The sequence below is a fragment of the Oryx dammah genome, unplaced genomic scaffold (genome assembly GCF_014754425.2).
Source record: "Oryx dammah isolate SB20612 unplaced genomic scaffold, SCBI_Odam_1.1 HiC_scaffold_20, whole genome shotgun sequence".
NCBI classification, from domain to species: domain Eukaryota; kingdom Metazoa; phylum Chordata; class Mammalia; order Artiodactyla; family Bovidae; genus Oryx; species Oryx dammah.
In genome coordinates this window covers 19,387,111-19,531,289 of record NW_024070204.1, presented here as the reverse complement: position 1 = coordinate 19,531,289, position 144,179 = coordinate 19,387,111, and positions in this window count along the sequence as shown.

Sequence of the window (144,179 nt, the reverse complement as noted above, 5' to 3'; positions counted from 1 at the left end):
GACAGAGGAACCAGAGATCAAATTGCCAACATCCACTGGATCATGGAAAAAGCAAGAGAGTTCCACAAAACATCTATTTCTGCTTCTTTGACTATGCCAAAGCCTTTGACTGTGTGGATCACAATAAACTGTGGAAAATTCTGAAAGAGATGGGAATACCAGACCACCTGACCTGCCTCCTGACAAATCTGTATGCAGGTCAGGAAGCAACAGTTAGAACTAGATATGGAACAACAGACTGGTTCCAAATAGGAAAAGGAGTACGTCAAGGTTGTATATCATCACCCTGCTTATTTAACTTATATGTAGAGTACATTATGAGAAACACTGGGCTGGAGGAAGCACAAGCTAGAATCAAGATTGCTGCGATAAATACCAATAACCTCAGATATGCAGATGACACCACCCATATGGCAGAAAGTGAACAAGAACTAAAGAGCCACTTGATGAAAGTGAAAGAGGAGAGTGAAGAAGTTGGCTTAAAGGTCAACATTCAGAAAACGAAGATCATGGCATCTGGTCCCATCACTTCATGGCAAATAGATGGGGAAACCGTGGGAAACAGTGACTGACTTTATTTTTCTGGGCTCCAAAATCACCACAGATGGTGACTGTAGCCATGAAATTAAAAGATGCTTACTCCTTGGAAGGAAAGTTATGACCAACCTAGACAGCATTTTAAAAAGCAGAGACATTACATTGCCAACAAATGTCTGTCTAGTCAAGGCTATGGTTTTTCCAGTGGTCATGTATGGGTGTGAGGTTGGATTATAAAGACAGCTGAAGAGAAGAATTGATGATTTTGAAGTGTGGGGTTGGAGAAGACTCTTGAGAGTCCCTTGGACTACAAGGAGATCTAACCAGTCCATCCTAAAGGAGATCAGTCCTGGGTGTTCATTGGAAGGACTGATGTTGAAGCTGAACCTCCAGTACTTTGACCACGTGATGGGAAGAAATGACTCATTTGAAAAGATGCTGATGCTGGAAAAGATTGAGGGCAGGAGGAGAAGTGGACAGCAGATGATGAGATGGTTGGATGACATCACCAACTCAACGGACAATGATTTGGCTAGACTCCGGGAATTGGTGTTGGACTGAGAGGCCTGGAATGCTGAAGTTCATGGGGTTACAGTCAGATACGACTGAGCAACTGAACTGAACTGAAGATGGTTGTGTTATATACATATTTATTTATATTTTGTTTTCATTCTTGATATGTCACCAGTGTCTATACTGTAGCAATATATTTAATTCATGAATCATTATATGCATTTCAACCTCATGAATAGCTGTTTTCAATCATAATTAAATTGAATTCAGGCAATAGTTTACATGTCTTATCTATGTGAAAACATACTGTATGTGTTTCAAATAACTAAATATCTACTGAAAGAAAGGCATATCTGGAATCATACAAATTGAATAAAATACTTTGACATTTCACATAATTTTAAAATGCATATTCATAATGGGAAACAGACTGTTTTAACAAAAAGCTGTGACTAGAAGTTGAGATTATTAGTAGTTAATTAATGTTCATAGTTCTTTCTCAAATGAAACATACACACAAACACACACACACTGTGGAGGCTCTAATGGTAAAGAACCTGCCTTCCAGAGCAGAAGACTTAAGAGCCATGGGTTCAGTCCTTGTGTGAGGAATATTTCCCAGAGGAGTGCAAGACAAACCTCTCTGGTATTCTTACCTGGACTATCCCATGGACAGAGGGGCCTGGCCGGCTACAGTGCATAGGGTCGCAAAGAGTCAGACACGACTGAAGAAACTTATCAAGCATACTCACACTATATGTACATATGACCTATGCTTTATAAACATAAGGACTTGCTCCCTGAATTATTGCTTTCCTTTTAATTTGTACACACATCATGAAGATATCTCTCATACCTTTCTTAAATATAAAAAGATTTTCTCTTCTTTAACCATTTTTATTTATCCTTTGTTAAAGTTTTAAGTTGCTAACATATCTGGATTAATAAAAAATTACACATAAATCACTAAGACTTGTTTCTAGAATGGCCATCTTTTACTTGACACTTAAGACAAATGTCTTTTAGCTTTTGAATATTTTATAGAGGCTGTTACTGAAAAGTCTAATTCTGATCTTAAATATATGACTTTGAGTTCAAGCTAAGATAATCATTTCCTTTTGAACTAAGATTCTGAGAAATTTTACCTTAAATTTGATTGATTAAATAACTTCTAAGTGTATTATTTTAGAATAACATTACATTACAAATGATTGATCTTAGAAAGTAGACTGTATAAAGAAAATATTAGGCCCAATATACTTATAACAATTAGTTAGCTGGCTTCCTTTCATTTAAGTTTCCTCATATTTGGGAAAACATCACAAAATATACATGGACATATAGTGAAACAAGCAATATTTTTTCTTCAACAATCCTTTTTTTTTTTAATTCACTGTCAATCAGTAAGTTAGTTATGCTCTCTAGTTTTTATCCCTTTATCTTCATAAGAATACTCCAAAATAATTAATATTACCCATTAAAATGTTTGAGGATAATTTACCAAATATGTCATTGCCAGAAAGTCATAAAATGACGATTCAAAACCCCTTCCTAATCTTATATTAATATTTTCCCACTAGGTGGTACTGGTTACTCCTTAAATTACTTTAAATGAGTAAAGTGAAACTTTAAATTACTTAAGTTATTTAAGAAACTTTATACTTTTAAATTCTTGTTTGTATTTCTGCAAGCTCTTTGTTAGCCCATTAAACATATCTTAAAGTTCATAAAAATACTGATATTTCAACATTTTGACTTAAAAATGACAATGTAATATGATCTCCCTAATATTTGCTGTTTACTCTATGGAGGAGATATTATTTGTCTTCTGTTTAAAAATACTCCAAAACTTAGTGGATCTAAACAATATTTGGCTCATAATTTCTGAGAATCAAGAGACCTAGCATGACCTAACCAGATCCTCTCCTTTAGAGTCTCACACAGGCTATAATCAAAATGTGAACTAGGTCTTGCAGTAAATAATTCTCTCTCTCTCTCTTTTTTTTTTTTTTTTTTTCCAGAAGAGTTCTAATAAGTATGAGAGACAAAGAGGTCGAGGATGACTCCACATATTTTCACCTGAACATGAGAAAAGGTGGAAATACCATTTAGAAAGATGGGTAGGTTGTGGGGAGATCAAGTTGAGTGAAGTCCTTTCCAAATGAAATAATCATTAGATATACAAACATAGCAACCCTGAATACTCACTGGAAAGACTGATGCTGAAGTTGAAGTTCCAATCTTTTGGCCACCTGATGTGAACGGCCAACTCATTGGAAAAGACCCTGATGCTGGGAGAGATTGAATGCAGAAGGAGAGGAGGGCGATAGAGGATGAGATGGTTGGATGGCATCACTGATTCAATAGACATGAACTTGGGCAAACTGCAGGAGATGGTGAGAGACAGGGAAGCCTGGCATGTGGCAGTATGGAGTCTAAAAAAAGCTGGACACAGGTTGGTGACTGAGCAACAACAATAAAATACAAAAACAGATATTGAGGAGACATTTCTGTATAAGTCTGAAATGCAAGGTGAAGAATGGTTGAAGATATAAATTTGTGAGTCAGCAAAATAGTGATGGTGTTTAAAAGCATGGGGCCAAATAATGTCAGCTGAAGTGGAAGCAAAGACAAGGAAGAGAAGAGATCTGAGAACTGAAACTGGGACATCTCAGATTTGTGGACTTTGGAAGTATGAAAATGACTCAGTGGCAGATTATGTGAATTCATGAATAGTGGAGGAAATAACAGAGTGATATGGCAAGGGAAGAAATTCAAGGGCCCAGATGGATGAAAACTGAAATTTCCTCATTGCTTCTGTCAAAATGAAAGCCACTAGTGATTTTGACAAGAACTTGATCTGAAGAAGTAAGGGTCAAAGGGTAGGGATGATTTGTTGTGGAGTGAGTCAAATAGAAAATTAGAGAAATAATGGAGACAGGTCGTATATAAACTTTATAGCTACAGTAAAGAGTGGCAAAGAAATGGTGCTATAAGGACACAGAATCAAGACGACAACTTTTTAATTCAGGATTTACATTTTGAGGCAGGAAATAGAAAAACTTCACAGAGATTTTAAGACTAAAGAAATTTAACACTCATAATTAGATATTAAAATAGCATCAGTCTAATCTAGAAGACATCACTCTTGCCTGGTAAATCTTCTTCCTCAATTTGAGCTCTCCCAGGGCTCCAATAACATTTTGTATTCACCAAGCATCCCTTAGCGCAAGTGATGGCCATTCATGTTGGGCAATTCTGTGGTCCTTAACCCTTTCTGTGTTCCCTTACCCCTGCCCACAGATCTGTTAATAATTCATTCACAGTCATTCCTTTGAAATATTCTGGGTATCTTTTCTTCCCAGACAATCCTCTAGCAAAGGAGTCACAAATCATCCACTGAAAGTATTGACTTGAAGGTAGCTGGTATATAACGAGTAGGAAGCAACCGCTACTCTTACAATAACCACTTAACAGCAATGAAGCTACTCTCCAGACTTGGAGGACACTCTGCTGTCAAATTCCTCCAATCTTCCCATGACTTTGCTTGTCTAACAGCAATAGCTCAAAGAGTAACCCACACTCTTATCCCAGTGCTGCTTTCAAATCCCTCATGCAGCAAAGTGAAGAACCTATCTGAATCCAAAACCCTCATCACCAGGGCTTCTGGGAAATTAAATGCTTCTCATCTCAGCCTCCCACTTTTGGAATTTACCCTAGAAAGAGGTATGGATTGATTCTGAGTACAACCTTAGTCATTTACCACATTTATTACAATATTTCATGGGGTTTCTCTGATTATTATAGAAAAAGATAAATGAAGAGGCACCATGGTAAAGAGGCAATTGCAAAAGAAATGTGTTAATTTTACTAATGCATGTGTGTATGTGTGTGTGTCTGGTGTTTATAAATATTCTTATTTTACTTTTGTGGACAAAAAAGTATTTCCTTAAGTATTTACTTCTCTAATAAATGCATTTTTGTGCTTGCATTTCTTTTATGACTGATTTTCTCCAAGTTTTTTATTTCTAAAAGGATCTTGTGTGACTTAGAATATCTTTAAATTTCTTTCAGATTTAAATAGTTATTTTGCTTGCTATAAAATTAAAGTTATTTTCCCATACTACTTTGAACTTACTATTCCATGATCATCTTATATCCATTATTGCAGTTGATTAATCTTATTTCAATCTGATTCTATTGACTTTGGATAACCTGTGTCTTTTTTTTTTTTTAAAGAAGCTTAATGATTTTTCTCTAATTTTTTATTATTAATTTTCACTCTAGTGTGGTTCAGTAATGTTTTATTATTACTGACTAGAAATGCATTAATTCTTTCATTTTGAGGGCTAATGTCTTTACTAAGTATAGGTGATTTTTGGTCATTTCTTCAATTATTTCTTCCCTGCCATTAATATTTTGCAATATGTTCATCTTAAGTCTAAACTCCATGTCATGTAAGTGTTCTGATATACATTGACTCCATTTTTCTCTTCCTTATACTTTCGGGGATGAGTCTTTTGGTTTATTATTCCACCTCATTCATTTATTCTGTCTCTATTCTGATATTAAATCCACTCATTACCTTTCTTGGTAATTATTTGACTTTACTTTTATCTTTCCCTATTTAGTACTTCCTCTTTTTCATCATTTGGTTATTCTAATTCTGCTCTTTAATTTTTTTCTAAACTCTTTGGGAATACATGGAAATTTATTTTCAATATTTACTTATGCTGGGTGAGTGACTCTGCTTCATTCGTTATAGATTTTTTTCATTTATGGTGTTTCTTCCAGTCCAGCGTTTCTCATGATGTACTCTGCACAGAAGTTAAATAAGCAGGGTGACAATACCTTGACGTACTCCTTTTCCTATTTGGAACCAGTTTGTTGTTCCATGTCCAGTTCTAACTGTTGCTTCCTGACCTGCATACAGATTTCTCAAGAGGCAGGTTAGGTGGTCTAGTATTCCCATCTCTTTCAGAATTTTCCACAGTTTATTGTGATCCAGTCCATTCTGAAGGAGATCAACCCTGGGATTTCTTTGGAAGGAATGATGCTAAAGCTGAAACTCCAGTACTTTGGCCACCTCATTCGAAAAGTTGATTCATTGGAAAAGACTCTGATGCTCGGAGGGATTGGGAGCAGGAGGAGAAGGGGACGACCGAGGATGAGATGGCTGGATGGCATCACGGACTCGATGGACATGAGTCTTGGTGAACTCTAGGACACAGTGATAGACAGGGAGGCCTGGCGTGCTGCGATTCATGGGGTCACAAAGAGTCAGACACGACTGAGCGACTGAACTGAACTGATGGTGTTTCTTTTAGGTCAATTGCAAAATTGAGTTCTGTTGTACTTTTAACCATAAGACTTGTATTTCTCTGGGGTTATGTATGGCTCAGACAGTAAAGAATCTGTCTGCAATATAGGAGACGTGGGTTCTATCTCTAGATCAGGAAGATTTCCTTGTAGAAGGGAATGGTTACACATTCCAGTATTTTTGAGTGGAGGATTCCATGGACAGAGTAGCTTGGTGGGCTACAGTCCATGAGGTCACAAAGAGTCAGACACAACCGTGGTCTTAAAGTGAAAGTGAAACACGTTCACACTTACACTTTCAGTAGGTTATCTGTGAGAGTCTAGAGCTCAGGTCCTGGTTAGCATGCCTGCTAACATGGCAGAGGATGTTTTTTTGTGAATGTTAGTTTGGAGAAGACAATGGCACCCCACTCCAGTACTCTTGCCTGGAAAATCCCATGGATGGAGGAGCCTGGTGAGCTGCAGTCCATGAGGTCGCTAAGAGTTGGACACGACTGAGAGACTTCACTTTGACTTTTCACTTTTATGCATTGGAGAAGGAAATGGCAACCCACTCCAGTATTCTTGCCTGGAGAATCCCAGGGACGGGGGAGCCTGGTGGGCTGCCATCCATGGGGTCGCACAGAGTTGGACACGACTGAAGTGACTTAGCAGCAGCAGCAGCAGTTTTGTTTAGATGCTATAGTGTTACAATCTGGCTCAACCAATTTCTACATTTCCCTTACACCCACTAACCAAAGAATAACACTCCCTGTGCTCTGCCAGAGGAACTGCTCTTACCAAAGCTTCTCTTCACCTGTAGTATCCTAGAGGTCAGGAGAAAATGTATGTAACCTGAGCAACGGGCCTTGCCTCCTATCCAGCCCTATGTCTGCAGGCTCTGTGAGTTGGTTTGCTGTGGTCATTTGACTCTGTAACATACTGTTGTTGCATTTATACTTTGTAATACTGATGAGGTAGAAGCACAATGTTGGGAAAATAAAACATATGACTAAAACCATCCTCTTAACATCTTATCACTGGGGGCTTCTCCTCTTACACTTGGAACAACAAATCATAGAGTCTCATAATAGGCTCTGACTTTTTCTCCTTTTTTCCCTCCTTTATTCCTCCCGCCCTTGCCCCCCAACTCCCACTTTCTCTTTCCACTGTTTCCTCCCTTTCTCTCTCACTCTTTCTTTTTCCCTTCCCTCCTTCCTTTTTTTTTTCTTTCCTTCTTTGCTTGGTTAAATTAAGCTCTCATATTAGTTGCTTTTTTGGCACCTATGACATCTCCAAATATTGGACTGTGGAAGAGAAAAAGCAGCAATGCAAGTTTGCTTTTTTTTAAGAGGCAGAAATCTGGCTATCTGATAAATTTTGTATAATATATTTTTAAACTTCTAAATGAGCTTTCCTTGTGGCTCAGAGGTAAAGTTTCTGCCTGCCAATGCAGGAGACATGAGTTTGATCCTTGGATGGGGAAGATTCCCTGAAGAAGGAAATAGCAACTCATTCCAGTGTTCTTGCTTGGGAAATCCCATGGACAGAAGAGCCTGGAGAGCTACAGTCCACAGGATCACAAGAGTTGGACATGACTCAGTGACACAACAACAACAAAAAATGAACTACTAAATGCAAATATATTAAGAATGTTTTAAACTTAAGAAGACTGTATTTAATTTTTTTTAAGTGTATTCCAAGTTTTGTTTTTTTTAATGTATTGAATACATACATGATCAATAAACACTAAAACATTAATTTTTTATCACGTTTGAACATGTTACAATTTTGTAGTTTACAATTATTGAATAAAATATATGATGTTTCCAATTATTTTTTAAATCTCCCAACTGGTGCCATTAAATTGAGAACAAATCACCAAATAATTGGATAAAAATATTTTGAATTGATTTCTATCATTCATTGTGTCCACCCCAAGTTCTCACACCTTGCTATTTGTGCATATTTTTTCTCTTCCAAGCTCCCCTGTTTCATAAATAATTTACGATCTTCCCCAACCTAAGATAAACCAGAAAATTAATATAGGATCTCTGCCATCATTATAACTTTGATGACTGCAATTACAGCTGATGCAACCTTAGGTCAGGTATATGGTTGTTCATTTAACTGCTAAACACATCAAATTTATTCAGCCAAATCATAACCAGCTGCTCACTATTTTCTTATGCAAAATTCTTTTATATCATTAATAAAAGTTTCAAATTTCAGTCCCAGTGTATCAGAGAAGAACAAACCTGGATCCATACTGCATCTATTTCTTTAGCTCTAACCTCTGTGCTCTGAGTTACTAATTATTTGTTAATAGCACCTATATATAATTTATGTATTATAAATTTAAGCATTTGGTTATTAGACTCATAAAAAGTTTAATATGTCTCTTGACTTATGTTAAATCCTAGGAACACAGGATTTAAAAGCACTTTATTCATTTTCCAGGTAGTAGTGGATAAAACTAAATATGAGCTACAATATTATGAGATAGACATTATAATTTATATATACATGTAGAATTTATACAAATATATGCACATAAGGCCAGGTATATATGTATATATATATATGTGCATATATATGTATATATATGTAGCCAGATATAAGAAAGAAAGAAAGACAAGATTTAGAAAATATTTCAAAGAGGATGAAAAGTTTAACTTGGAGTAAATGTAAAGATATATCACAAAACATTTGTGCCATTCACAGATATTAAGAGGCACAAGAAATAATGCCTCTGCTGCTGTTGCTGCTAAGTCACGTCAGTCGTGTCCGACTCTGTGCAACCCCATAGACTGCAGCTCATTAGGCTTCCCATGCCTGAGATTCTCCAGGCAAGAACACTGGCGTGGGCTGCCATCTCCTTCTCCAATGCATGAAAGTGAAAATTGAAAGTGAAGTCACTCAGTCGTGTCCGACTCTGCACAACCACATGGACTGTAGCCCACCAGGCTCCTCCATCCATGGGACTTCTCAAGTAAGAGTAATAGAGAGGGTTGCCATTGCCTTCTCTGAAATAATGCCTCTAAAACACTAATTTACTTCATTTAGTTGGAGCACTTGATGAAGATATAGTTATGTAGGGTTTAGAGATGAAATGAGGTTCTGGCAGACAGAGAGACTTCCATAGTAAATCTAGGAAAATTAAACTATATCAAAGAGAATATAATTTCCTTTAGAAAAGAATGTTGAGAACAGAGAGATTATTGTGACTTAGAAACACGTTTCCAGAATTTTAGAAATGATTTGGATAGTCAAAAGATTCAAAGCAAAGTCAGGAATTTATCAAATATTCATTAAGAAGTGATAACTAATAAACCATTTTGTATCTAGGAGGAGAAAGGAATATATTGACAAATATTGATTAAATATATAATAAAAGAAGTAATAGTTATTTTTATACATTAATGTACGTCCAAAATTTTTCACAGGAAATCTAAGCACTATGGTTACTAATATTATTCAGTCCTTTTTTTCATCATCAGAATTTAAGCTCCATCATATTTACCAATGTGTGTATCCTTGCAGCCGCTGACACAGTAGATAGAATTGAGTCAGTGATTTACAGGATTTTATTAAGGTGCTCAAGGCTCTTCTTATATTTATTCATGATGACTTGGTTTCTGCACTGTCAGCTAGATGCATTATAATCTATCATTTTGAATCAGCAGTGTTTCTGGGTTCATTTTGATTTTGTGTAGTCTCTGAATTGCTATAAATTATTTTTTAATTTATTTCCTTAAAAAGACTTATGTGCATTCCTATATTGATCAAATACAAGTCACTCAAGTATTTGCAGTATTTTGACTTGAAGAGCACATATAATTTAAATCTTGATAGTCAAAGCTTTCAGTTTTAATATTTATGTAATGACATAAAATTAATAACACTAATTAATTTAAAATTTTGTGCAGTATGTGAAATCAAATTCATTTATTTTTAACATTATTGCTTTTTATCAATATCATGATGAATTAAGTATAGGTATTTTTATTTGTTTGGTATCATCAGATAATTTTTAATTTCACATAGATAAAATAGATGGTAAGCTAAAAGTAACTCCTTATGAGCTAAAGTTTATGTTGTAATTGATGTTTATATTCATGTTAAAATTTAAAAAGATAATATTTCGGGCTTAAAGTATAGTAACCATACTCTAATACTTTTTTATATATTTATGATTGAGATCATAAGTATTAGTTTTTGACTTAAAAACAAATAAGGTAATTTTATTTTAATTGAGCATGCACATAAACTTATATAGGTCTTTTCTTAAAAGAACCTGGCTTACCTTTTCTTATAAGCTGCCAAGGCTGCCCAGTGATTTTGAGTTTACTTTTTGTATATAGTGTACTCTTTGTGAGTTTAGGTCTAAGATCCATTTCATGAACCCACTAAATCCGTTTGTTTTAAATTTTACATTGATATATTATTCCTAAGATGATACATTTTAAGAAACTACTGAAATCACATTTCAGTTATATTTGATTGTATTTTTAAAATATCTAAAGTGTACCATATCACGTCATCAATAAAATTAAGACAATAATGAGATACCACTATACACCTATTAGAATAACCAACAACTCCAAACACTGACAAAACAAAATGCTGGTGAGGATGCGGAACAATAGGAGCCATTTTGAAAAGGTTGTGTACAGATGGTTTCAGCTGTGTAGTAATAACATGCTTGGAAAGGCAAAACGCTGGAGACAGTAAAATGTTCAGCTGTCTCCAGGGATTTGAGAGGAAAGAGAAATGAATAAGTGGGGCACAGAGGATTTCCAGAGTGGTGAAAATAATCTCCCTAATATTATAATAATGAACACACACCATTTATTATATATTTGTCTAAATGTATATAATGTACAAGAGCAAAACCCTAGTGCAAACTATGAACTTCAGGTGATAGAGATGCATGAATGTGGATTAATCAGTTTAAACATATGCACCACTCTGGTGAAATTAAAATTACTCTAAAAAATGAAATATTAAAATTATACATATATGTACACACACATATACACATGCATATGTAAATGTGTGTATGTGTTAGAATTATATGAATTTCAAGGGCAGCAAAGAAAATTCCATTCACAGTGATGCCAAAAGCAGTGCATAATATTACTCCAGTGAATTAAAATTAAGAATAATATTTTAATCTATTATATGTGATGATTCATTATAATCAAAATAAAAACATGCATTTACTAAAATGTGACTGATTTATGTTTTATAACCATGAAGATATTCATTAGGAGTATATGATAGGTACTCAAAAGCAGTTATCAAGCCTCAACTTTAGAGGTATTATTGGCTCAAACTCATTAAAACTATTTCAAATTGAACCTTTAAATCACTATTATGTTACAAATTCTTTCAGTAGAAACAGAATTTTATCAAAATTATTAAATTTTATAAAACATGATATTACCAGGGAAAAATTAAAACTAAATGTATGATGAAAATTATAGAGTTTGCTAGTATGGGATGTTGGAATTTTTTGTAGCTAATTGTATGATATTGCATGAGATCCTTGTCAATGGCAGTGATATTGCACACAGTTTGTTATATCAATAGAAGGTATTTCGCATCCTCAGACCACCTTCCCAGTGTCTTCACAGTATGACATGGTGTCATGCTCAGATGTGTTCATATCTTTGTGGCCTCTGCCAGGCTCGTCTGTCCATGGAATTTTTCAGGCAATAATACTGGAGCAGGTTGCCATTTCCTACTCCAGAGGATCTTCCTGATTCAGGGGTTGAACCCCTGACTCTTACGTTTCCTGCATTAGCAGGGGGATTCTTTACCACTAGCACCACGAGTATGACATGACAGAAGTGTAATTGTAATCACCATCCTGTGCACATCCAAAACAAAAGAACACAGAAGCAAATACACTGCTTCTTAAGGGTCCAAGAGACACATGGTACGGGGAATAAACCATATGGAATTCCTCTCTTCAAGAGTACTATGGGAGAAGATACGTGATAGAACTCTCAGGGCGCATAAGATGAGGGATGAGCCTCATGACTCAAATCTAAGCCTAGTAGATATTATACACTGCAGAGGCCGCACACACCAAGCAGGTTTATACCAGTGTTTCAGCTTCTCTTCTTGTCCACATCTGTGCTTGTTCTATAAGCCAAGTGGTTTGAATCAGTGGGCTAGGAGTCTGCTTGGGTTAAAGTACACAGACTCCCTTTCACCAAGCTTGATCTACCTGTTAATGTTGCTCATATAAATTTTATATATGATATATCAACACTAAAATATAATATTAAAGAATGCAATAATTATTAACATTGTATGGTATACAATCTTCTCAGAACAAAAGCAAAATATTATATCAAATGAGCAATTACAATAGACTCCTGACTGTAGAAATAACATTCTATATATACTAACATGGGAACATCTGGCTAGATAGAGGAATACTCATATGAGAGTGTCTTGAGGAGTTTGAACATGTGCTGTCTCTTAGGACGTGATAGAGACACTGAACAAAAAACAAAACAAAAACAAACAAAAAGCAATAAATTATATTGTGTCACTAATGGCTATTACACCATGGTGTATGCATGCTAAGTCACTTCATTCATGTCCAACTCTTTGTAATCCTATGGACTGTAGCCCACCAGGCTCCTCTGTCCATGAGATTCTCTAGGCAAGAATACTGGAATGGGTTGCCATTTCCTCCTTCAGGGATCTTCCCAACCCAGAGATCTAATCCACATCTGTTATGTCTCTTGCATTGGCAGGTGGGTTATTTACCACTAGCATCACCTGTGTAATTCTAGACCAAAAAATATAAGAATTATTAGCTCATCTCACTGTCAAATCCAATTTTCCGTATCTGGCACTTGGACTTTCCATTCTTAAGAATTTTAATTTCTTAAGGTTACAAAAACTGTTCATGGCAGGGAGAGAACACCTTCTAAGAGATCCTAAGTTCAGTTCAGTTCAGTCGCTCAGTTGTGTCCGACTCTGCGACCCCACGGACTGCAGCATGCCAAGCTTCCCTGTCCATCACCGACTCCCAGACCTTGCTCAAACTCATGTCCATTGAGCTGGTGATGCCATCCAACCATCTCATCCTTATCTCATCCTCATCTCTTTTTCCTAAGAGGATCTGTTAGTGATTCATTGATCTAAAATATATATAATACTCTGCAACTTTGGGTTCCCATAATAGTGGATAAGCAAAGAGGAGAAGAAAGATTTACTGACTGAAATAATCAATCCTTATTACCACAGAAAATTAATGACATTACCACATAATGAGAGCAAGAAAGATTACTCTGGCACCCAGAGAATTTACTTAGGTGTATATTTTTGTGTTTTCTAGTCAAGGAATAATTGTACCTAGCATCATAAAAATAAAAATCCAGGCAATAGTAGAAATTAAAAAGTTCAGAAAATTGGGGATCGAAGGCCTCAATCTCCCCATCTGGTAAGCAAACTAAACCAGACAAAGTGTTTTCAACAAGTGAGGGGCATTTAGAATGGTTTGGTAGAAAAAAGATGATAAATATCTATTGTAACCTTGAGACCAGCTGGGTCTGCATATGCTTTTATAATGTTAACTTTTCCAGGGGATTGTGACTTAGAACCACCTTGAAAGAGATTCTGTGATTCATCCTTTAGGAAAAATGCATATATTTTGTACTGACAAAAATTAGTGTCTCTAAGTTGTACTGTGGACAAACAATGGGATCTGAGTGGTGCATGTAGTATCTATTACCAGCAGTAGTGTAGATTACCAACCTCTTCAGATTGCGAAAGTCTCTTCAGTTAACCCTCAGCTGCCTAACCTGAGAGACAACACTCAGATTCTCAGCTGATGGATTCTGCTTGCCCACTGGTGCTGAACTCTGCTTCTCAGCTCCAGCCAAATGACCAGACAATGCACGGAGTCTCTGTTTACCAAAGGAAACAATAAATGAGTTGGAAACTGACTTCCAACCTGGTAAGCAGAAGGGCCAACTAAAACAACTTTAAATTGTAGGAAAGCTATCATTCCATAAGGTGAATCTTGACCGTGAGAATTAGGAGAGAGGAAAGAACTAGGTCAATAAATTTGTTTCTCCTGTCTACCGGTGGACTGATTTGAGGTATAGATTATGAATACAAATTGTTTGAAGACATCTTACTTGGCTGAATAGCTTAGAATGTTAGGCTTTTCGGTGCCCAGAGAATCTATCCCAGTGTAGCACTGATTTCCTTCTTCTCTCTTTTTCTCCTCTTTGTCTTCATTCTCTGTGTTTTGGGTTTGTACTCAACAAATAAGAGTAAGCCTTTATAATCACTTCAGAAATTGTTTCCTAAAAATCCCCAAATTGAAAAACTAATTTTATAATACTACAGTTTTTCTTTCCCCCATAGAAACTAGCATTTTGCATGCTGCTGCTGCTGCTGCTGCTGCTGCTAAGTCGTTTCAGTCGTGTCCAACTGTGCGACCCGATAGACGGCCTCCTACCAGGCTCCTCTGTCCCTGGGATTCTCCAGGCAAGAACACTGGAGTGGATTGCCATTTCTTTCTCCAATGCATGAAAGTGAAAAGTGAAAGTGAAGTCGTTCAGTAGTGTCTGACTCTTCACGACCTCATGGACTGCAGCCTACCAGGCTCCTCTGTCCATGGGATTTTCCAGGCATGAGTACTGGAGTGGGGTGACATTGCCTTCTCCGACCATTTTGCATAGGCAACAATAATTAGTTGTTTCTTCACATAGACGTCTTCCCCCTTGTGGCTCAGATGGTAAAGCGTCTGCCAGCAATGCGGGAGACCTAGGTTCGATCCCTGGGTCAGGAAGATCTTCACAACATTATCAAAATAGAAGGTTTTTAAAATTACAGGCTTAATAATATCATGTAAGAATCGAATTGCCAGTCTATGTCCGATGCAGGACACGGCATGCTTGGGGCTGGTACACGGGGATGACCCAGAGAGATGTTGTGGGGAGGGGGGTGGGACGGGGGTTCATGTTTGGGAACGCATGTACACCCATGGTGGATTCATGTCAATGTATGGCAAAACCAATACAGAATTGTAAAGTAAAATTAAAAAAATAATAATAAATAAATAAATAAAATAAAAATAAAATAAATAAAATAAAATAAAATAAAATTACAGGTTTAAATATATATATATAGAGAGAGAGTTTTTCAACATGTAAAATGTAGTCATTGCAGTTTGATTGATAGTTTCAGTTTAGTAAGAAATCTAAACATACTTTCATTTATTTTGAAAGACAAGTCTATATTGTTCTGTGAGCTATTGTGTATATATTGAACCATATTCTTCTGGGGTGTTTGTTGTGTGTTGCTAAGTCGTGTCCAGCTCTTTTCAACCTCATGAAAAGAGGTTCTGCTTTTTTTTACATGGTCTTCTCTGTCCGTGTAACTTTTCAGGCAAGAATATTGGAGTGGGTTGCCTTTTCCTTCTCCAGGGGATTTTCTCAAACCAGGGATCCAACCCAGGTCTCTTATGTCTCCTGCATTGCCAGGCAGATTCTTGACCATTAGCAACAGCTGGGAAGCCCTTCTGGTGTGTATTTCTTATTAATTTTAAATTTGGATTGAGGTATACAAAATGGTACCACACTGGTAAAATTTGAGCTGCATTGTATATGGAAAAATGTAAAAATTGAATTTCAACAACTTAAGCACATTTTGTTGAAGACACATGCATTCTGTATGAGATTGTAGTTTTCTTTTTATTTTCTTTTTTCATGCACTGTTTCTCAGAGTGGATCACAATTGTAACCTTTTTATTATGTTACTATTCTACTATTGTACTCTTCTACTACTATAGATTTCTCCCTAGCTGTTGGGGCTTTGTAATTTCTTTTTTCTTTTTATTTATTTTAACTGGAGGCTAGTTACTTTACAATATTGTAGTGGTTTTGATTTGTTTTTTATAAATTGATACAGCAATTATGTTACTTATAATAAAATGATTTTTGTTATCATTTGTAAAAATTGTATTGCACATAAGAACTTCAAATTTCAATAAAGATCAATAGAGTTATACTTTTACAAATGTTACTTTTCAAAGCATAGTCACATTTTAGTACCTTGGCCTTTAAAATTAGAGTCCTAAATTTAGGAGGTCACACTAACTTTTAAATGTTGTACATATAGCGAACCAGTTTTTAATATATGTCTTCCATAGGATTTATATAATTAGTACTTTAGCAAACATGACATCTGGAAAATGTCTAAATTTATGAGCTTTTAGTCTGAAATTCAATTATTGTTTCTGAAATATACTTACAGACTAGTTTGTTACTTTAAAATTGTCATTTTGTTTCTGAAACAGATAATTGGAAATGATTTTGTTTAATTCAATCAATGCTTTCCTCTCTCAATACAGAAATATCTTTTTTTTTTGGCATAACCAACTCAATGGACATGAGTTTGAGTAGGCTCCAGGAGTTAGTGATGGACAGGGAATTCTGCCGTGCTACAGTCCATGGGTTTGCAGTCAGACATGACTGAGCAACTGAACTAAACTAAACTGTTAAACATTTTTAAAATGTTATACATTTGTAATATTTTCTTAATTTTCCAGTTTACTTTATTTTGCAACAATTAAAAAAAATGTGTGATTCTTAATCTAAAATATTTAGTAGAATCCCATACATTAAATCAGGCTTCCCAGATGGAACAAGTGGTAAAGAACCTGCCTGCCAATGAAGGAGACATAATAGACATGGGTTTAAGCCCTGGATTGGGAAGATCCCCTGGAGAAGGAAATGATAACCCATTCCTTCCTGCCTGGAGAATCCCATGTACAGAGGAGCCTGGCAGGCTACTGTCCATAGGATTGTGCAGAGTTGGATATGACTGAAGTGACTTAGCAAGCATGCATACTTTAAATCAACATTTTGTTAAATAGTCTGGTTTTTAATGGGAAATTTATTAGATTTGTTCTCTACACAGTTTGCTAAAATGATTCTTATAAACTATCTGAAAATTATATAACAAAACATTTTATATTAATATTTTATTTTTCAAAGTTTGCAATGCAGCCACATTATTCTCAGGAGAATATATTAAATTAATTTTAATCCCTACTTGAAATGTATTGCAATGGATATTATTGTTTCAATGACAAACTAAAAGTTGTAAATGAAAATTTTAAGTAGACAAAATTGATTTTTTTACAATTCTGTAAATGACTTATTTATATAAATTTGAACTATGTTGTTTAGAAAAATATGTTTATTATTTCTATTTACAGATAAAGAAAATACAAAATAATATCTGAAATTTGTGATCTGGAGAATCATTATGATACCCAAGTCCAGTAGGCAATAAGTAGTTATGAGCTGTTTTTAGTGCAGTGTGCTAAATTATTACAGTGAAATACTATTAACTGCAAGTTCACACCTAGCAATTAAATGCCAAGATATTCTTTCTGGTTCTTTGCTTATACAAAAAAAAGCAATTGCATTTCTTTACTCAGTCTGAGGTTAGTTTTGATTTTTAATTAACATGAAACCAAAGATCTTTCTTTAAAACACTCTATTCCCAGGAGTGTGTTCTTCCAATTTCTAATGAAAAATAAACACTAGGTCTACTAAGCCTTGTGCTAGGTTTAATTGGGATTCATTTAATTTTTCTTTTCACAAACTCTTGGACCAAATATGTGATTTCATCTCTACTGTAGAGCGTTTTCTGTCTTATATTTACACACATAATTTAACTGCTTATTATATTCCATAAATCCTGCCTAATTTTTTTTCCAATTTCATTTAAAATGTAAGAGATGAAGAAGGAGAAAGAGGTTACAAATTAAGGAGATAAATCTACTGGTACACTATATAATTTCATGAATACTTAAGAGAGTTAAGGTGATACATTTATCTGATGGGAAAGAGGGGAAAAACAAAACATACAAACAAACAAAACATTGTTAGACATAGTCAGTTAAAGGAATAGTAGTGAAGAAGTGGAGAAGGAAGTGGCAACCCACTCCAGTGTTCTTGCCTGGAGAATCCCAGGGACAGGGGAGCCTGGTGGGCTGCCGTCTATGGTGTCGCACAGAGTCCAACACGACTGAAGCGACTTAGCAGCAGCAGCAGCAGCAGCAGGGAAGAAGTAAATCTAATAGTATTATAAAACTCTAAAAGTTAAAATAACGCATGGCCTCTTAATGAAGCCTGAGTGCCATTTATTTATATATTGCTTTCTCATTGTTGACATATTTCACAATGGGAAAGCAATTATTTCCCAAAGTAGGGGAGAAAAATGCCTCCTCTTGAAACAGATAGATAACTAATTAGTTACAGACATATCTTACAATTAAATCCTTATAAAAATGTATAAACTGTATATATCATCCACACATGAGCAATTTTGGACATATTTCTTTACTACAGATATTCATAGAGAAGGAAGTACAGGGATGATCATGTTATTTCTTATAAATTTAACAGTATATAAATCTAACAGTGCAGTATTAGGAAAGATATGTCATTACAGTTTTATAATATTTTATTACAAAAATTAATTGTACAGAGAAGGTAAAATAGTGCACCTATATATTTACCTCCTAGATTCTAGAATGAACATACAACTGTATCATTTATCTATATACTTGTCTATTTGTCAACTTATATCAGTTTTCTGTTTTTCAAACCAAGTTACACACATAATCCCTTTCATCTCTAGATTTCAGGAAGCATAAGAGTAACTGCTGCTGCAGCTAAGTCACTTCAGTCGTGTCTGACTCTGCGACCTCATAGACGGCAGCCCTCCAGGCTCCCCTGTCTCTGGGATTCCCCAGGCAAGAACACTGGAGTGGGTTGCCATTTCCTTCTCCAATGCATGAAAGTGAAAAGTGAAAGTGAAGTCACTCAGTCACGTCCGATTCCTGGCGAACTCATGGACTGCAGCCCACCAGGCTCCTCCGTCCATGGTATTTCCCAGGCAAGAGTACTGGAGTGGGGTGCCCTTGCCTTCTCTGAAAAGGTGTGCACATCCCCGTTAATGTTGATGAGTATAGGAAAGAGGTGGTTAAATTATTTTATAGGGCAGGGCAGTTCTTCCAGGTCTTTGTTTACCTTTGGCCAATTATCTGGCTTCTTTTTCCAATCTGACCTGTGCTAGGATCCTCTCTGACATGTATGCACAACTTTTTTCCAGTATGGATTTCGATGTAAAGCTGTCTAGGAGAAGTATGACTCATTATGGCTTGGCATCCCCTTATTTTTGAACCCTAAGAAGTGTTTCTGCACATCTGCAATGTCTCCTGTGCCCCAAAGATGGGAAATATATGGCCTCTTGGTCCTTTACTCAAACAAGGTTTAACCCCTCTCTGTTCCTGCATAACTGTTATCTTAAGGTGTCCACAGGAGACAGAGCCTGACTATTCACCCTGTTTCAGTTATTACTTTCATTTTAGAGAGCAAACAGGAGGCTGGTTGTAAATATTTAACCTGGAGCCCATCTATTGAGCTAGTTGTAAGGGTCCCAACTGAAGTCCACTTTTTTGTTTTTTTTTTCCTGCCCCATGAAGTATAAACAGGAAGCTAGTTGTAAACGCCTAGCCTGGGGCCCATCTATCTCCTGCCTCAAAGGCAATTTAATTTCCTTTATTAATCCCAAATTCATTTGTTTTCTCTTTATAGTCTCTACCAACATAGTAATGAGAAATGCAATCAATATAGATTCCACTCAGGTAAACAGTCCAATGAAACAAAAATGTATTTGGTAAAATAGTCATTGTATCTTAATATATTTTTTATAACTTTGGGAATTAACATGTAGAATTATTTATAATAAAAACTAATGGAAAAGAGAAGGAATCATCCATAAATATATAAATTATACTGCTGGATTTCTATGTTTTCTCCACACTCTTATTAAATCTGTTGTAAAATATACTTTACAGTTTCCATTCTTAACCTGTCTCATGTTTAATCTTCTGAATGTTTTATATTTCAAATAAGACATTTATCTGTAGGATGAATGACAGTGAACCTCAGAAGGAGTATTATAAAACTAAACCTAAATTTAATTGCACATTTTAAAATGTCAATATAATAAACAAAATGAGGGTGTTTTGAGCCCAAAATACTTTATTTCTAGATGAAAAATTTGTTTTAGAAATGCCCATTTTTAACATGCCAAATAAATATGATTACAAAGTAAACATTTGAAAGGTGAAGTCTGACAATTGATGACTAAATGTATTGTCAGTGGGAAAAATAGTAATCTGTTGAGAAAGATATGTACACAATTAATCATAATAATTAAACCAACAAAACTATAATAGCTGTCTGTCTGTACTCAAAGAATCAAGAAAATTGAAGCAACAGGATTTCAAATTAGTCTAATAATAAGAAAAAAAAACATTTTTTATTTAATGTTTTATTTATTTTTTAATATAAATTTATTTATTTTAATTGGAAGTTAATTTCTTTACAATATTGTATTGGTTTTGCCATACATCAACATGAATCCACCACAGGTATACACATGTTCCCCATCCTGAACACCCCTCCCTCCTCCCTCCCCATACCATCCCTCTGGGTCATCTCAGTACACCAGCCCCAAGCAACCAGTATCATGCATCGAACCTGGACTGGAGATTCATTTCATATATGATATTACACATGTTTCATTTTAAAAATAGGATGATTTAAAGTATTTTAACCAGTTTTGAGTAGGGTTGCAGACAAATATTACAGTGCATTTCTCAGCCATTTACTGATCCTTTAGCCTCTATTTTGCCAACTTCCTGTTTGCCCATTTCTGTCCCCTTCTAATATTAAAAGAATCTAATTATAGAAATGAGATCACTAGGCAATTTAAACTATCTCCTGTTGCTCATTCTTGAAAGCACACTATGCCTTGTCTAACCTTGATTCTTTTCCTAGATAAAAATAGGTAAGAATGAAGAATTAAGTAATTAAAGAATGATTAGCTCTCTACCCTCAACACCCTAAGTAATCCTGCATGTAGATCAGGAGGGCAAGATAGAAGAGTCAGTCAGTTTGCACTCAATGGAGCATGGTTCAGAAACCAGCCTCCTACTTGGATGATTCACTGAGATTCTTCCTCATTTTTTTCCCCCACTTCTAAAAACTGGCCTAACTGAGCAGAATCTTCAGAGTTGGTCTCTGGAGTCCATCATCTCCCCAGACTTAAACTTTCCTAATTAAAGCACCTTTCCTTTCTAGTAAGAATTGGCTCTTGAATTATTGGCCTGTGAGTGAGGAGAAGCCAAACTTAAGTTTGTAAACACTCTGGTGTGAGGTTTTAATAGTGTGCTTTCCTTGGTTCCAGTTGTTTTTCTAAATCATTAGAGAGTCAGCTTTGTGGCTTACTGGAAGCCATTTCTATATTTAAAACCTAGATCTGGTATATCCTACCTGTTATGGACTGAATTGTGTCCTTCTAAAATTGTATGCTGAAGTCCTAACCCCAGATACAACAGAATGTGACTATATTTAGAGATAAGGCTTTTAAAGAGGTAATTAAGTTAAAATGAGACCATTATGGTTGGAACCAATGCAATATAACTGTTGTCCTTATAAAAAAAGATTAGTATATACAGAAATGCACCAGTACCACACATGTAGGGAGTGCCACCCCTGTGAAGAGTTAGAAAGGGACAGGGCAAGAGGTCTCAGAGGAAACTAACCCTGCCAGAAACTTGACCTTGATGCCAAGCCTATGGAGGTGTGAGAAAATAAATCTGTATTCTGTCACTCAGTTTGTAGTATTTTGTTATGGTGTCTATACTCAGTTGATAAGTTGTGTCAGATTCTTTGCTATCCCAGGGACTGTAGCCTGCCAGGTTCCTGTGTCCATGGGATTTCCCAGGTGAGAATACTGTAGTGGATTGCCATTTTCTTCTCCAGGGGTCTTCCTGATCCAGGGATCAAACCCACATCTCTTGCATTGGTAGGCAGATTCTTTACAACTGAGCCACCTGGGAAACTCATGTTGCTACAACAGCCCTAGAAAACTAACACATTGCCATTTTTAAGATTATTGACCTAAGAATTTGTACTTAATTAACTCTTTCTGGTAAAATACATAGTTGTTTTATTTTATCTTTTCTCTGGATTGATGGCTTGTGTATGTGCATGCTCAGTCACTCAGCTGTTTCCTACTGTGCAAAATCATGGACTGTAGCCCACCAGGTGACTCTGTCCATGGGATTTTTCTGGCAAGAATAGTGGAATGGGTTGCCATTTTCTCCCCTAGGGGATCTTCCTGACCCAGGGATCAAACCAGCATCTCCATCGGCTCCTGCATTGGAAGGTGGATTCTTTACCACTGAGTCACTAGAGACTGACATAATGTTTAACAATACAATTAGGTAACAGAGAAATATTCCACTGGTAATATGCACCACACCTTCTTTATCCATTCGTGTGTTGATGGACATTTAGGTTGCTTCCATGTCTTGGCTTTTGTAAACAGTGCTGCAATGAACATCGGGGTTCATGTATCCTTTTTTTTTCTTTTAGTTTATTTTACTTTACAATACTGTATTGGTTTTGCCATACATCAACGTTTATCCTTTTGGATCATGTTTTCCTCCAGATATACGCCCAGGAGTGAGATTGCAGGGTCATTTAGTACCTCTAGTTTTGGTTTTATAAGGAACCTCCATACTATTCTCCTGGTGAAGGAAATGGCAACCCACTCCAGTATTCTTACCTGGAGAATCCCAAGGACAGAGGAGTCTGGCAGGCTATAGTCCATGGGTTCACACAAAGTCAAGCAAGAAGGCAAGACTGAAGCAACTTAGCATACTGTTCTCTATAGTTGCTGTACCAATTTACATTATCACCAACAATGTAGAGGAGTTCTCTTCTCTCCACATCCTCTCCAGCATTCATTATTTGTGGATATTTTTAAGATTGCCAATCTGACCGGAGTGAGGTGATATCTCATTGTAGTTTTTTATCTGCATTTTTTTAATAGCTAGTGATGTTGAATATCTTTTCATGTGCCTATTGACCATCTGAATATCTTCTTTGGAGAAATGTCTATTCAGTCTTCTGCTCATGTTTTGAGTGAGTTGTTTGTTTTTATGCTGTTAAGCATCATAAGCTGTTTATAAATTTTTGAAACTAATCTCATCAGTCACACAATTTGCAAATATTTTCTCCCAACCTGTGGGTTTTCAGCCATTAAAAAGAATGAAATAAAGCCATTTGCAACAACATAGATGCACTTAGAGAGTGTCATACTGAGTGAAGTAGAGCAGAGAGAGAAGGAGAAACATCATATGACATCCTGTGTATGTGAAATCTAAAAATAAATGATACAAATGAACATACTTACAAAACAGAAAGAGGCTCATAACTTAGAAAATGAACTTACAGTTGCCAGAGGGAAGGGAAAGTTAGGGGCTTTGGGAAGGTCATGCACACACTAGTATATTAAAATAGATAACCAACAAGGACCTAGTGTATTTTTCAGCACAGGGTACTCTGCTCAATGGTATGTGGCAGCCTGGATGGGACGGGAGTTTGGGGGAGAATTAATACATGTATATGTATGGCTGAGTCCCTTTGTTGTTCACTTGAAACTACCACAACACTGTTAACTGGCTATATTCCAATACAAAGTAAAAAGTTTAAAGTTTGTGGGGAAAGAAAATCAAGTAACACATGCTCAGAATTGGAAATCTAGGATTACTTATCTGAACTGGTTGGGTTTAAACGCAAAGATGATTCTATTCTTGGAGATGGAAATCAATAATGCATGACACACAATGGCAAAAGGGTTAAATTATCACAAAACCAGCCTACTGGAAACAACATTGGTAGACTGAGCAGCTAGGTTTGACTTGCATAGTTTGAATGAAAAAAATTCTAGTATTAGGGAACAACAGTCAAGTTCTTCCAAGTCCAATAAGTTGAAAAATAGAAAAAATGGCAACCTCAGGGGTCAGCACCCTCTTTGAAAGAATGAAGAAAAGTTAAATAAGTCAATCACAAAAGAGACTATTTGAATGCCCTATAAGATGAAAAGTTGTTGAGGATTTTTTTTTTCATTTGAAAAATGTATTTTGATAACATTTTAAGCAAAAATGAAATGAAATATTTAATTCTAGTAAAGTAAATGACATCAAACTAGCCCTGTGTGTGTTAGCATTCAATGCTTTCTGAATCTTTGTGACTGCGTGAGCCTGCCCGGCTCCTCTGTCCATGGGATTCTCCAGGGAAGAATACTGGACTGGGAAGCCATTCCCTTCTCCAGGGATCTTCCTGAGCCAGGGATCAAACTCAGATCTCTGGCATTGTAGACAGATTCTTCACTGTCTGAGCCATCAGAAAAGCCCTGGCACCAAAAATGAGAAGAAAATGAACAATATACATTGGATTACAATTTCTGGCTAGTGTTTGACAGGCTCCATAAGGCTACAATGTCTGAGACAAGCAAAATTAATGAGATCAGCCCCCTGAAACTCAGGGCTCTCAATCTGTGACAATTTTCTCACTAAGGATAAAGTTGGGAAGCCTCACTGAGCTAGGAACTTTCTATTCATTATTATCCTAACTGGTGCCTTTTTACTTGTGCCCTTTTACTGCTTCCAGAGAATCCTTTGTTGTCCTTTCTCAATATGCCTCACAATCCTTAAACCCCACTTCCCTTCTGGTCTAAGTTGGGAATCTTTTGATAGTTTACATTGAGAAATATTAGTGCATTTCCCCTGATTCAAGAAAAAGTTGCCAAAACAAAAATAGTAAAGCACTTAAAAAATTCCAACCAATCTTGGCATCCAAACAAACACGCAAAAAAAACCCCTTAATTAGTAATTATCTCATAAGTAAAGAAACATTAATTATTTATCAATTTTTATGAAAGCCATATATCATATAATTGGAAAGGAAAAAACTAATTTGTGTGTTTTCAAGGTTTTAATTTGAAAAATATATGCAGAAACAAATTAACTGTAATGACAAAAATCAATTTCTATGAAAGATAATGTTTCATGATTCATATAGAGTAGTAAATGTTTGAGTTGATTTATTTATGCTATAAATGCTTATACGAAAGCATATCACACAACTTTCATCATGATTTTATATTCCAAAATAATCATACACCCTTCTACTTCTGAGATGTAAATGTTCTCGAAAGCCTGATTAAATTTCATCTTGTAAGTGGAACTACAACTTAAACATGTTGAATTGGTGTGAAGAGTACTAATAGATTAAACCCACACATATAAGACATTTTTAACTATTTCCCATTGAAATAACTGGCCATAAATGTATATTCATGATTTTTAAGAAATAATAAAATGAGTATGTTGTGCTAGAAAGAATCTCAAGCTTAGTTTTTTTGCTCAAACATGCTATGAATTACTTAAGATTTGATTCATTCTTAAAAGTTAATCTTAAAAATTAAAGTTGGTTTTATTACCTCTCTGTGGCAATTCTGGTGGTTTCACCCTCTTCATTTCTTCACAGAAGAATCCAAACTAGAAAAGTAAAAAGTACAGCATTAAAAATATCCAGATTCTCCCTCAAGATCTGTGTGTGTTTCACATAACTAATGCAGTAAGAGTATATTTATGCCAAGTGAATATCAATTGTTCATTGATAAAGAATCTTATTTTACAAAGTTGCATTTAATTTAGTTTAATTAAGTATAGCAAACTTTTTTTCTTCTTTTTAATTCTCTACAGGTACCAGGCTACAGGTGCAGAGAGAAGGAAAATAACATGTTGCCTTGTCCTTGAGAGCAGCTCATTCTCTAGAGTGATTGTTCGACAAAAAAAAAAAAAGAAAAGAAAGCAAATGTATACTTTACCATCTACATTTGATTTTATTTCTCAGATATTATGGAGAAATTTGTGTTCATATCCCAAATTCACTTGTTGAAATTTTCACTTATATTACATTAAAGAAGTGATTAAGTTAAAATAAAGCAGTAGGATGGGCCCTAATGCATTATGACTGGTATTCTTGTAAGAAATGAAACTTTGAGAATGTAAAGAAATATTATGTTGCAGGAAAAGGGGGGAAATAACATGTAATACAGCATTATTAACTAAAGTACATATTTTGTTCAAACATCACAAAATTTTTTGCTAGTGTCCTTTATTTGTTTTCATACCTTATTCAATAATCTACATTGTATTTAGTTGAATTGAGCAACCTCAGCAGCATGCAAAAAATTCTGATAAATTCTCTTTTCATTTTTATTTTATTACAAATATTTTTTTTTGGGGGGGGCGGTCCTAAGATGGCAGAGGAATAGGATGGGGAGATCACTTTTTCCCTCACAAATTCATCAAAAGAACATTTCAACGCTGAGTAAATTCCACAAAACAACTTCTGGATGCTGGCAGAGGACATCAGGCGCCCAGAAAAGCAGATCATTGTCTTCAAAAACAGGTAGGAAAAAATATAAAAGGTGAAAAAGGAGACAAAGGAGGTAGGGAGGGAGCTCCGTGCCGGGAAGGGAATAAGAAGAGAGGTTTCCAAACACCAGGAAACACTCGCTGCCAAGTCTGTGGCGAGCCTTGGAAGCACAGAGGGCAACATAACAGGAAGGAAAAATAAATAAATAATTAAAACCAACAGATTACGAGCCCAACAGTAACTCCCCCAGCGGAAAAGCAGTGCAGACACCTGCATCTGCCACTAGCAAGTGGGGGCTGGGCAGGGAGGCATGGGAGGCGCGGGCTGCAGTGCTTTGTAAGATTTGGGTACGTAACCAGAGTGAACTAACTTGGGCTAGCAAACTAGACTGTGGGATAGCTACCACACGAAAAGCTTGAACATAAGACACCACCAGGACTGCGCACAGAACAAAGGACGGAACAGAAATAGCCAGCTGCAGACCATCCCCCTCCGGTGACAGGCAGCCAGAGCCTTAAGGGCTGGAAGGGGGCAATCGCAGCCCAAGAGAGACATTACCTACCAAAATGCAAGCAGGCTTCTTTGCTAACTAAGACTTCTGGGGGTTCTAGACAGTCATCAGCCGCCAGAGAAGGGACACCAGCAATACACCCAGAAAACTGACCAGCAGAGACGGGAAAGGTGATAAGTTGCAGCAACTGCGCTCGCCAAACACCTGAGCTACTCGGACCTGGGAAGGGCACAAAATGCAGGCCCAACCAAATCTGCGCCTCTGAGGGCTACCTGAGCGCCAAGCCTGAGCGGCTTAGACCAGGGAGGTGCGTGCAGCCTAGGGCCGGCCTCAGACAGTTCCTGGTGGAGCAACATAGAGCCTGAGCATTGTGCCCCGCGAGCAGGGACAGGCCCAGGGGGGCTGAGACACTGCAAGCACATGCCAGTGTTACTTGTTTGCAGCACCCTCCCTCCCCACAGCGAGACTGAACAAGTGAGCGTAAAAAAAAAAAAAAAAAAAGTGTCCACCATCACCCACCCTGTGACAGGGCAGAAATCAGACACTGAAGAGACCAGCAAACAGAAGTTAAACAGAGGGAACCACCTTGGAAGTGACCCCACACTGCCCACAACACCAGAGAAAGGGCCAGATATATTTTTACTATTTTTATGATCATTCTTTTTTTTTCTGATATTGTTGTGTGATTGTTTTTTCTTTTCTTTTTCCTCTTCTTTTTTTAACCTTTAAAAATTTTTAAGTCCTCTATGTCTCCTTTAATTTTTATTTTTATATCCTACTATTACTTTTTTTAAAAAAAAGACCCTATTTTTAAAGCAAACACTGTATATACTCTTTTTGTGGTTGTTGTTGTTGTTGTTGTTTTTTAATAATTCTTGTGACTTTGTTTTTTTTTTTCTTTCTTCTCCTTCTTTTCTTTAATATTGTATTTTTGAAAATCCAACCTCTACTTTAGATTTTTAATCTTTGCTTTTTGGTATTTGTTGTCAATTTTGTACATTTAAAAACTCAATCTTCAGTACCCAATTTTACCTGAGAGCGAGATTACTGGCTTGACCACTCTCTTCTCCTTTGGACTCTCCTTTTTCTCCACCAGGTGGCCTCTGTCTCTTCCCTCCCCCTTCTCTTCTCTACCCAACTTTGTGAATCTCTGTGTGTTCCAGACGGTGGAGAACACTTAGGGAACTGGTTACTGGCTGGATCTGTCTCTCTCCTTTTCATTTCCCTCTTTTATCCTCCTGGCCACCTCTGTCTACTTCCTCCCTCTCCTCTTCCCTGTATAACTCCATGAACATCTCTGAGCGGTCCAGACTGAGGAGTGCACATAAGGAAGTGACTACTGACTAGCTTGCTCTCTCCTCTTTTGATCCCACCTCATCTCATTCCAGTCACCTCTAACTACCCCCTCCCTCTTCTCTTCTCCATGTAACTCAGTGAACCTCTCTGGGTGTCCCTCAATGTGGAGAAACTTTTCATCTTTAACCTAGATGTTTTATCATCAGTGCTGTATAGATAGAGAAGTCTTGAGGCTACAGTAAAAATAAAACTGAAAACCAGAAGCAGGAGGCTTAAGTCCAAATCCTGAGAATATCAGAGAACTCCTGAATCCAGGGAACATTAATCGACAGGAGCTTGTCAAATGCCTCCATTACCAACACTGAAACCAAGCACCACCCAAGGGCCAACAAGTTCCAGAGCAAGACATACCATGCAAATTCTCCAGCAACACAGGAACACACCCCTGAATTCAATATACAGGCAGCTCAAAGTTACTCCAAAACCATTGACATCTCATAGGTGGCTCAGATGGTAAAGCATCCGCCTGCAATGCAGGAGACCGGGTTCAATTCCTGGGTTGGGAAGATCCCCTGGAGAAGGAAATGGCAATCCACTCCAGCATTCTTGCCTGGAAAATCCCATGGATGGAGGAGCCTGATAGGTTACAGTCCATGGGGTCGCAAAGAGTCAGACATGACTGAGCGACTTCACTTTCACTTTCAACCCATTACTGGTCACTTCATTGCACTCCAGAGAGAAGAAATCCAGCTCCACCCACCAGAACTCCAAAACAAACCTCCCTAACCAAGAAACCTTGATAAACAACTGATACAACCCCACCCACAGTGAGGAAACTCCATAATAAAGATAACTCCACAAATTCCCAGAATATAGAAAGGCCAAACCAAATGCAACAATATAACCAAGATGAAGAGACAGAGCAATACCCAGCAGGTAAAGGAACAGGAGAAATGCCCACCAAACCAAACAAAAGAGGAAGAGATAGGGAATCTACCTGATAAAGAATTCTGAATATTGATAGTGAAAATGATCCAAAATCTTGAAATCAAAATGGAATCACAGATAAATAGCCTGGAGACAAAGATTGAGAAGATGCAAGAAAGGTTTAACAAGGACCTAGAAAAAATAAAAAAGAGTCAATATATAATGAATAATGCAATAAATGAGATCAGAAACACTCTGGAGGCAACAAATAGTAGAATAACGGAGGCAGAAGATAAGATTAGTGAAATTGAAGATAGAATGGTAGAAATAAATGAATCAGAGAGGAAGAAAGAAAAACGAATTAAAAGAAATGAGGACAATCTCAGAGACCTCCAGGACAATATGAAATGCTCCAACATTCGAATTATAGGAGTCCCTGAAGAAGACAAAAAGAAAGACCATGAAAAAATACTTGAGGAGATAATAGTTGAAAACTTCCCTAAAATGGGGAAGGAAATAATCACCCAAGTCCAAGAAACTCAGAGAGTTCCAAACAGGATAAACCCAAGGCGGAACACCCCAAGACACATATTAATCAAATTAACAAAGATCAAACACAGAGAACAAATATTAAAAGCAGCAAGGAAAAAAAACAAATAACACACAAGGGGATTCCCATAAGAATAACTGCAGATTTTTCAATAGAAACTCTTCAGGCCAGCAGGGAATGGAAAGACATACTTAAAGTGATGAAAGAAAATAACTACAGCCCAGATTACTGTACCCAGCAAGGATCTCATTCAAATATGAAGGAGAAATCAAAAGCTTTACAGACAAGCAAAAGCACCACCAAACCAGCTCTCCAACAAATGCTAAAGGATATTCTCCAGACAGGAAACACAAAAAGGACGTATAAACCCGAACCCAAAACAATAAAGTAAATGGCAACGGGATCATACTTATCAATAATTACCTTAAACGTAAATGGGTTGAATGCCCCAACCAAAAGGCAAAGACTGGCTGAATGGATACAAAAACAAGACCCCTATATATGCTGCCTACAAGAGACCCACCTCAAAACAAGGGACACATACAGACTGAAAGTGAAGGGCTGGAAAAATATATTCCATGCAAGTAGAGACCAAAAGAAAGCAGGAGTAGCAATACTCATATCAGATAAAATAGACTTTAAAACAAAGGCTGTGAAAAGAGACAAAGAAGGCCACTACATAATGATCAAAGGATCAATCCAAGAAGAAGATATAACAATTATAAATATATATGCACCCAACATAGGAGCACTGCAATATGTAAGACAAATGCTAACAACTATGAAAGGGGAAATTAACAGTAATACAATAATAGTGGGAGACTTTAATACCCCGCTCACACCTATGGACAGATCAACTAAACAGAAAATTAACAAAGAAATGTAAACTTTAAATGATACAATAGACCAGTTAGACCTAATTGATATCTATAGGACATTTCACCAAGTAAGCACGGAACCTTCTCCAGGATAGATCACATCCTGGGCCATAAATCTAACCTTGATAAATTCAAAAAAATCGAAATCATTTCAAACATCTTTTCTGACCATAATGCATTAAGATTAGATTTCAATTACAGGAGAAAAACTATTAAAAATTCCAACATATGGAGGCTGAAAAACACGCTTATGAATAACCAACAAATCACAGAAGAAATCAAAAAAGAAATCAAAATATGAATAGAAAAAAGTGAAAATGAAAACATAACAACCCAAAATCTGTGGGACACTATAAAAGCAGTGCTAAGAGGAAATTCATAGCAATACAGGCATACCTCAAGAAACAAGAAAAAAGTCAAATAAATAACCTAACTCTACACCTAAAGCAACTAGAAAAGGAAGAAGTGAGGAACCCCTGAGTTAGTAGAAGGAAAGAAATCTTAAAAATTAGGGCAGAAATAAATGCAAAAGAAATAAAAGAGACCATAGCAAAAATCAGCAAAGCAAAAAGCTGGTTCTTTGAAAGGATAAATAAAATTGACAAACCATTAGCCAGACTCATCAAGAAACAGAGAAAAATCAAGACAATAAAATTAGAAATGAAAATGGAGAGATCACAACAGACAACACAGAAATACAAAGGATCATAAGAGACTACTATCAGCAATTATATGCCAATAAAATGGACAACGTGGAAGAAATGGACAAATTCTTAGAAAAGTACAACTTTCCAAAACTGAACCAGGAAGAAATGGAAAATCGTAACAAACCCATCACAAGCACAGAAATTGAAACTGTAATCAGAAATCTTCCAGCAAACAAAAGCCCAGGTCCAGACGGCTTCACAGATGAATTCTACCAAAAATTTCGAGAAGAGCTAACACCTATCCTACTCAAACTCTTCCAGAAAATTGCAGAGGAAGGGAAACTTCCAAACTCATTCTATGAGGCCACCATCACCCTAATACCAAAACCTGACAAAGATGCCACAAGGAAAGAAAACTACAGGCCGATATCACTAATGAACATAGATGCAAAAATCCTTAGCAAAATTCTAGCAAACAGAATCCAGCAACACATTAAAAAGATCATACACCATGACCAAGGGGGCTTTATCCCAGGGATGCAAGGATTCTTCAATATCTGCAAAACAATCAATGTAATTCACCACATTAACAAATTGAAAAATAAAAGCCATATGATTATCTCAATAGATGCAGAGAAGGCCTTTGACAAAATTCAACATCCATTTATGATAAAAACTCTCCAGAAAGCAGGAATAGAAGGAACATACCTCAACATAATAAAAGCTATATATGACAAACCCACAGCAAACATTATCCTCAATGGTGAAAAATTGAAAGCATTTCCCCTAAAGTCAGGAACAAGACAAGGGTGCCCACATTCACTGCTACTATTCAACATAGTTCTGGAAGTTTTGGCCACAGCAATCAGAGCAGAAAAAGAAATAAAAGGAATCCAAATTGGGAAAGAAGAAGTAAAACTCTCACTGTTTGCAGATGACATGATCCTCTACATAGAAAACCCTAAAGACTCCACCAGAAAATTACTATAGCTAATCAATGAATGTAGTAAAGCTGTAGGATATAAAATCAACACACAGAAATCCCTTGCATTCCTATACACTAATAATGAGAAAGTAGAAAAAGAAATTAAGGAAACAATTCCATTCACCATTGCAACGAAAAGAATAAAATACTAGGAATATATCTACCTAAAGAAACTAAAGACCTATATATAGAAAACTATAAAACACTGATGAAAGAAATCAAAGAGGACACTAATAGATGGAGAAATATACCATGTTCATGGATTGGAAGAATCAATATAGTGAAAATGAGTATACTACCCAAAGCAATCTACAGATTCAATGCAATCCTTATCAAGCTATCAGCAGTATTTTTCACAGAACTAGAATAAATAATTTCAAGATTTGTATGGAAATACAAAAACCTCAAATAGCCAAAGCAATCTTGAGAAAGAAGAATGGAACTGGAGGAATCAACCTGCCTGACCTCAGGCTCTACTACGAAGCCACAGTCATCAAGACAGTATGGTACTGGCACAAAGACAGAAATATAGATCAATGGAACAAAATAGAAAGCCCAGAGATAATTCCACACACCTATGGACACCTTATCTTCGACAAAGGAGGCAAGAATATACAATGGAGTAGAGACAATCTCTTTAACAAGTGGTGCTGGGAAAACTGGTCAACCACTTGTAAAAGAAGGAAACTAGATCACTTTCTAGCACCACACACAAAAATAAATTCAAAATGGATTAAAGATCTAAATGTAAGACCAGAAACTATAAAACTCCTAGAGGAGAACATAGGCAAAACACTCTCCAACATAAATCACAGCAGGATCCTCTATGATCCAACTCCCAGAATACTAGAAATAAAAGCAAATTAAACAAATAGGATCTAATTAAAATTAAAAGCTTCTGCACAACAAAGGAAATTATAAGTAAGGTGAAAAGACAGCCTTCAGAATGGGAGAAAATAATAGCAAATGAAGCAACTGACAAACAACTAATCTCAAAAATATACAAGCAATTTATGCAGCTCAATTCCAGAAAAATAAATGACCCAATCAAAAAATGGGCCCAAGAACTAAATAGACATTTCTCCAAAGAAGACATACAGATGGCTAACAAACACATGAAAAGATGTTCAACATCACTCGTTTTCAGAGAAATGCAAATCAATACCACAATGAGGTACCATTTCACACAAATCAGAATGGCTGCGATCCAAAAGTCTGCAAGCAATAAATGCTGGAGAGGGTGTGAAGAAAAGGGAACCCTCTTGCACTGTTGGTGGGAATGCAAACTAGTACAGCCACTATGAAGAACAGTGTGGAAATTCCTTAAAAAAATTGCAAATAGAACTGCCATATGACCCAGCAATCCCACTGCTGGGCATACACACTGAGGAAACCAGAATTGAAAGAGACACATGTACCCCAATGTTCATTTCAGCACTGTTTATAATAGCCAGGACATGGAAACAACCTAGATGTCCATCAGCAGATGAATGGATAAGAAAACTGTGGTACATATACACAATGGAGTATTACTCAGCCATTTAAAGAATACATTTGAATCAGTTCTAATGAGATGGATGAAACTGGAGCCGATTATACAGAGTGAAGTAAGCCAGAAAGAAAAACACCAATACAGTAAATACAGTATACTAATACATATATATGGAATTTAGAAAGATGGTAATGATAACCCTGTATGCGAGACAGCAAAAGAGACACAGATGTATAGAACGGACTTTTGGACTCTGAGGGAGAGGGAGAGGGTGGGATGATTTGGGAGAATGGCACTGAAACATGTATACTATCATGTAAGATAAGAATTGCCAATCTATGTTCGATACAGGATATAGGATGCTTTGGGCTGGTGCACGGGGATGATCCAGAGAGATGATATGGGGTGGGAGGTGGGAGGGGGGTTCAGGATTGGGAACTCATGTACACCCGTGGTGGGTTCATGTCAATGTATGGCAAAACCAATACAGTATTGTAAAGTAAAATAAAGTAAAAATAACAATTAAAAAATAATAATAAATAAATAAAAAGAAAAAAGAAAAAAAAAAAAACAAATCTTTTCTGATTTTTCTTGTTATGGCTTCTTAGATGCAGTCATAATTTAAAAGTGGACATTTAATGTCCAATACATGGGGTTGTAAACTTATCATTGATAATTTCTCATTTTGATGTTAATTTCTCATATAAATGTTTTCTTCTCTGCAATTTCCCTGTGAGTTTTTTCACTCTTTTCACTTTATTGGTTTTCAATGACTAAGTCAAAGATCTCTCTTGACAAATGTCACATTGAACTTGAAAAGATGTGGGCTATTTTCAAATCTTTTGATATTAAATTCTAATATAATTACACAGCAATAAAAGAAGAGAATCTATATGATTTCAACACCTTTAGACCACTAAATTTTTGCACCTTATTTTATATCCCTGGCTATGTTCCAGAGTCCCTTGGTTTATAGTCTATGGTAACTTGAATAGAATTTGGATCAAGCTGTTATGTGAAAATTGTATAAATCTTAATTATGTTGAATTGATTCATAGTGCTTTTCAGGCCTACTATATCCTTCTACATTTCTGTCTATTCATTCTATTAATTTTTGAGAGTTTGATATAGAAACATCAACTAAAAATCTTAATATATATACTTAAAATAATTATAATATAGTGAGGCTATATGTAGCTTTATCCTGTATTTTCCAAGTCTCCACACTTGCAAATGTGTTACCATAGTTTCATAATTAAAAACAGGTATAAACTTAATCTTTATCATTGATTATGTCAACCTAAATGCAATTAATTACAACCAGTGACACAGGCAAAAAAAAAAAAAACATTATTTATTTTTGTGTGTAATAAAGTTTTATTAAAGTATAAAAGGAGATAGAGAAAGCTTCTGACATAGGCATCAGAAGGGGGCAGAAAGAGTACCCACTTGTTAGTGTTAACAAAGAAGTTATATACTCTCCAAAGAATCCAAAGAAAGTCTGGAGGTTGTAAAGACCTCACAAGACCTACTCCTATAATTTACAAATGACCACTATATCTACTACTGCGGGCAGGAATCCCTCAGAAGAAATGGAGTAGCCATCATGGTCAACAAAAGAGTCCGAAATTCAGTACTTGGATGCAATCTCAAAAACAACAGAATGATCTCTGTTCATCTCCAAGGCAAACCATTCAATATCACGGTGATCCAAGTCTATGCCCCAACCAGTAATGCTGAAGAAGCTGAAGTTGAATGGTTCTATGAAGACCTACAAGACCTTTTAGAACTAACACTCAAAAAAGATGTCCTTTTCATTATAGGGGACTGGGATGCAAAAGTAGAAAGTCAAGAAACACCTGGAGTAACAGGCAAATTTGGCCTTGGAATGCAGAATGAAGCAGGGCAAAGACTAACAGAGTTTTGCCAAGAAAATGCACGGGTCATAGCAAACACCCTCTTCCAACAACACAAGAGAAGACTCTACACATGGACATCACCAGATGGTCAACACCAAAATCAGATTGATTATATTCTTTGCAGCCAAAGTTGGAGAAGCTCTATACAGTCAACAAAAACAAGACAAGAAGCTGACCGTGGCTCAGATCATGAACTCCTTGTTACCAAATTCAGACTTAAATTGAAGAAAGTAGGGAAAACCCTAGACCATTCAGGTATGGCCTAAATCAAATCCCTCATGATTATACAGTGGAAGTGAGAAATAGATTTAATGGTCTAGATCTGATAAATAGCATGCCTGATGAACTATGGAATGAGGTTCGTGACATTGTACAGGAGTCAGGGATCAAGACCATCCCCATGGAAAAGAAATGCAAAAAAGCAAAATGGCTTTCTGAGGAGGCCTTACAAATAGCTGTGAAAAGAAGAGAACCGAAAAGTGAAGGAGAAAAGGAAAGATATAAGCATCTGCATGCAGAGTTCCAGAGAATAGCAAGAAGAGATAAGAAAGCCTTCTTCAGCAATCAATGCAAAGAAATAGAGGAAAAGAACAGAATGGGAAAGACTAGATCTCTTCAAAAAAATTAGAGATACCAAGGGAACATTTCATGCAAAGATGGGCTCGATAAAGGATAGAAATGGTATGGACCTAACAGAAGCAGAAGATATTAAGAAGAGGTGGCAAGAATACACAGAAAAACTGTACAAAAAAGATGTTCATGACCCAGATCATCACTATGGTGTGATCACTCATCTAGGGCCAGACATCCTGGCATGTGAAGTCAAGCGGGCCTTAGAAAGCATCACTACGAACAAAGCTAGTGGAGGTGATGGAATTCCAGTAGAGCTATTTCAAATCCTGAAACATGATGCTGTGAAAGTGCTGCACTCAATATGCCAGCAAATTTGGAAAACTCAGCAGTGGCCACAGAACTGGAAAAGGTCAGTTTTCATTCCAATCCCAAAGAAAGGCAATGCCAAAGAATGCTCAAACTACCACACAATTGCACTCGTCTCACATGCTAGTAAAGTAATGCTCAAAATTCTCCAAGCCAGGCTTCAGCAATACGTGAACTGTGAACTCTTTGATGTTCAAGCTGGTTTTAGAAAAGGCAGAGGAACCAGAGATCAAATTGCCAACATCCGCTGGATCATGGAAAAAGCGAGAGTTCCAGAAAAACATCTATTTCTGCTTTATTGACTATGCCAAATCCTTTGACTGTGTGGATCACAATAAATTGTGGAAAATTCTGAAAGAGATGGGAATACCAGACCACCTGACCTCCCTCTTTCGATATCTGTATGCAGATCAGGAAGCAACAGTTAGAACTGGACATGGAACAACAGATTGGTTCCAAATAGGAAAAGGAGTATGTTAAGGCTGTATATTGTCATCCTGCTTATTTAACTTAGATGCAGAGTACATCATGAGAAATGCTGGACTGGAAGAAAGACAAGCTGGAATCAAGATTGCCGGGAGAAATATCAATAACCTCAGATATGCAGATGACACCACCCTTATGGCAGAAAGTGAAGAGGAACTAAAAAGCCTCTTGATGAAAGTGAAAGAGGAGAGTGAAATGGTTGTCTTAAAGGTCAACATTCAGAATACGAAGATCATGGCATCTGGTCCCATCACTTCATGGCAAATAGATGGGGAAACAGTGGAAACAGTAGCAGACTTTATTTTTGGGGGCTCCAAAATCACTGCAGATGGTGGCTGCAGCCAAGAAATTAAAAGACGCTTACTCCTTGGAAGAAAAGTTATGACCAACCTAGATAGCATATTCAAAAGCAGAGACATTACTTTGCCTACTAACGTCTGTCTAGTCAAGGCTATTGTTTTCCCAGTGGTCATGTATGGATGTGAGAGTTGGACTGTGAAGAAGGCTGAGCACCGAAGAATTGATGCTTTTGAACTGTGGTGTTGGAGAAGACTCTTGAGAGTCCCTTGGACTGCAAGGAGATCCAACCAGTCCATTCTGAACTAGATCAGCCCTGGGATTTCTTTGGAAGGAATGATTCTAAAGCTGAATCTTCAGTACTTTGGCCACCTCATGGGAAGAGTCCACTCATTGGAAAAGACTCTGATGTTGGGAGTGATGGGAGCAGGAGGAGCAGGGGATGACCGAAAATGAGTTGGCTGGATGGCATCATGGAGTCGATGGAGATGAATTTGATTGAACTCGGGGAGTTGGTGATGGACAGGGAGGCCTGGCGTGTTGCGATTCAGGGGGTCTCAAAGAGTCGGACACGATTGAGCGACTGAACTGAACTGAACTGAAAGATGAGATGGGCCTTTCCAGGTGGTGCTAGTGGTACCAGCCAATGCAGGAGAAATGAGACTAGGGTCCCATCCCTGGGTCAGGAAGATCCCCTGGAGGAGAAAATGGCAACACACTCCAGTATACTTGATTGAAATATTCCACGGTAGAGGAGCCTGGCAGGGTACAGTACATAGGGTCTCAAAGACTTGAACACAACTGAAGCCACTTACCACAAAGCATGCAATGATGAGATCCTTATTGGTGAGAAACTGAGTGATAATTCCCTAGGATTTTCAACAAATGTTTCTCAAACAGCTTATTCAATTGCCAACTCATAGAGTTCATCTAGATCAACAAAAATGACAAAGTAGCCTCTATGAGTCTAGATCAGAAGACCTCCTGGATCTTCTAGAAAGGACCCTATTGGCCTCTGGGACATCTTTTCCTGGTTTGGTAATAATTGAAGTTCTTCTTCTTTTTTTTTTCTTTTTTTGCATTTCATCATCATTTCATGATTAAGCTCTTGCACTAGATTACTAGATTTTTACAAGCTGGTGAACACTGACAAATTATCTCTCCCACAGAACTATAATCACATGTTCCTCAACAGTATAAATATATGGTTGAGCTAATCTTATACACATCACCATTTTATAAATTACATAATAAAACAAATTGTCAAGTATTGAAATATTAAGTTCCACAGCTCAAAAGGTTTGTAAAATATTAAATGTCTGCTCAATTAATTAGCAGAAAACCACTTTTTTTTTTTTTAATTTTTTGGCAAGAGAGGCTGGAAATCACACTTCAAACAGCTTAAGTTGGGAAACAACTTCAGGTAAGTTCTTGACTACATTCAGTCCTCTGGACAGATTGTCATCCTGTTTGGAATAGTATCTGCTATAATCTTGACCTGCTGTTGCCTCCAATTAACTAGTTATTCTCACAGCCTCTTAATGTTGTGGTCATTTAAGTACATAATGGATAGATAACCTGTTACTCACTCAGGTTTTGAAGGATCAAGAGTTGAGTCTAGTTCTAACCCCAAATCCAAATCCTTTATCTTTCAAATCTGACCATAGGCCATTATAAGATTTTTGCCTGATGGTCTTTCCAAGGCTGAGGGAGGGAGATAATTTGTCCTCCCTGCACCAGTACATTGCAGTTTCTAGGAGCTCCAGTCAAGGAATCACACCCAGGCCAGTCATACTCATACACATATGTGTATTCCTAGCATAAGTATCCCATTCAGAGAACACCTTATACAGTGTTTTATCTATGGCATTTTCTCCACTTTGACAATTTTTAAAATAAAGACATTATAGGTGTGTGTGGTGGGGGGAGGACCCTGCAGAGCAATAGCTGTCAGTAGCATAGACAAAAGTTCCAGCAAGGTATTAGAAAAATGATTGCAATAATGCATATACCTGTGAAGATAAATATAAGGAGGGAGTGTATATGTATATTTGTTAGTACATAGATATGTATTCCCTTGTGTTATCTGCTGAGAAAATCTAGAGACAGTGAAACCCCAGGATCAATGAGCCCACTTAGATAAAGATCCCAGTTTCTAGTATCATTTACCAACAAAAGAAATCAGGCATGCCCTTGGAGAAATGATTGATTCTAGGACTGGGTGAGAAAACAAGTGTGTTTGGAGCATCTTGCATTGCCAAAGTATGAAACCTCATATAAGTGGAAAAGAAAAAGTGTTGGCAGTACATCAAAGGGATATATAAGCCAACATAGAGAGTTCCAAACAATTAAAACTAGAAATTTTGAGCCAAAAAATAAAATAATGTTGCATTTAAACCTTAATATAGTATATATATATATATCCAGGTGTCTTTCGTGTTATAAGTAAATGGTTAATAAATAAATGGTGGATAATAAACAATTTCCCATATAGACAATTCCAAATAATGTAGGTATATTCTTCATTTTCATGGAGCTGAAACAACTCCTTAATTGTAGAGTGTGAAAATTACTTTGCCATGAAAAGTATAGTATGGAGAGGATGTGCTCAGTCACTCAGTCATGTCCAACTCTTTGTGACCCCATGGACTATAGTACACCAGGCTCCTCTGTCCATGGGATTTTTTTCAGGCAAAAATATTGGAGTGTGTTGCCATTTCCTACTCCGAGGTATCTTCCCAACCCAAGGATCAAACCCACATCTCCAAGATTGGCAGGCAAATTCTTTGCCACTAGCACCACCTGGGAAGCCTAGTGTAAATAATGGAGGAGGCCAACAAGATTAATTCAACAGTGAAGAAACCTGATAAACTCCACATTAACATCAGAGGTGTTAAGCCATGTTTATAATATGTACTCTTGATATAATGTGTTAACAATAATGCTTTTCTTCTGTGGTTATCCTCTGTAAAATCCAAAACTGCAGTCTATCATGAGATAAACATCAACAAATTCCAACTCATGCTCACGCTACAAAATACCTGACCAGATTTCTTGAAAACTGCCAAGGTCAAGGAAAACATTTGTCACCATTATAACTGAGAGGATCCTAGAGAGACAGGACCACTAAATTCAATTTGGGATCTTGGAATTAAAAAAGAAAATTAAGAAAAAACTAAGTCAACCTAAATAAATAATGAATTTTAGTTAATAATAATTATATATCAATATTAGTTAATGGTATCATATGGACTAGTCTAATGTAAGGTGTTAGGATAATCCGAGTATGGAGTATATGCAAACTCATACTATTTCATGTTGCCTTTTTGTAATTATAAAGCTTTTGTAAAATATAGTTAAATAAAAAGTACACATATACATCTTAGAAAATTAGAAAGTACTGATAACAAAACTGATAAACTTGGTTTGTTCTCATAAATCTATTATATTTTGAAACATGTTCCTACTTCCTGGAAATGTGTAAAACAGAAACTATGGCAAAGCTATTCCTGTGGGTTTTTGGTTTCAGTATCAGGGATTCAAAGTTTAGGTTCAAAGGTGGTACTTTGGGGCAGTGCTAGGAAGAATCTGTGGTTAATTGAAAGGCGGTTTATAGATGGATGAGAAAACTAGGGAAGGAAATTATTATTCCTTATCTAACTTAGCTTCCAAAAGCATAATACTGTTTTTCTTTGCCATTTCTGTTAGCTGTAGGGCTGACTTATGGTCAAAGTTGGAAGAAGCTCAAGATATCTTTTCACTGCAAAGGAGAATGCAACTGAAGCCAAATTCAAAGATTTACCCTCAGGCCACTTGAATCATTTGGAGAAAGACATCAGTGAGCATTTCTTGATGAATCTTTTTATTAAAGCAGTTTAATTTATCAAATTTGTAGCATTTCTTGGTTGTGTTATCATATTGTTTCTTTTATAATCTTAAAAGAACTACTACCTTAGAGCTAGGCTGTATGGTCTATGACAGGCAATGAGCATCTGGTGCACTATATGGCCATGAACCAGGATGGAATCTTTTTTAGACAACTGCATGGGTTCAAAGCCAAGGGATTTTTACTGCGTGCTCCTGTAACGGACTCTGCTTTGTTCTTAGGCCACATATGATTATGGATGGACCTTTATGAAAATGGCTATAGAAGGAATCAGCATAATGTACAAAATTGTGAATATTGGTGATGTAACATTTCAAAATCAGTAATAATTTGTTTCTGGAACTTCAGAAACTATAATTCTGCAAAGCTATTTTTGCATATTGATTGAAATATATCCTGGAACACATCACTGGATATGATTAATGAACCATTGCCCAGAACACTCATTTCTTGAGGGTACATATAATTTACTTGAATTTAACCATTACCACAGGTCCTCAGCACTTCTCATGACTCAGCTATCACTGATCCCAGTGAAGTGAGATTGTTAGCGGCTTTGGAATCTGGATTTGGTGTGAATTGGATGTAGAAAGAATATTTCTGGAGGCTCACCTTGGGTATGAAAAGACTTGGATATGATAAGACTTGTTAACTTAGATAGAAACACAAGAGGGAGCTATTTTCAAGGAAACTGGCTATGCTTAAGCCATGCACCTTAAAAGAGGACAAAAAAGTCTGATCAAATTAAGACAGTTATCAGGTGAGCTGGTGCCTCAGGATATATGACCAGCTTAAAATTGGTAAGTCATCACTGAATAGTGTGGGCAAATATTCAACTGTAGTCATCATGATCATATATCAAAATGGAAATGAGCAATGGGAATTTGTACCTCAGTGTGTCAACACTTATGCTGTTGGTTTGTGTGCTATACTGTCACCTGTCATGAACTCTTTCTTAAAACTTAAAGTAGGGAGATGCTCGTTTTGTGTTGTGAGTTTAATTATAAATCTTGATTGCAAATTTTGAACTGAAACCACTGCAGGTAGTTGAACAAGGTGGAGAGTATAACTTCGTTAGTGAAAATATATCCATCACCAGTGGATCTTAGGATACCATAACAAATATGATCACTTAGACCCTACTTCATATTGAAGTCTTCCTTTTTTATTTAAAGAAGAACTTCTAGAATAGTAATATGTATGTTGAAATGTATACAGATCAAAAATTCATATGTTGATGAATTTTCATAAATTAAACTTTCTATGCAACCAGCAGAATACCAGAAACCCACTTTAGGCTTATTTTCTGTTCTATCTTGCTTCAAGACAAATTTTCTTCATTCTGTAATGAATTGTTGTGATTTGTCATTCTCAAACGTCATAAAACTGGCGGTTAGAAACATAATCTTTTGATATTGTCTTCTTTTAAGTTTGTTTCCACCACTTTAAGCCATGCTGTTGTGTGGAGGAGCAATTTGTTAATATTCATTGCTATATAGTATTTCACCACAGGAATAGCTCATGAGGTGTCTACACATTTGGAGTGACACAACTTCTCATCATAGATGTTCTCAGCAAAGGTGATGATTGTCTTCTTATCTAACATTTTAAAAAGTAGAAGAAAACAATTTCATTCTTGATGTATTTCTCTGAAAAGTTAATTTTATGTCTTAAAGCTCTCCCTTTTATTTAGCGTATTTTTTCCATAAAAGCCTAATTTTTAGGTTTCAATTTCAATTGATTCCCCCCAAGCATAGTGACTCAAAACCAAATTTATCATCCTCTGATGTGGTTGTTAACATCTGGCACCTGCCTCAGATGGGCGTTTGCTCTCAATGGTGAACCCGGATTTTGCTAACCATCTGTTTTCTGCCCCTATTTTTATTGTTTTTATTCTCTCTTTGGGAATTCCTGTTGCTTTCTGTGAGCTTGCAAAACTTTTAAAAACAAAAGTAATGATAATTTTTACAATATAGTCTTATTTTTCACCGTGAAGACTTTTCAACTATGTAGCCAACCAAATTGTCAGCAAAATAAATCCCCTGAAGCTTTTTAAGGTTAATCTTTCATTCAATAACATAGAAATTGAATGGAGAAATGCGTGATAAGTTTTATTTCGGGCATAACATGTTACAGGTAAGTTATTTGAATACACATATAAACTGATGAGTTGTTTATCATTGTAATATTGGTTATTTTAATGATTACTGCATAGTATTTTAATGACCTTATGTTGATTTTTAAAAAAATCTGATTCAATATACTGTCATAATCTCTATACACATATTCCAGGTAGATATAAATATATTGAATAATTTGTCTTGCTCTGGAAATATTGTGAAAATCTTCTGATTTCTTGTTGTATGTATATATTACATACATAATATGCAAGTAAAATGTTTTATTCCCATTTCAAACTGAAGGTATTGATAAGACACCCACAAAAATATCCAGTAAAATAAAAAGGCTTACTGTTAAATATCTTCGTTTATATTTGTTACATATCCAAGCCAGGCTTCAACAGTACGTGAAATTCCAGATGTTCAAGCTGGATTTAGAAAAGGCAGCGGAACTAGAGATAGAATTGCCAACATCCAGTAGATCATCGAAAAAACAAGAGAGTTCCAGAAAAACATCTACTTCTGCTTTATTGACTACGCCAAAACCTTTGATTGTGTGGATCACAACAAACTGGAAAATTCTTCAAGAGATGGGAATACCAGACTGCCTGACCTGCCTCCTGAGAAAGCTGCATGTAGGTCAGGAAGCAAAAGTTAGAATTGGACATGGAACAACAGACTTGTTCCAAATCAGGAAAGGACTAGGTCAAAGCTGTATATTATCAACTTGCTTATTTAACTTATATGTAGAGTACATCATGAGAAATGCTGGGCTGGATGAAGCATAAACTGGAATCAAGATTGCTGGGAGAACTATCAATAACCTCAGATATGCAGATGACACCGCCCTTATGGCAGAAAGCAAAGAACTAAAGAGCCTCTTGATGAATGTGAAAGAGGAGAGTGAAAAAGTTGGCTTAAAACTCAACATTCAGAAAACCAAGATCATGGCATTTGGTCCCAATACTTCATGGCAAATAGATGGGGAAGCAATGAAAACAGTGACAGACTTTATTTTGGGGGGCTCCAAAATCACTGCAGATGGTTACTGTAACCATGAAATTAAGAGATGTTTGCTCCTTGGAAGAAAAGTTATGACCAACCTAGACAGCATATTCAAAAACAGACATTACTTTGCCAACAAAGGTCCACGTAGTCAAACTATGTATTTTCCTGTAGTCATGTACGGATGTGAAAGTTGGACTATAAAGAAAGTTGAGTGCCAAAGAATTGATGCTTTTGAACTGTGTTATTGGAGAACACTCTTAAGAGTCCCTTGGTCTGCAAGGAGATCCAACCAGTCCATCCTAAAGGAAATCAGTCCTTAATATTCATTGGAAGGACTGATGCTGAAGCTGAAACTCCAATACTTTGGCCACCTGATGTGAAGAACTGACTCATTGAAAAAGACCCTGAAACTGGGAAAGATTGAAGGTGGGGGGAGAAGGGGACCACAGAGGATGAGTAGTTGGATGGCATCACTGACCTGATGGACATGAGTTTGAGTAAGTTCTGGGAGTTGGTGATGGACAGGGAAGCCTGGTGTGCTGCAGTCCATGGGGTCGCAAAGAGTTGGACACGACTGAACAACTGAAGTGAACTAACTGAAATATCTTTGTAATTAAAATGTTTGTGTTGATAATATGTGAAAATATAAGATTTCATATAATTGTATTTTTATGTTTAATTGAAGAGGTTTTCATCACTCTACATATAAAACTGTAGATAAAAAATGATGCAAATTATCCATGGTAAATAAAAATAAGCTGCCTTTATATCTTGTGCTTCTATTTCTTCAATATCTCTAAATGTTCCATTTTGAGGAAAATCCTACTACCAGATCATTAATTCCATTTCAGAATGACATTTCATAGACTAATCAATACTAAATGAATGTGTCACAACTACTATATGCATAATCATATGACTAGAATTGCTGGTGACAGAAGCAACTGGCTATTACTTTTTTACCTCTAGGGATAAAAAACCAAAATCTTAATAAAGAAAATAGTGATATTTCTATAAAATTTTTATTGTCTTCCAGTTTAATAAAATGCCAAACTCTATTAGGATCTGCAGAAATGATTCACAAATATGTTCACTGTTTGCATTTTCTATCATGTTGTGCTTCTTTGAATGAGAATATATTCAAATATATACATAGTATATATACATACTATAGATATATTAAGAATTCCAATCATATAATTTCCTTTAATTCTTTAAAATCAACTATCTATAACACATTTATGGATATGAAAAGTTGAAAAAAAAATACCTTACTGAAGCTAGGAATAATTCTAGAAAGAAATCTATTGTTGAATACTTCATTTTAGCATGCATATATTAAATGCAATTTTTTAATGTGAAGAATAAAATTTATTAATACCAGGTTTCTATTTCAAAAAATTGATACATTTTTAGTTATGCTGCTGCTGCTAAGTCGCTTCAGTCGTGTCCGACTCTATACGACCCCATAGATGGCAGCCCACGAGGCTCCTCTGTCCCTGGGATTCTCCAGGCAAGAACACTGGAGTGGGTTGCCATTGCCTTCTCCAATGCATGAAAGTGAAAAGTGAAAGTGAAGTCACTCAGTCGTGTCCGACTCTTAGCGACCCCATGGACTGCAGCCCACCGGGCTCCTCCATCCACGGGATTTTCCAGGCAAGAGTACTGGAGTGGGGTGCCATTGCCTTCTCCATGTTAGTTAAAATTAATGTAAATGGCAAATGTGTGACCATATTATGATTCTGAATATAAGAGATGACCACTTTATTTGAAATATATCAAAACTTTTTCAGGACAATGATTTAGAGGAAGAAAATAATTAGAATAGTGTATGTGTGGGTTGTTACCAAGATTATTGCCCCAGAATCATAACTCTGCCCCTGCTCCAAACAGAAGCCAATTGGTCTTATCTAAACTTCAGAAGGAAGCTGCTGTCAATGAAAAAAAAAAAAATGTTGCCTTCCACACAAAGAATGCTGCAGCCATCAAGCCATCATGTTAAAACTATCTAATGGTGAATTCTGAGGAAATTCAGGATAGACTGTGCTGAAGCTGAAGCTCCAATACTTTGGCCATGTATTAGGAAGAGCCAACTAATTGGAAAAGACCCTGATGCTGGGAAAGATTGAGAGCAGAAGGAGAAGGGGGAGACAGAGGATGAGATGGTTGGATAGCATCACGGACTCAATGGACATGAGTTTGAGCAGACTCCAGGAGATGCTGAAGGACAGGGAAGCCTGGTGTGCCACAGTCCATCGGGTCACGAATAGTCAGACATGACTGAGCAATTGAACAACAACTTGCCAATCAAGCAGTCAATTGCTGCAGTTCACCCTTGAAGGTGCGCCTTGAGGAGACCCAGCATGAGAAATCAGAAGATATTGATCCTAGGTAGATGAGGTGCATATCTCATGAATGATTTCAGTGAGCCTTCAGTTCAGTTCAGTCGCTCAGTCATGTCCGACTCTTTGCGACCCCATGAATCACAGCATGCCAGGCCTCCCTGTCCATCACCATCTCCGGGAGTTCACTCAGATTCATGTCCATCGAGTCGGTGATGCCATCCAGCCATTTCATCCTGGGTCATGCCCTTCTACTCCTGCCCCCCAATCCCTCCCAGAATCAGAGTCTTTTCCAGTGAGTCAACTCTTTGCATGAGGTGGCCAAAGTACTGGAGCTTCAGCTTTAGCATCATTCCTTCCAAAGAAATCCCAGGGTTGATCTCCCTCAGGATGGACTGGTTGGATCTCCTTGCAGTCCAAGGGACTCACAAGAGTCTTCTCCAACACCACAGTTCAAAAGCATCAATTCTTCGGTGCTCAGCCTTCTTCACAGTCCAACTCTCACATCCATACATGACCACAGGAAAAACCATAGCCTTGACTAGATGGACCTTAGTCACAAAGTAATGTCTCTGCTTTTGAATATACTATCTAGGTTGGTCATAACTTTTCTTCCAAGGAGTAAGCATCTTTTAATTTCTTGGCTGCAGCCACCATCTGCAGTGATTTTGGAGCCCCAAAAAATAAAGTCTGACACTGTTTCCCCTGTTTCCCCATCTATTTGCCATGAAGTGATGGGACCAGATGCCATGATTTTCGTTTTCTGAATGTTGACCTTTAAGACAACCATTTCACTCTCCTCTTTCACTTTCATCAAGAGGCTTTTTAGTTCCTCTTCACTTTCTGCCATAAGGGTGGTGTCATCTGCATATCTCAGGTTATTGATATTTCTCCCAGCAATCTTGATTCCAGCTTGTCTTTCTTCCAGTCCAGCATTTCTCACGATGTACTCTGCATCTAAGTTAAATAAGCAGGGTGATAATATACAGCCTTGACATACTCCTTTTCCTATTTGGAACCAGTCTGTTGTTCCATGTCCAGTTCTGACTGTTGCTTCCTGACCTGCATACAGATTTCTCAAGAGGGAGGTCAGGTGGTCTGGTATTCTCATCTCTTTCAGAATTTTCCACAGTTTATTGTGATCCACCCAGTCTCAGGCTTTGGCATAGTCAAGAAAGCAGAAATAGATGTTTTTCTGGAACTCTCTTCCTTTTTCCATGATCCAGCAGATGTTGGGAATTTGATCTCTGGTTCCTCTGTCTTTTCTAAAACCAGCTTGAACATCAGGGAGTTCACGGTTCACATATTGCTAAAGTCTGGCTTGGAGAATTTTGAGCATTACTTTACTAGTGTGTGGGATGAGTGCAATTGTGTGGTAGTTTGAGCATTCTTTTGCATTGCCTTTCTTTGGAATTGGAATGAAAACTGACCTTTTCCAGTCCTGTGGCCACTGCTGAGTTTTCCAAATTTGCTGGCATATTGCATGCAGCACTTTCACAGCATCATCTTTCAGGATTTGAAACAGCTCTACTGGAATTCCATCACCTCCACTAGCTTTGTTCATAGTGATGCTTTCTAAGGCCCACTTGACTTCACATTCCAAGATGTCTGTCTCTAGATTAGTGATCACATCATCATGATTATCTGGGTCGTGAACATCTTTTTTGTACAGTTCTTCCGTGTATTCTTGCCACCTCTTCTTAATATCTTCTGCTTCTGTTAGGTCCAGACCATTTCTGTCCTTTATCGAGCCCATCTTTGCATGAAATGTTCCCTTGGTATCTCTAATTTTCTTGAAGAGATCTCTAGACTTTCCGATTCTGTTGTTTTCCTCTATTTCTTTGCATTGATCACTGAAGAAGGCTTTCTTATCTCTTCTTGCTATTCTTTGACTCTCCATTCAGATGCTTATATATTTCCTTTTCTCCTTTGCTTTCAGTGAGCCTTACAACTTGCATACTCTTGCATCTTCCCACATACAGAATAGTGATAATTCCTTAAAATGAGGTGCCTGGTAATTTTTTGATATTATGACTACTTTGTTGCAAAATCTCTTATATATACTGTCTCCTCCCTTAACCTCTTTGGAGCAGTTTCTCTGAGCTATCAGAGATACAGTGTCTCAGGTTTAAGTCCTCAGTTTTGTCCTCTAAGTAAAACACAATTCTCATCTTAGCTTGTGTTTTTTCTTTTTCTTTTTCAGTTGACACTGCAAAGAGAAAAGCAAGAACTGGTTAGAACCAATTAGCCCAAGCAGAAGATTTAACGTCCAGTAGCATTTGAGCCTCATTATACACTAGTAATATTAATGGCAACCCACTCCAGTACTCTTACCTGGAAAATCCCATGGATGGAGGAGCCTGGTAGGCTGCAGTCCATGGGGTCGCCAAGAGTCAGACATGCCGTCTATGGGGTCGCACAGAGTCAGACACGACTGAAGCGACTTAGCAGCAGCAGCAGCAGCCTTTGGGCCTCATTATACACTCATAATATTAATGTTAGCTAAATTATACAGGCACCAGAACAGTGACAGTTGACAAATACCAAGACAACAGCCTGAAAAGCCTTCACAAGGGATAAAAGGAGTACTGCACTAGTTTTGGGTCCAAACCACACCCTTGTTATTGGATAATTCATGAATATTCCTCCTATTCTCTAATTCCCTTCATTTTGCCCTGACCTTCCTATATATGTAGATGTTATTGTTGTCCAGTCACTAAGTCATGTGTGACTCTTTGCTAGTCCATGGACTGCAGTACAATAAACTTCTCTGTCTTCCACTACCTCCGTGAGTTTGCTCAAATTCATGTCCACTGAGTCAGTCTTGTTATCTAACTATCTCATCCTCTGCCTCTCCCTTCTCCTGTTGCTTTCAATATTTCCCAGCATCAGGCTCTTTTCCAATCAGCTGGATGTTTGCATCAGGTAGCCAAAGTACTGGAGCTTCAGCATCCATCCTTTCAATGAATATTCAGGATTGATTTCCTTTAGGACTGACTAGTGGTGTCTCTGTGTGTCTCTCCCTAAATTGGGTTGGGAAGTTGATTTGCAAACTAAGTTCTGACTTCTCCAGCCTTTGCTCATTGAATAAAGCTTGTGCAGTTCCATTTTACCATCAATTTCATTACTGACTGTGAGAATCTGGGCTGAAAAAGAAACTCCCTAGCTGAGACAAGGAGTGTGAACACAGGCTAGGACCCCAAAATGAGTCCAGAAAATCAATTCAGTAACAAAGGCATGAATAATTGGCCATCAGAAAGGCAATGAATCAAATGATTTTTATAAAATCCCAGGAAGAAAATTTTAGATAATTGATTAGTTTTAAGACAGCAAATACATACACAGTATTTACCAACCAATGCTATTCAAAACAGATACAGACACAATCATACCAAAAATAAAAACCTACATACCCTGTGTACAGATAAATTATCATCATTTTAAAGGTATTACAAAATGAAATATAAATAATTGAATAGAATTATTTTAATCTACATATTTACACATGAAATTGAAGGACACTTGCTTCTTGGGAGAAAAGCTATAACAAACCTAGACAACATATTAAAAAGGAAAGAGATTACTTTGACAACAAAGGTCCATATAGTCAAAGCTATTGTTTTTCCATTAGTCATGTATAGATGTGAGAGTTGGACCATAAAGTAGGCTGAGCATCAAAGAATTGATGCTTCGAATTGTGATATTGAAGAAGACTCTTGAGGGTCCCTTGGACAGCAAGGAGATCAAACCAGTCAATCCTAAAGGAAGTCAGTCCTGAATATTCATTGGAAGGGCTGATGCTGAAGCTGAAACTCCAGTACTCTGGCTATCTAATGGGAAGAGCCGACTCATTGATGAGATGGTTGGATGGCATCTCTAATTCAATGGACATGTTTGTGAGCAAATAATGGGAGATGTTGAAGGACAGGGAAACCTGGCATGCTGCAGTTCATGGAGTTGGAAAGAGTTTGACACAACTGAGTGACTGAACAACAAGACATACTTTGCATAGAAATACACAATTTATACACAATGCCTTATTAAACATATACACACGTTTGAATCACATATACTTCTACTTCTCCATTACATTGACTTTATAACATTAATATACTTATGAATTTATGGAGCTGACTTAGTACTTGCTTTTGCTATACCTCTAACTAATGGCAAAAATGGATTGACATGTATACATAACTATATATAAAACAGACAACTAATGAGAACTACTGTATATCACAGTAGCCCAGGGAAGTCCAGTGACCCAGATGGAAAGGGAATCTAAAAATGAGTGGATATATATATATATATATATATATATATATATATACATATGACTAATTCACTTTGTTGTACAACAGGAACTAACAAAACATTGTAAAGCAAATATACTCCAATAAAAGTTAATTTAAAATAGTAAGTAATAAAGAATTCATAAACAGGGTTTCCAGTTAAACAAACTTTTGAGTATGTCATTTATAAATTGCCAAACATTTATCCATGAAGAAATAATGAGGGGAAGACAGACAAATAGACATAATCTCACACACACATTCACACACACACAAGTTTAATGTTTACTCACTTGAAAAATTTACAGCTCTTTATTATCACACTTTATTTCAATTGAATAATGTGACCAGTTTTTTCCAACAATATATATGAATCTGATTTTTAAATGTAAATTGGATCTTATCTCTTTCAAATATCTTTTTGAACTGTGATTACTTGAGTTCCTGAGGTCTTTTTTGTCTCCTGAGGGTCTACAGCAATTCTTAGAATTGTGAAGAGCAGAAACTTGAGTTCTCTTGTATACAAAGAGGAAGCTCTAAACTTGATGTACAGACTAAGGAGAGATAGTTACAATTGCTTCTTTCTTTTTTCCTGACATGAAAATCTCAGGTCAGAAATGGGAATATTTTTTTTCCAAAATATTATCTGAGATTTTTATGACAGCAAACTTTTAATATCATACAGTTGATTTTATACTTATTTTCTTAGAGTTGATGAGATCCTTGAGGCCATGAATTTTAACATAATAATCAGTCCTCTTTGCAAGGCTGCATACATAATAGGAATAACATGAAATAAATTTCATAAAGATATACTTTAAAAGGTAAATTATTATTATTTATTAAGATAATATTTTCAGTTCCAGAGGGAAGAACCACTTTGTTAAGAGCACCAGAAACAAGGATAAAAAATTCTGGTTCTTTAAAGTTTCTCATTAAACTTCTTGAATTCCTACTAAAGTATATATATTAAAATAGTATGTTTAGATAGTAAAAACATAAAACATTTATTCAATACATTTTTCTTGTGCATAGTCATTTAAAAATTATTAAACATAAAATTCTCATAATAACAAAATTTTTAAATTTTAAAACATATACAATCTAGACCTCGCATTAAATGGAACAAAATAGAACGCACAGAGATAAATCCATGCATTAAATATGTATTAAAATATTCTTATTAAGAGCTGAATAAAAAATAGCAAGATACTCTTACACTATTCTCTTGATATAGGATATTATATATTTCTATGTATTATGCATAATTTATAACATTCTCATATGATTTTACAGCATTTGGACTCATGGATTCTATAACATGACTAAGGTCCACACATACATCTAATATTTTTATACAATCTTAATACAAAACTATAAATAAGAGAATGAATTATACATTTAAAGTGCAAAGGAATAAATATAAATCAACATTGCTAGCATATAGCTGTACCTACTATTCAGAATATCATAGGAATTTAATATTCAAAATCTTTTGGGTTTTGACTTAAAAGAGATTTAAGTTTTCAGAACAATTTAGCAAAGCAAACATTCATTTATAAGAAAATAAATAATAAATCAAAATGAATAACATGAGTAAAATATTTGGAAAATGTTTTATATTTATATTTCCAATTAACAAATTTGGGTTGTTAATATTTTTTAGTTTATAATATGAGAGTTGGATTATAAAGAAAGCTGAACATCAAAGAATTGATGCTTTTGAACTGTGGTGTTGGAGAACACTCTTGAGAGTCTCTTGGACTGCACGGAGATCCAACTAGTCCCTCCTAAAGGAAATCAGTCCTGAATATTCACTGGAATGACTGATGTTGAAGCTGAAACTCCAATATTTTGGCCACCTGATACAAAGAACTGACTCAATTTGAAAAGACCCTGATGCTGGGAAAGATTGAAGGTGGGAGGAGAAGGGGATGGCAGAGGATGAGATGTTTGGATGGCATCAGCTAGTCGATGGGCATGAGTCTGAGTAAACTCTAGGAGTTGGTGATGGACAGGGAGACCTGGCATGCTGCAGTCCATGGGGTCACAATGAGTCGGACACGACTGAGCTACTGAACAGAACTGAATATGAAATACATATTTCTATGTTAAATGTTTGGTGGAAACACTTATTGGACTAACACTTACTAGTTCACCATTCTCTATCCAAAATATTTAGATCAATATATTTTTCAGAATTCATCTTAAACTAAAAAAAAAAAAAAGCTAATAGAGTGTATATTCCACATATTACAGAAAGCTTAAGTGAGGTCTGGAGCATCATTCAGAATGAAACACATTGATGTGATTTTAAAGACTGTTAATAATATTATGGTTTATTCAATACTTATAGAATATGAAATTTATTAAAAAAATCATGAGATAAGTATAGACTATAGCTGTCGTCATTGTTGTTCACTTGTTAAGTAACGTCCAACTCTTTGTGACTTCTTGGACTATAGCCCTCTAAGCTCCTCTGTTCATAGGATTCTCCAAGCAAGAATTCTGGGAGTGGGTAGCCATTTCCTTCTCCAGGGGATCTTCCTGACCCATGGATGAAACCCATATCTTCGGCATTAGCAGGTGAAATCTTTACCACTGAGGCACCAGGGAAGCCCCATAGCTAGTAGAGTATATATTATTTCTAAGAGTAGTGTTTAATGTCATATACTAAGGTACTGATAAATATCTGTATACATGCAGTAAGTACTAATTACCCTTCATTATTTGAGGATACTTGAGGAAAAGATAAATCACGTACCACTCCCAACTTCAACATCTTGCTAGAACTGGACATTTTGTGATGGGAAAGATATAAGGGGTTTAATAACTAAGGCTGTGAGAAATAATTTTTGTAAGGGCCTCTTCCAGCGACATCTGCCTGATTAACATAAATTTCTAAGAACAAAATTTACATGAGCACACATATCTACCATGCCGAAGATACTTCTTTTCAGACAGTTTACAATATCATGCATATTATCACTGCTGTCATCATACATTGCTACGTTAAACTTCATATTCAGCAATTTCACTCTCTCTCAAGAAAAGCATAAGCAATATTTCACACTCATGGTGTATGGCGCTTTAGATGTTAGCTAGGTCTAATTTAGTTTACACTTTCAGCCAATAAATGCTGACATACTAAGCAAGCTTTTAAATGATTTTCTCATTAGATATTTCTCATTAAATATTTTCTCACTTTAAATGATTTTCTCAATATTTTCTCTAAATATTTAGAATCTAGTCATGTCACATTAAATAATCTGTATATGTATTGAAATGTTACATCCTCATTAAAAGCCCACGTTCAGTCAAAACTTAAAGGCATGCAATATATAATGAATATGATGCCAGGGAATATAGTTACATATAAATTATTTGTTCAAAAGACTGAAGTTTTGCAAATGTGCTCCATGCTCACACAAAATTCTTTAAAACCTTCACTTGAAAGTTCTTTTCCAAACATCATTGAGTGCTAAAGTCTGTACCAGGCATTTGTTCTCAGCTGTCCACCATACCATGATTAGAAACTGCTAAATTAATCTGAAATATGAATTTAATAAATGAATATAATAGTGTATTGCATTTTAGTTTTACTCATTGATATCCTATCATATGTTACCCAGAAAATCACTGTGAAATAGGATAGATAAATACTACTATTATGCTCTTATGGATAAGTGGCTGAAGGATTAGATAGACTGTCAAAGCACAAAGAAAAGGTAATTATTTGATTTTTAATGCCTTAATATGATATTCTATCACATTCTCTATAGCAGTTACTGAATTTGCCTTATAACAAATTGATTTGATAATTTAAAAAAAAAAATGAATGTGACTTACAAAGAATAGCAAAAGAGCTGGGAGACTATTCATCTTGCTATCTTATAAACTGAAAAAATGCACAGAAAATGACCTTGCCCAGCAATTACCTACATCATATCCATAAATTTATTTAAATTCTTAATATCTTTATAGGTAATCATTCATAGTTTGTTCTATAGAAAATAAATATTGGATTACATTATTGGTTGCATCAATGGTACACAGGAAAAGAGTCATATTCATCTTACTGATCAATTTATAGATTGTTCAATTAATTCATTTGAAGGTCTTTCAGTTGTAAGATGCAGGAATTTGGAGGATCCAATGTACTGCCTGGCAGGGAAGCCTGGTATGCTGTAGTTCATGGGTCACAAAGAGTCACGACTGAGTGACTGAAACGAACTGAATGTATGGCAGCATGATTATAGTTAACAGTACTGTATAATAAAAGTAGCCTAGAATATGGATTTTAAATATTCTCACTACAAAAAAAAAAAAAAGAATTGGTAATTATGTGTGATGACAGAAGTATTGTTGATGTGCTGTGATTAGTTGCTCAGTCATGTCCAAATCTTTTGCTACCGCATGGACTGTAGCCTGCCAGGCTCCTCTGTGGATGGGATTTCCCAGGCAAGAATACTGGAGTGGGTTGCCATGCCCTCCCCCAGGGGATCTTCCCAACCCAGGAATTGAACCCAGGTATCCTGCATTGCAGGCAAATTCTTTATGGTCTGATCTGAACCACCAGGGAAGCCCACAAACACTGGAGGGGTTTGACATTTCCTTCTCTAGGATATCTTCCTGACCCAAGTATCAACCCTGTGTCTCTTGCATTGGCAGGCTGATTCTTTACCACTGAGCCACCAGGAAAGTCAATAAGGTTTTAGTCTTTGAATAAATGACAGTTATATGCTGGATCTTGTTCTCTGAATTGGGAAACAGTAAGTAGATTAGTTCTTTTTACTAAGGGCTCCCATAGTTTTCTAGACATACAAATTATTACCAAAGAATAATAATTCAATACCCATAGTAAATAAAATAAAATATTCAAAATCAAATAATCATTAAATGGCAGAAAGGTGATTCTGTAAACCAAGGTCTCTCTCCTCTATCACTGCATCATTTGGTTTCCATAATATCTAGATTGACACATTTCTGAACAAATTAAATATTTAGAATCTAGTCATATCACATTAAATAACCTGTACATGTATTGAAATGTTCTGTTCAGTTTAGTTCAGTCGCTCAGTCGTGTCCGACTCTTTGCGACCCCATGAACCACAGCATGCCAGGCCTCCCCTGTCCATCACCAACTCCCGGAGTCCATCTAAACCCATGTCCATCGAGTAGGTGATGGCATCCAACAATCTCATCTAGCTACGTCCTCATTAAAAGCCCCTGTTCAGTCAAAACTTAAAAGCATGCAAAATATAATGAATATGATGCCAAGGAATATGATTAAATATAAATTATTTGTTCAAAAGACAAGTTTTGCAAATGTGCTCTATGCACACACAGACATATGAACTCTCAGAGATGTTGACTGGAAAACAAGCATCAAACTGTTGTTTTCATAACGATGTTGCATAATGGAAATATTCATAGCAGTTTTTTTATTTATTTTAATTTTTATTTTATAAATCCTTCATAATTGCTTTATAAATACTTCTTTAATGAAAAACTATGTAAATATATTCAATTTTTCCTGAAGTACTAGGTGTAATTTCTTTTTTAATTGCACTAACACTTTAATGTCTAACTAAAGTGAGATCAGTCCAAAAGACTCATTTTAATATAGCAGAAATAAAAGAGTTAAATCTTGTTAGTTTTCTATTAGAACAGAAGTAGTGATTGAAGAAATATTAGAACTGATTTCATTGACCTTTATTGTATAAATATAAACTTACTTACTTTGAGAACCATAAGTATTGTTTCCCAAAATAATTGCACATTATATATACAATGTATAATGTACATATATATGTAGAAAATATATTTAATGTAGCTGTCAATAAATGTGTTTTCATAAACTTTTCAGGTATAACGTCATATGCTTTACTCCCATGGGATTAAATTAGAAAAAATATTGAAAATAAAGTCACTGAGCTGTTAATAATGCAGTGTTGCCTTTAAGACTGCATGCTCAGTACTTTCAATTTAAAATGAAAGAAACATCTCTGGAGAACTTATTTATAAACTGGGAAGGATGAATGCAATTAAAATAAATTGGCTGGCATGGGTTAATTACCTTTTTCTTACATTTCTCGAGTTTTTTCCTTCAGCACAGTTTATCATTTAAGTTGACATAAGCCTCTGTAGAAACATCCACATGAGAACCAAATTTTCACTAGACATTATTTACTTGTGTCATTTTCAAACCATTGGATCACTTTTCACAAATCATTAATATAGTTCTCCATTACACTCTTGAAAATTCTAATTTAAATAATCCTATTTCTGTCTGGTAGACATTGAATCATGAATATGGAATGACTTCACCTGACTTCACTTGAAATTCACTTAATTTTCAACTCTGTTAGCTGTGAGGTGAGTAGAAAATAATTTAATTCAAATTTGCAGTACAAGGTGTTCTTCATTCCTAAGAAGAGAAACTATTCAGTGGCTTAAATTGAGCTGTGATTTATCTTACAGATTTATAAAAGATTAATTGCATTCAAATTATCAAAATATATTTTTCCCTTTGTACACATGTCATTGTTTTATCAATTTCATAATTATTTCATGGTTGTTTGTGATATCACAGATTGGTCAAGTTCCTGTTACTTGACTTAAATCAAATCAGTTTCCAGAGGTAGACCTGACCATTCTCCCCCATCCCATCTCTCTCTCTCTCTCTGACTCTTCAAAGATAAAGCAAGCATTACTGTTTTGATCCTTATCAATACATTGTTGATGTATTGATAGTTGTATTACTTGGTATCCGATTGTCTTACTATTTGATTATGCAATTCTGCTGTCAAGAATATACCTGTTAAGAATGTCCATATATATGTGCAAAGGTCTTTATAAGGCAATAACCAATAAAATTTATTTATAATAAATTTAATTACCAATGCATTGAATTATAACAAACTGAAATATAAATAAGTTGATAATTTGAATATTCACACCAATAGGAAAATGACAAGCTGGATGATTTTTTTTTATTTTAATAAAGAGATGGGCATACCAGAACACCTGACCTGCCTCTTGAGAAACCTATATGCAGGTCAGGAAGCAACAGTTAGAACTGGACATAGAACAACAGACTGGTTCCAAATAGGAAAAGGAGTCTGTCAAGGCTGTATATTGTCACCCTGCTTATTTAACTTAGATGCAGAGTACATCATGAGAAACGTTGGGCTGGAAGAAGCCCAAGCTGGAATCAAGATTGCCAGGAGAAAAAAAAAAAAAAGATTGCCAGGAGAAATATCAATAACCTCAGATATGCAGATGACACCACCCTTACGGCAGAAAGTGAAGAGGAACTAAAAAGCTTCTTGATGAAGGTGAATATGGAGTGGAAAAGTTGGCTTAAATCTCAACATTTAGAAAACTAAGATCATGGCATCTGATCCCATCACTTCATGGCAAATAGATGGGCAAATTTTGGAAACTGTCAGATTTTATTTTGCGGGGCTCCAAAATCACTGCAGATGGTGATTGCAGCCATGAAATTAAAAGACGCTTACTCCTTGGAAGGAAAATTATGAACAACCTAGATATTCAAAAGCAGAGACATTACTTTGCCAACAAAGGTTCATCTAGTCAAGGCTATGGTTTTTCCAGTGGTCATGTATGGATGTGAGAGTTGGACTGTGAAGAAGGCTGACCACTTAAGAATTGATGCTTTTGAACTGTGGTGTTGGAGAAGACTCTTGAGAGTCCCTTGGACTGCAAGGAGATCCAACCAGTCCATCCTAAAGGAGATCAGTCCTGGGTGTTCATTGGAAGGACTGATGTTGAAGCTGAAACTCCAATACTTTGGCCACCTCATACAAAGAGTTGACTCATTGGAAAAGACCCTGATGCTGGGAGGGATTGGGAGCAGGAGGAGAAGGGAACAACAGAGGATGAGATGGCTGGTTGGCATCACTGACTCAATGGACGTGAGTCTGAGTGAACTCCGGGAGTTGGTGATGGACAGGGAGGTGATGTGCTGTGTTGGTGATGTGCTGCAATTCATGGGGTTGCAAAGAGTCGGACATGACTGAGCAACTGAATGAACTGAACTGAATTCAAATAAGGAGATAAAAATATAGCTACTAATTAAATATATTTGTGATCTTTTCTTTATTGAATGAAGGCAATTTTCCAAAACATTTTTATAGTGAGATTTCAATTATGTAAATGCAGCACAAACAAGGAAAATTATTAGTGTGTATATGGCTTTGTATAAATATGTCTTTTGTTCAAGTTATATAGGAATTGACATCAAATCTTTAAATCACTGGATAATTATTTTCCATGTTTATGTTCCATATTATATTTTTAAACTATATATACAATATTCCTTGAAGTATGGTTTTTAAAAGCATTTTAAAAACTATATGACATTTCTCTCATAGATATTAACTTAATAGCTGCTCCTTCCACTTACAGATTTGCCCTATCCAACTAAAGTTGTTTCTTCTGATCTTCACCAGTTTAACCATTTGTACAATTCCAAATACATAATTGCCCTCTTGTTCCTATTATCAATTTTTCCATTAATATTAATTCAGCAAATTCCTGGTACAAAGCAGATGCTCATGAAATACTCTAATGTACCCATTACATGAGAGAATGTCTTCCCTGGTGGCTCAGTGGTAAGGAAGTCACCTGCCAATGCAGGAGATGAGAATTTGATCCCTAAGTCAGGAAAATCCCCTGGATAAGGAAATGGCAATCCACTGCAGTGGGTTGGAAATTCCATGGACAGAAAAGCCTGGTGTGCTATAGTCCATGGGGTCACAAAATATGCAGACACGACTTAGTGACTAAACAACAGCAACAATGCGACAGAATTCTTTAGAAATTATACTATTTACCTTCCCTGTAAATGAATCCCAAAGTTATAATAATCACTATGTGTACTTGAAAAGCTACTGCCCTAAAAGATATCATATATAAAGTTAATCTAAATTAACATGTACTAAAGATACTTAGCAAGATTTAGTAAGCAAAATAACTTCTTTTACTTGCCTGGAGAATTCCATACACAGAGAAACTTGGTGGGATACAGTCCATGGGGTAGCAAGGAGTTGGACATGACCTCGGGACTAATACACACAGATGAAGAAAACAGTTTTCATCTCAAATGAAAATAACTGAATGAAAATCACAATTATCAATTTAATTTGTGAACAAAAGCAAGGAATTTGGTTTTATGAAACCATCAAAAATCTTTAACAAACAAAATATTATAATAGCAAATGTTTGAGTAATTTATAAAAAATTGAAAGCAAATCTAGATTTTGCAAAATACATTCCCTGATAAAGTCATGCACATTCATTAGGACATACAGAATCATTAAATTAATTATATTCATTTCAGTTAAATTATTTAATTGCTTTAAAAATAGAGAAATTAAGGTACATGGCAGATTTTGTACCACTGGTTCTTTCAAAATAGAGGACAAAGACAACATTTTAACAGAGCCCTACCAACTGTGCACAGACTACTAGCTCTCTAGCAATGGCCTCAGTGTAGCATGCACTCTAAGGTGCTTAACTTATCTCCTGTGGAGAGTAATGCTAAAACTACATGCATACTTAAAGTCCTATGTAAGCAATGTCTTATTTCAACAAAGAATAGCAGACAGTAGACCCCCTGGTATTAGATCCTGTCCAAATGACCATCTAGCTAAAAAAGGCCATGTCAAGAAACCTAATCTCAATAAAAAAATCATAATGTTTGTCCACAATCCAATGTCTCATGAAAACTAGCAATGTCTTCAGATAGAGAAGTTATTTTAGGAGTATATTCTACTGCTTTATCAAAAGCAGATGTAGGGCTGGTTGCAGCACACCAGCAAGATCACTGCTTCAGGACAGAATCCTTCAGTGACTCAGCAGCTGGAAATGCTGCTTGCTGAGAGCTCATAGCTGACATCTTTACCTGGAGCAGTTTTTAGCTTAAGGAGGTACTTATACGGCTTCCCAGGTGGGATAGAACCTGCCTGCCAATGCAGGAGACTTGAGAGACACAGGTTCAATCCCTGGATTGGGAGATACCCTGGAGGAGGGCAGGGCAACGCCCTCCAGTATTCTTGCCTGGAGAATCGCAGGGACCGTGGAACCTGGCTGGCTACAGTCCATGGGGTTGCAAAGAGTTGGACACTAGACAACAACTAAAACATTTTTAAATTATATGCTTTGATGCTTTGGGACATTTACTATGTCTGATGTTCTCTGATCTTACTGTATCTATGGTTTGGTATAAGACAAGAATTGGGGAAATTTTCAGCCATTATTATTTCAAAGATTTTAGTTGGTGCATCCATTCTTCTTTTTCTAGTACTCCTTTTACACAGCCGTGAGGAAATAGTACTTACCAAGATGGCGTCAGTTGGGCTTTCTAGCACTATGTCCTCTTGACCTCACCCCACATCCTGTAAACAACGACTTTGCATGGTTACGTAACAGCTGAGGTCACTTATAGGATTGCGCCTGCACATCATGATGGACTCAGTTGGCCAGGGGCCACGTTTGTCCTGAAAAATTATAGAAGCCCCACCCAAGAAACCCCTTTTGCTGCTGTGCCAGTCTAGAGAGAATAAACATGTCTGTAGTTCCTATGGCTCCTCGAGTTTTCTTCCAGCTTCCCTTCTCATGCCTTGTCTACCCTGGGTTCATTGAATAGTGTGAACAGTGACACAACAGCTTACAGCTTTTGTAGTTTTCCCACAGTTCTTGGATACCCTGGTGTTTTTCCAGGTGTTTTTTTTTTTCTTTATTATTCTTTTCAGTTTTTAAGCATTCTTTGATATATTTTCTAGCTGTCCTTTTCAATACAGAGGACTGGAATGCAAAAGTAGGAAGTCAAGAAACACCTAGAGTAACAGGCAAATTTGGTCTTGGAATATGGAATGAAGCAGGGCAAAGGCTAATAGAGTTTTACCAAGAGAACACACTGGTCATAGTAAACAACCTCTTCCAACACAAGAGAGGACTCTACACATGGACATCACCAGATGGTCAACACCGAAATCAGATTGATTATATTCTTTGCAGCCAAAGATGGAGAAGCTCTATACAGTCAGCAAAAACAAGGTTGGGAGCTGACTGTGGCTCAAATCATGAATGCCTTATTTCCAAATTCAGACTTAAATTGAAGAAAGTGGGGAAAATCACCAGACCACAGGTATGGCTTAAATCAAATCCCTTATGATTATACAGTGGAAGTGAGAAATAGATTTAAGGGACTAGATCTGATAGAGTGCCAGAAGTCCTGTGGATGGAGGTTCATGACATTGTACAGTAGACAGGGATCAAGACCATCCCCATGGAAAAGAAATGCAAAAAAGCAAAATGGCTGTCTGAGGAGGGCTTACAAATAGCTGTGTAAAGAAGAGAAGTGAAAAGCAAAGGAGAAAAAGAAAGATATAAGCATCTGAATGCAGAGTTCCAAAGAATAGCAAGAAGAGATAAGAAAGTTTTCCTCAGAGATCAATGCAAAGAAATAGAGGAAAACAATAGAATGGGAAAGACTAGAGATCTCTTCAAGAAAATTAGAGATACCAAGGGAATATTTCATGCAAAGATGGGCTTGATAAGGACAAAAATGGTATGGACCTAACAGAAGCAGAAGATATTAAGAAGGGGTGGCAAGAATACACATAAGAACTGTACAAAAAATATATTCATGACCCGGATATTCACGATGGCATGATCACTCACCTAGAGCCAGACATCCTGGAATGTGAAGTCAAGTGGCCTTAGAAAGCATCACTATGAACAAAGCTAGTGGAGGTGATGGAATTCCAGTTGAGCTATTTCAAATCCTGAAAGATGATGCTGTGAAAGTGCTGCACTCAATATGCCAGCAAATTTTGAAAACTCAGCAGTGGCCACAGGACCGGAAAAGGTCAGTTCTCATTCCAATTCCAAAGAAAGACAATGCAAAAGAATGCTCAAACTACCTCACAATTGCACGCATCTCACATGCTAGTAAAGTAATGGTCAAAATTCTCTAAGCCAGGCTTCAGCAATATGTGAACCATGAACTTCCAGATGTTCCAGCTGCTATTAGAAAAGGCACAGGAACCAGAGATCAAATTGCCAACATCATCTGGATCATTGAAAAAGCAAGAGAGTTCCAGAAAAACATCTACTTCTGCTTTATTGACTATGCCAAAGCCTTTGACTGGGTGGATCACAATAAACTGTGGAAAATTCTGAAAGTGATGGGACTACCAGACCACCTGAGCTGCCTCTTGAGAAACCTATATGCAGGTCAGGAAGCAACCGTTAGAACTGGACATGGAACAACAGACTTATTCCAAATAGGAAAAGGAGTACGTCAAGGCTGTATATTGTCATCCTGCTTATTTAACTTCTATGCAGAGGACATCATGAGAAACGCTGGGTTGGGAGAAAGACAAATTGGAATCAAGATTGCCAAGAGAAATATCAATAACCTCAGATATGCAGATGACACCACCCTTATGGCAGAAAGTGAAGAGGAACTAAAAAGCCTCTTGATGAAAGTGAAAGAGGAGAGTGGAAAAGTTGTCTTAAAGGTCAACATTCAGAAAAAGAAAATCATGGCATCTGGTCCCATCACTTTATGGCAGATAGACGGGGAAACAGTAGAAACAATGTCAGACTTTATTTTGGGGGGCTCCAAAACCACTGCAGATGGTGATTGCAGCCATGAAATTAAAAGATGCTTACTCCTTGGAAGAAAAGTTATGACCAAACTAGATAGCATATTCAAAAGCAGAGATATTTCTTTGCCAACAAAGGTCCATCTAGTCAAGGCTATGGTTTTTCTAGTAGTCATTTATGGATGTGAGAGTTGGACTGTGAAGAAAGCTGAGGACCAAAGAATTGATGCTTTTGAACTGTGGTGTTGGAGAAGACTCTTGAGAGTCCCTTGGACTGCAAGGAAATCCAACCGGTCCTTCCTAAAGGAGATCAGTTCTGGGTGTTCACTGGAAGGACTGATGTTGAAGCTGAAACTCCAATCCTTGGCCACCTCATGCGAAAAGTCAACTCATTGGAAAAGACTCTGATGCTGGGAGGGATTGGAGGCAGAAGGAGAAAGGGATGACAGAGAATGAGTGGCTGGATGGCATCACCAACTCAATGGACATGAGTTTGAGTGATCTCTGGGAGTTGGTGATTGGCATGGAGGCCTGGTGTGCTGTGATGTGTGGGGTCGCAAAGAGTCAGACATGACTGAGCGACTGAACTGAACTGAACTGAAGACTATGAAAGAGATTTCTGCTACAATATTTTTTCATCTTTAGCATTCGTTTTTTTTTTTTTCATTGAATTGCCACTGCTGTCCTTTAATTGTCCTTCTTTCCTGCTGCCTACTTTGTCCATTTAGCGTCCTCAACATATTCATCATAACTGTTTTAAATTCCTTGGCTGGTAATACCAATATCTTTGCTGCTATATCTGATTCTGAAGCCTACTCTAGCTCATAAATTCTTTGGCACTCAGCTTTCTTTATAGTCCAGCTCTCACATCCCTACATGACTACTGGAAAAACCGTAGCTTTAACTACATGGACCTTTATTTTAGCTGGAGGTAAATCTCACAATATTGTGGGCAACCCATTCATAAGGTCTGAGAGTCTTTAACTCTCAGACTTGTCCACACTGAGCCTCCTTACATTTGTTGGTTCAGATTTTCCTACCCTGGCTCTGGTTCCTGAAGTGATTTCCCCATGTCTCTCTGTTCTGCTCAGCTGAGACTCCCTATTTTTACCTTTCTCTCCAGTCTTGTAGGAAGATGTTTGCTTTGTGCTCTTGTAAAATAAGCTAAATTAAGCTCTGCTTATATGATTAAACTAGTTTTGTCTGCTGAGGGAATTTTCAAGGCTGGCCTCCATTTGTTTTTTATTTCTAACAGAAACAACAGAAATAACAAGCCCCACAGAGGCTTAAAAGTCATCTGTATTTATGAATTTGTATTTAGTAAAATACCATTTTATTTCAGGTATATTCTCTATGACTTAATTTATTAATTCTGATAAATATTACATGGCATTTATCATAACGATACTGAAAAATGCAGCATTTTGTAACATTAATAAATATTAACATGTAATATTTTAAACATTGTTTCATGAATATATAACATTTGCTCTGGATGAAGAGATTAAATCAAAAGTAAGTTAACACTAGTTGAAATCCTTGACATCTTTATTTTCTAAATCTAAATTTAGTGAATAATCTTCACATCAATATGATTAAGATTAAAGATAGACATTTTCTGTCAATATTAAGCTGTATACATAGTTCTGGGTGTTAAGCATAGTTTATTTTTATTGTATATTTGAGAACCATGATTTCCTACATAGCAAAAATTATATGTAAAACTCATTTAATTACAAGTTGCATATTCTTCTTTAGGGGTTTGGTTGCTAAGTCCGACGGTAGTATTTTATACAAAGTAATTCTTATATTAAAAATACATAAAGGCAGGTTAACTTCTCTCAAGGCACATACAGAGAACATTTGACCACTTTCTTAAGTTAGAGATGAAAGGACCCAGTTATGTTTGATGTCAGTCATCAATGGAATCCTGAGGCAGTTGAAGGGTCCCTTTTCTGCATTTTCAGCTCATTCTGTGTCTTGCAAACGGATAGGTTTCAAGACCCTCACCTATTTGAATAAATAAGATGTCTGGAAGGCCATTCTTCATTTAAATGCATTTTAAACTACATGGAACTCTAATATAGGATCCGCTATGTGACTGTTATGTTTATGTTCGCTTTGATTCCCTTCCTCTCGTTACATTTCTCACACTTCCTACTACTGTACAATGATTAAGAAATAATGAATTTCAGAATGTTATCATATATATATAAAAAAAGAATGTTATCATATAATTTAAACACAGTTGGGATCTTTCTAATCTAGGGATCAAACCCAGATCTTCCACATTGCAGGTGGATTCTTTACCAGCTTACCCACAAGGGAACCCCAAACACAATTGTCCATTAAGATATTATTGCATTAGCTTCCAGTGTACCAAACTGCTTATATTTTCATTGCATTACCTTTTGAATATGCTGTAATTATATACTTGCATAAATGTGTACAATATGACATATATTCCATAAAATAATTTCTTACTATGTATTAAACTATATTGATAAATGTAATCTTGTGAAAAAACTAAGCTGTCCATATTAATAGCAGATGACAAATTGAATAACTATGTATTTTATTATTTTCTTTCAGAATTGTAAATGTACAATGCAAATATGTACCATATTTAGTGGCTTAATGAATTTAGTGGCTTAATGGTAAAAATTCTGCCCACCAATGCAGGAGACATTGGAAACCTGGGTTTGATTTCTGGTTGGGAAAGATCCTCTGGAGGAAGAAATGGAAACCCATTCCAGTATTCTTGCCTGGAAAATTCTATGGCTGAGGAATCTGGGGAGCTACAGTCCATGAAGTCACAAATAGTCAAATGTGACTGAGCACACACACCCAGTTGAATTTAGAAACACAAAGAAGTCAACTCAGGAGTATGCTAAATTTTGAACATTACTATGAATTTTGTTGTATATGAATTTTATTTGCTATCAATACCAAAGATAACTTGTGAGGGAAATGTTATTCCTTAGTATTCTGCATAAAGCACAGCTGAGTTCTCCTTTGTACATTGGAAAGCTATGGAAACACTCTTTACATCATTCCTTTACCATTTTTATCCATTGAAAAGATGAACATAAAAGGAAAAAAAGTAATAAAGTCTAACATAGCTGAATATCATTAAATTTAATGAATTTATTGAAGTTTTGAAGTGATATAATATATGGTACAGCTATCTTACCTTTCCCTGAATTCTTTCTATTCCCTTCTGAATTCCCTCCCACAGGATATAGGACTAAGTTCTTATTTCTTTCTTCTTTTTATTTTTTCCTTAATAATCTCTGGCTCCAAAAGACCCTACCCAGTTAAATCTAGGTTCTGCCATTGTCAAATTGAATATTCTGTAAATTATTAAAATAAGGATGTTGAAGTTTCAACCTTAAGAGTGGATTGCCTAGTTTGTCTTGAATTTCTGTGTGTGTGTGTGTGTGTGTGTGTGTGTGTGTTTTGCTTCATCTATTTTAAATTTAAGGACATACACTTTAAAGGTTATTGGGATGGTGACACTTTTATTATTATGCCAAATCTTTTTATCCCTAATATGTTCCCTGTTCACAAAAGTCCTTAGTCTAAAATTACTATACATATCTAGGCATTATTTTTTATTAACATTAGTGGTGTACCTCTTGGAGTAAAAAATGGCAACCTGCTCCAGTTCTTGCCTGGAGAATCCCATGGACAAAGGAGCCTGGTGCACTATAGTCTGTTGCTGCTGCTGCTGCTAAGTAGCTTTAGTCGTGTCCGACTCTGTGCGACCTCATAGATGGCAGCCCACCAGGCTCCACCGTCCCTGGTATTCTCCAGGCAAGAACTCTGGAGTGGGTTGCCATTTCCTTCTCCAATGCATGAAAGCAAAAAGTGAAAGTGAAGGCAGTGAGTCGTGTCCAACTCTCAGCGACTCCATGGACTGCAGCCCATCAGGCTCCTCCATCCATGGGATTTTCCAGGCAAAAGTACTGGAGTGGGGTGCCATTGCCTGCTCCCGCACTACAGTCTACAGAGTCACAAAAAGTTGGACAGAACTGAGCAACTGAGCATCATGGTGTTTCTTTCTCCATTTCTTTAATTGATCTTTCCTTATAATTATAATGGATTTCTTGTGGAGAACATATATTTGGGTCATGTTTGTTTAATCCACTCTGACAAAATAAATGGCTTATTTAAACTATTTATACTTAATGTGATTATAGATCTCATCATGGTAATACCTATTTGCAGCTGTTTCTTAGTCATTACTAATTATTTTTAATTTCCTCTTTTTGTTTTCTCTTAATTAAAGTTTTTATTACATTTTGTCTGCTTTCTTAGCATAGCAATTATTCTTATTTTTAAATTCTTGTAAAGTTTTCAAAATACATTTTAACTAACCTAAGTTCAAATTCAAATAAAACTCTAGCAATTCATTTATAGTCCTCCTACTTTGCAACAAAGCATATCTGTTGATTGGAAAACAATGGAAACTGACAGACTTTATTTTTGGGGGCTCCAAAATCACTGCAGATGGTGACTGCAGCCATGAAATTAAAAGATGCTTGCTCCTTAGAAGGAAAGTTATGACCAACCTAGACAGCATGCTAAAAAGCATAGACATTACTTTGCCAACAAAGGCCCATCTAGTCAAAGCTATGACTTTTCCAGTAGTCATGTATGGATGTGAGAGTTGGACTATAAAGAAAGCTGAGTGCTGAAGAACTGATGCTTTTGAACTATGGTATTGGAGAAGACTCTTAGAGTCTCTTGGACTGCAAGGACATCCAACCAGTCCTTCCTAAAGGAAATCAATCCTGACTATTCATTGGAAGGGCTGATGCTGAAGCTGAAACTCCAATACCTTGGCCACCGACTCATTGGAAAAGATTCAGATGCTGGGAAAGATTTCATGCAGGAGGAGAAGGGAATGACAGAGGACAAGATGGTTGGATGGCATCACTGATTCAATGGACATGAGTTTGAGTAGGCTCCAGGAGTTGGTGATGGACAGGGAAGCCTGGTGTGCTGCAGTCCATGGGGTCGCAAACAGTTGGACATGACTGAGTAACTGAACTGATTGATGCTACAATTGGGATTCACAGGTGGCTCAGTGGTAAAAAATCCACCTGACAATGTAGACATCTCTGGAGCCACCATTTTTATCCCTTTTGGAGAAGATCCCCTGAAAGAGGAAAAGGCAACCCACTCCAGTATTCTTACCTGAAAAAAAAAAAAAAAAAACCCCCCAAAAAAAAAAAATCCCATGAACAGAGGAGCACAGCAGGCTTCAGCCCATGAGGGTGCATAGAGTTTGTCAGGGCTGAGCCACTGAGCATGTACACATGCTATAATTGCCCAATGTATTCTTACTATTATTACATTGCATAAATAGTAATATATTGAATCAATTAAGAAAAATGAAAGACTATATTGTAACTTTATTCTTTCCCTGATAATTTTTCTTTATTTACACCTGAATTACAGACCTATATAATTTCACCATAAATATGTTATTTTAATATCTATTGCAGGATATGTCTGCCAGTGATGATTTTCCTCCATTTTTGTTTCCCCCAGAAAGTCCTCTGCTTCATTTTGGAGGGAAAATTTTGCTGAGTGTAAAACAGAAGTTTATTTTTATTCATCTTTCTTTCAATGCTTTAACCATTTCACTCAAATGTCTTCTAGATTTCATAGTTGCTGATGTGAGATTTGATGTAATTCTTAAGCCTTGCTACTAGGTTGGTAAAGTTGAATACTCCCACCTTACCTCCCCCTCTTTGGTTGGCTTCTTGTAAAATTTCCTCTTGGTCTTAATTTCCTGTTGTTTTAGTATACCAACAGTAAAATTCCCTGTTGTTTAGTATACTTAATCCCTAAGTATAGATTTTTGGGGCAACTATCCTGTTTGGTGGGCTTCCCAGGTGGCTCAGTGGGTAAAGAGTCCACCTGCAATGCAGAAGATGTGGACGACATGGGTGCAATCCCTGAATGGCAGAGTTGGAGACCACTGAAGCAACTGAGCATGCACTCACACAGTCTGCTTGGTGTTCTTTAGAGAACAGAGTCCTGAATCTGTGATTTGGTGTTTTTCTATTTTGGAAAAATTTTTGATATTATTTCAGTACCTTTTTCCTTCTTGTTATTTTTTCTCCTGTTATGTCAAGTACACATTACCCTTTTGGAATTGTCCCCAATTCTTGCATTTTCTGTTCATTTTTATTCCCTATTAGTTTCTTTTGCACTTCAATGTGGAAAGTTTCTATTGACATTTCTTCCAGGTTAGCTATCATTTCTTCGGTCGTGGTCAATCTGTTGATGAACTCATCAAAACTTTTCTTCATGTCTGTTACAGTGTTTTTGATTTGTAGAATTTTCCTTTTAGTTTTTTTTTTCTTTTTCCATTAATGTTCTTAGTATATGAAGCATGGTTTTTCTTTTCTTTTCTTTTTTTTGAAGCATGGTTTTTCAATTTTCTTTGTCAACTCCATCACTTGTGTCATATCTGTTTCTGATGCTTGTTTTGTTTATTCACAGACATGCAATTTGGTGGTAATTTATTGTTGAAAGTCAAATGTGATGTTTTGGATAATTGGAATTGAGGTAAATAGTGCTTTAGTGTAAAGTTTTATGCTACTCTGGCTAGAAGTTGGCTACAGTTATCATGTGCTATTGCTGTAGCTGTCAATGGTTTCAACGCCCTCTATTGCTGCTGCTGCTGCTAAGTCGCTTCAGTCGTGTCCGACTCCATGTGACCCCATAGACGGCAGCCCGCCAGGCTCCCCTGTCCCTGGGATTCTCCAAGCAAGAACACTGGAGTGGGTTGCCATTTCCTTCTCCAATGCATGAAAGTGAAAAGGGAAAGTGAAGTCACTCAGTCGTGTCCGACTCCTAGCGACCCCATGGACTGCAGCCTACACAGGCTCCTCCGTCCATGGGATTTTTCAGGCAAGACTACTAGAGTGGGGTGCCATCGCCTTCTCCTACTATCAGCATTGCTTTTTACTTCCTTGTTGTCTTTGAATTAATTAAGAACTATTCCTTAGACTCTGTGCCTTGAAGCTTTTTTATCTGTTCAGTTCAGTTCAGTTCAGATCAGTTGCTTAGTCGTGTCCGACTCTTTGCGACCCCATGAAGTGCAGCACTCCAGGCCTTCCTGTCCATCACCAACTCCCGGAGTTCATTCAAACTCACATCCATTGAGTCAGTGATGCCATCCAGCCATCTCATCCTCTGTCATCCCTTTTCCTCCTGTGCCCAATCCCTTCCAGCATCAGAGTCTTTTCCAATGAGTCAACTCTTTGCATGAGGTGGCCAAAGTATTGGAGTTTCAGCTTTAGCATCAGTCTTTCCAAAGAACACCCAGGACTGATCTCCTTCAGAATGGACTGGTTGGATCTCCTGACAGTCCAAGGGACTCTCAAGAGTCTTCTCCAACACCACAGTTCAAAAGCATCAATTCTTTGGCGCTAAGCTTTCTTCACAGTCCAACTCTAACAACCATACATGATGACTGGGAAACTGTGAGCCACTGTTATTATTGGAGTCCTGCTGTTTTGATGATAAACTCTGTGAGAGTAGAAGTTTCCTGCAATCATAATTAATTACCAGACTTTTAGGGGCCCTCTGACCTTTACTAAGGTTTCTTAGCTTTTTGCTCTGCTTAATTGAGACAGAAAAGCTGGAAGGGGCTTAAGTCAGGGGAACTCTCTTCCCTCTGGTGGGATCATGTATGTGTGCCAAATCCCTATGATTGTAGCTGCCAGGCTCCTCTGTCAATGGGACTCTCCAGGTAAGAATACTGGAGTGGACTGCCATGCCTTCCTCCAGGGGATGTTCCCAACCCAGGGATGGAACCCATGTTTCTTGCATCTCCTGCACTGGCAGATGGGTTATTTACCACTAGCACCACCTGGGGCACCTTCTGATGGATTAGGCCTCTAGTAAAGTCTTTTTCTTGGTTAGTAAGCCTTTGTTTTGCAAAAACAACAACAACAACAACAACAACAAAAGAAAACACTGAGCATATTTAGCAAAGTTTATTTTCCTCTTTTTCTGCCACAGCCAAGAGGACAATCATTAGCTCTTTACTTTCAGAAACTGATGGGGTTCCCAGAGGTAATATCCATGAAAGGGTGAAGATTTCTTTCAAAATGTGACCCTCAGGAGTTTCCCTCAGAAAGTCTACTCTCAGCCTTCAGGAACTGATTATAGTTATTTTTAGCTGTTCCTTTGTTTATGGTTCTCTCTCTTTTGCTTCATCTTGGGCTTCCCCAGTGACAAATTGGGTACAGAATCTGCCTGCAATGCAGGAGATGCAGAAGATATGAGTTCGATCCCTGGGTCAGGAAAATCCCCTAAAAAGGCAACCCTCTCCAGTATTCTTGCCTGGGAAATTTCATAAACAGAAGAACCTGGTGGGCTACAATCCATTGGGTCACAAAAGAGTGGGACACGGTTGAGTAACTAAAGCAATAACAAAAAGTTCAACTTGGGCATATCTGTAATTACCTGCTTCCAGATTTCAGGATCTTTATTTGCCCTGTGACTTCACTTCTCTGGCAGATCCTGGAAAAGTTATTGATTTTCAAATTATTCAGTGTCTTTTCTTCTTTTTTAAGGACCAGACTGTTAACTTTTAAATACTTACCATGCAAAGAGCTAGAAACTAGATACTTGTTACGTTTTTAAAATTCAGACGTTCATTTCTTTTACCTGAATATTTTGACCCATTTCTATGCAACAGGATTGGTGATATTTTGGAATTTTCAGTGTACTATCTCTGCTTATATACTGCCTGGTCTGCCTGATTTTTTGTGATTTTTATGCTTTTTTAGTTAATGGTTAATTATTTTTCATCGTAATTTTCTCCTTCAATAATTTCACAGATCTACATTACATATCATTCCCATAGTTTTAGGGCATGTATCACTAAGCCACCAAATTGAAAAGTGACTACTACCTATATATACTCCTTCTGCATAAAAGTAATGTTTTATAAATGTATATACCTTCATTTACTATCAGCTCAGCTTATTATGTATTTTATTCAATACATCTATGTCCTGCCTTTCTAAACTCCAATGAATACTTTATCTTTACACAATTATGATTTAGACTTTTCAGATATTTAGTTCTTTCTATGCTCTTCACCACTGTTTGTATATGGGAAAATCCTCATCTGTTCACTTGGGCAATGCATTGTTTGTCTACAAGTTTAGAGATTTTATTTTGGGGGGCAGAGGATCTTTTATTCAACCATCATAACTTATTTTGATGTTGAATTTTCATTTTTGTCTATTTATTCTCATAGAACTTGCAAAAAAAATCAATTTTCCCAAATTGGGAAATGAACATAGATACATGTGGCTTCCATGTTTGTTTACTTCTTTGTGTTAGAATTTCATTCCAATTGTAACTTGGTAAGTCATTACTTTCTGTCAGATACTATAGATTTCAAAAAGATGCCTTTCAAGCAACTATTTATACTAGTAAGCAGGAGACTTGTCTGAATAACCTAACCTACCATTACTGGAAATAAAATTTTTTTTCTAATTGATAAATAAGAACTTAAGAGACAATGTTAGTACAGATGCATTTGTGTGTGTGTGTGTGTGTGTGTGTGTGTGTATGTATGTATATGTACTTGAAGACCATCCATTATTTAGGACCAACCTAGATAGTATATTCAAAAGCAGAGACATTACTTTGCCTACTAAGGTCCATTTAGTCAAGGCTATGGTTTTTCCAGTGGTCATGTATGGATGTGAGAGTTGGACTGTGAAGAAGGCTGAGCTCCGAAGAATTGATGCTTTTGAACTGTGGTGTTGGAGAAGACTCTTGAGAGTCCCTTGGACTGCAAGGAGATCCAACCAGTCCATTGTGAAGGAGATCAGCCCTGGGATTTCTTTGGAAGGAATGATGCTAAAACTGAAACTCCAGTACTTTGGCCACCTCATGCAAAGAGTTGACTCATTGGAAAAGACTCTGATGCTGGGAGGGATTGGGGGCAGGAGGAGAAGGGGACGACAGAGGATGAGATGGCTGGATGCCATCACTGACTCGATGGACACGAGTCTGAGTGAACTCTGGGAGTTGGTGATGGACAGGGAGGCCTGGCGTGCTGTGATTCATGGGGTCACAAAGAGTTGGACACAACTGAGTGACTGAACTGAACTGATCTTAGATAATTAAAGATAAATGAAATGATAATGATATTATTAGTAGTAGTTTAAGCAGTAACAAAGCAGAAAGCTATTTTGTAGTATTACTTAGAACTTAGAAACTTAAAAAGATAATATATATAGCAGAAAAATATAATGCCAATATGATAGAAATATAATAAGCAATTTTCTGTTTTGACAAATGGTTCATTGATGATAAAATAATTTGTTTTATCTTCAGAATGGTACTATGAGATGGGTACAGACGTTATCTCTATTTACTATATAGAATAAATAAATTTTGAAAGTTAATGCATTCTACTCAGTATTACACAGCTAATTAATGGTGGAGCTGCCATGAAAATCTAGAAAATCAATATCCATTTTGTGTTACTTTTGTAACTTGTAAAGACAAATGGAGAATTTTAAGGGATCCATAAAACATTTAAAATAATTATATGGCAACACAATACTTTAATTCTGTCCAACCAATGTGGAGGTTTTATGTGTTGTATTTTCTGGGCAATTATTAATTAAATTCAAGTTTGTTATTTTTCTATTACAGGACTGAGAATTTCCTCAGCTATCTGTCTGTCATAAAGCTTTTGGTCATCTCAAGATTAGACTGAATTTATGATCCTAGTAATGATTATTTAAAAGTAGGGACAAACTATAGGTAATTTTAGTAACAAAAAGGAATAGATATAGTTTTACATAGTTGTATAAATTGTGAACTACAGAACACTCATGATTTTTAAAAGTTTCAATTCAATCATTAAAAAATTTTAAATATCAAATCAGAAATTAATTGGAGGGATACTGTTAATGATTGAAATGTTATGAATTTTATGTCATATCATTGAAATATTTTTAACCATGATTTTCCTCTATAGATGGGTATAGGAACTCTGCCCTTGAATATATACCATGTACTTGAGACTGACAAATATACAAGAGAGAGCACATTTTAAAAAATAAAATAAAACTACTTCACTGAGAAATACTGACTTGAAAAATTGAAACGATTATTGTCTCTGAGTGCTAAAATCCAAATGATTTGCAGTATCCCATAAATGTATGATGTTGTTGGTTCTATTTATAAAATGTACCATTTGATTCACTTTCTTTATACTTTCTTTATGATATTTATATCTCCTTAGGGGCAGACTTTTATAAAGCAATTTTTATGAAAGCTGTGAAGAGGTCTTTAACTTTTTTTCACTCATAAACTTTTAAAAAGTGGCAGCACATATGGCATTAAGTTTTTATAAAAGAATTCACTTGGAAGATTATAATTTTCTCCTATTGAATAGGTTGTGATAAATTCTAAGACAAGATGTATTCATTCATATTTTTTTTAATTTGCTTTATTTCATATTAAACATTTTAATGTTACATATACACATTGACATTAGAAATAAAACAATGACCAGAATGGTTTTCCATACTAAGTCGATTTTATTTTATGTATAGCTTTCTAATGCTGTTCTTATTGGGTTTTCCTGAAATGCAACACTGATAAAGTAAATTAAAAATCAAAGAAAAAATTATGTAGCTTGTTCTGTGCAATTTTTCTACCTCTCATTTGTTTATACACAGCATAATCTTTTTTATTCCCCTCTTTGAATACAAAGGGATAAAATTCTTCTTTCAACTCCTTCCATCAACATTTCAGGTATAGTCAAAAATTTCTTAAAGAGACAAGCCTTTCTAACAAGTCCTCTTTTTATAAAGCATTAATAACAAAGACAAGTTTGGCTAATACCTGTGATAATTTAAATAACCCTTTCTCATGTTGGGCGCTTTACTGTAATAAAAGCCTACCACTGTGAATCAATTTCCCAAGTGGAGGGAAAATTTTAAAAAAAAAAAAAAGGCCTGATTGAAAAGGACAACAATAAAACCAACCAAAACTAAAACAATCTGGGAAAACATATGTTGAGAGCTTTCTTCTAATCCATTCTCAGTCGAGAGCATACATCATACGTCTTAGGGGAAAAGGAGGATTCAAGATAAACATTTTTTCTGATCATTCTAACCCTACAAGGAAAAACAAAGATTATTTCATTCTACAGACAATCAAATTTCTATATAAAGGAATTCAAAATAACAAAAACATGCTTGAATACATCATTTAAGAGAAAATATTCTCTTGGTTTCAAAATGACGGCTTCATTTTCTTTCACTCAAATATGAGGCCATACACTGCTCTGTCTTTAGGCATCTTGAAGCTAAACGTTTATGCAAAACTTTACTTAAGTTATGAAGGGAGATAATTAAAATCTTTGGAGAATTTAGTAAAATTTTTTAGATGGATGCAGCTACCAAGATGTTTTCCTAAGCTGTAAGTTTTGATACAGCAATTGTGAAGTTCTCATTTTATCAATTTGAGAGGGTATTTTGTTTTCTTGCTTTTATCCTTTAAATAATAAGTGATTAACTATTTAAAATCATTTGATATTTATGAAAAACACTATCCTTTAGGCAGAAATGATTAAAGGACTTATATTAAAATGGTCAAGAAAGCATAGCCAAATTCTTCCTCCTAAAACAATAAGAACAAAGAAATCTCAAGGTCCACCCTTCCAATAACTATGACACATTTAATCTATGAAAATTAACATTTTTATTCATTTATTATGTATACTAAATGTTTAAGGATCTGGGGCCTTTATTCTAGGAGTAAGCTGTATAATCATATTTTAAAATATATATTTTAAAAGAAATTGACATAGACATCTAAAATTTAAAGGCAATAAAGGTACAATATAAGAACATAGTGCTACATCCCCCAAAATATTTTAAGTATTCTCAAAATTAACATAAGCTAAGTATATATTACTTCATGGGAAATAGATGGGGAAACAGTGTCAGACTTTATTTTGGGGGGCTCCAAAATCACTGCAGATGGTGACTGTAGCCATGAAATTAAAAGACGCTTACTCCTTGGAAGAAAAGTTATGACCAACCTAGACAGCATATTGAAAAGCAGAGACATTGCTTTGCCAACAAAGGTCCATCTAGTCAAGGCTATGGTTTTTCCAGTGGTCATGTATGGATGTGAAAGTTGGACTGTGAAGAAAGCTGAGCGCCAAAGAATTGATGCTTTTGAACTGTGGTGTTGGAGAAGATTCTTGAGAGTCCCTTGAACTGCAAGGAGATCCAACCAGTCCATTCTGAAGGAGATCAGCCCTAAGTGTTCTTTGGAAGATCTGATGCTGAAGCTGAAACTCCAGTACTTTGGCCACCTCTTGCGAAGTGTTGACTCATTGGAAAAGACTCTGGTGCTGGGAGGGATTGGGGGAAGGAGGAGAAGGGGATGACAGAGGATGAGATGGCTGGATGGCATCACCAACACACTGGACATGAGTTTGTGTGAACTCCGGGCGATGGTGATGGACAGGGAGGCCTGGCGTGCTGTGATTCATGGGATCGCAAAGAGTCGGACACGACTGAGTGACTGAACTGAACTGAACTGAAGTATATATTATTTTATATAATGCTTTTAAAGTATTTATAGGAAATTGTATAATTCACTAGAGAAATCATGTAATGCAATATAATCATCTCAAGTGGAAAGTGTAATTATTTGTACATATTTCTAAATATTTGTTTCCTGGTTGCAGTATGTACCAGTTTTAGGCACAGTTCATTGAAACTTTACTGAATGCTGCTATTATTTCAAATAAAAAAAATATTTTGGTAATTAGAAATAGTGTCAAAATTTTGTTACAAACATGTTGCAGAAAAGATAACTCTAGAGACCAATTCCAAGATCCTTTCTTCATAAGGATGTTTACACACACGCAAAAAAAAAAAAAAAAAAAAAACCTTATATAATGACTATTGATTAGAAACAAAGGGAAATATGTTTGAATAAAATAATAACACCTGTAGTTGACAATTACTTGGTTTGCTAGTTACTATATTCTCAGAAGTCTTCTTCATACCATTAAATTTATCAAAATATTGCAAACTATTTCACAAGGATGATTTGGAATGATTGTTATTTGTCTGCAACCCTGTGAACAAAGACTGGCAAAATGGCAAGAATCATTAAATACTATAGATGTCTAAAGATACATGCACGCCTATGTTCATAGCAGCTCTATTCACAATGGCCAAGACACGTAAACAGCTTAAGTTTCCAGCAACAGGTGAGTGGATAAAAAAGATGTAGTATATATATACAATGAAATGCTACTCAGCCATAAAATAATGCCATTTTCAGCAAGATGGATGCAACTAGAGATTACCATACTAAGTGAAATAAGTCAGAAAGTGAAAGACAAATACTATATGATATTTTATATGTGGAATATAAAATATAACACAGATGAATAGAAACAGAATCAGGGACATAGAGAACAGGCTAGTGGTTTCCAAGAGTTAGGGGTTTTGGGGAGGAAGTGGAAAGTTGGGTTAGCAGATGTAAGCTTTTATATATAGAATGTATAAACAAGGTCCTACTATATAGCAAAGAGAACTATATTCAATATCTTATGATAAAACATAATGGAAAAGTATATTAAAAAAGATTGTGTGTGTGTATATATATATATATATATAACAGAATCACTTTGCTGTTTGTTGTAGTAACACAACATTGTAAATCAACTATCCTTCAAAAAAACTCAAGAGAAAAATAAAGAATTATAGACATCTAAATTCAGATTAAAATTCCCTCTGGGTGAACACAGCCCTACTCCTGCATGAGAGACTGAAATAGGATGAGTCCTGGTACTTATTCTAGTTGCTGAAATACAATATCTTCTGTAGATGGAAGAGTGTGCTTCAGGTTTACAACTCTGTTCAAATACCTCTGCTAAACCTCTGCATGACTAAGAAGTTGTCTTTGCAATTTTTAATAAAGAATTACACCTCAAAGTATGTTGTTATCATGTAAGAACCTTTTGATTGTTTCAAAATATGATGTATAGGCCTATTTTTTAAAATTCCAATTTCCAATTTCAAAGAACAAGGCTTACACACACTTGAAAGAGATACATGTTTCTATTTGTGTATTATGTGTCAAAATATTAGTATTTTGATTTAAATATATTTTGCTGGTTCTCTAATCCATAATTATAATATCTTACTTAGTACAATTAGAGATCAGTTGCCTTTTCTAACATGGCTCAATAACATTGGGAAAGGGGATATTTTCCATTCCACATGAGGATGACTGAGATTTCATCACTGACATGAGTGATATGTTGGAAGACAAGTGAGTTCACCTCTTTGATGCTGAAATTATTTATTTATTTATTTATCTATTTATTTTTCCCCTCCACCATGACAGACAGTTAAGCCTACCAGGAAAATCAAATTCTCAAATCTGTTGCAAACTTACATGGTTATTCTTCCATCAAATCCTCCCCATCTTTAACTAACTTCAAGATTTCTGTCTTGAATGATTCCAGCTCCATCTTCTCCAAACCCTTGAATCCCTTTCCCTTGATTGGTCAACATACCCATGGTTGTTCTTCATGATATCACTGAAACACAAGTTTTCTACAATCCAACTGTGCCCTGGGCAATGGTCTATATCTTACAATGCAGAGGCTAGACTATAATTTTGAGATGGGAAGTGAAAAATATATTTCTCACACATTAACATTTACCACAGTGGCAAAAAATAAAAAAGTATAATATTTGAAAGAATCATCTCAGCTATAATTTTAGCATATGTGTGCTTTCACTCTATGTTCTAGACACTGGTGATAATCCTGGATTCTAGTAAATCATAGTTTAGAATATGAATTCATGTGCATATGCAGATAGAAACTTGTCATTTAAACATAAAAAAGTGATCACATTCTTTTGAAATCTATCTATGTACATATGTACACATTTACATGTAAATCAGATACAGACAAGGATAAGTTCAGTTCAGATGAGTTCAGTTGCTCAGTGGTGTCCGACTCTTTGTAACCCCATGGACTGTAGCACACCAGGCTTCCCTGTCCATCACCAAATCCTGGAGCCTACTCAAACTCATGTCCATTCAGTCGGTGATGCCATCTAATCATCTCATCCTGTCGTTCCCTTCTCTTCCTGCCTTCAATCTTTCCCAGAATCAAGATCTTTTCCAACAAGTCAGTGCTTTGCATCAGGTGGCCAAAGTATTGGCGTTTCAGCTTCAGCATCAGTCCTTCCAATGAATATTCATAACTGATTTCCTTTTAGGATCGAAAGGTTTGATCTCCTTGAGAGTCTCTAAGTGACTCTAAAGAGTCATCTCCAACACCACAGTTCAAAAGCATCAATTCTTCGGTACTCAGCTTTCTTTATAGTCCAACTCTCACATCCATAAATGACTACTGGAAAAACCATAGCTTTGACTAGATGGACCGTTGTTGACAAAGTAATGTCTTCACTTTTTTTATATGCTATCTGGCTTGGTCATAGCTTTTCCTCCAAGGAGGAAGCATCTTTTAATTTTATGGCTGCAATCACCATCTGCCATTATTTGGAGCCCAAGAAAATAAAGTCTCTCACTGTTTCCATTGTTTCCTCATCTATTTGTCATGAAGTGGTGGGATTGGATGCCATGATATTCATGTTTTGAAAGTTGAGTTTTAAGCCAACTTTTTCACTCCCCTCTTTCACTTTCATCAAGAGGTTTTTCAGTTCCTCTTCACTTTCTGCCATAAGAGTGGTGTCATATACACATCTGAGGTTATTGATATTTTTCCTGGCAATCTTGATTTCAGCTTGTGCTTCCTCCAGCCCAGCATTTCTCATGATGTACTCTGCATATAAGTTAAATAAGCAGGGTGACAATCTACAGCCTTGATGTACTCCTTTTCCTATTTGGAACCAGTCAGTTGTTTCATATCTGGTTCTAACTGTTGCTTCTTGACCTGCATATAGAATTCTCTGGAGGCAGGTCTGGTGGTCTGGTATTTCCATCTCTTGAAGAATTTTCCACAGTTTGTTGTGATCCACACAGTCAAAGGCTTTGGCATAGTCAGTGAAGCAGAAATAGATGTTTTTCTGGAACTCTTGCTTTTTCAATGATCCAAAGGATGTTGGCAATTTGATCTCTGGTTCCTCTTCCTTTTCTAAATCCAGTTTGAGCACCTGGAAGTTCTTGTTTCATGTACTGTTGAAGCATGGCTTGGAGAATTTTGAGCATTACTTTGCTAGCATGTGAGATGAGTGCAATTGTGCAGTAGTTTGAACATTCTTTGGCATTGCCTTTCTTTGAGATTGGAATGAAAACTGACCTTTTCCAGTTCTGTGGCCACTGCTGAGTTTTCCAAATTTGCTGGCATATTGAGTGCAGCATTTTCACAGCATCATCTTTTATAACTTGAAATAGCTCAGCTGGAATTCCATAACCTCTGCTAGCTTTGTTCATAGTGATGCTTCCTAAAGTTCACTTGACTTCAGATTCTAGGATGTCTGGCTCTAGCTGAGTGATCACACAATCTTGGTTATCTGGGTCATTAAGACCTTTTTTGCATAGTTCTTCTATGTATTCTTGCCACCTTTCTCAATATTTTCTGCTTCTCTTATATCCACACCATTTCTTTATTTTTTTAAATTTATTTATTTTTTATTTTACTTTACAATTCTGTATTGGTTTTGCCATACATTGACATGAATCCACCACGGGTGTACATGCATTCCCAAACATGGATCCCCCTCCCACCCCCCTCCCCACAACATCTCTCTGGGTCATCCCCGCGTACCAGCCCCAAGCATGCCATATCCTGCATCAGACATAGACTGGCAATTCGATTCTTACATGATATTATACATGTTTCAATACCATTCTCCCAAGTCATCTCACCCTCTCCCTCTCCCACTGAGTCCAAAAGTCCATTATACACATCTGTGTCTTTTTTGCTGTCCTGCATACAGGGTCATCATTGCCATCTTTCTAAATTCCGTATATATGTGTCAGTATACTGTATTGGTGTTTTTCTTTCTGGCTTACTTCACTCTGTATAATTGGCTCCAGTTTCATCCATCTCATCAGAACTGATTCAAATGTATTCTTTTTAACGGCTGAGTAATACTCCATTGTGTATATGTACCACGGCTTTCTTATCCATTCATCTGCTGATGGACATCTAGGTTGTTTCCATGTCCTGGCTATTATAAACAATGCTGCGATGAACATTGGGGTACATGTGTCTCTCAATTCTGGTTTCCTCAGTGTGTATGCCCAGCAGTGGGATTGCTGGGTCATAAGGCAGTTCTATTTGCAATTTTTTAAGGAATCTCCACACTGTTCTCCATAGTGGCTGTACTAGTTTGCTTTCCCACCAACAGTATAGGAGGGTTCCCTTCTCTCCACACCCTCTCCAGCATTTATTGCTTGCAGATTTTTGGATCGCAGACATTCTGACTGGTGTGAAGTGGTACCTCATTGTGGTTTTGATTTGCATTTCTCTAATAATGAGTGATGTTGAGCATCTTTTCATGTGTTTGTTAGCCATCCGTATGTCTTCTTTGGAGAAATGTCTATTTAGTTCTTTGGCCCATTTTTTGATTGGGTCGTTTATTTTTCTGGAATTGAGCTGCAGGAGTTACTTGTATATTTTTGAGATTAGTTGTTTGTCAGTTGCTTCATTTGCTATTATTTTCTCCCATTCGGAAGGCTGTCTTTTCACTTTGCTTATATTTTCCTTTGTTGTGCAAGAGCTTTTAATTTTAATTAGGTCCCATTGGTTTATTTTTGCTTTTATTTCCAGAATTCTGGGAGGTGGCTCATAGAGGATCCTGCTGTGGTTTATGTCGGAGAGTGTTTTGCCTATGTTCTCCTCTAGGAGTTTTATAGTTTCTGGTCTTACATTTAGATCTTTAATCCATTTTGAATTTATCTTTGTGTACGGTGTTCTGTCCTTTATTGTGAGATGCAATCATATATCTATTTTATTATTTTCATCCTCAAAATTTTTATAATGCATTTTTTGTATTTTTCCTTATGTATGCAAACTACTTATCAGAAGATTATCTTGTGAATGATAGAATTTGCATTTTTGTATAAAATAATAGTATTATTAAAGATGACATTGTTTTATGACTTCCCTTAATTCATCATTTTCTGATCATCCTTAATAAAACTAAAAGCAAACTGGTATATTTATGCCACTGAATTACATAACACAGGTCATTTCTAATGTTATTTAATAGTGACATTTCTAATATTAAATAATTTTGTTTTCAATTTATACTGTTTGAAGTTCTATTTTTAAGCTATTCAAATAAGTCATAGCTAGAATACACATAACTATTTTTAATAGTTCAACAATCTTTCAAAGATTTTAGACTCACACCTGTAATTCCTTAGTGATCCTGGACAACATATGTTTCACACAAATCTCAAATCTTAATGTTCTTTCCTCTCACACATTTTCTTCTTGCTTCTTTCTTTTCATTGTAAATCGTATCTACCTTACTAAGTAAACTTGTAGACGTACTACAGAGTCATAAATCAATTTTCTTAGTATACCATTCAATTTAATTGGATCTCTGATCTATAGCCAGAGAGATTTTTCTAAAATAAAATCTTATTATTACTTATCTGCTGCTGCTGCTGCTGCTACTGCTAAGTCACTTCAGTCACTTCAGTCGTGTCCGACTCTGTGTGACCCCATAGACAACAGCCCACCACGCTCCCCCATCCCTGGGGTTCTCCAGGCAAGAGCACTGAATGGGTTGTCATTTCCTTCTCCAGTTATTTCTAATACTTTGCCAAATCTAGTCCAAGGCTAGTAAGAGTCATTTGTAATAGTTATGGTTGTATTTGTGCCTAATCGCTCAGCTGTGCCCAACTCTTTGTGACCCCATGTATTGTAGCCCATGAGGTTCCTTTGTCCATGGGATTGTCCAAGCAAGAATACTGGAGTGGGTCATGATGCCCTCCTCCAGGGTACCTTCCCAACCCAGGGATCAAACTCGGGTCTCCTGCATTACAGGTGGATTCTTTACCATCTGAGCCACCAGGGAAGCCCATGAATACTGGAATGGGTTGCCTATCCCTTCCTCAGGGGATCTTCCTGACCCAGGAATTGAACCAGGGTCTCCTGCAGTGCAGATGAATTCTTTATCAGCTGAGCTACCAGGGAAGCCCATGGTACCATGTATAGGCTATGATGTTGCATTAAATGTGTTTGTGCTAAGTCACTTCAGTCATATCTGACTCTTTGACAACCTATGGACTATATTCCACCAGGCTCCTCTGTCTATGGGATTCTCCAAGCAAGAATACCCAGGATTGCCATGCCTTCCTGCAGGGAATCTTTCAACCCAGGGATTGAACCCACATCTCTTTCCTCTCTTGCATTGGCAGGCAGGTTCTTTACCACTAGCACTGCCTGGGAATTCCCATTGCATTAAATAGATTCCCCCCCAAACAAACAATAAAGAGTAGTTGAAATGGTAGACTTATAGTTCACTTAGTTCTGGACCAGTCCTTTTTAAGGTAACTTGATCCCTTTCATTATCCTGTCCAAAATTTTCTCAAAGTTTTCCCTTATCTGCAATGTTTCAAGCAAGTTTCCAAGAGATGTTCCTATTCCAGACTGATGTTCCTATTCCAGATGTGAAGGAAAGAAATTCTAGGGTTAATAATTGTGAGCGTAGGGAAATCATCTGAAATTGTCCATAGTTCTTTCATATCCCATTATCCTAAACTCAGCCTTCAACTGATAGTTAAATGAAATGAAAACAATGATATATCTTGCATCAAACCTGGACTGGCAATTCATTTCTTATATGATATTATACATGTTTCAATGCCATGCTTGGGGCTGGTGCACTGGGAAGACCTAGAGGGATGGTACGGGGAGGGAGGAGGAGGGGGGTTTCAGAATGGGGAACACGTGTACACCCGTGGAAGATTCATGTTTATGTATGGCAAAACCAATACAATATTGTAAAGTAATTAGCCTCCAATTAAAATAAATAAATTTAAATTAAAACATAATAATAAATAAAATTAACCTATAGTTTCAGTTCAGTTCAGTTCAGTCACTCAGTCGTGTCCGACTCTTTGTGACCCCATGAACTGCAGCATGCCAGGCCTCCCTGTCCATCACCATCTCCCGGAGTTCACTCAGACTCACGTCCATCTAGTCGGTGATGCTATCCAGCCATCTCATCCTCTGTCGTCCCCTTCTCCTCCTGCCCCCAATCCCTCCCAGCATCAGAGTCTTTGCCAATGAGTCAACTCTTCGCATGAGGTGGCCAAAGTACTGAAGATTCAGCTTTAGTATCATTCCTTCCAAAGAAATCCCAGGGTTGATCTCCTTCAGAATGGACTGGTTGGATCTCCTTGCAGTCCAAGGGACTCTCAAGAGTCTTCTCCAACACCACAGTTCAAAAGCATCAGTTCTTTGGCACTCAGCTTTCTTCCCAGTCCAACTCTCACATCCATACATGACCGCTGGAAAAACCATAGCCTTGACCAAACGGACCTTAGTCGGCAAAGTAATGTCTCTGCTTTTGAATATACTATCTTAAAACAACAACAAAAAAACAACAACAATGATATAAAATTTGTAAATGGAAGTCCAGCTAAGAGTTGGGAAATTCTTTGTAAGGAAGAAGCAGAAACTGGATATTAAAGGAGAGTTAGCAGTCTTTACCTGGAGGAGGGCATGGCAACCCACTCTAGTATTTTTGCCTAGAGAATCCCCTTGGACAGAGGAGCCTGTCAGCATACATACAGCCCATGGGGTCACAAAGATTCAGACATGACTGCATGACTAAGAACAGCAGTCTTTACCATACTATTAAATTCAATTAAATTCTCTTTCTCTCATATTCTGTGTTTCAGCCATTGTGATTCATGTCATTTTGCCCTAATTATCTTCATCTTTTCAATTCCTCCTATTGGTCATGTTCTGTTTAGGTTCTGTTATTTGTAACCAGGGATCACTTTCTAAATCATAGTGTTTCAGAAGGAAAAGCTATAGTCTTTTTGATTTATGATTTGCTTAATTTCTTTTTTCAAAGTCCTTTCTTTGTAAATATTTCTCTGTCAATGATTGAAGTATTTTTAGTTATTGATAGTTTTACAAATTATCAGTATGAATATATGTGAATAATTTTTTTCTCAAAGTTAAAAAAGAATGTCGGCCTTTGTAATTCAGTATTCTATAAGGGCTGGAACATTTTACTAATATCCTTTGCTAAGCTTTGTTCCAATCATCCTGGTATTTATGTCTGGAATGAACAATTCTAAGATTGGATCTCTATTTTCTATCTTTCATAGATATGGCAACACTTATCCTCATATCTCTATTCTTTCCATTTGATTTTGTCAGATTCTCCTTTCAATTTTATCTTTCATTTTCTAATTTATGAATTCCTTAGTATGATTTAAATTGAGCTACAGTAAGATTTAAACAGTTTTTCAGGAAAATCTGCCTTCTTATTTCTCTAATAAAATATTTCCAATGTTCTTTTCTTACTTTGATAATTCAAAGTCACATTCTTTTCTTTTGTCAGAGGGATTTTGTTCTATTGGCCTTGAACCAGAATTTCCTACTTTTTACTTGTATTCAATTGAGGCTTTATCTGTGTCCTCACAGTTTTTGCCAATAGATGGATGTGGAATTACCACTGGAGTCTCTTCCTATTAATTGCTACTCAAACTACTTATTAAATATATGGGAGAATTAAAAAAATGAAGTCCATAAATTGTAGCTCAAGACTCTGTCCAGCAAACATGGATTATTATAGCTTTCTTTGGATCTATTTTTTTTTTCCCCTTACAATTCAGTTGCTGGCAACAACAACAAAAAAATAGATTATCTGAAATGTTAAAATCTATAATCTTTACTTCTACACAATTATTTTCCATTCCCTAGACTTTAACACAATTATTTTGTTGAGGAATATTCTTTCCTGCAGAGAAGGCTACGGCAAGCCACTCCAGTACTCTTGCCTAGAAAATCTCATGGACGGAGGAGCTTCGTAGGCTGTAGTCCATGGGGTCGCTACTAGTCAGACACGACTGAGTGACTTCACTTTCACTTTTCACTTTCATGCATTGGAGAAGGAAATGGCAATCCACTTCAGTGTTCTTGCCTGGAGAATTCCAGGGACGGCGGAGCCTGGTGGGCTGCCGTCTATGGGGTCTCATAGAGTCAGACATGAGTGAAGCGACTTAGCAGCAGCTGCACCATTCTGTCCTGTGTTCAGCATGCCAAGGATTATATCTGCTCTCCATCATCTTCCCAACTACTCCTTCAGACACAGGTGTACACATACATTCATACACACACACACACAAGCACTCACACACACACTCTCTAATACACAAACACATGCACTTGCATACCAACTTTCCCTAAGTGTCAGTTTCTCTTTGGATATTTAAGAAAAGATTCTCAAATTACACGTATTGAATCAAATCATGTGCTAGGTACCATTCAAGGTAGTTTGAGTACAGCAATGAAGAGAATTGTCAAAGATCTTATCTAATATATCTCATATTCTAGAGATCTGATAGAGACAATAAGCACAGCAAATATTATTATAAACTGGGTGAGAAGATAATACATATTCTATAAACTGTAGACTGGGGCATCATATTTCTGAGGGTTTGTCAATTTAGAGGCTGGTCTATATATTTTGAGAAAGACCAAACCCAAACTGGAAGGACTTAAGAGAGGTATACATGCAAATATGGGGCATGGAACCTTTCAGAAGGAAGGGAAGGCCAGTGCAGAGATACCCTGCACATGAAAAAGAGCAAGTATGTCAGTGAGGATGCAGTGAACAGAGGCAGAGAGTAGCAGAGGTATTGTCTGAAAGAGACTGATAGGTTATGTTTACTAGAGCCTTCTGGGCATCATAAAGATTTTAGCTTGATTTTGAGTTCAGAGCTTTGAGCACTGGAGAGACATGATCTGACTTATGGATCACCAGGATCCCTCTGGCTACTATATTGAGGACAGACAATAGAGGACAGGGATGGGAGTAGTGGAAATATTCAGAAAACAACTGCAACCATCCCCATCAGGGATGACAAAAACTCAACATTCACAAGAGGATGGAATTAAAATTGTGAAGCAGGTTGAGTTCCTAATATACTTTGAAAGCAGAGATACCATGACTTCCTGAAATACTGAATGAGATGCTCTGAAAAAAGAAGGGAAGTTAATAATGTCTCGAAGATTTTGAGACCTAATGACTGGCCATTTAAAGAAGCTGTTGTCACTGAATGGAAGATGATTGTACACAGAAGTTAATTTTAAGAAAATATCTGGAATTCACACTGGAGCTTATTGGATTTAAAATTTGTGTGAGACTTCACTATAAGTAAATAACTGAATATGTGAGTATAGAGTTTATAAGTGTACCATTCTGAAGTTCTTATCGAAGACCCTTTTCCTTTTATTTAACAGCTTTCTGAATATATATCCACATGGCAGAGAAAGAAATTTCCCTTCTGTCTGTTTTTATAATCTGACCCACTCTCACAAGTCAATTTCCTCCTAAAGGCCCTATCTCCAAATAACTTTATATTGGGGGTTATGTATTCAGCTGGACTCCTTGGACTACAAAGAGATTGAACCAGTCAATCCTAAAGGAAATGAACTGTGAATATTCATTGGAAGGACTGATACTGAAGCTGAAGCTCCAATACTTTGGTCAGCTGAAGGGAAGAGACAACTCATTAGAAAAGACCCTGATGCTGGGAAAGATAGAAGGCAGGAGAAGGGGATGACAGAGGACAAATTGGTTGGATGGCATCACTGACTCAATGGACTAAGCTCTGGCAGACAGTGAAGGACAGGGAAGTATGGCATGCTCTAGTCCAAGGCGTGGCAAAGAGCTGGACATGGCTGAGAGACTAGACAACAAACAACCACTAGATCTTTATTTACTGAACAACAGAAATGGGTTCAATATATTACTTTTGAAAAGGCTAAATTCAGTCCATAGAAATGAATAGAGGGAGGAGATATATCACAAAATTTTCTATGGCTATTTCTTCAAAATAGTCCCATATCATGAACCACGTCTGTCTGCATTTATAGTCTTGGATAGATTTCTCCTCTTGAATCTGGCCTGGTCTTGTGGCTTATTTGTAACCAATAGAATGTAGCAAAAGTGATGGTGCATGACTTCAAGCCTAGATGAGAAGTCTTATAGTTTTCACTTGGATTTATTATAGCATTGGCTCTGGAGGAGGTCAACTGCCATATAAGAAGTTTGACTAACTTAAGTTTATTATGTTGTGAAATGCAAGGTTGACACATGGAGAAAAAGGAAGGTCTGCCCAGCCCGTAGTAGGTCCAACATACCAGCCCAGACTCCAAACGTGAATGAAAAAGGTTTTTTAGGTGAAAAGCATAATTAAGCCTTCAGATAACACCAACTAGTCCTACTGACATTTAACTGCAAATGCATTAAAAACCCCCAAATACAACTTTTTAGTTGAGTCCAGTTAGCCAGTCTGAGCCAAGAGAGACAATAAATCTTATTTTTTATTTTTTACCAAAATGTTTTGAAGTGACTTGTTACATGCCAAAGTCATCAGCATACAGGTAGTACATAAATTCACATGTTGGAATACAATCTACAAGACAATAAATATAGAAAGAAACATGTAAACTAGGTACAGGGTTGCAAGCAATCTATAATAAAGTTATGGGAAGAGACAATGATTGGCAATAAATGAAGAAGCCAAGTTTTTAAAACTTTGAATCCAAATGAAAAGAATCATCAACTGCACTTTATTCTGCTAAACAAATAATTTTATTCTGATTTGGAATTAACAACTGGACTATTACTTTGCGACTGAGAAATGAGTAGCTTTGAAAAGAATGGCAAAATGCTTAATTTATTTGGTTTAAGTAAAAATAAAAGAAAATGATTTAGGGGCAAAATTAAAGAAAAAAGGTTTTACAGAGAAGTGGCAAAAAGTGAAGATATGAATGACGGTTCTATTAATGTAATATTGATCGAATTTCAGGAAGGAAATAATGCTGATCTATTCGGTGATCAACAATACCAAGAAGTTGTTGTTACTCCTATTGCTGAAGATGCCAAGGGATGAAAGAGCATACTTTAAGGCCAGAGTTAAGTGGAATCATCAAAATTGTGCCAGAATATTAGCACCAATGTAGAGAAAAGCTGGAGAATATTATCAAACTTTTTTCTACCCTCTAAAACTCTTTTCACTGTTGTGTTCTATTCCAAGGTTGCCTGACAGATGTCAGTATAGGCCAAGAGCAACCCAGGCAGGGAAGGGCAGAGCACCAGGGGATGGAGTGGTGTTGGATTCAGATGGGGGGGGCCGGGAATTAATACATAAAGGAAACAAAAGTTTAATTAACTAAAGGAAGTAAAGCATGACCATTAATGACAACAAGCAAGATTTGTATCCTTTTTGAGCCCAATAATTGATGCCAACTCTATATAATAGCCAAATGATTTTGAAAGCACTACATGTTTTCAGGTCTATTCTAGGGGTGTTGTGAGATACTATTTTTGAATACAATTTTTGAAATAATTATTTTTCTACTTTTCTTACCCTCATTAGTCACAAGAATATGTGTTGCCACTTTGACAAGTAAAAATGATACGACAAGGTGAACATAATGTTAAGTTTTCTTTTTTAATTCCAAATAAGAAAAGTGTCTAAGGGAGTAGGAAATTGTGCTTTTGTTATAATAATACATTAGCATCAGACTAGAAGTCAAGAAAGAAATCTACCTAGGGAATCTGGAATTTGTGTTTGGGATCCATAGAAGCTGCAAGGAAATATAAACTGTCGGTTACCACAAAAAGGTATTTTTATGGGTGCATATAACTGTGTTGAGGGTATGGCACACAAGCTGTTGCCTTTCATATGAACATAGCACATCAACTGTATGAAGGAGGCATGTTTACATGAGATTTTTCATTAACAGATTCAAGCCATGTTTTCTTCTCAGTAGAAGCATGAAAAGTGTCCGAGAATTTGGAGAGCCTTAGTAGTGGATTCTTTACTGTCTGAGCCACCAGGGAAGCCCAGTAAATGGCCCCAGTGAACCTCAAATTCTTCCTTGCACCTGCTCAATCATAAAATCATCTTAGCCAAACACTGAATATAGTTCTTCACAGTTATGATGGAACTTTCCTGGTGGCTCAGACAGTAAAGAATTCACCTGTATGTAATGGGGGAGACCAGGGTTCAATCCCTGGATGGGGAAGATCCCCTAGAGGAGGGCATGACAACTCACTCCAGTATTCTTGCCTGGAGAATCCCACAGGCAGAGAAGCTTGTTGGGCTACAGTCCATGGGGTTGCAGAGTTGGACACGACTCAGTGATTAACACTTTCACTTTCACATACTCATTTCTGCTAGATACCCCCATATGCTTAACCATCACATTTAAAGTAGGTTCCTTTTGGGTTTTGTTTTTAAATAATAGAGAAGCAAAGTAGCAGTTTAAAGGGATGTGTGTGTACTTACAACACAGATTTCCTGAACTGGAATTAACAGTTATGCACCCTCAAAATAGAGAGGTATTTACTTAGCTTTTATAAAGAAAAAGAAGTTTGACATGAGCATATGTTTAAGGAATTTTAAGGAAATAGTAAAGTCTGAGTGAACCAAGATGAGATTAATAAGAACAAACTGTTCTTGCACCATATATTTTGTAGCTTATTTTAAATTCTGAATTGATGGCACTTTTGCATAGTTCACATAAACCAAGAAGTTTTAGAAACTTACACTTGTTTTACAATGACTACCATTATAGGGATTTTTTTCTTAGACTTATGAATTCTAAAATACAAGTTATGACAGTATATATTTCCTTTCTTTCAGGCCTGTACAGTGTAGTATTTAAACATATTGCTATTAAGAATAACTATTTTTCCTCAGACTTAAGAGTGTGAAATAAAAAATATTTCAAATAAAACACATATGCAAAGTACTGACAAGGATTGATTCGGTTTGTAGAGAAAAATATACAGCTTTTCTAATGTTTCATTTTCTAAAAGAAAATGATGTCATTTCTTTCTATTATGTAGAAATGCAAAAAGGGTTTTTTTTTCTTTACAGATAATCTACTTCATGCAAAATTTATTCAATTTGCAAATTATCAGAAACAATTATATCTAGAAGCATTATATCCAATGACTAACTTTTAAAATAATGTCAGAAATCTCAGTATGGAAATCTAACAGTATACCTAATACTGAATTATCCATAGCAGTGAAAAAATTACTAACCAAGTACAACCAACTTGATTTCTCTTATCTCAAAGTAATAATTTTATTTATAAACAGCATGTTATATTTAAAGACAGAAAGCAGGTTTTTAAAGTAAAATCCCTGTAAAAGTGACAGAGACATTGAAATCATTTTCCATTTTGTATATGAAAAAAAAATACTAGAAAATCAAGAAATGCTGTTATGCCAAATAGAATGAGAAAGCTCAAGTTCACACCCATGGATTTTCGTGCATAATGACGTGACAATGAATTAAGAGAGCTGAAAAAAATATCTCAGTCAAATTTGAATGTTATTTAACAAAGGTAAAATTGTTTAGTTACATCTTTTTAGCTAAAAATATTTTCCATCCCTGAATAGAGCTGACAACATTCAAAAAACATAGAAAGAAAAATAAAATTGTAAAGCATATAAAAATTACAGGCAGTTGTTCTTTTCAAAGACAGAATGTTTTCTTAATATATGCAGACATCCTTCTCTAAAACGAGTATTTTAGGAATGTTAGTAATCTTTCAATAGTCTCTTAAAATTGTGTCACATAACAATGCTAGTATACATTTTATTCGACAGACAAAAATTTGTTTTCAGGCTTTTAAAAGTCCTAACTATTTACCTTTAAATTCCACACACAAGTATATTTGGATAAATATGGTCTAGAAATAATTATTCAAAAAAGTTTAAATAGTCATAATGTTTATGTGTCCAGAGTTTTGGCATAAACTGTAATTAAAATATGTAAATATTTTAACAATGAAAATTTGATAAGAGATATACCTCACTTATGCATCTTTCCTTATCACATTATTGGAGGAAGTATCTGGTTTCTTTTCTATATTTCATCTACCTGGATTCTGCATAAATTGTAGTTCTTTAACATAAGTGCATACATCACAGTGGATCAATTGTTTAAATTATTGGTCTTTTTATCATGAGTTTAACTTTTCTTGCAAAATCTTGATTTAATTTTGATTTAACATAATACTTTAGTTATTCTCCATGTTATTAGCTGATGGTTTTAAAATTTCAAATTTTAACATTTCTCATTTACTTAGTAATTTTATGAACATAAATATTTACACAGTAATTCTTGGTTAAAAACATGATAGGAAAATAATATTTTGATAAATATGAGCCAATTGCATCTATTCATTATCTGAATCACTGATCTATTGAAAGTAGGCTGGGACAGGAGAGAAATAGGTGAGGGAGATTGAGGTAAAAACTTTTAGATACACAATAAATGAGTTACAGGTATGACATGTATAGTATGGGGAATATAGTCACAAATAAAGTAATATATTTATATGATTAAAGATGACAGTTAGACTTATCATGATGACCACTTGAAAATGTATAGACATACCAAATCACTGTTTTGTGTACCAGGAACTGACATATTGTTATAGGTCAATACCTAAAAACCAGCCAAACAAGCAAACTCATAGAAAGAGATCAGATTTGTGGTTACCATATGTGGGGAGTGAGGGTAAGGAAATTGGAGGGAGTCAGAAAGTACAAACTTCCAATTATAAAAGATAAGTACATACTAGGGATGCAATGTATAACATGATAAATATAACTAACATTGCTGGGCATTGTATATGCAAGTTGTGAGTAAATCTTGAGTTTTTATCTTAAGGGAAAACATTTTTTTTCCTGTTTCTTTAATGTTGTATCTATATGAGATGATGGATGTTCACTAAACTTATTGTGATTATTTCATGATGCAAACTATTATGCTGTACATTTTAAACCTATACAGTGTTATATGTCAATTATAGCTCAATAAAACCGGAAGAAATAATACTTGAATGAAAGGGGAAAATTTTGGAAATAAGGACAAAGATCTCAAAATAATGAAAAATAAAGACTATATAATAAACAAAGAAGATGGAAATTTCTAGTAAATCAAGGGGAAATATTAAAGAAGATGGCATAGTATACTGACATCTTTAAAAAAATCTATCCACTAATATGTAATATGCAAAATAAACACAACAAGTATGAATTTAAAGTTTCATCTGGTTAATATTACTGGGGGAAAAAATAAAACAAACCACCTAAATTTTTTATGACATGATATAATGAAAGGGCATGCATGACATTCTGGATGGAAGAACGGTATGGAAAGAATCTAAGGGGAACAGCACATGTCTTGACAGCATAAACCTACTAAGCCATTCATGTGATTGATGCTTATGAAATGATAGAAAGCATCAAGGTAAGAATACGAGACAAAAGGAAAATAATACATCTAGAAAGTAGGAAAAAAATCCTTCATTAGATTGAAGGTTGATATAGATAACAAATAATATCTTGAATTCTTGCAACTTTATAGTGAAATGACTACTTTAGAAATGCAATGGACACAGTGAGGGAAGGGTAAAGTGGGGCAAATGGAGAAAGTAGCATCAGCATTTATACACTACCATATGTATAATAGATAGCTGGTGAGAAGTTGTTATATAACACAGGGAACCCAGCCTGGTGCTCTGTGATAAACTTAGAGGTGGGAGGAGTCTGGAGGAGGGAGGCTCAAGATGGAGATGAAACGTATAATTATGGCTGATTTGTGTTGTTGTATGGCAGAAATGATCATAACATTGTAAAACAATTTTCCTTCAATTAAAAAATACATTAAAAAAAAGAAATACGATGGAAAGTTTAGGTATAAAAAACTTTTTTCAAGCTGACAAAAAAACAAAACACTGACAAGTAGGTAAGCTTTACTTAGTTCTGATAAATATTTTGCTTCCCTTGAAAACAACTTCCAGAGAAATGTATGTGAATAATAATAGATAAATAATAATAAAATAGAATGTGTGATTAAAACTGGACCCAGATGTTCAGTATTATGTTTATAAGGCAAGGGTCTCCAAAGCAAACACATTTCCAAAGGTGTTATATTCTACAGTACGTTCTTAAACTGGTTCTAATACTTTAACATGAAAATCTTCCATATGTTTCCTAAGCCCATAATCTTAATGTTGTTTTAATCCAAGTATATGTGATAGTCAAGAGTTCTCTACTTAATGCTCTTCCCATTACATAGTATAGTTTTCATCCATTTTATTGTTATTATATTTGAAGTTGTTAATTAAAATTATCCTCTCTATATTTTAGGATATATTTAACAAGTACAGCCATCATAGCAGCCTTTAAAATGTAGTCCATAAAACAGAAAATTAATGTAATAATTCAATCTCCCTAAAATATTGTGAAGAAAGAAACTTGATTCTACTCACCCTTACAATTCTGAGTACCCAGGGAAAACAGAGCCAGGCAAAATAAAAAATAGAACCAGTGGATTCACATGGATATTTAGGCCTATTTATTATAATATTTTTCTGATGCTCGTTTTGCTGCTGACAACTGGGTTTATGGAACAAATCCACGGACATCCATGCAATTAGTTATGTCAATGCCTTTTCCTCTAATGTCTCTCAAGATCGAGGTTTAAGTCTGGAGTATAAAGAAACCCCATATTTGCTTTGGGCATAAATTAAACCATGCTAGAAAGTTTATTAGTTTACCAGTGGTAATCCGGATACTATTTATTCTTTTTCATTTGACTCCTTATGTCAAGTGCTCTGTTTGGAAGGAAAGAAAGTTTCAATCTCATAACTAAAACCAAATGGGACTTCCCTGGTGGTCCAGCAGTTAAGACTGTGTTTCCAATGCAGGAGGCATGGGTCTGATCCCTGTTTAAGGAACTAAGATACCACATTCCATATGCTGCCGGTGTGCCAAAAAAAAAAGAAAAGAAAAGAAAATTAAAACTAAGCACTTTTGGTTGGCTCATGTATGCACATAGAAACACATGCCAGGTGAGGAGTATCTTTCTCCCTTAGCACCATCTGTGTCTATGAACAATATTTGTGTGGCTCTGTCCTCAGGCTAGCATGAGTAAGTTAGGAGAAATAGTAGAGAAAGTATAAGAAAGTAAGAATGAAGTAAAGGAAAAAGGGTAGAGTACAGTGATCTTGTCTCCAGCAGGAATTGTGATCCAAGAATTCAAGTGGTTTGTTTACCTAGTTTGCTTAACTCTCATGAAAAAAAATATCATCCAGTTAGGTGGAATGTATTTTACTGGATGTATGATACGCTTAAGGTAATTTTAGATGGGATAAATCTTGCTTTTGCCAGATCCAGTTCTATCTAATATGGGACTCCTGGCACTATTTGAATATGAAGACATTTCTGCCTGTTAAAAGAGTCTCACTAGCTGTGTCTTCTAAAGGGACCAATGTATAGAGCTGCATTTTAGATTTCCTTCCCTCTAGGAGTAGGCAAGGCTCAAAGGTCAATTTAAACCTTGTTTAAAGTGTGGACCATACAATGAGTTGATTTTAGGATAACTCCTTTTCTTCTTTTCATTGAGCTGAAAGTATACTTAATTTGGAAAGCTATTGAACATGTAGCCACAGAAAAGGGCCACCAGCACTACATGTGCAATGCTCACCTTTAATCACCAGAAGAAGAGGTTAAAATGATCACAGAGGAACACACAAGATGCATGGCTTCACAAAGCTATTTTCTGAAAACTCTTATTTCTGGGGGAAAAAAAAATATAAGGAGGTGGAGCAGGAGATTTACTCCACTTAGAAGAAGGTGTCACTTGCCCCAGTAATTCAATGCTGTGTCACTTTCCCTAGAATGATACGGTTGTGTCATGAATCTCCTCTATTTAAGAAACCTGGGACTAAATGGAAACATGAGAGATTTTTGTTGTTGTTGATTTGTGTTCCATTGCTTTGCTTTGTTTTGTTTATATGGATGATCATAAGCTAATTTTGACATCAAAGATCTTTCCATATTAAGCAAAACTATACAATTCTAATATTTTGACAAATATAAGTGATGTAAGTTCTTTTTAATAACTTAAGATATTTGTCAAGGTCCTATCAACAACCTCGGATATGCAGATGATACCATTCTAATGGCAGAAAGTGAGAAACGAAAGAGCATCTTGATAAAGGTGACAGCCATTGAACACCATATTCAGCCAGTTTTTTATTAGTAAGGACACAAATCATGACCTTTAGCTAATTAGTCAGAAAAATTACAATTAAAAAAAAAGTAATGTGCACATAGTGAAAGTGTTAGTCATTCATGTCGGACTCTTTGTAACCCCATGGACTGTAATCAGTCCTTAGAATTCTCCAGGCAAGAATACTGGAGAAGGTAGCCATTCCCTTCTCCAGGGGAGCATTGCACACAGATTCTTTACCATCTGAGCCACCAGGGAAGCCCAATGTACATCTAACAGGATAACTATTCAATAACTCAGGATTATTACACATCAGTGGGGATTGACTAATGAGGCATAAAAATTTATAATATAAAGATATCAGATGACTATCAAAAGGGAAAAATCTCTTTCTGAAAGAATTTCATACTTTATTAGAAAATTAGAGAGGAATGTTGATAAATAGAATATATGGGATGATATCCACATCATTAAATGATTCTGATTAAACATTGAAACAATCTCATTTTTGAGGAAAGAAAATAGTACTTTTTTTTTTTTCTTCCTGGGATACAACATAAAACTTTCCATTTGCAGTTATTTACAAGCAATCTCTCCTTGACCACAATCTAATCATCAGACCCTCATCTTGATTGGTCTCAGCTTGCCTTATACAGATTTAAACACTAACATAGTTTTTAACGGCTCAAGTCCATATCACTAAGATGACACTAGCCTGCCTGAGAAACATTCCAGGCTGCCAAAATAATTTACTGTTTGTTCCAGCCAACACCTGATGCTCAGGACCTCTGTCTCCCACTCCTGAGAGGGTGTGAGCTAACTTCAGTAAGCAACAGTCAGCAAGCCCAGATGGGTTTCACATGCACAGGCTCTCTTTGTTGCTTCTTATAAAATTTCCCTTTCCTGATTCTGCTCAAGGTCTGGCCAATCTCTGTCCCTGCTGTCTCTTTTTCAATTAATTAAATAACCAATGTTATATTTAACATGTAACCCTGTGTATGTTTAAGGTGTACAATCTGCAGATCTGATAAACATATATAGTAATATGATCATCAATGTAGAGTTAGATAATATATCTATCACATCACAGAATTATTTCTTTGTTATAATGATAACATTTCAGATCTAGTCTTATAGCAATTTTGAAGCATATGGTACAGCACCATTGAAGGTAATCTCTACGTATGTTTGTGAAAGTCTCTCATCATGTCTGACTCTTTGTGACCCCATGGACTGTAGCCTGCCAGGCTCCTCTGTCCATGGAATTCTCCAGGCAAGAATACTGGAGTGGGTTGCCATGCCTCTCACCAGGGGATCTTCCTGACCCAGAGATTGAACCCAGGTCTCTTGCAATGCAGGGAGATCATTTACTGTTTGAGCTACCCGGGAAGCCCCCTATTGTCAATAGTCACTGAATGAAGTATGCTTTCACCACTTTAGCTAATGTCCAGCTGTGTTTACCTTTGATAGTACCCATTATACACAGAAAATGAAACAATTAGCAGTCTTCCAAGAGCTGCAGTAAGTGATCAAATTTTACCACCCTCCCAGCTCTGATGCCATCAGGCTCAGAGCATTGTCCTGACTATCTGCAAATGCTGTTGCTTATGACTTACACTTCAAGTGACTCTAATAATCACTTATGACACAATTTGTGTTGTAAACTACATCATTTTACAACTGGTTAAGAATATTTGTAAAGTGTTGACTTAAATGAATCTACTTTTGGAAGTCTATTTCTGTATAGTGCAAACTACGTTCACTAACCGTCTGCTGTTGCTGCTAAGTCACTTCAGTTGTGTCCGATTCTGTGAGACCCCATAGATGGCAGGCTACCAGGCTCCTCTGCCCATGGGATTTTCCAGGCAAGAGTACTGGAGTGGGGTGCCATTGCCTTCTCCTCACTAACAGTCTATGTTAGATTAAAAATTAATCTATGGTTAAAAATTATTCACTGTTTCTCCATGGGAAAGAATGATACCTCCCTCCTCCAATAATAGTTTTAAGATCTTCATGTAACTTCCATTAGCCAATTAAATATGGGCAGGATTGTGACATTTCTGAACAGAAACTTTATGAGTCAGGGCTCTGTTGGTCTTATCTTCACTATGCCTGGGCAGTCTCATCATCATGCGTTCTTAAGTGAAGACAAGTTACAGCTGACTTGGGATAAATATGTGGGATAAGTGAGAAACACACATTAGCTTTGTAACCCAAGAAGATTTGGAAGTCATTTGTTATACAGGCATAACCTAGTCTATCCTAACTAATGCACCAGGTAAATCACTGGGTTAGCATACTGTTTATCTTTGCCTGGGCATAGGCAGTACCACGAGAAGAATATGAACATCTACATAGATGAGCTCTGAGATAGCAATAGGAAAATATTGTTACTAAATGCATTTCAGAAAGTCAATAAAAGAAAAGTGTTAGTCACTCAGTCATGTCTGACTCTTTGCAACCTCATGGATTGTAGCCTGCCAGCTCCTCTGTCCATTGAATTCTCCAGGCAAGGATACTAGAGTGGGTAGCCATTCCCTTCTCCAGAGGATCTTCCCAACCCAGGACTGAACCCAGTTATCCTGCATTGTAGTCGAACTCTTTACCATCCAAGCCACTAGAAAAGACCTAATAAAAGAAAAAAAAAAAAGACATTATATCTATCTCCCTATTCCTTAATTTGCAGGCACACTTAGTCATTCAATCATGTCCAACTCTTTGTGACACTGTGGACTGTAGCCTGCCAGACTCCTCTGTCCATGGGATCATCCAGGCAAGAATACTGGAGTGGGTTGCCCTTGCCTTCTCCAGAGGATCTTCCTGGACCAGGGACTGAAGCTGCATCTCCTGTGTCTACTGCATTGGCAGGCAGATTTCTTTTATTACTCAGGTGGCTACCTGAGAAGCCCATTGTTGATTTAATTCAACTTAATTGCATTTTCTTTTTTTAATTTGGAATGTATTTAAATGCTTTCACTGTAGTCCTATTTAAACAAATTCAATCACAATCCTCTTGCTGGATATCTTTTGGGGGGGCCTCTGATGTTCTTTCTTTTAGGCAACTTCATATATGGTTACATACGTACGTACCCATGATTACATATTAACTTGTTATGCAAATTTAAAATATTGCTGATCTTATGAAATTTTATTGATATATGTATATCTATTGTATTCATTTTAACCACTGTTAAAGTGGTATAGTAGTATATAGTATGTGAAAACTATACTTTTTCACATAGTGATGAAAATAGTTTTTTGGTTTTTTTTTGAAAATAGTTTTTGTACTACTGTAATCAAAACTACAATGGGTATTCTTATGTTTTTTATGCCTTATACATATGTACATGATATGAATTTGTAATGGAGTTGCTTGTTAAATCTTCCACTATTTTTCTTTAAAATGAGTATCAAAATTTATAGTTCTACCATCAGAGAACACCACTTATTTCACAGACAACTTTGCAAACATAATACTTTCTTATCTTTAAATTATTTTAACAATTGTAATGGTAAAACTTGATACCCTATTCTTTTATTTTCACTACTCCAATCAGTAGTGATTTTGACAATTTCTTAACGTATTCATTGTTCTTGTATCTCCATTATGATTTTTTGTGAATTTATTAATGGCATATTTTCTCTTGTTTATTCATGTTTTGCTGTTGCTTACAATTTATTCATGAAAAATTTCTGGTGAAGATCATTGATTACTCTCCTGACTCAAGGCAAATCAATTTCATAGGTCACTGCAAGATCCTTCAGTTTTCTTGTTTCCCTGGGCCTTCATTTTACTGTCAAGATATGTGTGGATTCCATGTGTCCTCATAAAATATATGGTTGGTTTCAGTGTTTATGTGTTCTAATAAACATAAGTTATATGGCTCTATAGATTCTGTGTCTTTCATGTTTCATTGAGAACTTCACTTTAAAAAAAATTAGTGCATGATACTATAATCTACCTCTAATACATTGTTTCTAAATGTTGTACAATTCTAGGTCATACAGCTACCATTTTTTACTGTTACAAACCAGTTTTCTCTACTCTTCTTACGTATGACATATATGGTCCAGAATGTAACTTTCTCTAGAGCAAATACTCAAGGTTAAAATTTCTGAGCTGTAAGGAGCATACAGACTTAATTTCATCAGTTATTGTCATACTGCTCTCCAGAAGGGTTCATGCTTCTATCAGCAGTTCCCAGTGGCACAGTTTTCTGGCATTTTCAATAATACTTTATTTTACTTGACCCTCCTCTGCCAAAATTCCATATTTTATGTTATTAACTATTGTATTAGTGTATGGTACTATGATATAAGCATATGCTTTCTTTTTCTTTGCCTTTTTTGTTTGCTTGTTTGTTTTAACTTACTCTTAATTTCTCTAAGAATGGATTTCTTCTACAAACACATTCCTGGCCTCCATCCATCCCCTTGTCTTTTTTTAACTGGAAAAGTAGACTAACTTACTTTAGTAAATCTGGAGAAAATAACAAGAAACAGAGTATACTCTGTTTCTATAAGGGATCTGAATCCATCAGGTCCATGTAGAAAAAGAGGAGAGTGTTGAAGAATTTCTGTCTAATCCTTCTCTGGGCTTTTAGTATCAAATTGATATTTTTAACCTCAACTATGACTCCACAGTTTTATATTACAGATAGGGTAGGGAAGATGGGTGCTAATATCCAAAAGCCCTTACTGGCCTCCACAGAAGGCTAATACTGATAAAAAACAAACACACAAAATAGTAGAATTCACAAAAACATAGTATTTATACTTGGAGAAAATTTGGTGGAGCCTAAAGTCTGGCACTGGTGTTAGAATTTTATATTTTGACAGATAGGTATTTTTCTTAGGTATTTTGAGAAGCTTGTTTTACAAGAGGGGTTTTCTCTTAGTGATTCCTTTTTTCCCCAGTACTAGAGTAAAGATCTTTAACCTGATCACAGGGTGTTTAATCTTGGTGGCTCATTAGAGAACAAAGTATATTTGTTTACAAATGATTGTCTACAAATTAAGGTGCAAGGACTAGAGAAACCTTAACAAGGGAAGTATCCTTAAGAGCAGAGAGGATATCAGTGTGTAGCCTGTCACATCTTATTATCTAGCCATGGCTTTTACAAAGCTTGCTTGGCTGAAGCAAAAGCTTCATTGTATAAGAAAGAAGAGCTCCTATGTTGCCCTTAAATATCAGTGTGCAGAATGGTACCTGATGCTTTAAAACTGCAAAGCTGCTAACTTTATCCTGTTCCAGAGCAAAAGTGAAGGCCTTTTTTTTTTAGAATATACATGCTGAACTAAGAAAATAAAATGAAAAAAATTCCCATGCTAAACTGCTATAAAAGAGAACATTAGAGAAAGGACAGAAAATTTCATTACTATATGGAATTCATCTTTAAAGACTGGTAACAGTCATAACTGGTGATTAGAGAAAATATATACAAGTTTAGGAGAAGGTAATGGCACTCTACTCCAGTACTCTTGCCTGGAAAATCCCATGGATGGAGGAGCCCGGTGGGCTGAAGTCTATGGGGTGGTGAAGAGTCGGACACGACCGAGCGACTTCACTTTCTCTTTTCCCTTTCATGCATTGGAGAAGGAAATGGCAAGCCACTCCGATGTTCTTGCCTGGAGAGTCCCAGGGATGGGGGAGCCTGGTGGGCTGTCATCTCTGGGGTCACACAGAGTTGGACACGACTGAAGTGACTTAGCAGTAACATACAAGTTTAAGATGAAGGTGGTTGTTGATGTTCAATCACTTATGTCTGACCCCATGAACTAGCCTGCCAGGCTCCTCTGTCCATGGAATTCTCCAGGGGAGAATACCAGAGTGGGTTGTCATTTTCTTCTCCAGGGGATCTTCCCAATCTGGGAATCAAACCCATGTTTCCTACATTGGTAGGCAGGTTCTTCACCTCTAAGTTACCAGGGAAGACAAGAGGAAGTTTAGTAGAAAATAATTAGAGTGGTATTAGGTGTTTTCAAGGGGACAGAGTCACTGCAGATGAAGATGCTGATATACTGCTGTGAGTTCAAGTGATTGTTGGGGAAATTATATAAGTAAGCCTTAGAAGGGCATAAATACATGAAAGATACTAAAGGAGATTCAGTCAAGATAATTATCTATTAAGTAATATCCCTGGCTGCACCAATGGAAGAATATTTTGCTGTGGAATTGTTAAAGGTAGATAGAGATAGAAAAAGGTAGATGAGATTTATTTGAATAATTGATGCTTCTGGGAGAAACATGAGGATTTGACTTCATGTTTCTATGATAAGAAACACGAAAATGTCAAATCTGTAAGTGAATGCTAGGAAAAAATTTGCCTCTGTCAGATAAAAAAAGAAAAAATAAAGAAAGGAAGTCATTCAATTTGAGCAACATACAGGACTCCTGGGACTCAAGCTTCAACATTTATCACAGCTTCAGCTCTGGAATCTATTGAGGACAAGTCTACAGTAGAAATAAATGTGAAGATAAAGAAGAAACACTCCTTGTTCTTTACAGACATAGGAATTCTCTAACAAAAGGCAGTGGAGACATCACAAAGGGCACAGGACTCAAAAATGCTATCTGAAGAGCTGGTAAAGGGAACGTTGGCAAGTGGGTCTAGCATGGAACAGCTCCTGATCCTCAAAATCAGGGCAAAAGAGGAAATGGAAGTTTTTATAATGAAAGACAGTAAAGACAGTTGTCCCTCAGAACAACTGGTGACAATACTAATCTGAAACATTTGCTAGATGGTGCCTGTCTCTAACTCTAAGAGAAAACAGAGTGAAAGTGAAAGTCGCTCAGTCGTGTCTGACTCTTTGCGACCCCATGGACTGTACAGTTCCTGGAATTCTCCAGGCCAGAATACTGGAGTGGGTAGCCTTTCTCTTCTCCAAGGGATCTTCCCAACCCAGGGATCGAACCCAAGTCTCCCGCACTGAAGGTCGATTCTTTACCAGCTGAGCCACAAGGGAAGCCCAAGAGAAAACAAAGTTCGCTTAAATTTTTCTATACAATTCTTACAGTATACTATGAATTTCTACAAAAGACACATTTGGAATTTTGACCAATATTGTATCAAGCAATCTCTATAAAATTTATGAGAGTAGTCTTAATATTGAGTATTCCAACTATTTATTTGTTATGTGTCTCCAATAACTTAGGGTTGTTTCTTTTTTTCTGGCTGTGCTATGTGGCTTGTGGGATCTTATTTCCCCTGTCTTGGCCATGAAAGTGCAGTCCTAACTACTGGACCAGGAAATTCCAAGCTTACATAGTTCTTAATTTCTCTTAACAATATTTGTAGTTTACAGTGTAGAGAATTTAAATATTTTATTATACACACTCCTATTATATGGTGAATATAATACTTCAGTTGGTTTATTTTATTTTTTCCAATTGCTTGTTACTTGTTTTTCAAAGTACAATAATGTTTTCTGTTTTGATTCTCATACTGCAAACTGGCTCTATTTACTTATTCTAGTAGTTATTTAGCATATTTTTTAGTATTTTAATATAAATAGCTTACCTTTGAGTAGGAATAGTTTTAATACTAATTTTACATATTTTTTGCTATTATCTTTATATTTCATACATATATTTCTCTTAAATATCTTAAAGTCTAGCTCATTCAGTGCAATATTGAAAAGAAGTAGTGACAGTAGAGGGTGGAAACTATTATCTTTTTTTCATGCTTACTGGGAATTAGCTTAATATTTCATCAAAGTACATGTAAGATTTTCATGCATAATCATGATCTATTTGAAGATATTCACTTTAATTCTTACCTTCCTGAGCATTCTTTTCATTAATGAGTTTTTTACTCCCTCAAATTTTAACATCCATTTAAGAATTATATATTTTATTATGTGTTAATATATACATAGATTTGATTAATTTTCCAAACATTAATTTCAACTTGTATTTCTGGAACAAATCTGATTTGTGCATGATGTATTAAACATTTTAGATATTACTGAGATAGAATTTACTATACTAATATTGAGTATAAGTGCATCTGTTATGTTTATGAGGAATATTTATCAATAATTAACACACACACACACACACACACATATATATATATGGTTTCCCTGATGGCTTCCCTGGTGACTCAGATGGTAAAGAATCTTTATGCAATACAGGAGATCTGAGTTCGATCCCTGAGTCAGGAAGATCACCTGGAGAAGGGAATCGGTTCAGTTCAGTTCAGTTGCTCAGTCGTGTCTGACTCTGCGACCCCATGAATCGCAGCACGCGAGGCCTCCCTGTCCATCACCAGCTCCCGGAGTTCACTCAGACTCACGTCCATCGAGTTGGTGATGCCATCCAGCCATCTCATCCTCTGTTGTCCCCTTCTCCTCCTGCCCCCAATCCCTCCCAGCATCAGAGTCTTTTCCAATGAGTCAACTCTTTGCATGAGGTGGCCAAAGTACTGGAGTTTCAGCTTTAGTATCATTCCTTCCAAAGAACACCCAGGGCTGATCTCCTTTAGAATGGATTGGTTGGATCTCCTTGCAGTCCAAGGGACTCTCAAGAGTCTTCTCCAACACCACAGTTTAAAAGCATCAATTCTTTGGTGCTCAGCTTTCTTCACAGTCCAACTCTCACATCCATACATGACTACTGGAAAAACCATAGTCTTGACTAGACGGACCTTACTCGGCAAAGGAATGTCTCTGCTTTTCAATATGCTATCTAGGTTGGTCATAACTTTTCTTCCAAGGTGGAAGAGTCTTTTAATTTCATGGCTGCAGTCACCATCTGCAGTGATTTTGGAGCCCAGAAAAATAAAGTCTGACACTGTATCCACTGTTTCCCCATCTATTTCCCATGAAGTGATGGGACCAGATGCCATGATCTTTGTTTTCTGAATGGTGAGCTTTTAGCCAACTTTTTCACTCTCCTCTTTCACTTTCATCAAGAGGCTTTTGAGTTCCTCTTCACTTTCTGCCATAAGGGTGGTGTCATCTGCATATCTGAAGTTATTGATAATTTTCTCAGTAATCTTGATTCCAGCTTGTGCTTCTTCCAGCCCAGCATTTCTCATGATGTACTCTGCATATAAGTTAAATAAGCAGGGTGACAACATACAGCCTTGATGTACTCCTTTTCCTATTTGGAACCAGTCTGTTGTTCCATGTCCAGTTCTGACTGTTGCTTCCTGACCTGCATATAGGTTTCTCAAGAGGCAGGTCAGGTGGTCTGGTATGCCCATGGCACACCACTAAAGTATCCTTGCCTGGGAAAACCCATGGACAAAGGAGCCTGGCAGGCTACAGTCCATGGGGTGGCAAAGAGTTGGACACGACTGAACGCCTGACAGTACTACTACTATATATAAATACAGGGTATATGCAACTTTATATTTTATATATATATTTGCATATATACATATATATATTACAAATATATGTATGAGTAAAATATATAAATATGTGTGTATATATATATATGAGTAGAATTTTTTGGACTAGTATTCACTTTATTTGATTGCTCTTGAGTTGTAAATATCTTTCCATTAATTCTTTTAAAAATAATTTTTCCATTATATCTAAGTGTTTCATATGATTAGCAAAGTATTATTCATAATTTCCCATTATCATGTGTTTAATTTGTAAAGGATTTGTAAGTAATGTCTCTTTTATTCTTAATAATGATAATTAGTACTTTCTCTAGTTTTGTTTTAATCACTCTTTCTAGAATATATCAATTTTATTTTTTGTTTATATTTAACTTTTAAAGTGGGAGTGAATCTATAGCTTTGGTATAGCTATTGTCATAAAACGATGATCCTTCTGGGATTTTGACAGAATAATAAATGTTTTCCAGGCTTTATAATGGGATTATATTGAATCTCCAAATATTGTTCTCTGTAGATGAGATCTCTGCTCACCTTTCTTCACCCTTCAGCCATTACTTTTTACTTGGAAACATGAAGTCTGTACTATGATTGTGGATTTCTACCTGATTTCTGTCAAGTTTATACCACATTTACTGGTTATTCCTTAGAGGACAAAAAATATCAGTATAGATTTCATGCAATGATTATTTTTTATTTTGATCAGTTACTGTCATACTGCTCTCCAGAAAAGGTTCATGCAAAACTAGCAGTTCCCAGTGCCCCAGGTTTCTGGCATTTTCAATAATACTTTATTTTACTTGACCCTCCTCTGCCAAAATTCCATATTTTATGTTATTAACTATTGTATTAGTATATGGTACTATGATATTAGCATATGTTTTCTTTTTTAGTTCCTATTTACGTAGCATTTCTTTGCCCCCCCCTTTTTTTTTTACTTACTCTTGGTTTCTCTAAGAAGGGATTTCTTCTCCAAACACATTCCTGGTCTCCATCCATCCTCTTGTCTTTTCTTAACTGGGAAAGTAGACTAATTTACTTTAGCAAATTTGGAGAAAATAACAAGAAACAGTATACTCTGTTTCTATAGTGGATCTAAATCCATCAGGTCCATGTAGAAGAAGAGAGGAGTGTTGAAGAGGAATTTCTGTCTACTCCTGCTTTGGGATCTCAATATCAAATTGATGATTTTAACCTTAACAACAACTCCACATTTATATTACAGATCGAATTGCCAATATCCACTGGATCATCAAAAAAGCAAGAGAGTTCCAGCAAAACATCCACTTCTGCTTTATGGACTATATCAAAGCCTTTAACTGTGTGGATCATAACAAACAAAAATTCTTAAAGAGATGGGAATATCAGACCACCTGACCTGCCTCCTTAGAAATTTGTATGCAAGTCAAAGAAGCAACATTTAGAACTGGACATGGAACAACAGACTGGTTCCAAATTGGAAAAGGAGTATGTCAAGGCTTTATATGGTCACCCTGTTTGTTTAACTTATATGCAGAGTAAGTCATGTGAAATGCTGGGGTGGATTAAGCACAAGCTGGAATCATTGTAGGGAGAAATATCAGCAACCTCAAATATGCACCACCCTTATGGCAGAAAGTGAAGAACTTAAGAGCCTCTTTTTTTTTTCTTTCCTTTGTCGTTTTTTTAAAATTTAAATTTATTTATTTTAATTGGAGGCTAATTACTTTACAATATTGTATTGGTTTTGCCATACATCAACATGAATCCACCACAAGTGTACAGAGCCTCTTGATGAAAGTGAAAGAGGAGAGTGAAAAAGTTGGCTTAAAACTCAACATTCAGTAAACTATGATCATGGCATCCAGTCCCATCACTTCATGGCAAATAGATGGGGAAACAATAGAAACAGACTTTTGGAGGCTCCATATCATTTCAGATGGTGCCTGCAGCCATGACATTAAAAGACATTTGCTCCTTGGAAGGAAAGCTGTGATCAACCTAGACAGCATATTAAAAACCAGAGACATTACTTTGCCAACAAAAGTCTGTCTAGTCAAAGCTATGGTTTTCCCCATAGTTGTGTATGGATGGGAGAGTTGGACTTTAAAGAAAGCTGAGCATGGAAGAATTGATACTTTTGAACTGTGGTGTTGGAGAAGAGAGTCCCTTGAACTGCAAGGACATCCAACAAGTCCATCCTAAAGGAAATTGGTCTTGAGTGGTCATTGGAAGGACTGATGCTGACTGATGTGAAGAACTGATTCATTAGAAAAGACCCTGATGCTGGGCAAGACTGAAGGCTGGAGGAGAAGAGGATGACAGAGGATGAGATGGTTGGATGGCATCACTGAATCAATGGACATGAATTTGAGTATGCTCTGGGATTTGATGATGGACAGGAAAACCTGGTGTTCTGCAGTCCATGGGATCACAAAAAGGTGGACAAGACTCAGCAACTGAACTGAACTGAGCTAAGCCCACTGTATGCAACTCTACCATTACTAGAATCAAATTTCACTAGATATAATATTTGGTAGGATTGGGAAACTGACCTGGATGGAGAAAGGAATAATGCATTTTTCAGTTCAGTTCAGTTCAGTCGCTCAGCCATGTCTGACTCTTTGCGACCCCATGAATCGCAGCACGCCAGGCCTCCCTGTCCATCACCAACTCCCAGACTTCACTCAGACTCACGTCCATCGAGTCCATGATGCCATCCAGCCATCTCATCCTCTGTTGTCCCCTTCTCCTCCTGCCCCCAATCCCTCCCAGCATCAGAGTCTTTTCCAATGAGTCAACTCTTCGCACGAGGTGGCCAAAGTACCGGAGTTTCAGCTTTAGCATCATTCCTTCCAAGAAATCCCAGGGCTGATCTCCTTCAGAATGGACTGGTTGGATCTCCTTGCAGTCCAAGGGACTCTCAAGAGTCTTCTCCAACATCACAGTTCAAAAGCATCAACTCTTCAGCGCTCAGCCTTCTTCACAGTCCAACTCTTACATCCATACATGACCACTGGAAAAACCATAGCCTTAACTAGACAGACCTTTGTTGGCAAAGTAATGTCTCTGCTTTTGAATATGCTATCTAGGTTGGTCATAACTTTTCTTCCAAGGAGTAAGTGTCTTTTAATTTCATGGCTGCAGTCACCATCTGCAGTGATTTTGGAGCCCCCAAAAAATAAAGTCTGACACTGTATCCACTGTTTCCCCATCTACTTCCCATGAAGTGATGGGACCGGATGCCATGATCTTAGTTTTCTGAATGTTGAGCTTTAAGCCAACTTTTAGTTTTAGTAAATTCTCATTTTGTTTCTAGAGAAGGTATTTATATTTGCATAAAATATCAGCAACGACTCTAGGAAATTGGATAGTAACATTCTACCATTTAAGAGGTAGGATTCAGAATTCTTTTCATATTAAGATTATAATGGATATTGTTTCATTTCTTTCAGAATGTTTGGAACTTGGGGAGATATTGAGATACAAACATAAATAAAAACATCAGAAAAATGCCCAATAACTTAGTCAGATAGTAAATTGAACAAAAGTTGCCATTTGACAACTCACAAATTCAAACTTTCCACTTCGAGTATCCGTTGCAACCCAGCTCATGCAAACAATAAGTGGTTCCTTAGTATGAGAGTCCCTTGGACTGCAAGGAGATCCAACCAGTCCATTCTAAAGGAGATCAGTCCTGGGTGTTCTTTGGAAGGAGTGATGCTAAAGCTGAAACTCCAGTACTTTTGCCACCTCATGCAAAGAGTTGACTCATTGGAAAAGACTCTGATGCTGGGAGGGATTGGGGGCAGGAGGAGAAGGGGATGACAGAGGATGAGATGGCTGGATGGCATTACTGACTCGATGGACATGAGTTTGAGTGAACTCAGGGAGTTGGTAATGGACAGGAAGGCCTGGCATGCTGCAATTCATGGGGTCGCAAAGAGTCGGACACAACTGAGCGACTGAACTGAACTGAACTAGTTTAGTTTTTGAATGCTCTTAAACCTCAGCCATTGCCTTGAGGAATATATTTAAAAAGTTTACCTTTTTTAAAAATTTTCTTAAGCTACTCAAAATGTTGGGAAGAGTTCCCTCACCTCATTGTTTTTATATTGTTTATATTTTTATACTGCTCTTTGAGAGTGTTCATTCAGTCTCTTAAGTCTTTTCTTTCTTTGTACACCTTTTCTAGATGATCATAGATTACAATTTTTTTCTCCCATTGTGGGCAAAAATGCTTGAAAATCACCCAAAAAAATGAGCAGAATTTAAATGTTTTCTTTTTTTTTTTTGTAATTGAGGCATAATTGACATACAAAATTATATTAGTTTCATTTGTACAGCAAAATTATTTGATGTTTGTATATATTGTGAAATGATCAGCACAGTAAGTCTAGTTAACATATGTCATGATACACAGCTACAGAATTTTTTTTCTGATGATGAAACCTTTTATAATTTAATGTCTTAGCAACTTTCAGATATGCAATACAGAATCTTTAACTGGTGGCTCAGATGGTAAAGAATCTGCCTCTGAGGCAGGAGACCCAGGTTCAATCCCTGGGTCAGAAAGATCTCCTGGAGAAGGATATGGCTACCCACTCCAGTATTCTTACCTGGAGTTTCCCAAGGATGGGCTATAGTCCAGGGGGTTGCAAAGAGTAAGACATGACTGAGTCACTTTCACACACAGCTATTGTCACCATGCTGTACATTGTGCTGTGTTATGTTTAGTCGCTCAGTCACGTCTGACTCTCTGCGACCCCATGGACTGTAGCCTATCAGGCTCCTCTGTCCATGGGGATTCTCCAGGTAAGAAAAATGGAGTGGGTTGCCATGCCTTCCTCCAGGGGATTTTCCCAATCCAGGGATCGAACCCAGGTCTCCCACATTGCAGGCCAATTCTTTACCATCTGAGCCACCAGGGAAGCCCAAGAATAATGGAGTGGGTAGTCTATCGTTTCTGCAGGGGATCTTTCTGACCCAGGGATCAACCCGGGGTCTCCTGTATTGCTGGGGGAGTTTTTACCAGTTGAATTATCAGAGAAACTCCATGCAGTACATTACATCCCCGTGATTCATTTGTTTTATAAGTGGAAATTTGCAAATTCTGTCTCCTTTCACCTTTTTCTCTCACCCTGCTCCCCTGCCTCCACCTCTGGCAACCCCCAACCTGTCTTCTGTATCTATGAGCTTGGTAAAATGCCTTCATCTTTAATATGAACAATTAATAAGGGATTGTTTCCATTTCCCTGAATGGTTGGTCACAACTCCTTTTGTTGACATTTTTTGGAACAGTTGATATTTATTTGCAAGGCCCAAAGGCTGACTGTGTGATTTAAGCCCAAGGATTGTTGCTTAGTTCACAGAAATAGATGAGATATTAGATCTGGTGGAAAAGAACCTAGACAGAATCTGAATTTGCAGTCAAAACCAAGTGACAGAGACTACAGAGATCTGCTTCTTGTGAAAAGCTAGAGGAACACTTTCACTGTTGCTTCCACTGCAGCATCAAGCAGTAGGTACTCTTTCCCATGGAAAATGCACGTGCCATTTCCAACAGAATGTATTCTCCACTTGTTCTGCCTGTTTGTCACCATCTCTTACTTCACGAGTGTTTTCAATGGGCTGAGGTTATGTGACACATCCATAGGTTAGGCAGGAGAGCAAATGTACTGATAGCTTCCTTCTGATTGTGCTACAACAAATATCACCCCTCTCCAACTCTATCAAGGTAACATATGCCTTACTTTACAGGCTGGCTTTGCCCTTAACTGAGATTCTACTCCTTTCCTTTTTTGTTTTAGGACTTATAGTGAGAAGGCAGAATGATGTGATGTCTATGGAAGACTCTGCTCTGACACAGCATACAGTCACTTCTGCTCACATTTCATTGATGGAAGCAGGTTACATGGTCAAGTATGTGGTAATGGGGCAGGAAATTAAACTCCTGCCATAAAGGGGCTCTTAATTTGACAAAAGACCAAGATGTAAAATCCTTTTATACTAAAGGCAGTGGATAATGGGAAACCATAATAAAATCTATTGAATTACTGTATTTTCTTTCTATATTATAAGGTGAGTCTCATAATCCTTTTTGGGTAGCATTTCACTAAACATATTAAGGTTTCAGATACTTATGGTAATTGTTCACTATAGTTTTTGGATGCACTCCTTAACTTTTTGACCTCTTTTTGTTATTCTAGTATTAGTCACAATTAGTCAGCGTCTCCTGAGTACCCTGGTGATTCAGACATTAAAGAATCTACCTACAATGCAAGTGTGTGGTGGTTTAGTTGCTAAATCATGTCTGATTCTTGTGACCCTGCCAGGATCCTCTGTCCATGGGATTCTCCAGGCAAGAATAATGGAGTGGGTAGCCATCGCATTCTCCAGGGGATCTTCCTGACCCAGGCATTGAACCCAAGTGTCCTCACTGTAGGCAGGTTCTTTACCAACTGAGCTACAAATGAAGCCCGAATATAATTGTTATAATTAATATAATTAATGTGTTATTGTGCAACATGTCTGATAGGGTAACATCACCCATGTACATTTCTGTACACTAAATTTGGGAGAAAGAAGAAGCTATGAAAGTGTATTCATATCATTTCTGAACAATGAAATTATATTTTTAAAAATGCACTGCTATTTTCCATCCAAAATTTATTTACATTTCATTGGCTACTGCTTAAACTTGGAATCAAAGCAATGCAGGGGACCCAGGTTCAATCCCTGGGTCGGGAAGATCCCCTGAAGAAGGGAATGGCTACCCATTCCAGTATTCTTGCCTGCCTGGAAAATCCCATGGGCAGAGGAACCTGGCGGGCTATAGTCTATGGGTGACAAAGAACCAGACACAATTGAGCACTAAGGCTTACCTAATGTACAGGGTAGCAGATTTACATTTCTATCTGTTCAGATAATGCGTGAATATACAAGATGAAAGTTTTCTCCTAAGAGCCCTATCCTCGTCCCCTTAGAAATATTTTCTTTATATAAATTTTATGGCAATACCCCCGTGGATTTGGCAAACTGTTCTATAATGCCACAGTATATGTCTAATTAGAGGTAAATTAGATATGATTTGATTAATAAATATGGTCTAAATATAGCTTATCCTTGGGACCAAAATTAAGCTAATAATACACTGTTTGAAAAACTGGCAGAATTTCTTGAATAGACTATCAAAATAACTGTGATCAGCCTCCTACTGTTAATTGTTTGGAGAATAATTATACATTTGGCTGAAATTCAGAAATAAACTCCTGGCAGAGATGTCCAGGAAACTAAATCAGTGTACTTTAGAGGGAATGCAGAGGGAAGAGTGTGTGTGTATATATATATATCCCTGTGGGGATTACAAAGGCTAAAGTTCACATCTCCCCAATTGATATAATACAGAAAGAGAGTTTAAGATGCCCCGAATACCTGCTAGGATGTCTCTTGTGTAGATTGAGCAACTTGGAAATCAGTATTATGGGCAACTTTTAGGAGGAAAATTAACATTTGTAAAACTTTATTGATGAAGTATTAAAATCTACGTTTCAAATTTGCCTTGCAATTTAATAACAAACACATAAAATACTTTGTAGTCTGGGAAAAAAAGACAGATTAAGAAGTTGATTTTTAAAAAAAGTATAAAAACAGAAGAGAATAGCAGTTACAAAAAAATTAAACAATACTAAAATAATACCCTAGGAAGTCTACAGGTCAATTTATTTACTTATTTATTTTCAGTTGAGGGCAGGATAATATAGGTTAGTTTGCGTCAAAGTAGATTAATATGTAAAATAAAGAAAACATAGCTTAATCAGCATTGAAGTGACAACAGGCAATTTAGTAAAACAAAAAGAGCAAGCCATGAGATATTTGAGTGAGTGAGTGAATGAGTGAATGAAGTCACTCAGTCGTGTCCGACTCTTTGTGACCCTGTGGACTGTAGCCCACCAGGCTTCTCTGTCTGTGGGATTCCCCAGGCAAGAATACTGGAGTGGGTTGCCATTTCCTTCTCCAGGGGAATCTTCCCGACCCAAGGATCGAACCCAGGTCTCCCGCGTTGCAGGCAGATGCTTTAACCTCTGAGCCACCAGGGAAGCCCAATGAGATATTTAACTGAACAAAAGTGTCCTTTCAAAGTAATGGGAAGACATTTGGCCATTCAGTAATCACTGTTGGATAAATTTGTTTATGACTTGAGTAAAAGCTTGAAAACAAGAAAATATGTAGGAAGAAGGAAAACAACAGAACACAAAGCAAAACAATTTATCAGCCAGATTCCTGCTGGGGGTGAAAACCACACCAGTAAAGGAAACATTTTTTATCTAAAAAGATTTTACTTAAATTTTATTTATTTATTTTTTAATATAAATTTATTTAGTAATAGGTTGACAGAGAACTTCAAGGAGTACATAAATTGAAATTTTACAAGACAATTAATTTTCTAAGGCTGGCAAAGAATGAATAAGGATAGACTTAGAAATTCAAGCCAGGGAGCGCAACACTGAGTTTCAGACAACTAAAGAGAAGAATGGCCGCCAAATAAGCAGCAACCATCTGGTGAGAATGAGAAATGCTAGAGTGTTCAGGTCTCCTCTGGTCTGTAAGAGACGTCTGTTGACTGATGATGGATGTGGGGGCTGTAGTTTGTGAACCACAGCAGGTCTGAGGAGCTGCCCACTGCTGGCTGATGTAGAACCTTGCCAGTAAGTGTCAGCTTGATTTATCTATCTGGATTGTTGGACAGATAAAGAACCATTGAGGGAAAAAGCAGAGACATTACTTTGCAGACAAAGGTCCATGTAGTCAAAGCTATGGTTTTTCCAGTAGTCATGGTACGGATGTGAAAGCTGGACTATAAAGAAAGCTGAGTGCTGAGGAACTGATGCTTTTGATGCTTTTGAACTGTAGTGCTGGGGAAGACTCTTGAGAGTCCCTTGGACTGCAATGACATCCAACCAGTCAATCCTAAAGGAAATCAGTCCTGAATATCCATTGGAAGGACTGATACTGAAACTCCGATACTTTGGCCACCTGATGCGAAGAACTGACTCCTTAGAAAAGACCCTGATGCTGGGCAAGATTGAAAGCAGGAGGAGAAGGGGATGACAGAGGATGAGATAGTTGGATGACATCACCGACTTGATGGACATGAATTTGAGCAAGCTCCAGGAGTTGGTTATGGACAGGGAAGACTGGTTTGCTGCAGTCCATGGGGTCACAAAGTGTCGGACAAGACTGAGCAACTGAATTGAGTTGTCTCAAACAGGAGGTCAGGATAGACTGTGGTGCTGCCACTGAAAGCCATTCGGGAGAATTCAGGAGTGGCAAGGAGGAAAGAGGAGATGATATGTCCTACCAAACTCCTAGAAATCTTCATACTGGAATCTATCTTGGCTGATAGTTTCAGGCACCACCAGAGAGGACCCTGAATCAGGCCAAATATGGACACAAGTAAAATGCTTGGCCGGACACAACCTGGAAACTAACTCCATTGCCATGAAATCTGAGACTGTAAGCCACATGGTGGAGCCGTTCTCTGGGGGTTCCCTTACCTACTGGTCTCTGCCCAGGTATCACTTCCCAGTCTTTTGATTTGTCAGCACTTGTGTCTCCTTGAACATTCATTTTAGAATGTTAGACAAAAGTTTAGTCGTGGGCCCTGGAAGAGGTTTCTCTTCCTGCAACAGGATCACTGTAGAGAGGATTACCAGGGACAACACCTATCCCAGCAGAGTCTATGACTACTGTGCCGAAAAACAGCCCATTTCAAGAGACAAAGAAAGAAAAAAGAAAATGCATTCTTCCTCCTTCTAGCACCCTCTATCAGCAAAGGCAAACATCAAGCCAGCTGGTTAAGGGAAAAAATGACTATAGAGTCTGCCTTAATATTTCCATATTTTTCTAACAGGTTTGTTTAAGATTAAAATTATTTCAAAACTAGAAACTTGGAGTTATTTTTTTGTAAATTAGTAAATATATGGACAGATGTTCAGTCATTTTAATAATCAGACATATAATGAGAAACAAAATTATTAATTATAAATTATGATTGTCATTTAAAATTGTCCTATTATAAACTTTATTGTGAGCTCGGGGGGGGAGGGGAGGAAATGTGGTTGAACATAAAACTATTTAGAATGGTACAGCATTTGAGAACAGGATTTAAAGCATGTCTATTCAGCGTCTGCCTGGAATGCGGGAGACCGGGGTTCAATCCCTGGGTTGGGAAGATCCCCTGGAGAAGGAAATGGCAACTCACTCCAGTACTCTTGCCTGGAGAATCCCATGGAGGGAGGAGCCTGGTAGGCTACAGTCCATGGGGTCACAAAAAGTTGGACATGACTGAGCGACATACTACTACTATTATTTGAATAACCCATTAAACTTTTGATAGTATATTCCAAGGATGAATCACACATGTGTGCAGGATATAGGCACAAAAGATTCCATAGGTCTTTGTTGCTTTTTAATATCTAACTATAAAGATAACCTAAATATGTATCACATGTGTGTGGTATGTTTAGTAGCTCAGTTGTGTCCAACTCTTTGTGACCCCATGGACTGTAGCCCACCAGGCTCTTATGTCCATGGAGATTCTCCAGACAAGAATACAGGGGTGGCTTTCCATGCCCTCCTCCAGGGGATCTTCCCAACCCAGGGATCAAAATCAGGTCTCTCACAATGCAGGCAGATTCTTTACTGTCTGAGTCACCAGGGAAGCCCGTGTATCATATGGGCATTGGTTAAATAGAACAAGGCATGTCTATGCTATGGAATATTACATAGTCATTGAACTCCATATTTTAACAAGCAAGGGAACTAGTCAATGAAAAATATAGTTAAAATGGCCAGTTGAATAAAAAGATAAAGAATATTGTTGCTATAAGATTTACATATATATAGGATTGTTGAGTAAGATTTGGAAGAATACATCCAGACCTATTAAAATTATTACATATATAGACAGATCAAATGAAGCTATAATTTTTTACTTTAAAACTGTTTTTTCTTTGTGATTATCATTTATTATTTCAAACTTTAAAATGTGTAACTAATGCTATAAAATATATATGGTATTTATTTATAAGTATATGTAACATATATGCATATATATATATATATATTCAACAAGCAAAGCCACAGAGCAACTTCTATGAAGTCATATAGTTTAAATGATACTCATATCTCATTAAAAGTACAAATATGATTATATTTTAGAGAAACAAAGTTACCTTTGAGTACTTTTTATTCTGATTACTCAGTGGGAATTATCTTGCAATAGAAATTGATAAAACATGGCCAAATTCATATCTATCAATGAATTGAAAATGACCCAAAACTGATTAGTAGAGTTGTGTTTACTATATATATATATTTACTACATGCGGAAAATACTATTCTCGGTTTTATTATATATCTATAATAATCTAACAATTAAACAAGTTAAAAATTACTATTATTGTTTAGTCACCAAGTTGAGTCAGATTCTTTTGCAACCCCATGGACTGTAGCCTGCCAGGATCCTCTGACCATAGGGTTTGCCAGGCAAGAATATTGGGTGGGCTGCCATTTCTTTCTCCAGGGACCTTCTCAACCCAAGGATCAAACCCATGTCTCTTGTGTCCACTACATTGGCAGGCAGATTCTTTACCACTGTGCAACCAGGAAAGCCCCCAAATTGCTTTAGAAAGCCATAATAATATTGATATAATTATGACTGAGGGGTAAAAATAGTGATACAATAAAATTGATATGCATATGAATGACTTTTTATAAAGTTGATATAGAACTTTTTATATAATGCCAAAACACACACATGCCAAAAAAGCAAAAACAACAACAACAACAACAACAACAACAAAAAATACATATCAGTTTAACAGAAATGAACTTTTAAATGATAGTAAATGTTTTAGAGCTGATAGTGAATTGTAAAATGTGGTAGAATTTCAACTTGCATAACATTTTTGATGAAATCTCTTCCCAAAATGCATTAGGAAATTAGAATTAACATATTTACATATTTTATTAGGAAAAATCAAGTATGCAAACTTGATCAGTGATAAATGAGAATAGTAAAGGATCTGTTCTTCTGTGATGATTGATTTTTAATCATTTTCCTCAGTTTCCCGTGACTGAATGGTCTTGGATTCCACATTCCTCCTGAACGTTTTCTTATTTCTACTCAATAACTTGTACTGATTTTTTCTTTGGTACTGTCCTTACAATTTTACTTTACCTTCCCAACATTGTTTCATATAGTTTTGCTTCATTCAAAATTTAGACCTGCTCTATCCAACATGATAGCCATAAGCCTTTACACTGAAATTTAAAGGAAATAATTATTCACATTTCAAATCTTAATTGCTACATGTGGCTTCTGGGCACCTTTAAAGCAGCCTATATTTATAGAACATTGCAGAAAACTATCAATAGCAGTGATATTTATGTTACTCTTTTAGCAAACTTTATTTTTATACCTTGGCTTAAGAAGATGTCATGCTTACCTTTTGCTTTATCTTAGATTGTAATCATGGGAGAAAATATATGTAAAGAAAACAGTAAAAGTTGCTAAGAAAAAATATTTTATTTTATCCTGAATATGTAAATTAAAGGTGATAGAATTTTATTTTTAAAACAGTGATTTACTTGAAATATTTACTTGAAATATGTTACATAATGTATTAGTATTTTTTTTGTCCTTTTGCCCTATTTCACTTTCCAGTTTATTCAAAACCTTCAAAATGACTAATTCAGACATATTAAAATAAATATAAGCTTATTATTAAACTTGGGTTGTTTCAGAATTGAATAAAAACAGAATTTCTGACCTTACAATTAGATGATATTTATGCATAAAATATAATATTAAAAACTAAATAATAGGACAAAGGGTATAAACATATTTAAATCTCTAGAGATATACTAGGAAGCTACTATTTGCAGCTTCTAATGGATTTAATCAGCAGCTGTATGCAGTGCCTTTTCACAATATTCTTCAGAAAATTGATTAATTTGAGAATTTAGCTGACAGAAATTATATCTATTTTATTCATGTAAATCTTTGTTGAATATATTCTCATATGTTTTAGACATTAGCATATCCTCTTTGGCTTGCATTTCCAGATTCAACGACGACTCTTTTTAAACTCTATTTTTTAAAATAACTTTATTTTGACCATAGAGCAATAAATGTACATGGTATTTATTATTGTTTTCTTGGAAAAGCTAGGAAAAGATTCATTTAGGCAAGTAAATCATGCAGAAATTTTTACCAATAATTAAAATCCTGTAATTGTGTGGCATTTTCTTCTTTACACTTATATGTATTAGAAGGAAGGAATGTATTGTCCAAAAATACCTTCCCTGACACCTTATTATCACTTCCTGTTCTCAATATGAATGTGACAAAATTAAGAAGCAAATAAAATGGAGGGATTAATCAATATCAATTGGCAATATATCTGAAGGGATTAATTTACTTCCTTCCACAGTGACACTTAGGTGACAAGGTATTTAATTAGAAACAGAGAGGTAGACCAAAATATAATCATTGTTTTTTTCAATATAGACTATGATTGTGCTATAGGTCAGCCAGGAGACAGAAAAATGCATTAGTCCTTAAAGAATGAAATATTTGCTTTCTCACATTTGCTGTATTGGAGTTGAGGCAATTACCATATAAAACCCACAAAATGAACACAAAAAGTCTTTTAAATAATTCTCAATACACTTATAAATCGAGGATAAATATCAAAATTATCTATTAATATGAATAAATAAAAAAGGTGGTCTATGTATAAACATAATTTTCTCCTATTCTCAACAGTTATATAAAGCAATATATACATTACAAAATACTTCAGGCATATAATCTGTCTTAATATACCTAAAATGCTGTGAGTATGGCATAATTATTTCTCTACTTCTAGGTTCTGAAACAACGGCTTCGTCAACTATGCAATAGAGTCAAAGGGTCACAAAATGAATAAATGACCAGGACAATATTTCAAACAAAGCCAATACCATACCATGCCCCTGGTACAGCAGGATGCTCTAGGCACACGAAGGTGAGAGATAGACAAAAACTAAGGAAAACCTCTGACACAGAAGAAGAATAATATCTCAAATATCTTAAAACATGTTTCTTAAATGCATCTTTGACCAAATATTGATTTTCTTCTGATTATATAGTTTTTTATCCATTTTCACTGTCATGGTATTAATTCAGAACCATCAAGTCACACTTTGACTTTCAGTTCAGTTCAGTCACATTGGTGTCCGACTCTTTGTGACCCCATGAGCTGCAGCATGCCAGGCTTCCCTGTCCATCACCAACTCCTGAAGCTCGCTCAATCTCATGTCTGTGGAGTCGGTGATGCCACCCAACCATCTCATCCTCTGTCATCCCCGTCTCCTCCTGCCTTCAATCTTTCCCAGCATCAGATCTTTTCTAAGGAGTCAGTTCTTTGCATCAGGTGGCCAAAGTATTGGACCTTCAACTTCAGCATCAGTCCTTCCAATGAATATTCAGAACTGATGTCCTTTTAGAATTGACTGTGTTGATCTCCTTGCAGTCCAAGGGATTCTCAAGAGTCTTCTGCAATACCACACTTTGACTTTGACTTTAGTGGTAGTTGAATAGTCTTCCAGTCTCACATATATGGTTTTACCACATGCTTACTCATATCCTAGCTCCCCAGTGTCACCAAATTACCTCTGTAGAACAAAAAACATGATAAGTCTCTTCCCCTGTAAAATTTTAGAGTCTGTACCATGCTACTGGGGCTTCCTGGGTGTCACTAGTGGTAAGAACCCTCTGTCAATTCAGGAGACATAAGAGATGCAGGTTTCATCCCTGGGTCAGGAAGATCCCCTGGAGGAAGAAATGGCAACCCGCTCTGGTATTCTTGCTTGAAAAATTCCATGGACAGAGGAGCCTGACAGGCTCCAGTCCATGGGTCTGCAGAGTCAGACACGACTGATCGACTAAGTGTATGTGCATGTATGTATAGTTTATTGTTACATGAAGACAATGTTCCAATTATAACTCTGTCCCATGATACACTTTCTTGAGTCTTTCTCATCCTTTTACCTGATAAAATTACTATGCACAGTGAATACTTCATTTCACTATTTAAATCAGTTGAAGAGAATATTAGGAAAATATATATAAACCCAGGAATTTATAGCTCCACGGATATAAACGTTTGCCCCTTCTTGTGTAGTCAAGGGTGCCATTACCAGTGGATTAAAAGCAACCTGAAAGCCAGATTTCATTGTTTGCTAGTTTTATTTTGTTTACTGTATTCCACCACCTAGAACAATACCTGCTATATAATTCACAATAGAATATAAGCTGACTTAATGACCAAAGAAATATACAATTAAAAATGGCATGATAACAAGACTGAGAAAAGGCAGCTGACTGAATAATAGTATCAATGACTGCACAATGTAATGGGTTGCTTATGAGAGGTATTTAGCTAGCATTTATAGAGTTATTACTATAGAAATTCATATTCTCAAACATTCCATTGAAAATTTCCTCCTTTGTACTAGCTCTAACATGTCTCAAGGTAAAAGTTACCCTAAATTCTTTTGCATTTGTTTGTATCTTTTACTTGCATTATACGTGGTATTTTATGTATCTTTTAAAATGCAAATTGTTCAAGAGCTGTGTAGAAACTTAAAAGCATTCATTCCTTTTGACATAGTATTCACGGCATTCTGAAAAACTGAGCAGATGCCTAAATATCACACACTTGTAATGCCAGTGAATATTTCTTTTTTTTTTTTCAAAATAGAAAACACTCTAAGTGTAACAATACAATGATTTTTATTGTGTATAATAACATGACAGAGTTCTTGTGCATCAAATTAGCAGTATTTTATGACGATGAAGTGAAGTGACAGTCGCTTAGTCCTGTCTGACTCTTTGTGACCCCATGGACTGTAGCCCAGCCAGGCTTTTCTGTCCATGGAATTCTCCAGGCAAGAATACTGGAGCAGGTTGCCAATCCCTCCTCCAGGGGATTTTCCTGACCTAGGGATCAAACCTGGGTCTCCCATATTACAGGCAGATTGTTTTCCATCTGTGCCACAGGGGAAGAAGCCTTTTATCAGTATAGTCAGTGACTTAAAAACTGCTTATGCCATGTTCTGTGCTTAGCCACTCAGTCTTGTCCAACTCTTTGTGACCCCGTGGACTGTAAGCCTGCCGGGCTCCTCTGTCCATGGGGCTTCTACAGCAAGAATACTGGAGTGGGTTGCCATGCCCTCCTCTAGGGGATCCTCCCAACCCACGGATCGAACCCAGGTCTCCTGCATTGCAGGCAGATTCTTTACCATCTGAGCCACCAAGGAAGCCCATTTATGCAATAATATTAAGTAAAAATTTTATATACAGTGTTACAGATTATGTGTGTTTGTGTGTGTGTGTGTGTTAATCTGAACTGTAATGTAAGGCTCTGAAAGAAGACTAAGGGAAATAAGTTGCTGGCATTGTATGTTTTCTTTCTTCAGTTCATTTATGTTATTCTGCACTTTTCAAATATTTATTTAATAAACGTGCTACTTTAATCTTAAAACTAAAACAAAAGCCAAAGTTTATTTTCAAATCTTACATAAAGCCAAATATTACATTAAAAACTCAGAATATGCAGTGATATAAACCTATCTTCTGTTGACTGTAAAGTCCTAGGTCTATGACCTTGATAAAGATATTTAAAACTCTTTAACACTTTCATCCCCTGGAGAAGGCAATGGCAATAATTCTGGATTTATAATTACATTTACTATATTGAATCATTGCATTATTTAAATGAGAAAATGCATGTACCTAACATACTACTTCGGAAAAGGCAATGGCACCCCACTCCAGTACTCTTGCCTGGAAAATCCCATGGGTGGAGGAGCCTGGTGGGCTGCTGTACATGGAGTCACACAGAGTCAGACACAACTGAAGTGACTTAGCAGCAGCAGCAGCAACAGCAGCAACATACTACTTGGAACAAAATAATAATTTTATAGATGTGAGAAATAGCAACATTAAAGTCAGTCTTTATTTTGTAGTTTCATAATAAAATTGTCATTGTATACAAATTTAGCTCTCCTATAATATTTTGTGTGTCACTGGTACTCAACACATATTAATAATAAATAAATATATTTTAAAAGCACAATTGGAAAAGTTCAATTGATTTATACTTATAATTTCTAAATGGCAATTAGACAAGTCAGAACTTTCAATTTGTTTTACATTACCAGATCAATTTTATCTTGTTACTTTTACATTGATTATAAACATTTAAAGAAGTGTACTTTTGCAAATCAAATATTTATTTAATTTATTATTGAGTTTTAGATTTAGTAAACATTCTAGAAGGACAGTGCTACCAAAAGCAAATATCTACATTTGATATCTAGAAATTTTTCCTTTATAAGTGAAGTGAAGTGAAGTGAAGTAACTCAGTCCTCCCCGATTCTTTTCGACCCCATGGACTGTAACCTACAAGGCTCCTCTATCCATGGAATTTTCCAGGCAAGAGTACTGGAGTGGGTTGCCATTTCCTTCTCCAGGGAGACCATTAAAAGAGTCTGGCTGATAAATTTTGGAAACTGGTGGAACCAAGCATGCCATAAGCATAAGGAAATAAAAATTTTCTTCTTAGTTGCATCATATTAACATTCCATATGTGCTGTGCTGTGCTTTGCTAAGTTGCCTCAATGGTGTCTGACTATTTGTGATCCCATGGACTATAGCCCTCCAGGCTCCTTTGTCCATGCAATTCTCCTGGCAAGGATTCTGGAGTGGGTTGCCATGCCCTTCAGGGGATCTTCCTGACCCAGGGATCAAACCCATATGCTTTCATCTCCTGCATTGGCAGGAGGGTTCTCTAACACTAGTGTCAAATGGGAAGCCCAACATTCCATATACAGGACACTAATTTTTCATAAGGGATTTGTTCAAGGATCCTCCAAAATGCCCCCCAATCCTTGGATACCCAAGGTCCTTCTGTAAAATGTTTTCAGTTCAGTTCAGTTCAGTCATTCAGTCGTGTCCAATTCTTTTCAGCTCCATGGACTGCAGCATGCCACGCTTGCACGGCCTTCAACAACTCCTGGAGCTTACTATAACTCATGTCCATCAAGTCAGTGATGCTACCCAACCATCTCATCCTTTGCCATCCCCTTCTCCTCCCACCTTCAGTCTTTCCCAACATCAGGGTTTTTTTTCCCAAAGAGTCAGTTCTTCATATCAGGTGGCCAAAGTTTTGGAATTTCAGCATCAGTCCTTCTAATGAATATTCAGGACTGATTTCCTTTAGGATAGACTGGTTTGATCTCCTTGCAGTTCAAAGGACTCTCAAGAGGCTACCCTAACACCACAGTTCAAAAGCATCCATTTTTCAGTGCTCAACTTTCTTTATAGTCCAAATCTCAAATCCATACATGACTGCTGGAAAAACCATAGTTTTGACTAGAAGGACCTTTGTTAGCAAAATAATGTCTCTGCTTTTTAATATGTTGTCAGGTTGGTCATAACTTTTATTTCAAGGAGAAAGCGACTTTTAATATCATGCCTGCAGTTACCATCTGCAGTGATTTTGGGGACCAAGAAAATAAAGTCTCTCACTGTTTCCATTTTTTCCCCCATCGGGTTTGCCATAAAGTGATGGGACCAGATGCAGTGATCTTAGTTATCTGAATGTTGAGTTTTAAGCCAACTTTTTCACTCTCCTCTTTCACTTTCATCAAGACACTCTTTAGTTATTTTTCGCTTTCTGCCATAAGGTGGTGTCATGTCCATATCTGAGGTTATTGAGATTTCTCCCAGCAAACTTGATTCCAGCCTGTGCTTCATCTAGCCCAGCAATTCACATGATGTGCTCTGCATGTAAGCAGGGTGACAATATACAGCCTTGATGTACTCCTTTCACGATTTGGAACCAGTCTGTATTTCCATGTCCAGTTCCAACTATTGTTTCTTGACCTCCATACAGATTTCTCAGGAGGCAGGTCAGGTGGTCTGATATTCCCATCACCTTAAGAATTTTTCAGTCTGTTGTGATCTATACAGTCAAAGGCTTTGGCAGAGTCAATAAAGCAGAAATAGATGCATTTCTGGAGCTCTCTTGCTTTTTCGATTATCCAGTGGATGTTGGCAATTTGATCTCTGATTCCTCTGCTTTTTCTAAGTCCAGCTTAAACATCTGAAAGTTCATGGTTCACATACTGTTGAAGGCTGGCTGGAAGAATTTTGAGCATTACTTTGACCGTCTGTGAGATGAGTTCAATTGTGTGGTAGTTTGTACATTCTTTGGCATTGCCTTTCCTTGGGATTGGAATGAAAAGTAACCATTTCCAGTCCTGTGGCCACTGCTAAGTTTTCCCAATTTGTGGGCATACTGAGTGCAGCACTTTCACAGCATCATCTTTTAGGATTTGAAATAGCTCAACTTGAATTCTATCACCTACACTAACCTTTTTTCATAATGATGCTTCCTAAGGCCCACTTGACTTCACATTCCAGGTTGTCTGGCTCTAGGTGAGTGATCACACCATCCTGGTTATCTGGATCATGAATATCTTTTTTGTATAGTTCTTCTGTGTATTCTTGCCACCTCTTCTTAGTATCTTCTGCTTCTGTTAGATCCATACTATTTCTATCCTTTATTGTGCCCATCTTTGAATGAAATGTTCCCCTGGTATCTCTAATATTCTTGAAGAAATCTCAAGTTTTTTTCATTCTATTATTTTCCTCTATTTCTTTGCATTGATCACTGAGGAAGGCTTTCTTATCTCTCCTTGCTATTCTTTGGAACTCTGCATTCAAATGAGAATCTTTCCTTTTCTCCTTTGCCTTTAAATTATCTTCTTTTCTCACCTATTTGTAAGGCCTTGTCAGACATCTGTTTTCCTTTTTGCATTTCTTTTTCTTGAGGATGGTCTTAATTACTGCCTCCTGTACAATGTCATGAACCTCCATCCATAGTTCTTAGGCACTCTATCAGATCTAATCCCTTGAATCTATTTGTTACTTCCACTGTATAATCATGAGGGTTTTTATTTAGGTCATACCTGAATGGCCTAGTGGTTTTCCATACTTTCTTCAATTTAAATCTGAATTTGGCCCAGGGTACAGAGCCAATAAAATGGTATAGTGTTTTCATATAACCTATGCACATCTTCCTTTATGTTTTAAATCAAATCTAGATTTGTTACAACATTGCATTGTAAATGCTATGTAAAAAGTTGCCTATCAAAGATAAAATTCACGTTTTGTTTTTTTGTCACTTTCTGAATTTTTTTTTTTAGTACTTTTGATCTGCATTTTGTCTAATCTGCAATCCAGAACTTGCATATATGGAAGGTTTTCTGTAACTTGTTAAATTAACTGTCATCTAAGGCCAATGATAGAGATAGATACAGAAAAATAGAATGATTAATTCATGCTTGTAAGAATCTAATGATCTACTTAGACTGGTATGTACTAAGTTATAGAACAATGAATACTTAAAGTTCAGAAGGCAAGTGTGGCCACTTTAATTTCAAATAGGCGAGAGTTCATGAGATAGGATTTTAATATAGTGGCAGAACAGGACATTACTATGACTTTCTCAAACAATTTTTTTAATCCCCTGTGTGCTTGTGTGTTATGTGATTGAGCATCTAATCAATTTACAGATAATTTTAACTATTAAAGAATAATTACTGAAAGCTATTTTTGTGTTGTGCTTAGTTGCTCAGTCATGTACGACTCTTTACAACGCTATGGACCATTGCCCGTCAGGCTCCTCTGTCCATGGAGATGCTCCAGGTAAGCAAAATGGAGTGGGTTGCCATGCCTTCCTTCAGGGGATCTTCCCAATCCAGGGATCAAACACAGTTCTCCCACATTTCATGTGGACTCTTTCTGCTGTCTGAGCTACGAGGGAAGCCAAAGAATATTGGAGTGGGTAGCCTATCCTTTCTCCAGGGGAACTTCCTGACCCAGGAATGGAATTAGGGTATCCTGCATTGTAGGCAGATTCTTTAGCAACTGAGCTACCAGCAAAGCTTCTTTTATCCTATTCCAAATGAAATCTTGTTAAATATATTTGAGAGTACAAAGAATGAATACAGCTTGGGAAATAATGTTTTTGCCAGTTTTGTTGTTGCGGGAGGGGTGGGTAAAGGGAAGTGGCAGAGTAGTCTGAAATATGAAAATTTGGGGAGTCTATTTTTTGAATGAATAAATCTTATGAGTATTTGAAACCCCACAAATTCAAAGGTCAGTGTTTATTGTTATTCCTCAATATAATTTGGAAAATTATGCCCATCACTCCTAGACTCACTATGAAGTGAAGTTGCTCAGTTGTGTCTGACTCTTTGTGACCCCATGGACTGTAGGCCACCAGGCTCCTGTTGTCCATGGGGTTTCCCAGGCAAGAATACTGGAGTGGGTTGCCATTTCCTTCTCCAGGGGATCTTCCCAACCTAAGGATCGAACCCGAGTCTCCCGCATTGCAGGCAGACACTTTAACCTCTGAGCCACCAGGGAAGCCACAAGACTCAGTATGGTATATTACTACTAGTGAAACAGAATTTTTTTTTTCTTATACCTTTACACTGCAACATGTGACCATCTTTACACTGTCACTCCTTGGATTTCTAAATATAACAGTAACAATAATAACAAAACCTCTCTCTATACTTGTAAAAATCCACCTTATTACTAACTGCTTTCTCTGAGCCTTACTCAAAATAAGAACATGAAGTAGATACTAATATTATATTCAGGCTTTCTGGATTATGTGCAATTCTCCACTACCCACAGTATCTTGTGCTAGGCTGTGCCTAGTAGCTCAGTCATGTCCAACTCTTTGTAACCCCATGGACTATAACCCACCAGGCATCCCTGTCCATGGGTATTCTTCAGGCAAAAATACTGGAGTGGGTTGATATGCCCTCCTCTAGGGGATCTTCCCAAACCAGGGATCAAATCCAGGTCTCCTACATTGTAGGTGGCTTCTTTACCATTTGAGCCACCAGGAAAGTCCAAGAATACTGGAGTGAATAGCCTATCCCTTCTCTAGGGGATCTTCCTGAAAGGGTCTCCTGTATTGCAGGCAGATTCTTTACCAGCTGAGCTACCAGGGAAACCCCTCAGTAGCTTATTAGCTTACAAAAAAGCAGTGTATATTTTGCTCATGATATGCTGTCTGTGGGTTGTCTGTGGCTCTGTTTATAACAGCTTCTTAACTCTTAAGATTCAGGTTTAAACAACAACTTCCATCTGAGGCATACTGTCCTTGTGCAAGAGTGAGGGATTACTTGTAGGGCATGTCCTAAGACACTTCAGTCATGTCTGACACTTTGCGACCCCATGAACTGTAGTCTGCCAGGCTCCCCTGTCCATGGGATTTTCCAGGTATGAGTACTGGAGTGGGTTGTCATTTCCTTCACCAGGGGATCTTCCCAATCTAGGGATCGAACCAGTATCTCTTATATCTTCTGCATTAGCAGACAGGTTCTTTACCACTATAGTCACCCGGGAAGAGTGGGGGAGGTGAAAACAAAACTTTCTGATGTTTCATAAAGCTTTTGTGGTAATTACCACTCTGTTCATATTTGATTGGCCAAAGGCAAATCACATGATTAATTCTAATGTCAGTGGTGTAGTGATGTGTATTCTTCCCATGCAGAAGGGGACTTCAAGCACTATGACCCTAGGAGTTTTGTATGAGCTTCTTATGAAAGAAGAAAATAATCTGAAACAATAATACAAGTGACCAAAGGCACTTTTCCTATTTCAGAAGATAAATAACTCAATCAATGTCATGCAGCTAGCTGAAGGCATAAGTAGAGTTCACCTCAAGCAATGTGATTCCAAAGTCTACTTTATGATGTCTGACACTATTTTGTGTTATGACACTTCTTTATTCAAATATATTTAATCTTATACCCCAGAAACAAGACCCTAATTACACTCTGCATTTGCATTTAACAAGTGAGCAGAAAGGATTTCGCTCTTTGCTGGTTCAAATTCCCTAAGTGATTCATACTGAACATACACTTATGGTAAGCAGAGTATCACCAGGCAGATCTGTGAAAGAATAAGTATCTGCATTTCGAAGTAAAAGTATTTTATACTTCTGAAAATATCATTCCAAAAATCAAATTGCAACAGTTTCACTCCCCAGGAGCAAATGATGGAGACTCATTTGGTCCTTTGAAGAAGTGCGTACATAATGAGCTGAAATACAGGGACTGGCCATTTCTGAAGCATAGTACACCTATAATTGCTTTATTTTTATATCAGCCTATTGCTTCAAATCAGCAGGCTGTCTTGAAATAACTTTCTATTTAACAAAGAATATTAAATATATGCATTAATGTTATAGCCTGGTTTTTCTCATAAGGTAATGAACTGTCATGTGTTTTGAAATATAAATAGAATTGTCCATTTTAGAACATAACAGTTTAAGTCTGTAATGATAATCACATGATATACCATTTAAGGAATGCCTGAAAATAGTATGTAAATAAGTCTAACAGCCCACTAAGATAGCATCATTATTCTAGAGAAAGCCTACATGTTGTGTATCAATAAGAAAATAAAACAATAAAATAGTTCATGCTCTAACATCCCTTAAATGATTTATTCAGAGGGGAAAACTGATGATATTTAAAGAGTAATAATAGCAAAATATTCATGAAATTAAATAAAATGAAACTTCTTTTTGAAAAGTAACATTATGCAAAGTATGCCTGCTGTGGCTGCTGCTGCTAAGTTGCTTCAGTTGTGTCCAACTCTGTGTGACCCCCATAGACAAAGTATGTATAGTAGACTTAAAAAAAAGTCTCCTTAAAAATATCAGTTTCTAACACCTGGAGCCTGTAAATATCAATTTATTTAGAGAAAAAAAATACGCACTTGTTTAAGTTAAGGATCTTAAGTCATGGGTCTGAAAAGCAGGCACATATATCTTTATAAGAGTTGCAAAAGGAGATTTGAAATACACAAGGTATTGTGGAAATAAAGTCAGAGTGGAGTAATATAACACAAGCCAAGGAATGCTGGCAGCCACCAGAAGTTGGAGGAGGCAGTCTACCAAATTTCCCCTAGAGCCTTTGGAGGAAAAGAAGCCCTACCAACACTTTGATTTTGGTCCACTAACACTGATTTTGAACTTATGACTTCCAGAAAAATGAGACAACAAAATGTTATGTTATTTTTGATCACCAAGTTTATAGTGGTTTAACAACCCATAGGAAACTAATATAGATTTAAGTACATGGGTATGGTATTGTGTAATAAATGCCAAATATATTGAAAGGGCTTTGGAGTCAAATAATGTATAGAGTCTAGAAGAATTCTATGACACATTATAGAAAATGACTATGCACATAGACAAACTTTTGGTTAAAAAGTGGTTTAAAGGCAAGGGCTCAGGAGTACATCATTGGAAACCAAAGAAAAAGCAGATTTTGGTATATAGAGATAGAGAACTTACCTAAATTATGCTCTCCAATTGTTTGAAGAAGAAAAACTCATAAACAAGGAATTTTGATATTTAGCTTAGGATACTTCTAAGCAAAACATTGAAAATGTTAGCTGATAATAGCAAAACACAGGTAGACATATATAAAATAAGGAAATCAGCACTTAATGATTTGGGAAACAGCCATTCAGATGGCAAAATATGATAAAATTAGGATAATAACTGTTAGAAGACTCTTGAGAATCCCCAAAACTGTAAGGAAATCAAGCTACTCAATCATAAAGGAAACCAATCCTGAATATTCACTGGACAGACTGATACTGAAGCTGAAGCTCCAAAAATTCGGTCACCTGATGTGAAGAGCTGACTCATTGGAAAAGATCTTGATATTGGGAAAAACTGAGGGCAGGGGAAGTAGTCAACAGAGAATGATATGGTGTGAATAGCATCACTGACTCAATGGGCATGAATTTGAGCAAACTGTGGGAGACAGTGGAGGACAAAGGAGCCTGGCATCCTAGAGTCTGTGGGTTCACAAATAGTTGAACACAACTTAGTGACTGAACAACAACAAAACTGTTAAGAAAGCATACTTTGGAGAGAAGGCCAATTGTATGGCTGGAAAACTGTCTTTATTGCTGAAGATATTATATAAGTGGTTCATGAATTCACTCAACCACAGAAGTCCGGAATAGAGATGGGTTACTAAACAAAGATCTGTGGAGGATGCTGTTTAAAGGTGTGAATCTCTGTGATGTACATGGGCAACCCACAAAGGTTTCTGAGAATGTCATACACCATAAACATGACCAGCTTGGAGTGGAATGAATAACACAATGTAAAATGAAAAAGGCTTTTGGACTACAAAAACTCTACAGGCAGAAAGTAGGGTGATAAAACTACTGAGAAACACATATGTTCACTCTCAAGTAAAAGGAAAGATGATGCTGAGGGCAGAGACTTGGGCTCAGAGGCCATACCAGTGGGCTCACAAGAATTGTAAGTCAAAGCATAACAGCTGAAGATAGAGCTGTGTTGCAGCTATCAGAGTTTTGAGCTACAGAGGATCATTCCCCAGCCTTAAAACTTAATAGAATCTACGTGGTTGATTCCAAAATTGCTTGGAATTTGTGAATATTCTCTTTCTGAAGCCATTTTCTTCTTTTTGCAATGGGAACATCTATAAATATTATAGTTTGTCTATCTCACAATTGTATTTTGGTAACAGATAACTTTCTAAGTTATCCAAATCACAAGTTTGGAGAGTGAGGAAAAATTGATCTCAGAATAGGTTGTACCCAATATCTCATACAGTCTTAATTTAAATGATTTAGATAATGAGATTTGGAATTTTGTAACAGGTATATAGATGACATTTTAGGCTGGTGTTGATGCTTTATAGTGTTGAGACTTTTGGAGATCTTGGCCTCGGTGAATATATTTTGCATCTGTGAATCATTGGAGGCTAGAGAGATTACAGAAGGCTGAATTGTGTCCCCTAAATATATTAAGGCCTAATCCCTTGAGCAAATACCCACAAAGCACAAAGCATTTATAACTTTATTTGGAAAAAATAAAAGGCTTTTGCAGACCTGATTAAAATGAACATGCTGAGATGAGGAGGTATCCAGATTATATGGGTGATCCCTAAATTTAATCATATGTATTCATATGTAAATGGGCTTCCTTGGTGGCTCAGGGTAAAGAAGCAGCTTGCCAATTCAGGAGACCTGGGTTTGACCCCTGTGTCAAAAAGATGCCTTGGAGAAGGAAATGGTAACCCACTCTAGTATTCTTGCCTGGAAAATCTAATGGACAGAGGATCCTGGCAGACTATAGTTGATGGAGTCACAAAAGAGACACATCTTAGCGATTAAACAACAAAAGATCCATATGGAAAAGGTGACATGGAGATTAGACACAGAGCAAAGAAGACAATCTGACTGTGGATACAAAGATTAGAGTGATGTAGTACAGGCCAAAAATGCTGGGATATCAGCTGGAAAGGCAAGGGCAGATTAGACCTTGAGTCTTCAGAGGAATTGTGGGCCTGCCACCACAACCTAACTTTGGCCCAGTAACAGTGATGTCAAAATTTTTGGCCTCTTGAATAGTGAAAGAATAAATATTTATTATTTAAGCCACCATATTTATACTAATTTTTACAACAATCAAAAGGAAACTCATACAATATGTAAGATGCTATCTCCTATTTGAATTATATTAACATAATTAAGATATTATATAATTTATTCAGACTTAATGTTGTGAATAACTATTGTATAATTGCATCTACATATATCATGAATAAAATCAAATGTATATGTAAACAAAATGCTTCATATTAAAAGATGGGCTTTATTATAAAATTTTAAAGTAGTTTAAAAAAAAGTGAGTAACTAAAGAATATGATCATCAAAAAACCATGAGAGTTCCAGAAAAATATCTATTTCTGCTTTATTGACTATACCAAAACCCTTGACTGTGTAAGTCACAATAAACTGTGGAAAATTCTTAAAGAGATGGGAATACCAGACCACCTTACCTGCCTCTTGAGAAATATGTATGCAGGTCAAGAAGCAACAGTTAGAACTGGACATGGAACAACAGACTTGTTCCAAATAGAAAAAGGAGTATGTCAAGGCTGTATATTTTCACCCTGCTTATTTAACTTATATGTATCATACATGCAAAAATACCAGGCTAGAGAATCAAGATTGCAGGGAAAAATATCAGTAACCTCAGATATGCAGATGACACCATCCTTATGGCAGAAAGTGAAGAACTAAAGAGCCTCTTGATGAAAGTGAAAGAGGAGAGTGAAAAAGTTGACTTAAAGCTCAACATTCAGAAAACTAAGATCATGGCATCCGGTCCCATCACTTCATGGCAAATAGGTAGGGGGATGATGGAAACAGTGAGTAATTTTTTATTTTGGGGGGCTCCAAAATCACTGCAGATGGTGACTGCAGCCAAGTAATTAAAAGACACTTGCTCCTTGGAAGAAAAGCTATCACTAACCTGGACAGCATATTAAAAGGCAGAGACATTACTTTGCCAACAAAGGTCCATCTAGTCATGGTTATGATTTTTCCAGTAGTTCTGTATGGATATGAAAGTTGGATTATAAAGAAAGCTGAGTGCCAAAGAATTGATGCTTTTGAACTGTGGTGTTGGAGAAGACTTTTGAGAGTCCATTGGCCTGAGAAGTGATCAAACCAGTTAACCCTAAAGGAGATCAGTCCTGCATATTCATTGGAAGGACTGATGTTGAAGCTGAAACTCCAATACTTTGGTCACCTGATGCAAAGAGCTGACTCACTGCAAAAGACCCTGACGCTGGGAAGGATTGAAGGCAGGAGGAGAGGGGGATGACAGAGGATGAGGTTGGATGGCATCACTGACTCAATGGATGTGAGTTTGAGCAAGCTCTGGGAGTTTGTGATGCACAGGGAAGCCTGGCGTGCTGCATCCATGGGGTCACAAAGAGTTGGACATAACTGAGTGATGGAAATGAACTGAACTGAAAGAATATGAAGGCATGCAATTTTATAGTTTAGCATAATGCATCCTGTTACAGGAATTGCAGTTTCATTTCAAGTTTGTTTTTCTCTATCTACCTCAGAACAATTGGGGAATCAAATTACCTAGCAAATTTATAACAACTTCAATGTAGATACAGACATGTAGATACAGAATGATGGTTATTGATTTTTGACCCTGTTGCTATCTCATTACAATCTGGGAGACTATTCTGTAATGTGAACACCTGCATTTCTCATCTTATCTTCCTTACTTTTCCAGTCATATTATTTCACTGGAAAATGTCCTGTTTTCATCTATTTTTTCAAATGGTACGCCACTGTAAATATTTAGAATAAGAAAGCTGTATTCTTTCTTATGTGGTGAATAAAATATGTTACTTCCAGATACTTTCTGGAAGTATCTATATTTTAATCTCTGATAATTTTATTTGATGATGGTTAAGTGGATGACAATGATGATTGCGATGAGTGTGTGTGTGTTAATGTATGACATATAGACTGTGCAGAGTAGAGTGGAATAGCTCATAGCCGTGAGACAAGATGACTTGATCCAAGACTTTTCAAAATCTCACACTTATGCTAGTTTTAAGATAATATCTTACTTAGATTATATTCAAATTATCCATTAGGCTGGTGTAACACAAATAATAAAAAACTGTTTTTGCTTACATTGTCTTATTTATCTAAAGATCATTCTTTACCTAATGATTTCACTCTTACCCATTCTTATTATAAATGTCAGGAGTTTTCATTTTAAATTTCTTTATAGAAGCATTCAAAGCTCACAGCTCCATACTATCTTTCCAGTTATATTTTCCACTCATCACAGACTACTGTGTCATGATCTGAAGTAGTGGGACTTTTACAGCTCTAAGCTTTAGAAAGTGTGTTCTCTATTACTGGAAAAAAAATGCACCCTTTTCTTCATATAAAACTTTACATATTTCGAATTGAAAATTTAACATTGTATATACAATTCACTATCCCACCAGGAAAATTTGGCTGTACTACATGCTGCTTTTCCACTGCCCTTTGTGTGTCTTCAATAGAGACACAGATATTTTAGTATCTATTTCAGGAAATACAAACTGCTGAAGGCAAAGTATCTTTAATAATATCATTATGTTGTTAAACCTTTAAATCTGATTTTTTGATAATTCAATTTATGTAATTACATGTATATATTTCAGAAATGATGAATGTAAAAAATACAGCATTTGAAGAGAAAAATATAAAGTTTAGTCAAAAAGAAGATATAACCACAGATACACAAATTAAAACTTGATGGTTAAAATTTTTCTCAAGATTATTTTTCCTTTAAAACTCCAATATTCACCAGTCTATTTTTATCCATAGATATAATTTCAACTTGAATAACTCCAAGTGAAGTTTTCTAATTTAAATACAACACAAATTCTTTTCATAAAATTAAAATATAATGTCCAGATAAGACATATTTTCTTAGCACTTTCACTGGAACTTTGGAAAACTATAAAACTCCTTAACTTTATAGAGAGGAAATATGAGACATAGTGGAATTGTCAACAAACATGCAGCAAATAATTGCAGATAAAATAATAAAGTCACCCCAAATTTATTTCTTAATATAATTTATGTTGACATTTGAACCTCCTTTCAAGCAACTTGATTGCTTTGCAAACGTTTTCTTAAAATCATTTAAAACACCTCTACAAAATTTTGGCTCAAAAGTGTTATGCTGTAGAGTGTTACCATCAGGTATTTCTCTGTTGTAACTATCTTTGTTGATGGTACCCTAAAGATTATGAATATCAATTGTGAGAAAGAATATTTCTGGGTTAAATAACAATACACATGTTCATTCAGTATTTGAATTTATTGTATGAAGTCCAAAGGCCATCATCCATGCTTTCTTGAGAGTTGGCAAGATCTCAAGAATGATTTTCAACATGAAATTCAACGAATGAGGCAGAGATGCCAAGGTTTCTGAAGCCAGTGGTAAAAGAATGGCTGTATTTGCTTCCAATAATACACAACATCTTGGAACACATTGGAAGCCCCACAGTTTTCTTAATCAACAAAGCAACTCTAGGCCTGAATAATTCTGGTCAATGTTTTGTTAACTGCCTCTCAAGGGAAATCTAAGAAATGCCACAGTGGAAAAAATGTTTCTTAATATCCACAATATAGCCAACAGCATGATTGACCAGAAACTGGAAAAGTTACAGAGTTAAATTAAAATTTAAAAAAGAGAATAAAAACAAAATGGGAAACTCCACAGACCTGCAAAACCCCAATGTAGAGGCAGAGGTTTATAACAACAATAAAAAATTTGACTGAGAAAAAAAAAAGCTCAAAGCTTAATTGGATTTCATAGTGCCAATAAAATGGAACAATTATAACAGAGGGATGAACGGGGAAAAAAAGAAAAACTTTCAAAAGATTCTACAGAACAAGTTAAAAAATAGGAATAATAAATGTTTTTCTTGAAAAAAAAAAAAAAAGATCTCAGAACATCCATAATACTGACTTTTGATGCTACCCAGGAAGAGAAAAATATCAGGAAACTGAGTGGTTGAACAGTGTTGGAGTATTGAAATAGGATCTTCTCCCCTGATACCATTGCTCAAAAAAATGTGGATTCACACTTTAAGTAGGAAGACTGCACATTTTATAAAATTCTAACGAGAAGGCAAACATAGCCAAAATGCAGTCCAGAAATAGATTATACTTTTTTTCTCCTAAATCATAATAAGATGCTTACTAAAGTTACAGAAAGAGTGTTTAAATTCTGAATTATTTCAAAGCATGGTGAGGTAACCATTTCAATTATAATTGAGGTATTTACTGTATATTTGAATTTTCTACCACATGGATTGTCTTTGCTAACTAAATTTTGTTTAAATTAACTTTAATGATAAAACATAATGGATGGTGAGAAAAGTTCTCTATCTCGAAAAGTTCTCAAGTAGAATATTATGCCAGAGAACATTATTCTGAGCCTGTTTCAGTTCTAAGTATGAATGTTATTTTTTAAGTTTATCTATCATCTACGCAACAGCTCACAAAAATTTTATGTATAGGTTTATTTTCACATTTAAAATTAAGTTAATTTTACATATAATAGTTCTTGTAATATAATCAATGAATAGAAAACAACTAAGCTTGTTATAGTTAAATACCTAAGAAATAAAATACAATCCTAATAATATAGTGATGTTTTATAAACATCAAAATTACACTCTAATCTTAAAACCTAATATGCTAATGACATGAGAAAAGCTTTACAGTTTATCAATAATTTAAAATAAGTAGGCTACAAACTGTTACATATATACCATCCTCAAAGTTATTTTGAATACACAGATATTCATTTGTATTCAGTGTTGTATCAGTGCATAGGAAAAGTATTTTAAAAGGTAATATAGATATCTTTTTAAGTAGATGATGACACAATATTTTCATTATCTTCCACCTCAATATCTACAATGTAGAACTGAAGACTTTTGTTCTCTTGCACCATTCTTTCTTTAATCTCATAACATTTTAAAGGCTTTACAGTGTTCTCACAAACCAGAGCTCCTATTCTCTCACAGAATGGCTTGTATGCAATTAGGAGTTTCTATTGTAACTGCCCTGTTCTGACCCTAGATATTGTCATTCCATTAAAATTGTGCCCTGTCCATCTCTCCAGTTTCAACCAGCAACTGTCTTCATTATAATAGTGCTCAGCTCTGAGCTTTCCACAGCATCGATTCACAAATATTTCTGCTGCTCTTTGTTTTGACCAATCCACAAGAAATATATTGACACTTTTAACTACAGAAAAAAGTTAACACTCTTTCATAATGAGAAACACCAATAACTAAGGTTAAATGCAAAGAAAAAAACAGTAAGAAAATATATGTGATCAAAAGTTAACATTAGGGAAGTAAAAAATCACAGATATATATAAGTCCCTGATAAAATAGTATTAAAAACTAATGCATATGAAAACTAGTTCAACTTCAAACTAAGATTCAGGCAACTGAACATTAAAAAAATAAAGTTCATGAAATATATTTGCTTATGTTCACAGGTACAGGAAATAATAATTTCAGAATGTTCCATGTTGGAAAAGAACGGGAAAAACAGTTTCTCTCACTGTATAATGGGGACAATTTAAATTCCTCTCAAAAATTAAAATGTTTACACATTGTCTATGTCAACTTTATATCAAAAATGTATTTTCTGTTAGAAATCTTTCTAATAGAGTGCTAATACATCTATGAAGCATTCCAATGTAGTTTTATTATAAAATTAAAAAGTCAGAAGTAGATATGATCAATATAGGAAACATGTATATAAGTTATAATATTTGCAATGTATAATACTATACTGACATTTCAGAGAATTAAGTTAATACCTTCCAGAGAATATTTTCATATATTGATGGTTTTTAATGAAAATTCAAGGTAGATGCATTTGTGTATGTTTCCTCTAAGAAATGAAACATAATTTATTAAAATATAGCTCTTTTTCCTCCTCAGTTTTTAGTGTTATTATATAAATAGTCATATGCTTTAAATATACATACACTATAAGCTAACAAAGTGTTACAACTAATGATTTGTACAAGTAATTTTAAAAGAAATTTCTAAAAGGACATAGAAAGATATATGTATACATCTTTCATACTAATCACATATTCATCTTTACTATAACATTTCTTATAAATCAAGCATTCTAATAACAAATTTTCTGTGTTTCCTTTTCTGGTCATGTTTTAATTCACATTGATTTTGGATATGGATATAGAATTCTTGGTTGACAATTTCTGTTTGTGTTTTTTCAGTTCTATGAATGCATTATTCATTCCACTATCCTCTGGCCTCCATACTTTCTGATGGAAAGTCATATTTATAATATTTTTGTTTCCCTATGTAATAAAAAGTTTCTTGTTTTCAAGACTTTTTACACTTTAATTTTAGTAGTTATGTACTATGTGTGGGTGCCTGTATTAAATTTATTTGAGGTTCATCAGCATTATGTAACTTACAATTAATATTTTTTATGAAACATTGCTTCATCAAATATTGTTTCAAACATTTTGTCTCTTTTTTCTCTTTATAGGATATTTTACTTAGCATATTGCAGCAACTCTGAATTTTGTATTAGGTTCTTTTTAGTTCTTTTTTTTTTGGCCACACAATGACAGCAAATAAGATTTAGTTCCCTGACAAGGGATATAACTTATGCCCCTTGCAGTGGAATCATGGAGTCCTAACCACTGGAGTGCCAAGTAAGTCTTCCTGAGTTAGTTTTAATTTACTTATTTATTTCTGTGTCTATAACTTGCCTGAACTTATTCTGTAAGAAGTCCCCCTTGTTATTTGAGGTTGCTGTTGTTTCTGCTCCATTTTTGATGTTTATTTTTCTTATTTATATTTTTAGCTTTGTCTCCCAAGAGTTGCCTGTGTTTCTGGTCGACCTGTGATTGGACAACAGTTGTGTGCCAATGCCACAAGCAATCACAGAAGTTTTCCATCACTGCTAATGGATCTGAATGTAGCTTGTGTAGAACAGTAAAACCCAAAAGGATTAAAAATGAACTTCAGGTTTACCTTGCCCCTATTCACTCTTATTTCTCCTCTTTGTATGCTTGTAATTCCCAGTCAAAGATATGTAAGTGTGTGTGTATTCATGTGTGCTCAGTTGTGTCTACTTTTTGGGACTCCATGGACTATAGCCAGCCTGGTTCCTCTGTCCATGTAATTTTCCAGAAAAGAATACTGGAGTGGGTTTCTATTTCTGTCTCCAGGGAGTCTTCCCAATCTAGGCAGGTTCTTTATCAGCAGAGCCACCAGGGGAGCCCAAGGACATGTTAAGAGATGTTTAAAACCTTAAAGATCAGGTCAGGTACGATAAATCAAATCCCTTATAAATATACACTGGAAGTGACAGATTCAAGGGATTAAATCTGATAGACAGAGTGCCTGAAGAACTGTGGATGGAAGTTCATGACATTGTACAAGAAGCAGTGATCATGATCATCCCCAAGGAAAAGAAATGCAAAAAGGCAAAATGGTTGTCTGAGGAGGCCTTACAGATAGCTCTGAAAAGAAGAGAAGTGAAAGGCAAAGGAGAAAAGATATATTCATCTGAATGGAGAGTTCCAAAGAATAGCAAGGAGAGATAAGAAAGCCTTCCTCAGTGATCAATGCAAAGAAATAGAGGAAAACAATAAACAGGGAAAGACTACAGATCTCTTCAACAAAACTAAAGATACCAAGATAACATTTCATCCAAAGATGGGCATAATAAATGACAGAAATGTTATGGACCTAACAGAAGCAAAAGATATTAAGAAGAGGTGGCAAGAATACACAGAAGAACTATACAAAAAAAGACCTACAGGACCCAGATAATCATGATGGTGTGATCACTCACCTAGAGCTAGACATCCTGGAATGTGAAGTCAAGTGGGCCTTAGGAAGCATCACTACGAACAAAGCTAGTGGAGGTGATAGAATTCTGGTTGAGCTATTTCAAACCCTAAAACGTGATGCTGTAAAAGTGCTGAACTTAATATGCAGTTACTTTGGAGAACTCAACAGTGGCCACAGAACTGAAAAAAAAAAATCAGTTTTCATTCCAATCCCAAAGAAAGGCAAGGCCAAAGAATGCTCAAGCTATCACACAATTGAACTCATCTTACACTCTACTAAAGTAATGCTCAAAATTCTCCAAGCCAGGCTTCAACAATACATGAGGCATGAACTTCCAGATGTTCAAGTTGGAAAAGGCTCAGGAACCAGAGATCAAATTTCCAACATCTGTTGGATCATTGAAAAAAGGAAGATAATTCCAGAAAAACATCTATTTCTGCTTTATGGACCATGTCAAAGTCTTCGACTGTGTGGACCAAAACAAACTCTAGAGAATTCTAAAAGAGATGGGAATCCCAGACCACCTTACCTGCCTCTTGAGAAATCTGTATGCAGGTCAGGAGGCAACATTTAGAAATGAACATGGAACAACAAACTAGATCCAAATAGGGAAAAGAGTACATAAAGGCTGTATATTGTCACCCTGCTTATTTAACTTATATGCAGAGTACATCATGAAAAATGCTGGGCTGAATGAAGCACAAGCTGGAATCAAGATGGCCGGGAGAAATATAAATAACCTCAGATATGCAGATGACACCATCCTTATGGCAGATAATGAAGAGAAACTAATGAGAGTAAAAGAGGAGAGTGAAAAAGTTGGCTTAAAGCTCAACATTCAGGAAACTAAGATCATGGCACCCGGTCCCATCATTTCATGGCAAATAGATGGGGAAACAATGGAAACAGTGGCTAACTTTATTTTGAGGGGCTCCAAAATCACTGCAAATGGTGATTGCAGCCATGAAATTAAAAGACGCTTATTCCTTGGAGGGAAAGTTATGACCAACCTAGACAGCATATTAAAAAGCAGAGACATTACTTTGTCAACAAAGGTCTGTCTAGTCAAGCTATGGTTTTTCCAGTAGTCATGTAAAGATGTGAGAGTTGGACTATAAAGAAAGCTGAGGAGAGAAGAATTGATGTTTTTGAACTGTAGTGTTGGAGAAGACTCTTAATGGCATCATCGATTGAATGGATATGAGTTTGAGTAAACTCAGGGAGTTGGTGATGGACAGAGAGGCCTGGCATGCTGCAGTCCATGGGGTCGCAAAGAGTCAGACAGGACTGAGTGACTGAAATGAACTGAACTGAACTGAAAACCTTAATATCTCTCATTTTTTTCTAGGATTTCTCCATTAAATTGCTAACTAGTCACCTGCTCTTCCAGCTAGGACCCTGAACTCAGGTTTAAGTTGTTTTTTTTTTTTTTTTCCCTCTCCCTTAAATTCCAACTGACTTCCTTACTTTAACTGACAAGGCCAATTGACCTAAGTGTGTTTGTCTCTTCATTCTTAAAGAAGTCTTTCCTCTATAGAAACAGAGCTATTTTGCCACTCACCCTGTCTTGGCATGTCAACTACCAATGTTCAAAGAAGTCATGAGGTATTTTGCTAAAATTTGAATCACATGCCAATGAAGCCATACCATATCAAAATTAATTAACATAATATACCCAAAGCTGTGCTAAGAGAATAGTGTATAGTTCTAAATTTTCACATATGAAAAGAATTTGTAAACTATACATTTCCATTTTTGGAAACTAGAACTAAATGAACAGATTAAAAACAAGCAAGCACAGAAGAATGAAATAAATATTAAAGGAAAAATAACATTAATAATGATTGGATGCAAGGTAAAAAGATACAAAACAAAATTGACAAGCAGAGTTAGTTTTTTTTAAAATAAATTTTCATAAATTGTTAGCCTTCTAGAAAGGCTACAGGTTTCATAATGTCATTAAATTCTGAAAAATTATGATAAGTTGATAAGGAAGTAATTTTAATTTTATCAAGGCTAAGCATGATTTGAAATTGAGGGTCAAATGTAGAGCTTATGCAAAATATCTATAATAATTTATTCCATTCTTTTCTAGAATATTTGAAAAACAGTAATCAATGAAATGAAAAAGTGAATAATATAGAACGACATTGATTAGTACCCATCAAATGATTTCAATACAGGTGGCTCATTTTATTTGCTGTGAATCTCATAATGAGTTTAGCTCATTTGAGGGAAAAAGCCAAAAAATGAGTGGAAACTAAATTGTTTAGCATAAGGGAAAATAATTAGAATTCAATGAAGCCAAATAACCTTGAATATAAAGTTATGCCTTACACGTAAATTAAACTAATTAGCTAGAAAGAGTTAATGCAGCTTCCAAAGGCACTGTTCTTAACAGTGAAGAACAGTTTATGAACTGAATGAATCTGGTTCATAAACTCTAAGAGCCTTAATGTAGTCTATTCCACACTTCTTTTTTTCACAGCTTAGAATCTTGAGGCATGGAAAATTTCTAAGAGTTTCCTAAGTTCATACCAGTAGTTAGCAGGATAATTCACCCAATTCAGTGTCCATTCTGCTATCAGTTCAGTTCAGTTCAGTCACTCAGTCATGTCCGACTCTTTGCGACCCCATGAATCGCAGCACGCCAGGCCTCCCTGTCCATCACCAACTCCCGGAGTTCACCCAGACTCACGTCCATTGAGTCAGTGATGCCATCCAGCCATCTCATCTTCTGTCGTCCTCTTCTCCTGCCTCCAATCCCTCCCAGCATCAGAGTCTTTTCCAATGAGTCAACTCTTCGCATGAAGTGGCCAAAGTACTGGAGTTTCATCTTCAGCATCATTCGCTCCAAAGAAATCCCAGGGCTGATCTCCTTCAGAATGGACTGGTTGGATCTCCTTGCAGTCCAAGGGACTCTCAAGAGTCTTCTCCAACACCACAGTTCAAAAGCATCAATTCTTCGGCACTCAGCTTTCTTCACAGTCCAACTCTCACATCCATACATGACCATTGGAAAAACCATAGCCTTGACTAGACGACCTTTGTGGGCAAAGTAATGGCTCTGCTTTTCAATATACTATCTAGGTTGGTCATAACTTTTCTTCCAAGGAGTAAGTGTCTTTTAATTTCATGACT